Source organism: Onychomys torridus, chromosome 2 (assembly GCF_903995425.1).
Source record: "Onychomys torridus chromosome 2, mOncTor1.1, whole genome shotgun sequence".
NCBI lineage: Eukaryota > Metazoa > Chordata > Mammalia > Rodentia > Cricetidae > Onychomys > Onychomys torridus.
Genome location: NC_050444.1, coordinates 100,137,382 through 100,259,432, shown reverse-complemented (window position 1 = coordinate 100,259,432; position 122,051 = coordinate 100,137,382). Strand labels below are relative to the sequence as shown.

The following is a 122,051-nucleotide window of genomic DNA, read 5'->3' as shown; positions in this document are numbered from 1 at the left end:
CAGCTTATGTCACTTGGGATACTGTGGAGAAATTTGTAAACAACTGGGAGAGTTTACTGATCTCTGGCCAGTTGTGAAATTTGGCACTCAGTGTTTGCTTCTTACTGTGAAAGGATTAACTCCAGAATTCTGAGTCTCCACATGTGGACAGGGAAGATGTATTCCCCTAGCACGGCTGTGACCAACAGCTTCAATCCACATGTGGATACAGAGAAGGCAAAGAAGGCTGCTGAGCTAAATCCTTTGCTAACCATTGTGGAAGACCTCTCTCTCTCTCTCTCTCTCTCTCTCTCTCTCTCTCTCTCTCTCTCTCTCTCTCTCTCCCCTGGGCTTTTGCATAACATGTCCTTTTGGTTTGCTTTGCTTTCTAGGCTTCTGGAGTACACACAGGAGGCTGGGTCTCTTCTACCCCAGTTCAGTGCAGATGTGCAGCAAATGTTAGCAGGCTCTGTTTGTTGTTGTTGTTTTTCTTCTAATGACAATGATGAGGAATTCAGACAAAGGGCAATACTGCCTCTCATAAGTCTCAGACAACAGCTAAGCCACCAGCTAATTAACCCCTGGGTCTCAGGCTTTCCCTGGGGGGCTTCAAAAATACAGAGCCAAAGCGAAGGCGGGAAGACACCATTAGCACCACATAATGTAAGCAAACACTGGATGTGTTTGCTTTGCCCGCCTGCTGACCACCTGGCTCCCCATTCTCCCAGGCAGGTAGCATATATTGGAAGTCCTGGCTGTAGTCCTGCAGAGGGAGCCTCTCCTTTAGGCCAGGCCATCTGCGAATCGAATCTCCGTCTCTGGAACCTGGTAGCATGTATCTCCTCTTACTTCATCTGCTTGTGCTCTTGCCTCCGGGGAAGGCAGGCCGATGTGTGGACAGCTGCCAGAGTCAGAGCTCTTTCTCCTTTGTGCTCCTAGAAAGGGGTCGCAGAGATCTCCACATGGCCAACCATGAGGAAGCAGAAGACAAGCCAGATCTGTTTGTGGCGGTGCCACACCTCATAGGCGCCAGCCAGGCTGGGGAAGGCCAGAGGCAGAGGGAGAAGATGCTGTCCAGGCTTGGAAGACTCTGGAAGAAACCCGAGACAGAACTTCAGCCCATAAAGGATGTGGAAAATGATCATGTCCCACTGGGGATCCAGGCCCTCACTCAGCCAGCAGATGAGAGGAAAGTGGAGAGATCTCCTCTTCAGGAGGAAGCCAAGAAATTCTGGCATCGCTTCATGTTCAGAAAGGGCCCAGCCTCCCAGGGGGTCATCTTGCCCATCAAAAGCCATGAAGTACATTGGGAGACCTGCAGGACAGTGCCCTTCAACCAGGTATGCATTCTAGGGGAAAACAGCCAGAGTCTGCAAGACTTGGGGACAGCTAGGACGAATGGCAGGCTGGGAAGAGGCTGACAGGAGCCTGCTCCTTGCCTGATTCCACATTTGGTCCTTGTGTCGTTTGCTGTGGGATTTGGCCACATGTATCACCTTTCCATTTCTCTCATTTCCTTCTCTTTCCTCCATTGTTCCTTGGCATGCTGGAAATGCTCCATGCTAGCATGGTGGCACGGCCCCTATCGGTAGTCATCATTTGGAAGGCACAGAGCTTTGTTGAGTGTGTATATTTTTAGTGGGTATTATCTACAGAGAAAAGTAAGGCTCAGTTAAGAAACTGGGAATTTAGAGCAATTGCCAGAACTACCTTGCAGCTCATCTCCATCTTCATGAAGATTAGAAAAGCATGTAAATCAAACTGGAGGTGAGGTGGGATACCCTGGCTATCTCTCTGGGTGCCCCTCCATTCTTTCTGATGCTCACACCTTACTACCTCACAGGTTCATGAGAGCTGTTTTAATAGTTGCTAAATTTATTTGATGTTTGAAATGTTCCTGCAGAAACTCTATATTGCGATTCTCACTATCATTTCTTGGCGTTGTGATAGCAAAACATAATTTAGAGTGTAATTTATGTTTCTCACAGGTTTTCAAAAATAACCTTCATGTGAAATCACATCTCCTTCCTTATCCTACTTCCTAGCTTGTGCTGGCTAACTTACAGTGACCATGATCAGTTCTGCACTATTAAGACAAAGGAACATTTTGCTATTCTGCTTCCTCCATTCCTGGCAACACCTGCATTCCAAGTGCTAAATTAAAATACAGAAAATGATGCATTCATCAAAAAGACACTGAACCAGAAGCAGTGCAGGAGAGACTAAAATTTTACAGTCTAGTAACACCACCCAATTAAGTAGGCAGTATTCTAAGGCAATTGACTGTGTAGCAAAGACAAGTCAATCATCAGGTAATAATATCTGCTTTGCTGGTCCGTGTGCAATTAGAAAATTGCTCCTAAGACTTAGGGCAATCAAGTTTCCTTTGAAATTCTTACTTTTTAATTCTATTGATAATTAAATTAAAATGAAGGAGTTTGACTCAGACATTTTGAAAGACACATAAAACTGGGTATATGGGGTTATGAGAAAGTGGCACAGGTGATGTAACATAGGTCCATACATTGTGACTCTGCTGCTTCATAGATTTGACTGCTTTACAGCTCAAATAAAAGAGGATGGAATTAAACTTGTGGTATCTGGCCTATTCCATGATTAATTGAGCAGTATTTACTGAGAAGCTGCTGTACACAATGCCCTGTGGGGGACAGAAAGGTAGGGTACAGTGGTTAAATAAGAAGGCCACCATTACAGATTTTTGTTCCTAATTAGTTATATCCAACTAGATGAAAATTCTTTCAAGTCTGCTGTTTATGGTGGGGATTATTTTCACGTTAACTTAAGGCTTTCTAGAGGCTAACTGATGAATAGCTCCATAAAGAAAGCTTGTCCCTAATGGACATCATCTGTTGGCTATCACAAAGTGTATTCCCAATTCAGATCCTTCTAAAGCATCCTTCTGTGTCATGAGTGGTACAAAATGCCTTGAGATGACCTAATCTGTTTGCCTTTCAGACAATTGCCCACGAAGACTGTGAAAACGTTGTTGTCCCGAACAACCTTTGCTTTGGGAAATGTGGGTCCATTCATTTTCCTGGAGCCGAGACACATCCCTACACCTTCTGCTCCCACTGCTCACCCACCAAGTTCACCACCATGCACTTGAGGCTGAACTGCACTCGCCCAACCCCCGTGGTCAAGGTGGTGACCCAAGTGGAGGAATGTCAGTGCATGACAAAGGCAGAGCACAGAGAGGAGCACTTCCTGGTGGCTGGCTCCCACGAGTCCTTCATCCCTGGGCTTTCAGCTCCCAAAGCCATCCCACGATTACCTCTGAAAACAAAGCCTCAGCAGAACAAGTGAAGGTTGCTCAATCTGGGAATGTTAAGTGGTTGCATAGAGGGGAAATTGCCCCCCCCCTTTTTCTTCACTTGTGTTTAGACAGGGTCTTATATATTCTGGGCTAGCCTCAAATGCTATATGGCTACGGATGACAGTCTTAAGCTCCAGATCCACTTCCTGAGTGTTGGGATTTCAGACATCCACTGTAACACCTCGCTCTCAGAAGGATTTCTAAGAGGATTTTGCATACTTTGAAGCTGCCTTTGAGATTTAGGAAATATTTTGATTCTATTGAGTGGTTCTTGCCACAGATGTAGGAAGCAGCTCACTTGACGGCCCATATTTTCCCTTTCCTTTTTATACTCTCCACATGAAGTTTTTATTGTTGGTTATCTGACTTTGAAGAAGGAATATTGATGCTGCTTTTAGTAGTTCACACATACGAGGGGGCTCAGGCACTAGGAACCAAACCATTTCCTTGAGTATGAGGAAAATGCATGAACAGTATTAGAGTCAAAGGCCACTCATAGAAGTTACTAAGAAACTCAGTTAGTCTCCTGTTAAATACATTGCAAGTCATTTTAAAGGGAAACTGTTTATAGGTGAAATCTACTCACAGGCCTTTGAGCAAGTTGGGTTTCTCTGTTTGGGCTTCCTGCTATTGTGTAAGAGTATGTGTGACACATAGGACTCAGCAGATACTTCAATGTAAAGTTCTGAACATGATCTAAATGTTGTAATATATTAAATTTCAGCATGTAAAGAACTCTTGGAAATACTGTGTCACGTACCGTCTAGTACTGGTTTTTCAGGAGGGTTTCTGAAATGACTTCGTGGCCTTATGACACTGGCCATGGCTTCTGATTTCACAAGCAGCCCCTCTAAGTCACTCAGCCACTGTCTCTTAGCAAGTACCTACTTCCTGCCTGCATTTATTTGTGTCAAATATCATACAGCATTGGCTTTCTCCAGCCAGATTACTTTCTAACAGTAGTTTTTTTCCATTATTTATTTAGAAATTACTTGATTTAAATCTCTTTACTTTTAGTACTCCCCTACACCCCCCCCCCCCCCCCCCCCCTACACCTCCTGGAGTAATAACTAATTATTGTTTATAAAGAAATTAATTTTACATTTTAATTCTATTCCTCTTAAATCACCATCTAACATGGTGCTCTGAAGAAGCAAATGCATTTATAGTTAGTGTATATTATGCAACACATCAATGTAATAGAATATGAGCTACAGAAATACACATGTGGCATTTACAACAGCATATATTATACCCTTTGGTGGTCAAAGACAGCCTAATTGGCCAAGATGTGGTCATAAGGATAAAATTGTTAAGCATTAATGATATCCCAGCTGGTCAATATATTTTGGTGCCAAAAGCTATTGAGCATCTGTCTGGTGCGCAACTGCCTAACCCTGATTATGTAAACCATCTCTGCCAGTTGGAGTCCCCTTTTCCTCCTTACATCCTCCCAAATCCCTTTTATCTATGCTTGCAAATAGGCTCTCAAGCCGGAGCTCCAAAAATTTATCAGTTTTATTCAAACTTCTGGCCTGCCCTTCCCTCTCATGTAAACTCCAGATGGGCTAGCTGATAGAGGGGTCAGAGCTTACATTCATAAAGTGATTTGTGAGAACCTCCTAAAAGTGCCCATTCACCAACATTTTTACTTGCAAGGAAAAGCAGTGTCCAGTGGCTCAATGTATAAAAAAACCACAGGTGTGTAGGACACTGATGAGAGGAAATCACAAATAGTGTGTCATCAGACAGCAGATGCATCTTTTAAATCCATCGACTCCTCTCAAAAAAATTTATGAAGCAGGCAATCACCTATTTTACCAGTAAAGAGAGTCAGCCTTGTAAGACTTGTGTAAACTTGCATGGGCAGTATTTTCCTTTCTTTTAACAGACTTTAGAATCCAGTTTTGCTAATGGCTGTGTTTCAATCTGTGTATAGACTAGTTCACGGTAAAAGATGACAAGACAGTCCTGCTTCTGTCACACTCTGGTCCAGATGTATCTGCTTCCCTTACATAGCTAGGGGATCACATTAAACATGGAAGCTTTCCATTTGCGGAACTGACTGATGTTCTACATAGGGCATCCATGAAAGGCTATAATCAAGGACCTCCTCAGCTTTCCAGTGGCTGACTTGGGTCTTCTAATCCAGCTCCTTGACATTCTCAGTAGAGTGTCTATTATATTTGCTCATTCCTTCTCCATCATTCTAGCTTTATGTCTCACAGGTCTCTTATTACAGATGTCTCACCTAGCTGTTCTATCTGAGTGTGTCCCTGGACCAGGTTCTCTGTCAAACATTGCAATGACTTGATTGGTCCTCACTACAAAAGCCTTCCTAAATCTTGGTTTCATTTTCCTCTCATAAAAAGAGGAAGAAAGAAAGAGAGAGAGAGAGAGAGAGAGAGAGAGAGAGAGAGAGAGAGAGAAGAGGGAGAGGGAGGGAGGGAGGGAGAGAGAGAGAGGGAGGGAGAGGGGGGGGATTGGAGCTGGGAAAATGGCTCAGTCAGTAAAGTGCTTGTTGTACAGCTTAGAGACTTGAGTTCAAGTCCCCAGTACTCATGTGAAAGCTAAGTGGTGGCACTCCTTTGTAAACCCAACCCTTGTGCATGTGTGTGTGTGTGTGTGTGTGTGTGTGTGTGTGTGTGTGTGTGTGTGTGTGTGTGTACAGATTCCTGGAGTTGATGGACTAGACAGCCTAGAGAAATCCATGAGCTCCAGGTTCAGTGAGAGATCCTGTCAGAGAGATATTGAGGAAGACACCTAACATTGATCTCTGACCTCCCCTTTACTACTCATTCATACGAATTTGTACTTTTAAACTTTGGATTTCCTCTAGTGTTTGGGCAGTCTTGTGCACACATTGCTCGGTAGCACATAGTATTGTCGTGTGTGTATACTTTATTCAGCAAAGGCTCCCCAATTATACATGTGCCGTACTAGTTGAGTACAAGTGAAACAGAATGTCGGCTCCTGTAGAGCTTCCATGCCTGTGGTCAAGGAACTCGAAAATCAACCAACTGAAAAGAGAGAATGAGCTGGCTATATGCTGTATGCAGAGCAGCATGCAGGAGACCAATGGCTTTCTATTGAGTGGTCTCTGGAAGCCGGACATTAAAGTGATGACCTTTTAATGGCTGACATATTCTTCTTCAGTGGTCTAGGAGGTTTCTTCTCTGCGCAGTACCCTGTCTCATTTCTTCAATACATTTTAGCTATTATTTTCCCTAAATGTTTCTCTATATTCTAGAAAGCTGACATTCAGTATTCCCCACGGAGCAGAGCTGAGTGAGATTTAAGATTTCATTTTCCCAGTGTGCACTTGTTTTTGGCATCTGATGACAGGGGTCTATTTGTTTCTCACACATAATGCTTTGCCACTGTTTGGCTTTTCCTCTGCTTCACGTTCTTTCGGGGCCTGTGAGTTTGACAGGAGCAGACACTTCTGGAAAAATCATCTTATCTGAGACAAAGGAAGGAAAAGATAGTTCACTTATTTGTGAAGATTGTTCTAGAAGTAACCTAACTGACCCTTATTCCATGGTTGGCCCAAACAAGCCACATGGCAATCCTGACTCCAATGGTGCTTGAGGATATTAATATTATTGATATTATCATTTCAAATAAAGGATTTCGTGTAGCCCAGGCTGGCTGAGAACTCACGATGTACTGAGAATGACTTAGGACTTTGGATTCTCCTATCGCCGCCTCCCAGGTGATTTACCCTCATGTGATTTACCATCACATCAGTTTCTGGTATTTGCAGTTATCATCTCCACCAAGGTCAGGGACAGAATTTTCTATGACCTGTTCACTGAATCCCTAATTAAGAATACCATTCAATCTCTGAATTTTCAGGAGATTTGTTCTATGTAAGACACTATACTATTCAAAGATAAACGGGATACATTTCCTTCCACTTTCAAGCCTTTCTGTGTGCAGCAAAAATGTGTACAACAGATAAGGCAATGCCTTTTTCAGGAATAGTAAGAGCTAATCATTGTGACTTTACTACATGTTTGGATGCTTTAAATTGTTTTAGGAGACATTTTGTGGTTGTGTGAGAGTGTGTTATATGAGTGTCTCTGAGAATGGATCTATGGTCTCATGCATGGCAGGTAAGCTTCTTACCCAACCTTTATATATATAGTTTGGTTTTTTTTTGTTTTTTGTTTTGTTTTGTTTTTTTGGTTTTTTTTTTTTTGCCAGGAATTAAAGACTTCATTCATTCATAAGGGCTAGAGAAGTTGCTCAGAAGCTAAGAGCACTGGGTCGATGCTCTTCCAGAGGACCAGGGTTCTAGTCCCAGCACTTACATGGTGACCTACAACCATTTATAACTCTAGTTCCAGGAGCGCCAATGTCCTCTGGCCTCCAAGGGCCCTGCAGACAAATCATGTATAGATCTACATGAAGACAAAATGCCCATACACATAAAAATAAAAATAAAGGAAAATTTATTTCATTCATCCAGTCTCCTAGTTTTATGTGTGTCTGTGCTGAACACAGTCCAAAGAATATGAATAAATAGAACACATGATTATCTGGACATAACCCCAGACCTTTGAAGTCTACAGTACAGGAGCAAGTAAACACATGCTTTGGCTTCCTAGTCATTCTTTTATAAAGCATACTGCGCTGATCTCTCAAAAAATCTCAGCCCCAAGCTCGGAAATTGCTTTTGGAGGGAAGCCTTCCATAACCCCAGCCAAGCTTGGGTTCACTGCTTACCTGCCTCCGTGATACTGCACTTCTTTATATCATACTTCATCTCAGCTCATAATTATACTTTTGTTTCTATCATTAACTGAATTCTAAGTTCTGTGAGAACAGAGACTGTATAGGGGTATCTTTCCCCATTGTAGTCTGTGCCTAGAGGAGGCTAGTACGGAGTGTATAGAGCTCAAAAAATGGGTTTGTAGATACAAAAGGTGCGATACTAATGTATATCACATGCTGAACATATATAATGTGTCAAGAACAGTGCCAAGTTCTCTCTCTCTCTCTTTCTCTCTCTCTCTCTTTCACACACACACACACAAACACACAAACATGCACACATGCATATATGGAGAGAGATTTTATATATAATTTCATTGAATCTTCATGAAAATGCAGAGTAGAGAATTCAGTGCTGTTTTGTAGGTGACAATGCTCGCCCCCCCCCCCCAATAGTAACCTTGTTTGAGTGTCACTGATAAGGAGTAGTAGAAGGTGAATGATTCCCACACTTGTTTCTCCCTACACTGTTTTTGTTTGTTTGTTTTGGTTTTGGTTTTTTTGAGCTGAGGATCGAACCCAGGGCCTTGTGCTTGCTAGGCAAGCGCTCTACCACTGAGCTAAATCCCCAACCCCTACACTGTTTTGAGATAGAAAAATATGTGTGTGTGTGTGTGTGTGTGTGTGTGTGTGTGTGTGTGTGTGTAGTATGAATCTTAAAGGTACTTATTAATAAAACTCAAACCTGAGGCCAGTTATTGGGGTGAATGCTGGAAGATCAGAGAAGCAGAACAGGCCTCAGTTTCCTCACCTCGCCAGTTCCTCAGGTGGTCATGTTTCCTCAGGCTGGAAGCTTCTGAGTCCTCCTCCACATGAATCTCAGCTGAACTGTGTTGCTCCAAAGCCTGAACGCTTAACCAACCAAATGCTTAACTAACTACATGCTTTACTCCTTTAGTTCCTGGTCCTCACGCCTTATATACCTTTCTCTTTCTGCCTGCACTCCCTGGGATTAAAGGTTAGGTTTCTGGGATTAAAGGCGTAGGTCACCATGCTTAGCTGTTTCTAAAGTGGCCTTGAACTCAGAGATCCAGCTAGCTCTGCCTCCCAAGTGCTGGGATTAAAGGTGTGTACCACCACCGCCCAACTTCTGCTATGGCTCACTCTTCCCATTTTCTAGCCACCATTTTTGGCTTTGTTCTAGTGGCTCTCTGTTCTCTGACCCCAGATATGTTTATTTCGGGGAACACACAATATTTCAGGGAACACAATACCCACCACATGTGTGTGTGTGTGTGTGTGTGTGTGCCAGTAAACAATACATTCTTTGCATATATGCATCTGTGTGCACATAAAGACATGCACACGATAAGCCTGGGGTTCATCTAATGTCCATCCCTTCTTTCGGTTCCAAAGCCTTTCTAAAGTCATAGTAATAGTAAAGTGCTTTCAACTCCGGTGCCAGAAAGCAGCCCAGAAGGCATTAAATATGCTTATTTCACTGAAATGGAACCTGGTCGAGTCAGCATCTCTACACTCTCTTGGGGACATGGGCTCCTTCCTTCTTGCCTGGCACTGCCAATCCCCACAAAGCTCTTCTCAGTGACAATGTGGTTGTGGCTTCATCATCTACATGCCAATGTCTATAGTAGAGAAGATGAAGGATGTCCAGCGATATCTTATCCTTCAAGAGTGTTGAGCCTTGAGCCCCAGGTCTGGAAGCAGTTTTTTCCCCTTGTAAAGAACTTAGTACAATCGGGAATGCCCAAGATAATAGAATAATGAAATGAAGAGTAAGAAAGAGGGTTGTTGGGCAGCCCAAAATAGTGTCATCTAGAGCCATAATGCTTTTTTTCTGGTTGTGATTACTTCCTCTCTAGCTCATAAATCCTTTAACAGAAGTCCTGTGTATTATATACATCTTTGTTGTACTTCTGTCTCTCATACAGTGTTTATATTATTTGTATACACAAATACATAATGCATCATTTTAATGTTTTAAAGGAATGAAATCAGTATAAATGAGTATGTTTCATGGACTACTCTTGGAAGGGTAGCTTACATGTGTGGGGCTTGTGACTATCAGTGCACACATGTAAGGCACACGGAGTTTCTGAGTAGAATACTGTAAAAGGGCCTGAACTGAACCTTGCACAAATGTTGGAGTATTCAGGGCAGAAAGCTTTACGTTTTCCTGAGTGTCCCAAAGCTTTCCCAGGAGCAGAGATTGTTCTGCATGATAACAAATTGGAATAGAGAGGAAGACCGGAGGTCAGAGATGCCTGAAGAAATCTTAGAACACTACTGCACACGCCTGTTCCTGCTGGAAGGCCACAAAGCCAGGTCTCTGTGCTGGGGACAGAAGTCACAGTTTTCAGGACAGCTCATGATCTCTACTTTCTTGTCTAAGCCAGATCTGCACTGTGGAGTTTGTGGTGGTGACAAGGTGAGTGACTCACTGAGTGAAGGACACTTTCCTGAAGCCAGGCCTCCTGTCTCCACCCACACTTCCAGCTCAGATTGTCACGGCACTGCTTCCCTCTTCCTCTTCTCCTTTGTCCTCCTTCTCTGAAAAAAAAAAAAAAAAAAAGAGAGAAAGAAAAAGAACAAACACAAAACAAACAAAAAAGCAGCAGTAACCTACTTGGGCGGGGTTTGGGTTAATACTTTCCAAGGAAATTATTACAACTTCTTTTTGTCTGCCAACTAAAAGGAACACACCTCTTTCACAACCAATGCCAGAAAACAAGAATTTCCAGTAGGCATGTTTTGTGTGGTGCAATCATGTCAATGCAAGGAGCCTGGATTCCTGTTCAACAAAGGAAGTGAACACTTACCTCAGTCAAAGGATGCCCTCTTCTAGATGCTCCTACCTAGCTTAATGGTATCTTAGAACACTGATGAACTTGGTTGGGATCATGAGCTGTAGTGTAGGTCATTCATTACAGGGGTTCCCCCAAAAACAAAAGTAGACCCCACGCCCCATTTCCCTGCTTGTCCTTATGGGTGATGAGATCATGGCAAAATCGCATGAAAATTATAAAGCAGGTAGACTTCTCTTTGATGTCACAATAATCTACTGTTTCCCTCTGATCTCACTTCGGTGTCTTGCCCCTTGCTCACCTCATTTCCAAATATTCAGTTATCTACAGTTCCATAAGGCTCCTAATTAAAGTCTACTTTAATTAGCTCACTGTATCTAGCCCACAGATGTATCCATCCAAAATAGATACATTGTGAATCCAGGAAGCCTCAGGAATTGGGTTGGCTCATTGGGGTTCCTTTACTGGCCAAGAAGGGTGCTTTTCCTGCTGCCTGGCTCAAGAAGACAGAATGTGCCTTTTTGAGGAGTCTGGGTTTTATTCCATAGACAACTGCTTTTTAACCCTGACTCTATACTATAATTTTAGTATACTTGAGATTTTGAAATACTATTTGTTCTAAGGTCTGGAGGTGGGAGCCAGGGCCAGCACATTGGTCTGCATGTTTTAAGCTGCACAGGTGATTTTTGCCAGTCAGAGTGACTGAACATCTCTGATCACACCCAGCAAAGTTCTTGGCTCACACCCAGCACTGGAAAACAAACAAACAACAACCGAAATAACAAAACAAAACAAAAAACAGGAACTAAAAATCTTCGTACGGCAGGAATTCTGAACAAGTCTTCAGACTGTGTGAGAGTCTAGCTGTGCTGTTTCCTCGCCCTCTCAGGCAGGCACTGTACTTTTCTACCTGGACTCTGCCGAGTTCTTCAGGTCGGGGTGTGGAAAGCTAAGGAGCCACACTTCCCCCTTCTGATTTCCTCAGTTGGTTTTGTTGGCTCACACAGGTGAAGCAGGAGTTTTACTCAATGCATTTTGGTTTTGTTTTGTCTTGTCTAAAGAAATTTGGGTCTTTAAGTTGATTTACTTCTATCACTTAAAAAACAAAACAAAATACTTTTTAAATTGCATTTACTCTTTTCTTAGAGTTCAACTTTATGGTTCCATAACCTTCAACTATTATGGCCAATTCTACTTGCTTCAGATACTCAATAGCAATGTTTATTTCTGGGAGTCTGATTCAATGGATTTGGGGGATTCTCTGGAATCTGAATTTTCCATAAAATATTTCAATATACAAGATAGTTGAAAAGGTGAAACATGACAGGAAGAGTTCCAAGCTCTCCACCTCAGCTCAACAGCTTCGACATTCTGCCTTATCTTCCTTGTCTCTCAACTTGTATGGAGGTGTGTATTTACATTTGATGTGTATTTGTGTCTTGTTGGACAATGTGAAAAGTAAATGCCAGGGTCTGGAGAGATGGCTCATCAGGGTAGATCACTTATGTTTGCAGATCCTAACCACACATAACTCCAGCCCCAGGGGATTTAATGTCCTCTTCTGGCCTTGGTGGGCACACACAACACAAACATACACACACACACACACACACACACACCCCCGATACATATTCAAGAATAAAAATAATTTTAAAAAAATATAAATTTCAAGTATTCTGACATTGCACTTTTATTGTAGTGTACTTACTTTCTAAGAATTATGGATATTATCATATGCGATTAAGATAACGTCACCATTCCTAAGAAAATCAACATTTTTCAAGATATCATCCAGTTGTTTGCATTATGAGAGACACCTGCATCTAGTGCTTTCTTTCTGGCATGATACCAAGGTGGAGTGGTATAGACCTTTGTGGGATAAACAAGACTTCCAGGATCTGTCCAGTCTCATCTGTTCTGGGTCGACTTCAGGAGCAGATCAGACAAATGTCTCAACTTGCCAGAATGTGCATTCCATGGCACACACAACCTATGCCAAGCCCGGCTGCTCATCCGGCTCTCAGATGTACCTCCACTCACCTGTCTGAACAGTCAGAAAGGAGAAAGGCTCCCCCTTGTCGCAAGAAACACCAAAGAAGATCCACCTGCCCTCATTTTTATATGCGAGTATACAGCAAGGAGTCTGCATCATTAACTACACATCCTGGTTTAAGGGAAGAGGCTTGCTTAAGCTTAGGAATCACCCGTCAAATGACTCCTGATGTGATTAAAGAGTTAAAATTGCAGTCTGTGCGGTGCTTTGGGGCAGCTGTAAGAAGGAGGGGTCATGGGAGTCATAGTGTGGTATGTTTTCATGCTGAAACTGTCTCCACAGAACAGCCTCAGCTGCTACTGCATATGCTGTAATTTTAATACACTCTTAATAGTTACTGAGCACCCATATGAGGCTTCATAATGACAGCCTGCTAGTTCCTGCAGTAATTGATAAATGACAGCACATCCAGGAAAGAGTCTGAGAGTTCAGACTTTCACAAGTCAGGCCTGAGAAGGTTCCTGAATGCAGGACTTCCTAAATCCAAGGTCACATTCTACTATTGACTATGTGTCTCCACATAGTCCCATCCCCAGGCTCTTCCGAAGCAGCAAAAGTCAGAGAGAGGAAGGAGTGAACAGGATATTGCTTGCTAGGAAAACACCAAGGAGGAGTGACTTTTTGTAACACTGTTATAATGAAAGTTCCCATGTGCCTGAGAGGGCCAAGAACAAGGCTGTCACAAGTGCGGTGTGTGCTGTATATTGTGTGCATCTGGGAGCTTCCTGGGAGTCACTATCCAGAGCAGCATAGGCAACTAATAAACCCAAGATGTGTGTTCAGGGCGGGTGGCCGGTCTTTCATTGTTGATTCTACTGAATTCCTAGCCGCCTGTTTGCTGCAGGCTTTTCTCCCTCATAACTTTATCCTGTGTTTCCTAGCAAATTTTCTCGGGCACATTTGCTGCTCCACTCATGTCAATCAGTTTGCACATGCATATGCATGCGTACGTGCATGCATGCATGTGTGCCTGCGTGCATGTGTGTGTGTGTGTGTGTGTGTGTGTGTGTGTGTGTGTGTTCACTCATGAGCTTACATGTGTTTAACCAGCTAAGTCTGCACCTTTCTTCTGTGGCACTTGTGAAGTGACCTAAATTTTCCAGGTAGTAGATGTGGATGTCATGAACTCCAAGAAGGTCTGTTGAATTCATACATTTGGAAAATCTGTTAAAAGTTATTTCTCCAGTGTTTGCGGCTGTAAGACACAACAGAAGTGACTGGTTTTATTTCTCTGATTTTCCTCAAAGGACTCTGTGATCTCTCCTGAGGTTGACAGTCTTGCACTGAGAAGTGCTGAGTCCTTCTTTCCGCTCCCCTGGAGAGCACAGTGGAGAACACAGGGCTTCTGTTCTGCTGCCCTAATGGAAAGGTGAGAAGCCATTCAGACCTAAGCACTCAGCTCTGCTCCTCTCCACTTCAGTATCTCCCACCCACCAGCCCCTGCCTCGTCTTTGTCTTTTGATTTTGCGGACTGAACAGCGACTGATCCTTTTCCTGGTGACGCTAACCATCCTGCTGGGTCTACTCATTCCACTGGTATCCCTGTTCTCACTGTGTGGAATCTCTCCACTCTACTTTGTCTTTCTCTCCCCTCCCCCCCCCCCCCCCCAGGATTTTGTCCTAAAGATAAATCCAGGGGCCGGCGGTGGTGGCGCACACCTTTAGTCCCAGCACTCAGGAGGTAGAAGCAGGTGGATCTTCGTGAGTTTGAGGCCAGCAAGGCGCAAAGCTACACAGAGAAATCCTATCTCAAAAAAAAAAAAAAAAAAAAAAAAAAAAAAAAAAAATCCAGGCATCTCTATCCTAAAACACAAATAAGAAACAACTTCTTTGGTTATCAGCTTCTTGTGGCAATAATCAATGCCTCCATTTCCAAATGATCAACCTTCTCTTGAATTATCTAGTCATTCAAATTGATTCTTAGTCCTCCAGAAAAATTCTAATCACCAAATCCAATGGTCTTTCCTCAGCACCATGATCAGCCTTTTTTATGCTTTCCTGTTTCTGACTGTCCCCTGTCCTGACCCCACACCTTCTTTCACCTCCTGAATGTCTAAAACCCTTCAGTGTTCACAGTAGGGAAAGACCAGACTCAGACCCATCCCCAACTGTCTGGTCACCATTCTGACTCTTAATTTGAATGCCTTCTCCCCCCATTTTCCCACAAGGCAAGGAAGGGTTCATAGACACTGATGTAATGGGCCAGAGAGAGCCTGAACCCACTGTTGAAATTATAATCTTATTGGTACCCAGCCTCCCTGCTGACAATCATTCACAGATTGTCTACGGCTGCTTTATAGTACAATGTTAGAGCTGATAGGTGCAACAAAAACTATTAGGCTCAAGATTCAGAATTATTTCTGTCTCTTTATGGAATGTTTTACAGACCCCACCCTGAGGGTTCTGGTCACTTCAATTGACATTTTCCCTTTTGTATGTGTGGTGGTGGGCAAGGACAGACATACAGCCTTTGGTCTTTCAGCCAAACCTCTGCAAACAACACATCGGCCACTTACATTCTCCTCCTCTCCTGCTCCTCTTTTTCTAAGTCATTTACTGTTCATGCTTCCTGCTACAGAAGTGGGCGAAAGTTAAAATGTTCACAACCACTCTTGCCTTACTTCTCAGAAGCAGGATGTGACAGGTTTCTTGACCTAAGCTGTCAATGGAGATGCACATACCTAAAAAGGAAAAGAGGTTTTAAACAAACAGAACATTCCTAAGTCAAGAGGTTATTGAGTTGTTTTTGTTTTGTGCATTCACTTAGGTTGTTATCATTTCACATGGCTTTGCATCTTGGTGAGTGTAAAGCCCAAACTAGAATTACCAAGAGATGAAACCTGGTGAGTTCATACATAATCACATATTCAGGCACTTTCCTGAGCATGCTCAGTTTAAAGTTCAAGAAAGAAAGAAGGAAGACATATTTCTGGGTGTGCTCACCTCAAGGCCATCAAGCACATGTTAAGATGGTGGGCAAAAATGTGTGTAGACATGCTTAGTTTTCATTATAAAGATGGTAGATGTACAGGGGTGCTTCTGGGCATGCTCCGTTGAAAGTTTTAGAAGAAAACTTTCTTAAAGAAATAGACACTTGATGCCAGTTGCAAGAACCATTACATTTTAGTCCTTTCTTTTACTCACTAAAACTTTATGTATGATGAGAAATCAAAATCCTTTTCTCTCCCTCACTGCTTAAGACACAAATCTTCTTCTCTGCCCTACCTTGTAAAACCTTTATGCAAATGTTTTAATCGCTCCTTTCCAGTGACACTTTTACTCACACAAAGATCCTGCTGCATTCTGGAAACTTAAGTGACTAACGTGGCTTACCCCTTTCTGCTTCTTTCATTTCCTTTGTGATTCTTTTAAATTAGCCAATTAGGAAGACTGAAGTCCAATCCCAGTCAACAGGGCAAAGACAGCGACCACCTGGCTTATAACTAAAGCCAAGAGCACTTCCTGCCCGGGGTGCTGGCTCTACTGCTTTTTCGAGAACACCATTTTCATCAAGAGGAAAAGTTAGTCTTGTGGAGACACTTCCATTGGAGCAGCGGTCATTCTCCCTTTGGGGACTGGGAACTTATTTCTCCCATTGCTTCACTCAACCACTAATGGGTTAACAAGAAGTCTTCAGAGAGTATGAGGTAGTGAGGCTTGGCCTGCCTTGGGAAGAACAAGAGTACTTTCCCTCGACTTTCATAGCTGGTCCCAAAGACTGCATACTTGAGTGCACATAATCAACAAGGGTGTGTATGGGGTGGGGGAGTCTTCCTTGTTAATGTATGGATCTGAAGCTCAATAGAAAACTGGGCTGGATATTGACTTGTAAATAATTGTACCATAGGGAATTATGGAATCATTTCTTCCTCTCTTGGATCTTTAATATATACGTTAGCTGGTTCTCAAGATTCAGCCTTCTTCTCTCAGCTTTTACTGCATTCTCTTTCTTGGAGCCCTAATCCACCCATCATCTCTATGATCCCTTCTGAGAGAACTCTACAGAATGCAAAGAAGAGCCTTTCCCCAGACCGACCCTAGAAGATCACTTATTACTACGACACTTCTCCATTTCCTTAGTGTGAGATCTCATTCAGTCTCTAGCTCTGATGGTTGTCACCATCAAAATCATCTTGTAAATTATTATTTATGTATTTGAGGACGACCCCCATTACCTGGTATATGCACGGGTCGCTTTGGGATTGATTGGCATTTGGAGGTGGGGTTAGGAGGAGGGAATTAACCAGGTATTGAGGTAAAGATAGCCCCGCAACTGCGTATCAGAAGTAATGTGTGAAAAGAGGCTGCAGCTCGAGGCTTCCACGGCGAGAAGTCAGTTACCATCAGAGGATATCATTATGGTGTAGTTTAACTGCCTGTGACTTCAGCAGCAATGGTGCTGCAGTGGACTCTTTGCACCTTGTTCTGTTTTTCCAGCATGCTGAGTATCAGGAGGTCTTTTCTCTTTTTTAGTTGATTTTCATTCTTTCCATTTTAAACAGATTTTAATTTGTTTAGTGTCCTGGGATCTAAATTCATATGACCACCTATCAGAATATATTTCCCTTTGACTTTCATCAAAATGTAACAATCTCAAGTTAATATTTATTTAATGTAGTTAAAACATCCGAGTAAGCCAACAAATACCAGGTTCAGTTTAGAATATTGAAATCCTTCCAAACATACTGCTGCTCTGCTTTTGACGATGATGCCTGCAATAGCAGTCTTTCCCAGATCAGAGCAGGTAATGACCCTTGACTACCGTCTCTTCTTTAGACATAGTTTGCTTTTGTGGCTCATCATGACTTGACTATTTTATTCCATTCTCTTTTCTGTCTTTCTACCTATTCTACACTCGATCCATACCACAGGGCCCCTTATGTTTTCATGTCTTCATGTGTTCATCAGTCACATTTTCCTCCTGTGGAAATCTGAACCCTACTTCAAACGCTAAACCTCATGTCCTGCTCTCTTTTGCTTCTCCATGAGGCTGCCCCTGACCATGAGGCCCCTGACCCACCCTATTGAGACTACTGAGTTCTTTGTAACAGCAGCACTTAGTTTGTGTCTGTTCAGCATCACTTTCGCATTGTCCTCTCAGAACTTGGTGCTCTTCAGAGTTTCCCTAGCTATTTGAAATATAAAAGCTCACTTTATCTACTTTTAACATCCTAGGGCAACCTTTTAACCTGGTGTTCATAACTTCCTTGTGATCCTCTTAAAATATGGGAAGTAGGGGTTGGGGATTTAGTTCAGTGGTAGAGTGTTTGCCTAGCAAGCACAAGGCCCTGGGTTCAGTACTCAACTCCCCCCCCCCCCAAAAAAAAAAGAGAAAAACAAATATGGGAAGTAGGGCAGTGTGTAGAACTTTATACATAAATATATGAAATAATTGTGCACACTCGTGTGTGTGTGTGTGTGTGTGTGTGTGTGTGTGTGTGTGTGTATACCCGTCCATGCACTTTTCTGAGGAAGGATCTACAACTTACATCACATGTTCAAAGAGATGTGCTACCCCAAACAAGGTTAAGACCAACTTTTAGATGATTAGTCTATTCTGGAATGGGCACTCTGCCACTCACACAGATGGAAGTGATGGCTAGAGCAACCAAGAAATCATGAATGTGCATCAAATGTGGGTGCTTAGGGCATGGTACCCAGCTGGGCAGGTGGAGATCGCCATCCACCCAAATCTGCCAAAGGCTATTAGCCAGTGCTGATTAAACTCTGGACTGCACTGACTTTGGGAAATTGCAGTCAGACCCAGTCCTCCCTGGCATGGGCACAGAAGCACAGCAGTTGGCGGAGTTTATCTCCACAAGCGCTCTCGGCCTGTGCCATTGTCAGACACAACGCTGGCAGTGGCAGCCCTGTTATGTGTCCCTATCTATTTTTTTTTTATCCTCAGATACAATCCGTTTGATTAGTAATCATGCTTCAGCATCACAGATCCATGAAGTAGAACAGAATTAAGGAGGGAAATATGGTTTGTGACATATTTCCATTCTTAAATTAAGTAGGAAGGCTCTTGGGCTGGGGATGTTGTTCATTGGTCAAGTTCTTACCTAGCGTTTCTGAGTCCCCAGGTTTGATCCTCACTATGACAGAAACAAAACATTAAGAACACCAACAGCAGTAAACCAAAAACCTCTTCAGGCAAGTATCTATCTGCTACTGATACCATATTTCTTCTGTGTACTCATCGTGACATGTGCCTATCAATACAATCAATGCTTAGCATGAATCATGGGATGAGATGATGCAGACTCATGAGGGAGGTGGGCCTTTGTCTGTATTCTTGAACTTCCCATGCTAAAGCAGTTCACAGTTGGGGGGATTTTTCTGGCCACTGACCTCCTTCCATGCTTTCCCTTGAAAACTTTCTGTGGAATCGGATTGACTGATAAGAGAAGGTTTAATTTATGAAAACAGCATAAAAAGCATGTATACTTTCAGTTTTCGTGTGCACTCATATGTCTCAGCTAATTATTTTGGGTAGTGGTTGAGATCATTTGACACGGATTATTCCCCTCCAAAGAGATGACTAAAGAGATATCAAAACAATATGTAATTCAGGTCACTGGGCTTGGGGAATTCATTCTAAGTATTTTCCTTCAGTTACTCCTCAGCTTTTTTTTTTTATTTTTGCCTATTCAAAGAAACCAAGTAAAAAAAAAAATCACCATCTCAGATGCATAATGATAACCAAAGTTACTTATTCCAAAAGCAACTGACAAGCTTTCCAACACCATAGCTATGTGTGAAAGGGGGAACTTGTTAATGTGAAACAGAATAAAACTTGCATATAGTCAAATCAGTGTCTACCATTGGGTTGCTTTAGGGTGTAATGGTCTAGCTGAACAATTCTAAGACATGAATGTGTGTCGGGGTTTAGTGTTGGGGTTCAGTCCAACCTATCAAAGGGTCCCTTGAAGAGACGAATGAGGAATTGAGAAATACTAGATAGAAATATAGATGAAGAAAAAAGGTAGAGACACGGGATAGCTTTGGGAGAACCCTGGGTCAATACTCAGCAGCCTCAAGTTTATTTCTAATGGGCTTTTTATACACTGGCAAGGGGAGAGGCAAAAGACTTCCCCTTTTCAAGATCAAAAGCACAATGTACAACCAAGTGTAGACCCTTCAGAACACCTGGTAACCATGCCCCAAGGCAGAACCTCTTGTGATTAGGCCTTGAAGTATAAGACACCCGACAACCACGCCTTTGCACCCTGTTATGCAGCCTTGGAGAATAAACAAACTCTAACTCTCTGACCTTGAGTCAAACCACAAGTTGCAATCTTTGTAGGCTCCCACAAATGTGTCTTCTGAATCACCTGGCTGGTTGTTAGAACACAGGTTTGTAGACTTCTCCTCCAAAATTTCTAGTACTGTAGATTGGGGTATGGCTGAAAAATGTGATTTTTCACAGCTTCCCAGGTGACACAGTTGCTGCTGCTCTGGGGAATCACACCATGAAAAAAATTAACCTGTGGCTTTTAAGGTCATGAAGTGTTTACAGTCAGCAAGAATACATTTGCAATTCCCAAGCTGCTCATGATAATATGAAGGTGTAAGTACTATACAAGTTTAGTAGTGACCCAGAACTCTGTGTTGGCAGGGTTCCAGATGACCCCCCTTACACACACACACACACACACACACACACACACACACACACACAATTTGGGTAGTATTAAGAGAATCATGTCCAAAAGACGGACATAGAGCCACACTCTTGTACTCCCTCCACTCAGGAGCCTGAGGTAGGAGGCTGGTCTTTAGTTGGAGATACAATACAGCATTGTCATTGGAGGACCTCCACAAAAGTAAAGCCTAAACTACATTCAGAAAAGAATTCAAAGACTATCTAAGGCAACGTGAATTTATTAAGAATCAATAAGGGACAACATACACTTCAGATTTAAGTGCACATAGGGGTAGAATTATGGGAGTGAGGAAAAAGAGAAACAGAAGCACAAAATGGGGGAGAGTGTGCTTGAGGAAAGAACAATACTACACACCTGAGACATGACTCTGTGTGTGTGTGTGGGGGGGGGCAGTTATGCTAGGGTGTCTGTACGATATATACATATAAGTTTACATATGTATGTATGTGTGTGTATACACACACATATAATTCTGCAGCTTTCTAAGTTAACTTGTTCAAAGTACATAATTTACAAGGTTAAAAGATTAAACAACGTTTAAAAGTTAAGTACAGCTTAAAAATAAGAAAGGGCATGATTTACTTATTTCTTTTATCTTAAAGAATGCCTTTGAGGCAGAGGCAGGTGGATCTCTGAGTTCAAGAACAGCCAGGGCTACACAGAGAAATACTGTCTTGAAAAAACAAAACAAAACAAAACAAAACAACAAGAATGCCCTTTTTTGTAAATAAGATTGTGAGGTGGTTTTATGAGGTTCATTGTCTGTAGAGTTGAAAGAGTGGTGCTAACAGTTAAACTCAAGGCCACAGCCATTCTGGTTCTAAGTGACCACAGTGACTTTTAATATTGTTGTTTGAAATGTATCAGGGGAGGGAGGAATGAGCATTATCTCTGAGGGCTGCCTTGGCTTTACATTGTGTTATAGTTTCTTGACACTCAGCTAAGAGGAAACCAAGGGTAATCTTAGGGTGAGATTCTATTTTCCTTCCCCATGTCCCCTTGTTTTCTCTTTCTTCCTATCCTGCCTCAATCTAAGAGGGGAGAGGACATTTTAGGGAAATGAAATTAAGGGGATTCTATGGGAAATGACGCAAGCTAGTTGAACGGAAGTTTAAAGTTAGTACAGCTGTCATGCCAGGACCCGAGTAATTGGTACCACCAGGAACAGTTCCACCTGCAAGGCTTTCAATACCATTTAAAAAGAAGTACATACTTCCCACAGCAGGCGGTCTCTCTCCCATTCACACTTTATCTCCTTCTGGGTCAAGTAGGCATAACCACCTAGCTCCACACACCCATGAACAGTAGTGGTAAGCTTTCCACAGTGCTGTTTTAGGAGCTGGGATGAGTTGCAAAAACTTTTACTCACTGTATCTCAGGCGTTTGCGAAGATAACAACTTAGATTGGGAGATGGGTTATTTGAACTGTTGAGTCCAATAATTTTTCCTAGGTTTCACTGATTGGAAAGATGGCAACTTATAGAGATCTCCTGAAATACATATAAAGATTATTTGAATGTGGATTTAGGTTGCCAACAAGAATTGGAAAAAGCTTGGATGGCTGGAACATCCCAACAGAGGGTCTAAAGGCCATAAGACTGAACATCGATGGTTTTCAATCTCTGGGGTGCACTGATAGGAGTCACCTGCAGGTATAGAATGAGCAAATCTGAGACTATGCATTCCCTACAAGAGCCAATGTCGGAGATGTCAATGTTGCAGACATTTTGAAACAAAGTACACATGGAAAATCCTTAACTTGTCACTGGGGAGAGAGGTCTGTCCCCTAACAGAAGGAAGACCAGAACACTGTTTAAAGCTAAGGGTGGTCCTATGCAGGAAGAGTGTGGGGACAATGGCGGGCCCCCTGGGCAGGGCAGGGCCGGGCAGCAGGGCGGGGAGGCACAGGTAGGCTGAGGTGAAAACCAGCGGGGCGCAGCTCTGGGCTGCGGAGCGCTTTCAGGTCTTTCGGCCCTCGGCGGCTCCCATCGCAGCTCCGGGGCGCGAAGCGGAGACGGCGACGGCGGCCGTGCCTCCGCGCGGGCGCGCGGGCATGCGGACACCCACTCGGCCGGTCCCGGCGTCCCGGCTCCCGGAAGCGGAAGGGGAGCGCGGCCCGGCCTGGGCGGCGGAGGCGCGGGGCCGAGTGGAGAGCTGCGGAGCGGGCGGCGGTGAGTGTGGGCGGTCGGGCGGGCGGTCCACTCCTGCGGCGGAGCCTCGCTGCCGGGGGCCGCGCGGCCCCTCCCGGGCCGGGGGAATTGACTGGGCTGGTGAGAGAAATCCGCCGAGTTGTCCCCGGGACTCCGGCTTCCCTGCACCTCCGGGGCCCGGGCTGTCGGTGTGACCGGGCGTTTCATTCATTTCGAGGTTGCCGGTGCGGAGCTGCAGAGATTCCCCTGGAGAAACCGGGCACCTCCATTGACCTTCTCTCTCCTCTCCCTGGGCCGCACCGGTGGTTTTGAGAAAATGGCTTTCTGCATGGCAGCGCTTTGCACTTGTTACCGTGCTCTGTAATCGCTACCTGGACTTACACTGCAGTGATCGTTTAAAATTTATGGTCTTTCTCGAGCTGTATTTGGGTCACATTTTAAGATCCCTTATGAGTCAGTGGAAGATGTTTGTATCTTCAGGGCTAAGAGGACTTGGTCGATTATTACTTGAAAATACTGCAGTCTAGCAGTTCATAAAAGTACAGGAGGGGAAAAAAAAATCAAGGTCATTGTGGGTGGGTCATAAATCATAGTGTAAAATTGCAGCTCAAAATAAGGGCAAATAAGGGTAATTAAGTGTAAGTTAAAAAGACTTGTCAAGTGGGTCCTCCACCCACTGCTAATATGTGCACTCCCCCCCCCCCCCCAAATTCACTACCTACTTTGTGGTAAAAGATAATAATAGTACTTGCCATTTGATGACTGCTTAGTATGTGCCGTTCCTAGATGAAAGGGTTTGGTGCAGTATCTCATTAAGTTCTCCCAGCGCTTGAGATTCACAGACAAAGTTCAGAGGGGTCCTCTGTTTTTCCTTAGTTGTGCCCTCTCTCAATAGTAAGGCTTTTTGAAGAGGTGTGAAATCAGTTGGAAATAAAACAAAGACGATTTGGAGTTGAGGAAAGAAAAACCAGATTCTCTTTTGGTTTCTGTACTATCCAGCTGTGGGGTCATGGGTAGGTCAGGGATCCAGTTTATTTTCTCATCCATATATTTAGGTAGGTAGCCAGGCTAAACTTTTCCAAAAACCGTTTTGTTGTTGTTGTTGTTTTTTAAAAGCCTTTCCATGTTTATTTGGCAAATGCCATGTTTTTAATTTAACACCTTTTGACATGGTGAGGGGACATTTAAAGCATTACCTCATGGGAAAAAAAAATGTAAATATGTTTGTAGTACCAGAACTCTAGAATTCAATTTGGATGTAAGAGTAGAATTACACTAGACATCTTCAGAATGTGGAGATCTCTGTTAATACTTTAGGAGCTGTAGCTGGAAGAAACCAAATAGTACATGTTCAAGAGAAACTGCTATCTAAATATGCTTTGTTTTTTTTTAAGAAAATTTAAACACTTAAGTATCCACACATCAATATAGCAATTAGGATCCAGACAAAAGGAAATTGGTCGATCATAACGTTTATTCATATTTGCCCACTGCCTGATTCTCTAGTTCATAGTTGGTGATTCGGAATCATAACAGAAAAGCACATACATTAGTAAAGAAACTAAGAACTCTGGGAATGTCCACGTGGAGCCAATGGAAGTGTTTTCAGCATAGGGTTTTACATTGCACACTATCGCTTTATTAGACATAATGGGAAAGCAAAGGGATGTAGACTTCCTTACTTAACAAGTGCTAGGACTTAGACTCAACTTCAAATGTTCTAGAAATGAAAGAGCATTCGCTTATCATCTAGTGGAACAGTCAGTGTATAAATGGCTCTTAATGAAATTGAAAATGTTTGATCTCTGCCGTGTGTGTGTGTGTGTGTGTGTGTGTGTGTGTGTGTGTGTACATGTGTCTATTTCAGATTTCAGTCACTGGTAGAGTTCTTGCCTGGGATGAGCAAGGCCCTGGGTTTGATCACTGGGGGGGAGGGGGGCGGAGAATGGAAAACTAAAGTAGAAAGAAACACACCTCCTGTCTTGTCAGGATTATGATTGGTTGGTTAAGAGTCTCCAGTAAGCTGTATCTTTTGTTTGTTTTTGTTTTGTATTTGGAAACAGGGTTTCTATGGCCGTCCTGGAACTTGGCTGGCCTTGAACTCACAGAGATCCACCTGCCTCTGCCACTGCTGGGATTAAAGGTGTGCGCCAACACTGCCTGGCTAAACTGTGTCTCTTTAATAGGCATATTTTTTCATGCGTTAGGCAGCTAGCCAACCCAAAACACCTTGTTATGATGGTAGTCTATTTACTTGTTTCCTGGTTTACATCTCCCTGGGGTAAATTGTGAATTTTCTGGGTATGTCTTTTGCATTATAAGCCTCCTTTTCTTCTGTAGTCATCTTAGGGTAGATTAAGCATCTTCCAGGACTGAAAAGGCTGGATGTAGATATCTGTGTATTGCACATGTGTGTGGACATGTGCATGAGTACACACACACACAGACACACACACACAGTCACACACACACAGACACACACCCCACAGATTGATCAGATTAGGTACTAAATAGTAGTGCTTGATGGTGACCTCCAGTTTCTGGTCTTAGGCCTTTTTTCTGTGGTCATAGAGTTCCTAAGTTGTTCAAAACTTGTGGGTTTTCATCGTTAGGAGCATTTACTATTAGTGTGCTTAACTCATACTTGTTTTGGTAAATTCTGCTACTGTGGACAATCTAATCTAACTTCCTTTTCTTCTCCCAGGATGTCTTGGTCCAGGGCTTCTTGAAGGACACTAGCTTGCTCATTTTTCTACTTGGAAGAGCATGGGGGTCAACACCCAGGAAGAACCTTACTTAGCTTCTTCATTTCTGGCTTTTACTTTATATGAACATGTTTTTTTCCTGGTACTGTTTTTGGAGGAAGGTTATTATTGAACCCGTCCCTACCCTACATTAATGTTGCCTGTCGTGTTCTTGAACTCCCCATGTTCCTCAGTGAAAATTCCCACCGAACTTCTGTATGGGCTGAAACAGTGTTTGATAGTCTGTCTTTAGTTGATACCATTCTACATCGTCCAAGTTTCTTTTTTCTTTTTTTTGGTCAGGAGAGTCTACTGAAGTATGTAACTCTAGCTCAGTGTTGAAGTACGTTCTTTGTGGTTATTTCACTTATGAGACCAGCATACAGAATAGCAAATACATGTGAAGAGCAGCAGCCGTTGTTCAAATTCAGTGGCTGAAAGCCTTCCAGAGGCCATTCTTGAAGCGCTGGAGGTGCAAGGGTGGTACACTCGGACACTGCTGCACTCACACTGCTCTCGGACTCTTCTGGGAGAGCTGTCTCAGAATGCCTTGCCTGGACTTGTTCTGAAGTCAAGTGCTGATTTCCATCCATGTTTCACTCCCTAGTTCGACATCTTGCTTTGTACTTGAGACTTGGAGTAGGGGCTTTGTTTCAGATCAAACCCATAGTTTTCTTTTTCTGCTTGAAAATGTACTAGGCAGCATGTGGCACACCTCTTTCCTGCATACTTATAATGCAACACAATGCCAGTGGCAAGACTGCAGTAACTGACGGGGTTTTCCTGACTGTTGAGTTGTTTTGTGTGAATGTGTGTATGTGTGTGTGTGGGCGCATGCTTGCCATGGCGTATTTGTATAGCTCGAGGACAGTGTGAAGGAGTTGGTCCTCTCCTTCCACCATATGGGTTCGAGGGATTGAATCCAGGTCATCAGATTTGATGGCAGGTGCCTTTAACCCACTGAGGCATCTCACTGGCCCTAAAGGGTTTATTATGACAAATAATTCCCTGGCTTTGGTAATAAACAAAGTAGAAGGTAGATGGATGGCTAAAACTCCGTGCCACTTTTATTGATGGGATACAGGGATACTTTTTTCTAGTAATTGCTAAAGGTAGAAGCAATACTTATCCTTGATTCACTTCCCTTCAAGCTGCCTTTGGGCATTGCTGCTTCCTTGCTAAGCAGCTTCTCCCTGAAGTGTGACAGCAGTCTTCTAAGTTGGCATTATTACCCCTGTTTTGCCACGTTACAATGAAGCTTGGAAAGGGAAACAAGGCTGTGCCACCATAACTCCTTATTGTTAATGCCCATACAAGACTTAGGTCTACTTTGTTGACAATATGCTATCTGTGACATTTTAAAATTTATATTAGCTTGTTGGCTGATTCCTAGAATCAGTCAGAGACTGGTATCTTAGAGTTAACTGCTGTGATTAACTAATTTTTAGAGTAGAATAAAACAAAATGGCTTTATGGGTGTCTTTAAAGATATCCACCTGCAACTTTGGTTTTTATTGTGGTGTGTTTGAAAAATTATTTAATGAGTTATTTATATTCTTTTAGATGTAGAGTGTTAATAGGTGTACAATGTTAATGTTTTATGACATTTTATAGTTCTGAAGCACTGGGATTTTTCTGTCCCCTTAACTTGGATTTAGGGGCTAAATAAAGCTAGATATTACTTATATTCCACAGAGAGTGATGCCTTTCTTGATTTCAAGTCAATAAGTGCCTGGCATTTGACTCATGGATGATTATCCTGTGCTCTTTCCTAATAATGTGACTAACAGAAAGTACCGTGAGGCAGCCACTGTTGAGCTTGAGCCTTACAGCAGTATTGACTTTGGTCATATTTCAAAATGTACTATGTGTAATTCTCAAGATTTTTTCTTCCTGGAAAAAAAAAAATTATTTACCATTGAGGGGTAGCAGCTCCTCAAGTTTGTCATAAATACTTGGCCACTAAGACCAAGGCAAAGAGAAGGAGACCACTTTGAACTTGGTTAAAGTTAGTGGGAGCTGTGAGAAGGCTCAGTGCCAAAGAGTATGTGCTGTTTTTCCAGAGGACCCAAGTTTCCTTGAATAATATCAGTACTCCAGAAGATAGTATATAATTAATAACCTGGTTGAATAAAGGAGTGAATTGGTATATCCTAAATCTTTATAATATTATCTTTTAAATTTTGAACTGTAGGAATTCACTTTTGTGGTTGACTCTCCATGGTTTTGTTATAGGAAGAAAATTCTTTTGTTAAAAAAATTTGAATGAAACATACATTTTACATTGCTCACTATTTATCAGTCATGCTTAGATCCGTCTAGCTTCACATTTTGGTCACCATTGTCCTGACTCACCAGGTGAGCTCAGAATGCACTGTAACTCTGCTTTGTGGCCAGGGAGTTCATTAGAGCCCAAATGCAGGACACGGGGTTATGTGTTTTCATGGGAACTGAGTGATTTCAGAAAGGAGAGCTTCCAGGAGTAATGGCCATGGGTGCTCCTGGGGGTGGGTGGAATATGAATGCACAGGTCAGGTGGGGTGGGATTGTCTTATTTCTGATTTTAGCACTTTTAGTTGTTATTGGCATTTTCTTAGAATGTCTACCTGCTTACTATTTTTAATCTCTGATTAATTATTGTTAAAGTATTCATAGGTACTCACAGGGAACTGTTAATGACGGGAGGCCCATATGATGGAATAAGTAAATAAAGAAATAAATAAAAGAATGACTCAAGAAGATACTACTTCTCAATGCAAGTGCCAGACAAAGTACACCTCATCTCAGTGAATTTGCAAGTGGTAAGTGGGCATTTGATTTTTTATGGGAATGTGTTTGCTTTCTGGGACATGGTATGTCCTTGGAATCTAGTGTTTAGCAGGTTATGGTTGTGTTCTTGGAATCTAGTGTTAGGCAGGTTGTTCATTTGCTAATGAAAAATTAAAGACAATTTAGACTTGTTTGACTTTTTTATTTTAAATTTTGATAGAATATATTTTCTTAAATAAGACTTTTTCCATTAGAAACCTCAGAAACATCTTTTAAAATTATACGTTTTACATTGTTTTATGCAGATCTTTCTGTACCGCTTTAAGAAAACTAATTCAACATTTTGTTTGTAAGGTCATTGGTGTCTGCTTTAGGCTATTTCTATTTTTCAGTTGGTTGAAAAGAGTTTAGAGTTACATGTCCTCGCCAATAAACTCCAAAGAAAGTTAAGTATGTACAGAAAACATAAAAGTCGTCTTCCTCCTTACTCTGTCTCCATGTGTTCCTTGTGGTCTAAAGAGTGTTGTGACGGCCATGTGTTCAGTCCTGGATGAGTGAGTATAGTGAGCAGCAGGAAGGAGAAATACCAAGTAGTGAGTAGCGAGAACCAGCACTTGGCAGCAGACTGTCCCCACCTCACGATTTACACTGCCTGAGCGACGCTGGTGTGGCTTGACTGAGGTGGCAAACACAGGTGACGTCAGGCTTGCCGGCCAGCAGAAATCCATGGGGAGTTGAGGCAGTCAGCTGTACTTCCCATTCGGTTCAGTCAGCATGGGAGCTCTCTCTCCATGGACGTCCGCCCACGGCTGAACTTCCATTCTGAGATGGAGACGGTTCACTTTCTACCCTTCTCCAGACACAGTTTTTACTTTCAGGCTGTTGTACCGTTTTCTTTGCTCCTTGTCATAGACTCAGGCAGGCCAACCCCTCCTCGGTTTTGGAGGACGTATGAAATAAGCATGCTTGGGTCTGAAATGGGGTGTAACCCAGGTTCCAGAGCCCTCAATCAGCACGGGAGAGTTGAACCCATCTGTATCATGGATGAGCACAGTTAGCAGTTTGGTTACTGTTCCCTTCAGGCTTTCCCTGTCTACTCTGTAGAAATCTCTTCTATTTTGTCTAATAAAAACTATTGTACAAGCTGCTCTATAATTTAGGCCCCCAAATTTTCGCCTTGAAAAAATCCAAACGAACATGGAAATAAATTTGGAGGTGAACACTGGATGCCATGACTTAGGTTCTATAACTGATGATCTGAACTTCATCATATACTCACTTGTCTCTCTGTCCATCCATCAGTCAACTTCATTGTTATTATTCTATTTCAGAGTAACTAGCAGATATCAGGAACTCCACCGTCATACTTCAGTATTGGTTATTATTAACTAGAGTGCAGGATTGGCTTATAGTATGGCTTTGTAAAGTGACATGCACATAGCATAGAATGCCTTAATCTTAAATGTGCTTTTCCCAAGTTTGGTAAATCTATGATAGGCTTTAGACAGTACTGTACTTTCATGATTACTAAAAGTGTTGTATCTCTGTATATCCTTGTTCTGTCTACTTTGTACACTTGGGAGTGTGCTTTCATAGGTAGTATAAGTAAAACTGCTGGGCTAAAGGCTTTCACGTTTTGATGGGTGTGCCAAATTGCCCTCTCAAGAGGACTGTATCATTTACATGCAGGTCAGCATTGTATGGGAGTGCTCTTTTCCCTGTGCCTTCTCAACATATGAATAAGTACCTAGTCACTCCACACTTCCTCATTAGTAGTGACTACCCATTAGATTTTCTCCTGTTTGTGAGTTGATGCTTCATATATTTACTTTGTCTTTGCTTTTCAGCCATACATTATAATATTCTTTCCAGGAATACCTTATCTTTAATTTTTGTTTTTTGTATATTTTGAGTTCAGAAATGTAAATTTATGTGGTCAGTCAGTGTTTGTGGGTCTTGGTTGTGAAGCAGTTAAAGTCACTTGCTCTTGTTTTCCAGAGTTGGACTTTATTGACCTTTTCAAAGAAACAGGGATCATTGTGAACTAAAGTGCCAGGAAAGTTTGTATTAGCTTTGGATCATGAGTTAAATTTAAACAGTAAGCAGAGTGCTGGGGATACTTCAGACACGAACAGCAAATGATGAATATTTTTCATGCTTATGGAATAGTAATAAAACCAGTTTTAGCTAAATAGAAAACTTAAGTTTATAAATATATGTTTGACTTCATTTCTTGTTAGTTATTTTGGCTAATCCTTGTTTTTCTCTAAAATACTCACTCAGATATTGCAATGTTCTGTCATTTAGTCATTTTTGTTGTGGTTGTTATTTTTTCCCCTCAGTGACTCAAATCTTTTTTCTGAGGTGGCGCACTGAAGGTTCAAGACAGGAAATAGCGTATACCTTCAGAATGAACTGAACATTGTAAATATTTCCTCAGGGCAGTTTATTATAGTTGAATTATAATTTCTTTAAACGTAGTTTGTGCTGTAGTAATTTACATCCATATGAAGCTAGTCACTATACTATAGTCACCAGATAGCAATTTCAGTGTTGACGAACCAGTTCATCAACTAGTCACTTCAAAGTTTGATTATGAGCTCACATTTAATATACAAATTAGCATGTGGGGATCGCCAGCTAATGAAAGTATTTGGCAAATGCCGCCCGTAAGCCTGAACAGCGCTGTTCAGTTTGATGGTTGCTCAGAGTGTGTAATAGTTTCTGTCCAGCCATCAGCCACACCTGTTAGCCATCCACACTGGCGTGATCCTGCCACTCTACCAGTCACAGGCTCTTGGCCGTAAGCAGCTGTGGGCTCTCAGAAGACCACGGTTCTCCCCGGCCTACTGTAAGGACCATGTGCCGCTGATTTTTACTGATCAGGTATTTGTTTTCAGTATTCAACAGTGCGTTACCTGTTTAATTTCTCTGGGCTCGGTCTTCTTGAGGATGCTGTTTTAGAGTTTCCCATCTACATATATTTTCATTCAGGGAAACAGACCCATCTTAAGTGATTTTGTCACTGTCTAGTAGTTTCTGTTGTAAGGCATTGATCTTTAATAATAAGAAAACATTGCTACTTCAAAACTGAAGGAATTAAAAAACAGTTCAAAAGGTGAATAGATGATGATTTTCCTACTTGCTTAGCAGATTTGTATGTGTTTCTGTTTCTCGTGTTAACAAGATTAGGAATGAGCCACGAAAGACCTCTAGCATGTGAAATGAGTTTTTAGTCTTGGGTAGAACCAAAGCATTGAAAGCCAAAGAGGCAGGTGAAGTTCATACTGCTGAGTATGTTGGGAGTCAGAGCCTCTGTCTTGTCTTGTAGCTCTTGATTGTTAGCAAGGGTGCAAAACTATTAACAGTAAACTTCAGGCCAGCCTGGGCTACATAGCAAAGCCCCTGTTCAGCTTCCCATCCTCCCAAATTATTCTTTGGAATGTGTCTCCCTAACTATGTATGTATTCGTATTTGTGCTCCTTTAGTTTTTAGTGTGATGGTTCCTAGGAAATACACAATATGCTTTATTCTCTCTGATTTTCTTTAGTGACACTGAACTGTCCTGTAAGTTTCTGACTAAATGGTCTTTTTAAAAGACCTAGGCTTTATTCTCATTTTAGCATTCTTATAAAAATACTGATTTGGACTTTATCTGATTTAAATTGTCGAGAGTATTGTGTTTGAATTCTTGCCATTTTTTTCCCCCAAGGGGAAACTAGTACCTTTTAAATTAAATATATATTTTTAAGTTAGTTTATTTTCATGGTTGTTCTGGGGATTGATGCTAGGCAAGAAGTCTGAATGGAACTAGAAAATATCCTGAGTGAGGTAACCCAAACCCAGAAGGACAAACATGGTATGTACTCACTTATAAGTAGATAGTAGATATAAAGCAAAGAACAATCAGACTGTAACCCACAGAACCAGGGAGGCTACATAGCAGGGGGGACCCTAGGATGACTGTGGCTTATAATAAGTTTTGGTTTTACTCAATTACTAGGCAAGTGAAACATTTCACTATTAGGATAAGAATTTGTGCTGTATCAAGCTGATAATAGAAAAATAAATAAATGAATAAAAATGAAAAAAAAGTAAAAAAAAGAAGTCTACTGTTGCTTAGTTTAGTTCTTTTTCTTCTGTTGCTTCAGGAGTTGGGAGTTTCTAAGGATGAGAGAAGAGGTACTCTTTTTAACTTAAGTGGCCTTTGATCTTTGTTTTGGTAGCCTATGGCCCCGCTGAGCACCCCAAAGGCCCTTTGGTGGGAGAATCACATAGTTGGGGGTATCATATCAGCTACAGATCTGAGAGTCATCCTTGTCTATTCTTTAACTCCTAAGTAGTGAATCAATTAGTAAGGCTCACTGATTTGATTTTACTTCATTTGGTCTCTTCTCTAAAATTAATTTTGGCTTTTGTATTCTTTTATTCTAACTGATCTGTCTAACTTTAGTCTCCACATGAGTGTCAATAACAAAAGTGTAAATTTTACTTAACTCCCATTTTAATAGCTTTCCTGTGGATAAGAATAAAGTTTGAGCATTCTAAATGACATCTCTGTTTCCCTCATGGTAGAGCTCCTCTGTGTTCTCCCAGTCACAGTCCCTGGGAGGTGTTCCCTGACTTTTGGTGGCAGATTGTGACCCTCCTGTGATGCTCAGGTCACAGTTGCCCTGCTCTTGCCTCTCTTTGCAGTCCCTTGCCATTTTGTTTATTTTTTATTTTTTGCCAAGATGAGTTCTACATCTTTTAAGATTGAGCTCAGTTTGTATCTGTTCCAGGAAGTCCTGCTTGAATCCCGATGTAACTAGGCCCCATCTTCTGTGCATTTACTGACAACTTGTTCATAGATCTAGAACTTACCGTAGAAAATTTAATTCCTTTTAAAATGACTTTTTCAACTGGACTTGTAAGAAAGTGGTTCTCAACCTTCCTAACACTCCGACCCTTTAATATATATAGTTCATGTTGTGGTGGTCTCCAACCATAAAATTATTTTCATTATTGCTTAATAACTGTAATTGTCTACTGTTATGAATTGTAATGTAAATATTTTTGGAGATAAAGGTTTGCCAAAGGGGTCATGACCCATAGTTGAGAACCACTGATTTAAGCAAAGGTCATGCCTTATTAATAATCGTATCTACAGCTGGGTGTTGCACGCCTTTAATCCCAGCACTCGGAGGCAGAGCCAGGCAGATCTCTGTGAGGTCAAGGCCAGCCTGGGCTACAGAGTGAGATCCAGGACAACACAGAGAAACCCTGTCTCAGAAAACAAAAGAACAAACAGAAAAAGACAATTGTATCTACAATGTCTAGGCAACAGCTGGTACAAGTACTGAGCCAGCAGCGACAGTCATTTGGTGATGCACATGGGTTTTGAGCCTTGTGAGGAATTAGTCACTGGCCCTAGAATGGGGTCTGGGAATCAATCTCTCTCTCTCTCTCTCCCCCTCTCCCTCTCCCTCTCCTTCTTCCCTTCCTCCCTCCCTTTTTTAAAAGCTCCCTAATTGATTCTGGTTTGCTGCAAGTTTGAGGATGACTGGCCTAATTTATTATTTATACCACTATAATTTATGTCAGAGATATCCCTAGACTATGTACAGTAAGCTGCTGTTTAATCTTTGTAAATTATACCTACTACAGAATGGATATGTTGTAAGTCACTTGATGGACATCACTTGTGATTGAAATTTCAGCTCACTTGGAGATTTGCATCATAAGGGGATCTGTTGCTGTTCTTAACTCTCAGCTGAATGAAAGTCCCATTAAACAGGAGTCATCTTGAGTTGATAGTAATGAAATTAGTTGGGCTTCCTCCCACAAATTTTAATCATTTTAACTATTTGTAATTTTCACTTAGTTTTAGCATTTTTAAAATGGTTTATAAAATTCTTCATTGCAGTTTTAAGTACATATACAGTCTTTATGTTTATATTTGCATATATCCACAAAGTACTACCCAGATAAAGGTGCTGATATGTTTTTGGCCCTCTAGAGGTTCAGATTCCTTTCCAGCTAGAACACACCTCTTCTACTATAAGATAGCCAGATTCGAGTCTGTGATGTTAGCCTCCTGGTTAAAGTGCTAAGACTTTTGTACATGTCTTTTGGTGGAATAGTCACTATTTCTTTTGTATCTACACATGGCATTTGTAGTTAAGGATAAAAAAGTATTTTCATTTGAGCAGATCATGCCAATTTTCACTTTTCCTAGTGATGATTTAGAATGAACAATTAAAATTAAATGATTTGAAGATTTTAGTGAACTTTCTATTTGTTCCCCTAAATTCTTAGTGGATAAAACCTAAATATACAAAGAAAATTCCGTCAGTGTTGTCATGTAGTTTCCAGGGATGCAGTGTTCCGTTGAGTAGTTTTTCCGTGTTGTTAACTCTCCTTTTCTCTCTCTCAGGATTGTCGTGGGTTGGCAGGCAGTTCTAGGGCTGCAGAATGGGTCTTCGGATTCACTTTGTTGTTGACCCACATGGTTGGTGCTGCATGGGTTTGATTGTCTTTGTCTGGCTATACAATATTGTTTTAATTCCCAAAATTGTCCTCTTTCCTCACTATGAAGAAGGACATATTCCAGGCATTTTAATAATAAGTAAGTTTCTAAGTCTTATTACCTTATGTAAAGATTTTTTAATCTCGTTGTGAATGTTTTGAAGTACACTGTCTCCATGACTTCCTTTGAATATGCGATTTCAATAGTACTGCTAACCTTTTACTTACTTAAGTTACAGTTGTGTGAAACAGTAGCTTTTTTGGACTTGCAGAGTTAAGATTCTACCTCCATATTCATTTCACTCTGAAAAGTCCTTGAAGACCATTTTGTTAAGAGAAGCCTGACAGCAGTTTTATTTCTGTTTTGGATTTAACTGCAGATATGGGAGGTGATTGATTCGTTGATTGATATTTTGAGACAGGGCTTCCCTCTGTCACCTAGGATGGCTTCAGACTTGCCATTCTTCTGCTGCCTTCTTCATGCTGAGGCCCCAGGCAGATATCACTGTGCCTGGCTTGAAAATGGAGGCATTATTGAGAAGGGGATGGGATATATTACTGGTAGATAAGAATTTCATGACCCCCAAATGACTCATGAGGTCATCCATAGTGTTTACAGCTTTCATGTTCTTCCCCTCATCTTGATCTCCTAAGAGCTATAGGAAATTATAAACCCTATTATACATTTGACAGGACTGATCCATATTGCTAGGTATGATCATGTATGCAGTAGTCCTAGCACTCAGAAGACTGAAGCAGGAAAATGGTGACGTCTAGGCCAGCCTGAGCTCCATAGTAAGATGTACATCAGACAGACAAGCAAACAAACACACTTCCATTGCAGTCAGACACACATTCAGTGAACACTGTTTGCCTTTCATGTGTTCAGTGTGTTGGCTTTTTAGTCCCCTACAAAAGGCCCATGTTTTAACTTCAAATGTGTAATTATAGTGACTGAATCTCAATTGCTCCTTAATATTATTACTATGGTTACTTTAACATTCAAAAGTTTCTAATTCTTCATTTCTTAATTCTCAAGAGTGTATCTCTTAAGATTCATCAAAGGAAGCAATTGAATTTCACTAATAATCAGAATAATTTTGAAGATAGAGTTGATGAAAGGTTAAATGTAGAATACTTTTTAAAGGCTGTTTTGATCCTTTTAAATAAGTCCATCCATTTATTTATCATTATCAGAGGTCACTGTATGAAAGAATCTCATTTATTTTAAGTTTATCAGTTATTTTAGAAAATCACATTTGAATTGGTACGTTTATGTAGTTAACATCTTGGCAGGACTATTTAATGAGTAAAATAAATCTTCATTTTAATATCTAGCCTGTTGATAAAGTTATCCTGATAGGGTTGATTGAAATGCATTTTTTAAACTTTATGCTTGTTGATAAAACATTTTAAAGGGTGAATGACTAATTTCTCTATTTAATTTCATATTACAGTATTCTATGGCATTTCCATATTCTGTCTGGTTGCCTTAGTGAGGGCCTCCTTAACTGATCCTGGAAGACTCCCTGAAAACCCGAAGATCCCACATGCAGGTAGGGTTCTCTTTAGGTTTATCCATTTTCTGATGCTAGAATTATTAATATTTATTAACACAACTTATCACCTCTAACGTATGGGTTTTGTAAGTCATTTGAAACTGATTTTGAAGTCTTTGCTAATGTGTCGTTTTCAGTTGCAAGACCCCTCCCCACTCCCTCCTTTTGTGACTGTTCTCTTCTCCTCACCCCTTAGATCCATATGTATTCTGAACATGTGGGTTCTTTTCCCTTCTGTGTGTATGTGTGTTGTTGTGAATTGTGTCTTTAGTCTCCAGAAGAGTCTGCCACTTAGAACAAATAAGTATCTGTTAAATGAAACAAATTACCTGAGAAATTCTGGTTTATTTAAGAACACGATTTTCACCTTGTGATATTGATAAGTTGCTTAGAGCAAATATTTTCAGTGTTATGGACACTATTTCCTGTCTTCTGCAGAGTCTAACAACTTGATGAAGAATTGAAAACTTTTGATCTTGATATCAATTAAAGATAAGTTTTATTATTCTGTTGCCAGATAGCCATTTAATCACACACAAAAAATGGAAATGAGTTGTTTATTTTGTTATATTCCAGATCTAATAGAAGCTCACTTTTATCTTTCTTGAGCTCATTTTATTATTTCTATGTTAACTTTTAGAGTTCTGTACTTTTCATCCATGTTGGAACCAGAGCATTTTCTATAGTAATTCAGTGGTTTCCCAATTTGCACTTTAAATTACCCAGGGATCTTTAAAAAAAATCTCAGTGTCCAGGTCACAGCCTGTATTAGTTAAATCAGAATACTTGGGCACTGACACTGGTGTGTGTTTGTTGAAAGATTCCCCCAGGTTTCAGCCTGGGAACCAAAATGGTAATTCCACATGAAATGAGATCGACAAGTCACCACACAGAGCTCTCTAGAAATCCTGGTTCTTAGTTTTTGAGACTTGCCATTCAGAGCCTTACTTGGTGCACAGATGTATAAATTAGTTAGGAGTTTCACACTGATGTTAGTATCGCTGAGGCACTGTATCGAATATGTAACTTTTATTCACTTAGAGCAGTAGCAGCACGGCCTCTCAGCAGTTAATGTGCATTTGTTTGGGGGTGAGAACAGAGAGGTGGTACTCTGTAATCCTCTTCCTCCCAGGCAGTATATCGGAAAGATGTCTATATCATATTTACATGCTGCTCCTTCAGCACTGAAGTCCAACAGCCCCAGAACAAAGAACCCGGCCTTTTATGACTCCAGACCCACTTCTGAGGAACACTTCTGTTTGCAGTGGCCACACACTCAAATATCTATGGGTTCCTAACATAGCTAGTCCATAAAAGACAGTGTAAAGGGAGCAGCCATGATTCAGCTGTTTTGGAATTTTCACCCAATTAAATTGCTAGATCTTAAAACTTTAGAAGAGAAAAATGGGCACATTGCTAAGTTTTTGTCATTACAATGAAATGCCCAAGGCAGGCAGGTTTTATGAAGAAAAGATATTCAGTACACACTGACGTGAGGAAGCTTCCATCAAACATTAACTCCTTCCTGAGCCTCCTCCAGAATTGCCCATAAGGCCTTGCTTACAGTATTCTAGGCTTTTCTACTCATTCTAAAACCAGTTGCACATTCTCGGTAAAGAGTTATTGTAACAACCCTACCCTTAGAATCCAGTTCCTTGTGTAGTTTTGTGTTATTGTAATGAAATACTGATGGAGAAAAGAGATTTATTTAGCTCATAGCCTAGAGGTACAGGGGATGGTGTCTATACTGGATCAGCTTAATTGAGCGCCCTTTGTGTCACATCTTCATGGATACCAGTGGCAGAGATGCTTGCAGGAACAAGCAATCACATTTCAGAGCCTGTCAGCGTTCACATTTCCTGTTCGCAGCCAAACCCTTAATACATAGACCTTTGTGTTTAAACCTCACCCAAACATGAGAATCAGGGAATCTCAATTTTTATAAGAGACTTTATTATTAAAAAATCAGTTTAATTGAGGAAGATATTGAATTTGAGCCCAGCTGAAGTACATGGTGACATGGACACTCACACTCACTGTCTTTCAAAGAACCATCTAAACAAATAAACACATCCACTACCAATAAAGCTCGAAATCCAAACTCTTAACACTGGGGGGAAAAGAAACCCAACAAACTAATATAAATAAATAAATGAGCAAATAAATAAGTCAGCAAGTGATGAAATTATAAAAGCATTGAACACTAAACAAATAATATAGTTTTGTGGATTCTTTGTGTGTGTAGGTATGTATGTGTGTGTATGTGTGTGCACCATGTGCATGCAGGTGTCCCCAGAGGCCAGAAGAAGGCATTAGATTCTCTTGGTCCCTGGGTGCTGCGAACTGAATCCTGGTCCTCTGCAAGAGTAGAAAGTACTCATGATCACTCAACCATCTCTCTAACCCCACAAAGAATATCATAGTGTTTGTGCTCACTTGATTCCATATAAAACCAACGCTTGTCCTGGTATCTTTATAGATGTAGTGATTGAGAACACTAGGGAATCTTGCTGACTTAGGGGGATTCACATTTTGTCTTGTCTTATTTGATGGTGGCAGTTTTCTTCTTAAGAGACCAAAGAACTTCTCTATTACCCAATTGAAACAAACAAATGAACAAACGCTCTTCATTACATTTTAATTTTTTTCCAAGTCTACAAGTCTCATATCACGTGATTCTTAGGACAGTTGAGTCAGATGACCTGGGTAGGAGTGTGACTGTCCTAGATCACCTCGTTGGAGAGTGCATTGCTGTCAACAGATCTAGGACTGTCACTGCCTTCTTTTCAACCGTGTGTCACTTTCCTTTTCTCATTCACCTTTGGTATAATTGATTTGGGGGATTGGAGTTGTTGTCATGGACTTTTTGGCACTGGTTATCTGATACATTTGTAAGTATGTTTTTTTAACTTAGTAAATTTAACGTAGGAAAATAATATAGCATGACAGATGTTGAAAATATAGAATCATTTTTTTTTTAGTGAAATCTTGAAGGTTAAGCAGTTTCATATAATTAGATTCTTCAGAAAAAGAAACTTAAAGCCATAATCCTCACATTATTAACCATATTTATTGAATCACACAGAACTACTTTATATACAGTTTCTTCTTTCCTTTTCATATTTCTCTCTCTCTCTCTCTGTGTGTATGTGTGTGTGTGTGTGTGTGTGTGTGTGTGTGTGTGAGAGAGAGAGAGAGAGAGAGAGAGAGAGAGAGAGCGAGAGCGAGCGAGCCGAATGAGTGTGTATTCATAGGCATATATATACTGCAGTGTATATGTAGAGGTCAGAGGACAACTTTTGGGAGTCATTTCTTATTGACTAAGATATAGAATGTAGTAACCTTAGGGAAGCATTGGAACAGGGTGTTCTGTCTTTGCAGCTACATGGGATACTCCTGGCTGGGTAGCCTGCAAGCTTTTAGCTGATTCTGCTACCTCTGCCTCTCAGCGACATGTTGGTCTTTTTTTTTTTTTTTTTTTTTAAAGAATACCTTTAGCATACATGTGATCCAATAATATGAGGCAAAGTTAAACACAAGGGAGTGTCCTTTTTTCTCTTGAGAAGGTCCTTGGAATTTGATTTTAAAACCTTTGAGCATGTAGATGTAGTAGTCAAATGACATTGTTATACATATATATTATTAAAATTATTCACATGTGTATTTGAAATAACAAGTATAAAACAGTAATCTAACTTAGAAATATCACTATCATTTTCAAGTTGTATGGAATAATCTTATTTGAGCTCTTAAAAAATTGCTTTGTTGAGGGGAATCACCTGTCATTTAATTCATTCATTGAAAGTATCCAGTTTACTGTGTGACCATCCCCATAGTCTGCTTTGGGACACTTTCACAGCACCACTGACAAAGCATGCTGTTGTTTTGTTTGTTTGTTTTTTTTTTAAATCAAAGATTTTGTTTTGTAATACTGTGTCACAAGTGTTCTTGGGTTTTTTAGAAAAGAAGTGGACTTGAGTGCTCTGCATACTCGAGTTTGTTAGTCTGCTAGCCTGGGCCCCAGCTTCTTAAACTGTGGGTCCTGTAACTGAATGTGGGGGGTCAGGAAAACTTGAGCTACAGGAAAAGATTTCTGAGTTGTGAGCTTAATTCTAAATCAAATGAATGATGAATCTGAGGCACCTTTGGTAGCATTTGCCTCCACAGAGCTGGGTTGTGTCACTGAGTTCTAAATGCACAGCCTTTCGCTTGTGAATGCCGCCTGAAACACTTAGGATCAGAATCGTGACTATTATTTATGCACGAATTGTTTGTAGGGTTTTTAGCTGTACATACGAAGTTTTCTTCTCTTATGGAAACAATAGTCTAAAGAAAACAAAGACTTAGTATTTCCCTGCCATCATTCCTCTGCATGCATTATCAAATGAGCATATCCTGGGTTTATCGTACTGGAATGTTGGATCTTAACTATTGCTGTTTGAAGAGCTAGGTGAGGTGGAACATGCCTGTAATCTTACTCAGGAGGCAAAAGCAGAGAAATTACCCAAAATTCAAGGCTACCCTGGTCTACATAGTGAGTTTCAGGCAAGCCAGGGTTAAATAGCAAGATGTATCTCAAGAAAGAAATTTGTACTTTTTGCTTAAATTTTTGACTTGAGTTTCATTTTTAAAAAAATCAGTAAATGATTTTTGGCTTGATATTATGACAGAATTTTCAATAATTTCTGAAATGGCTTTAGATGTTCGTATGCCATTTTTGTGCTGTGTATTTACGCACAGTGTTCTTAGTACTGAAGATTATAAAATCAAAATATCAATCAGCTGCGGAACATTTAAAAGCTTTCTATCTTGCAGTATCAAATATTCATCAAAACTTTCTTTTGTGAAACAAGCACAAGTATTATTGGTATGAAATTCTTTAAATGTCAAAATCTTGTGTAAACCAAATAATTACTTTCAAATAATCTGTGATTCATCAATAATGTTTGATTTGTAAACTTATTTACCTATATAACTGGGGTCCTATAAAAATGCCTCTTGTGAGAAGGGTTACAATTGGGGTAAGTTAAGAGCCCTGGTCTGGGTAGCGAAGTTATTGTCCTTCTGTATAGCCAGATGTTCTCTTCCCTCAGGAGGAGGATGTTAGACATGGAATAAAGCACTGATTTCATAGACTGCTCCATACTAATTCATCAGAAAATGACAGAATGAAAACATATTTGTGTTTTAAGGATTGATTTGTAGAAACTGGCCCACTGTGGAGAATCTCCTTCTGTCTGCTTGTTTGTGAGAATTGTCAGTGCCAGTGTAGGATGTTTGGTGTTGAGTCTAGCAGGGATATGTGCTGGGCCCCGTGCGGGTGTCTCCCTCCTGTGTGCTGCAGCAAGGCCAGCCCCAGGTGTTCACACTGCTACAGTAGTGTCTCTCATGACACTTTCCATTAAAAAGGAACTGTAAGAGATCCTTTCAGACAGTTCATTTGATACAGATGTACTTTTACTTACCTTTTCTTCAAAACATCTACAGCAGTGTTTTCTCACACTTTTCTGTTAAAGATTGGAGTATGCTGATCTATTCCCCGCCATTAAACCAAATTAATAGAACTTAAAAAGGGAATCCTTTCAGAAAATTGAACACTATTGCCATCTTTATTTAAAAACATTTAGAATCTTTTTAAAAAAAATTAACTTTCTTGTTTGAGTAGGCATTTAATGATTCCCACTGTATGCAAGGGCCACACTCTACATGATAATACTCTACATTCCACACTCTACATATAATACTCTACATTCCATACTCTACATGATAATATTCTACATTCCACACTCTACATGATAATACTCTACATTCCACACTCTACATGATAATAGTCTACATTCCACACTCTACATGATAATACTCTACATTCCACGCTCTACTTGGTAATACTCTACATTCCACACTCTACATGATAATATTCTACATTCCACACTCTACATGATAATAGTCTACATTCCACACTCTACATGATAATACTCTACATTCCAAACTCTACATGATAATAGTCTACATTCCACACTCTACATGATAATACTCTACATTCCACACTCTACATGATAATACTCTACATTCCACACTCTACATGATAATATATGAGTACTGCTATGTCTGTCCATTTACTGTAAGATTATGAAGGTAGTAGAAGCATAAGTGCTGAAATTATAAGAATTTTATAATGGTAAAATTTCATTTTAGTAACTGCAGAAAATATGCATCTCATATAAGGAAGCAATTATTTTATCTTGGAAGATGAAGAAATAGTTTTTATGGATGTGATGAGAACAATTTATCGTGAAAACAAAGTACCTTTTCTTTTTACTTCTGTTAACCTATATTTGTAGACTGTTTTCCAGGACCCCAAAGGAAATTACTAACTGGGTAATAGGCAATAGTTGATTCCAGTACTAGGAGGCTGTGGCAGTAGCTTTGGCAGTTCAAAGCCTGCCTGGGTTGCATTGTAGCAAGACCCTGTCTCATAAAAACAAAACTCATTTTTTTATTTGCATTATATACTAATGATATTTCTAACCTTCACTTTTTTTAAAATTGGGTGCCTTCTAAACCCAATCCGACCACCAGCCTGTTTCTAATACACATGTTCAAATTAATTCATTAATAATTATAAAATAAAATGCTTCAGAGAAATATTTATAAGATTGATTTCAATTTGTCTACTGAAACTAAGACAGTATTATTTCTTCTTTAGTGCTCTTAGATAAAATATTTTGTATAAATTAATTGACTTATATAAAATTCTAATGTTTTGATTGAGTTTAGAATTTTATAAGATTTTACTTACATTCTCATGATTTTTTTTCAGAACCATGCTTTCTGTCATTTACTTTGAAATAATGATTTCTTATTTTTGTAAGGTTAAAATAGAAATGTATAAAACTTGTAGCAGCATTGATGGCAAAGATACTTGATTACTTTGGAGACTCAGAAAAAAGAGAATGTCTTGGAGAAACAAGCTGAAGAGTCTGTGGAATTTAGAGTGGTTGCTGAGTCTCAGCATCACTCACCGTCACTCTCCTGCTGTCTTCCTAAATGGGTCTGCTCTCCTCCTCAGAACGGGAGCTCTGGGAGCTATGCAACAAGTGTAATCTGATGAGGCCAAAGCGTTCCCATCACTGCAGCCGCTGTGGCCACTGTGTGAGGAGGATGGACCACCACTGTCCTTGGTGAGTAGATGATCGTCAGTGCTCACAGACAGCAACAGGAGTCCTGGTGAAATTATCCTGAGTGTGTTAGTGCACATCTGTAATCCTAGCACTCAGGAGCTGAGGCAGGAGTGTAGTTGGAGAGCTTCTCTTCAGGTGCCACCAAGCCCCCGTGGTCCCTCAATCCACGTATAAAACAATCACACAGACACTTAAATTATTTAAACTGCTTGGTCATTAGCTCAGGCCTACCCTTGTCTAGCTCTTACTCTTATATTTAGCCCATTTCTCTTAATCTATACTTTGCCATGTGGCTCATGGCTTACCAGTACCTTACATCTTTCTTGTCGTGGTGGTGGCTGGCAGTATCTCTCCACCCAGCCTTCTACTTCCCACAATTCTCCTCCTCCTTGTCCCGCCTACCCTATCCTTCCTGCCTGGCTACTGGCCAATTAGCACTTTATTTATTTTAACCAATCAGAGCAACACATTTGACATACAGAACATCCCATAGCACAGGAGGATTGATGAGTGAAAATAAAAACAATCTGAGAACCTTCCAGCTTTAAGCAAAAATAACACTTAGGTCATTCCATTAAATATTGTTTTAATAAAAAAATGGTTCTTGCAACTTCCAGAGTAAATTATCTATAGAGATTTACCTTTGCTAACAAGAAAGACATTTGAGCAGAAAACTTCAGAATTAACACACACCCAAATATACTGGAGGACTAAGGTGCTCACATCAAATGAGGCAATTTGTGCAGAGCATTTGGTACATGGACACATGTGTGCAAGCATTTACTTAACAGCTGTTTCTCTTCCTGGGGCTCTGAACCACAATGGCCACTGCTTAGATTCCTTTCTTACTCGTTGAAGAACAACACTTTTCAGATTTGCTAAGAACTCCCTTCTACTCCTTCCACTGTTTATAGTATTTTCTGTTGGAGATATATATATGTAAGTGCTAATTAGCTGTTTCTGTGGAACTGCCAATATTTTTGGTCAATAGGGGGCTCTGTTGTAATATTTAAAGACATTCTGTTAAAAAGTAGATTAAAAAAAAACAAAACAAAAGACCCACAAATGCTCTGAATCTATTGTATTTCATTTCAAAGCTGTCACAAAAATCTTTTAGCAAGATACTATATTTAATTCTGCTTCTCTCATATTGGATCTTGTTTAAATATTTAAATTGGTATAGCACTAATAAACTGATATAGCACTTTATAAATATATGTGCATATATATATTTGTACATATATACATGCACATATATATGAAGTTAACTATATAATAGCCCCCTTTAACTTAAAAAAAATTACCTGCATTTGGCTGAAGAAGACACTTCACCTTTGTCCAATGATGCTAATCAATTTCACTTCTGTTATTTATAATAACTTTATTATGATAACTTTCTCTTATAGCTATGATATTTTGATAGCCTTGCTAATTAGCAAGCTTTTAGTTTAACTTGTATTTTTAACTATAACTGTTTATTTTAATAGATTTCCAGAGACTAGAAAAACAGAAGAGCATTTTAAATAAAAGTACTTGAGTTTTTTAATTGTCTAAGTCTACTATAAGATACTGTATTCGATGTCATGCAGTGTTCAAAAAATGTGCCTCACATTTTAAATAGATCAGTTCTCAATTAATTATTTTAAACCTCAGTGATCATTACAACCACAATAATAGTACATGAAAAATACTATGTGAAATCTGCATTCAGATAAGTGGTAATTACATTGAAAAGTCATAGCACTTTTTTTGTGTTAGTTTTACTGATGAACTAAAATGATACTAAATATTCATGGTAGAGTTGGGTGTTAATCTTCCTTACAAAAGAATGCCATAATTTAAAGTTTAAAAACATTGTCTGGGCAATGTGCCTGTTAATTCTAGTGATATCTTTTTAAGAGGTAAAGACTAGCATGTTGGTGAGGAAATGAAGCACCGTTTAACTTGAAGTGTGATGCTGAGATATTTCTGTCCCCAGGCTTCTTGCTTCTAGTGTCTGTTTGAGGGTGTTGGTGGGAGGAGAGGGAGTAGACAGAAATTGGAGATTATCAAGGAAGGTTGACAGACCTAGGATTGGGGGTTTCTATCATTGAATTTCGTACAGAGCACTGCTGCGGTTCAAGTGAGGGTCTCCACATTATTAGTTGGAAGCAGGCTTCTTAATGTTCTCAAGACTTCAGCACTTAACTGTCACAGCTTCAGAGTCAATCACAAGCTCTTAGACACGTTAACGTCTTTGGTTTTTGTCTCTGAGCATTGTTTTTAAATAGTTGAAGCTCTCAGGTGGACGTACGTACGTGAGTGCTCTGTGCCTGTCAGGGCTCCTTAGATGCTGTCTCAGAGCCTGTTCTGAAGCCTGGTGGAGGAGAGGAGGGGTGGGGCAGCAACAGCTGAGAGCCTTTTCAGGCCTGAATGAGCTCACTTCTCTTAAAGCCTCTCTTGAAGATAACAAAGCTTTAATTGTCCTGTTTACCAAGTATGTGCTCTGTAGCCTCAGATAAACTCCCACAAGCATTTCAGCTCAGTTCTATGTTTGATTTTTAAAAATAATGCAAACTACACATTTAAGGTACAAATTGAACTTGACATATCTTCATATAAATATATGTACATACATATGTATACATACATACATACACACACACATATATATTCACACTCCCTTGGTGATAGTATAGTCCTAATTTGAAAGGAAAACATTCATATAATTTTGAGAAAAATAGTTTCACATCGGAATTTAAATTAGATTTTTCTATGGAATCTTAAAATATACTAATTTTGTAACAATTTACTAATTTTAAATCAACCTTGACAATTTATGATTATAGCATCATTTGCTATTGTTTTGACAGAGAGTACATGTAAGTGGTTTTGAATGCATTTTTATTTTCAGCAGCCAAGGATCAATTTTTTTTATAAAGTGAAAATATAAAAATAAAATTTGTGCCTTGCAGTTCTATCCAAGTAGCAAGTTTGAGCTGTTTTCCTCCAAAGTGTTCAAATTACTGTCTTCTGCTAGAGTGCTCTGTAGAAGGGCAGGAATGCCAGAGAGAGGTTCTCCTTCTTGCCCTCTTGACCTCACTCTCCTCTAACTGGATATCCTTTGGCCAGTGACCGAAATGCTGTCCTCCTCTTCCCATGTCATTGACATGAGGAGACTGCCAGTGTCTGCTCTCCTGCCTCACTGGGCTGCTGGAGCTGTAGGGTTTAGTCTCTAGCTGGCCTCCTTCGGAAGGAGAAGGCACTTTATAGATGTGGATCTTTAAGTAGTTGGCTTTTAGGTTTGGGAGAGGCTTCCCTTCCTGATCCTGATGTGAGCATCTGACTAAAGTGTGCATGTTTCTTTCTCTTTTTTTCCAGGATAAACAACTGTGTGGGCGAGGACAATCACTGGCTCTTTCTGCAGCTCTGCTTCTACACCGAGCTTCTCACTTGCTACGCACTGATGTTTTCTTTCTGCCACTACTATTACTTTCTCCCACTGAAAAAGCGCAATTTGGTAAGACACGTTTATGTCCACTGGTGTTGGAGCAGCTGTGGTGTACACCTGTGAGCACGGCGGTTCCTCGCATGCAGGAGTGCAGGCAGACTAACAAAAGAGTCAGTAGACCAGAGGACTCTGCACTGGGGCCGACAAGCTGGCTGCTCTTTCTACACAAGTCTCCTTAGGCTATGTGTGCTGAGTGGATTTCTTCAGAAAACAGAATACTGGCTCTTTTAGTATAGAAGTCTTAGTTTAAAATAGCCTAAAATAATGACTACAAAGGAAAAGTATCAAATTCTTGTTTTTTAAAAAATAAAAACAGATATAGATTAGTTTTTTATTATACTTTTTTACTATTGTAAATTTTCTTCTCTACTTCTCCCAGATCCTTTCCACCTTCATACCTATGCAAATTCATGTTCTTATTCTCTCTCATGTTTCTCTCTGTGTGTTTCTTCAAAAACAGAAGCAAAAAACCCAGACAACAAAAAACACCAGACCATAACCAAAACAAGAGGACATAAAACATGGAGTCTGTTTTGTGTTGGTCAGCTTCTCCTGAGCATTAGGTCTTCCCTGGAGTGTGGATAATTAATTTAATTTTTAAATGTTCTCAAAAGTAGTTACCTTTTTGAGAAGGGGACTCCTTTCTCTCTTTTTTGTTTTTGGTTTTTAAGATTAGATCATGGCATGTAGCCCAAGGTGGCCATGAACTCTCGGCCTTCTTGCTCAGTCTCCTAAAGTGCTGGGATTGCAGGCACTTACTACTCTGCCTGTTCTTCTGCCTCCAGCTCTCCTCAGTAGTGAGATGAATTTCTAGCATGTTCTAGAGCAGTGGTTCTCAACCTTCCTAACGCTGCAACCCTTTAATACAGTTCCTCATGGTGTGCTGACCCCCAACCATAAAATTATTTCTGTTGCTGCTTCATAACTATAATTTTGCTACTATTACGAACCGTAATGTTAATATCTGATATGCAGGATAGTCTCAGGCAACCCTTGAGAAAAGGGCCTTCAACCCCCAAACAGGTCACAACCCACAAGTTGAGAAGCACTGTTCTAGAGTTTTCTTTAGGTACACGTCATTTCAGCAGTGCCCAGACTTGCCTACATGGTGGTGATGCTGTTAGCAGCTCCAGAGCCTTTGGTTGTTGACTGTGTCAGCACTGTACTGCAGACTTCTCACTAGTGTTTCTAATGTTCACAAGAGAAAATTGAGGCTAACTGGAATGAAAAAGGTACTGGACACAAAAAGGGAGGGGAGATTACCCCACTGGTTTTAGTTACAGAGCTGGGATTAAACACAGTCGTATGAAATTATTTTTCATTTTATTTGGACTTTGCTTATATTTTAAAAAATACTCTGTGTGTGTGTGTGTGTGTGTGTGTGTGTGTGTGTGTGTGTGAGAGAGAGAGAGAGAGAGAGAGAAGGAGACAGAGACACAGAGAGATAGGTGGGGGAAAGCAGGAAAAGAGAGTGCATGTGAGTGCATGTACAGAGATATAGGACAGAAAGGACAGGTGGAGGGGTTCTCTCTCTCTCTCTCTCTTTCTCTCTCTCTCTCTCTCTCTACTATTTGCACTGTTTATGTCTTTGTATATGAAATGCCATGTGCAGGTATGCCATTGAGCTGTGAAATTCGAGTGATGGGAGCCTCAGTTCTGTGTGTGGTTGCTTTGGTGCACAGGCTTGTTCTGAGACTTGGCTGTTATGTGTGGCTGCCGACCTTAGTGGTGCTCTGTTTTCAATGTGATTGGATTGTGGTTATTAAATATGATTATTAAATATTAAATATTCGGTTATTAAAACTGAATAAAATTCAGAAGACAGTCTTGCCTCTTGTTGGTACTGGTCGTTAACCCTCGAGCTCTATGCAAGCTAGACAAGTGCTTGGCTGCTGAGCTGTAGCCCCAGGCTGCTTGTTTGGAGGCAGGCCTCACTAACTGGCCAGGTTCATCTTGAGCTTACTCTTCCTCTCTGGTGCCCAGCCAAGCTTGGAGTCTATAGTCTTCCTGCCCCAGCCTTCAGAAAAGAGGCTTGTAAATGGTGTCTTTAGCATTTCCACATGGCAAATACAGTGCCTGTTTCTATTAGAGTTTTAGAAATGATTCATCTTGCTTAAGATTAATTTGTAGCACAATTGATGTTAGTTAGAACATGTGAGTTCTCCAAGGAAACTGTTTGTGTTATAATTGAGCCTCAGAAGAAGTGTTTTAAATTTTTCAGGAGGCGTAAGATCATAGTTTTTCAAAAAGAGAGGGAAAAGATGTAAGAGGAGTCGGTGGAGAGGAAAGACTATGAAGAGAGGCCACCTTGCAGGGCAGGGCGGAGGTCAGCAGCCTCTGCCTCTGCAGGTTAAGTGGATCTCCATATTTAGTTGACTTTGTTAGTAGGTTTTACTGGGGGACAAAACAGCTATTCTCATTTTTCCATGCACAGTCTATGATTGCTTTTGTGCTACATGAAGTTGAACGGCGGTGGCAAACTGCATGGCTAGCAGAACTCAGAATATTAAAGGCTTGGCTCTCAATATTAAGCTTGCTGACTATGGTAGTAGAAAACTTTGAAAACAGGTACTCTAGGTTCAGACACTTAGCTTCTCTTCTTATGTGTATAACCTTTAACCCCTCTGATCTGTAATTTTGTTTTCTGAATAGTGTGAATAATAATGAAACTAAATAAGTTAATAAACATGTACAGCCAGGCATGGTGAAGTTTGTCTATAATCCTAGAATTTTGGAGGCTGATTGCAGGAGCATCAGCAGTTGAGAGTCAGCCTCAGCCACATAGCAACTTAGAGGCTATACAAGACCTTACCTCAAAAAACTAAAGCAACTAAGAAAAAAAAGATATATATATATATATATATATAAAATACCTGGTAAATAGTGGATGTTTAACTTATGTTACATTGGCTTTTCTAAAACTCTCAGAAGCAGAGAATATTTTCTTTAGCCTCTTCATTTTTATGAAAAATTTAAAATCATTGAACAATATTGTTGGGGGGTTTGGTGACAGACAAAAGAAATTCCAGTAAGAAAAAAGAATGACACAATAATACTTATGTGGAAGCTTTAGAAATTTGAAATTGCACAAATTCTTTTTTCTTGAATATTAGGGAGATGGGGACATGGCTTAGTGAGCAGAGTCCTCGTGGCCCAGTGTGGTTGCACATACTGTAATCCCAGTGCTGGGGTTGGAGACTGGAGGAGCCCTGGAGCTTATGACCAATGCCTCAAAGTGAGTGTATAGCCTTCCCAATGATACCTAAAGTTGTACATGAACATGGACACACACATAATTATGTGTGCACACACACGTAATTTGAAAGATAGGAACTTTGGGTAAATTAATGTCAATTAGAGGGAGAATTATGTTTTAAAGTAGAGAAACTGTAGGTGGCATTTGAATGTATTTTCATATATGTACTGTGTTGTACATATATACTGAATGTTAGAAGAAGGGTTAACAGTATAAAATATCTAAAGAGATTAAAAATACTAGGGAAAAATATACAAAGCTATGTTTTTGAAACTCAGATAGGAGTAATGCAGGTTTTTTAAATTGTGTAATACCTTAGTATTAATAAATGACAATCAAGTTATCAAAAATGTTGACTATATTAAAGCTATTTTGGTAAGAGTAACTCTAGGAATATTACCATTGTTTATGTTTAGTAATGTTGAACAGCATTGTTCTCTTAGCCTAAGCTTTTTCAAGCATTAGCATTAAGTGGATTGCTTAATAGTTTATCTTTTCTTTCTTGTGCTCTTCTTCCTGTTAGAAATGATGGAATGGCAACTTAGAAATATCTTTTCCAAGATCATGTCACATGCCATGGAGGAATCTCTTGCATGTTCTTATTTAGACATTTTCTGAGCTAGGGCTGACAATTCATTTGTATGATCTCAGACTTGAGAGTCTGAGTCAGGATTGTCATGAATTTGACATAGTGAATCTCAGTATGAACTACTTTACTTCAGCTCTTCTAGGACAAATTATCCCAGTTATAATCCTGAAAGTATCTTCATTTCTTCCATATTGAAGGGTTTATTGGTTAGCACAGGTTAGCACAGATGAACAATTGCTTTTAGTTAAAAAATATTTCCATTGTCTGTAGTTGAAAGTTTCTCTGGTCCCACCCATCACCGCGGTCCCACAGCTTATAAAATAATCATTCAGAGGCTTAATATTATTTACAAACTGTGTGGCCTATGGCAGGCTTCTTGCTAGCTAGCTCTTATAACCTAACCCATTTCTGTTGATCTATAATTTGCCACATAGCCATGGCGTTACCAGTCTACTGGCATCTTGCTTCTCCTTGGACGGTAGCTGGTATCTCCTCTGCCTCTGCTTTTCTACTTCCTATCTCTCTCTTGGATTTTCTGCCTGGCTATAACCTGACTTGCCATAGGCCAGAGCAGCTTCTTTATTAACCAATCATAGCAACACATACTCATAGTGTACAGAAAGACAGCCCACAGCACTTCCCCTTTTCTGTCTAATCAAAAGAAAGTTTTAACTTTAACATAGTAAAATTATAATTTCTATATAATAGAAAAGCAATTAAATAGGAATTACAGTTATATGGTTTATTTGTATTTGGCAAAATTAAAGAAAATATTCTATCCTATATTTGTAAGTCTAAGGTTTCATATCTAATTTATCTTTTATCATAACTGAGGAAAATTATAACTATCTAGTCTTCAACTACATCAAAGACCCGAGAAGGATATAATATTACCTAAATAAAGATATTACCTAAGAGATAGCTGACTGCCTGGACAGTCACCCAAAGTTCCTCTGCAATTTGGGGCGTCCATCTTCAGCCTAATTGTGTAACATCAAGATGCCCTAATCTATATAAATAGAGTTCTGTAGAGTTTTAGATGCATGTGGCTCTAAGGTTTGAGTACTGTTGGGCTCTGGACAGACTTTATAGTGAGATATAGAGATTAGCAAAACAGAAAGAAGAAAAACAGTGTGAGACAAGAAAACTACAAGAGGCTTAGTGGAATGGTCAATTTGGGGTTAAATCTGCTCTAAAATACTAACTATAGCAAATATTGTTGGGCTAAGTAATAGTACACTGTTCTTTTTATAGAAGTCCTTTTGAAGATGACATTGTAAAGCGTTACCACTAATTTCAGTAGGGAAGTCACCATTATCATGTTGACTGTAACAGTAATTCTATTCCATATGTACTTTTTTGTAGGACCTTCTTGATACCCTTTTCATTTTTCCTATGACCAATAAAAACCTGTGTCCTGCTGTTGAGTATGTGTGGACAGCTGGCCAGATAGTGTCAGCCCTCTTTCATCCACCTTCTGCCCCCTGATTACTTGAGATGTGAGGGAAGAGGTCCAGGCTCGTTTGGAGTTAATGAGTGCTAGGCATCTTTGTACAGCAGGTGTGTGCTTGACTTTGAGCCTTTGCTTTTGTCCTGAGAGAAGTGGGAAGTTTCTACCTGCTTTTCCGGATCGATCCCTTTTCAGGTAGATAGATGGCAGCAGAGTGTCTTTTCTCCTAGATCCAAGCTGAGTGCTGGTCTAAGCTGGGAATCAAAGTATTACCAACTCTCAGGTGCCTGTTAGTTTTGAAGATGAAGATGTTTATTCACCTAAAAGAATAGAATTGCCTGTGAATGGCACTTGACCAGTGTTGTTGAGAAGCTGGTAGATTATGAATAACTCTTGAAAAAGAAAATTGAGAGAAAGCAGGCTGTTTGCAAATTCTGGGTAACGAACCATTGGGGAATCTGATTTTCCATTTCTTATTTTCTGTTTCTAGGAGACCTCTTTCTGAAATGGATTATTTTAGTTTCTTGCAGTTATCCCTGTTTTTGTTTTGTTTTGTTTTGTTTTCTTACAGTAACTTGATGCTTTAAGAAAAAGAATCTTATTTCCCCCTGTAGTATTGGGGAATGAGCCTAAGTTCTGTGCATGACTGACAAACACTTCATCACTGGAAGTGCTTTCTGGCAGAGCAACCACCAGCCTGCAAACACTGCTTCTGTTTCCTCTTGAAGGACTTTGTTTCTAGGGGTTGGGAGGGAACAGTGTCTCATGTAGCCTAAGCTGCCCTCAAACTTGCTAAGTAGCCCAAGGTGACATTAAACTTCCGATTTCCCTGCCTCCATCCCCAAGTACAAACATTGTAGGTAAATGCCACCATGCCTGGTGCATCAGAAAAGTTTCTAGGCAATTTTATACTAACATTTTAAAAAATGTAAGTATAGATTTGATATATACTATCACACTACAAAATTTGCTATTAAAAGAATGACAAGTCAATAGATTCATACATTGATGATTTCTTTTTTTTTAGGCAGCCTGCATTTAATATTTTTATCTAACATAAAGACTGCATATTCTATCTTATAAAAATATCATATAGTTTAAATTAAAAAAAATGTATACCCACGGCCTACTAGATATTGTAGACAGTAATTACTATCTATGAGAGGGAAAAATCCACATTTTTAAGTAAATAATTTGTAGTATTAAAGCAGGAGTTGCACAGCTAATCATTTGTGGAATGCCACTTCAGTTCTAAAATTATGCTTTTAAAATTATTTTTATGTGAAGTAGATTCAAATTAACTCCTGATTGATTCTTTTATAGTTATTTTTATGTGAAGGTCAAAATTATACAAACTACATTCAGTGATATGAGAGCAGGGGTGACAGAAGGGGACGAGGAGGGAGAATTTAAACAGAGAACTTGCTGCCAGTATTCCTAAGAGGGAATAAATAATGTGCAGTGGCTGTCCAGACTCTTGTGCTAGCAAGATACATCACTGCTACCCACCTGGTGGGTGTCTAATAGTGTCGCTATTTGGATTTTGTGTCATAGAATTGTGCCACACAATTCTTTGCCTAGGCTTTTGGCAAAAACAAAAACAATAAACAATAACAACAACAAAAAACCCCAAAACAAAGAACAAAAACAAAACCAAGAAGATTTGATTGCAAGTATCTTTGGATATTTCTAAATCTCATAATTAATTTTTTTTTTTGTGTGTGTGTGTGTGTGTAATCATCCTTAAAGGTAATCGACGCCTTCAGCTGTTTATTGCCATTACAATACTTTAGGCCCTAATGATCTTCATTTTCTTATCATGTACAAGGTCACTTATTTGTTATGCTTCCTGAAGAATGGAGAATATTGATGAAATACATATTTAGTTTATGAACTTTTGATGAGTATAACAAAGAAGAATGTGGGGTTAGGATCAATATGAAAATAAACTATTAACGCTAGTGTGAAGGCAGTCTAGCTCCTTTGTTCATGTATACTGACTTACTGCTGAGGATGTTGTCTGTGTAACATTACAGATATTGGCAGACAAAAACGATCTAATCTAACAGTTGTCATGTCTTTGTGTCAGTGGATTCCTTTTCTGTCTTGACAGATGGAACATAGAAACCTTGTACAAACCCTGACCATGTGCTGTAATAACAGGATGGCTGTGCACGTCTCCATGAGACTGTTTCTGTGGCATCGAGCTCTAAATAGGGTAGCATTTCACATGGGAGACACAGTAGCTCTCGCATCTGAGATGTCAATCTCCTTGAGTTTAAATGGTTAAAACCTGGGAGCACTGTTGCCACTGTCTTATTTCTACCAAACACTGCAGTGCTGCATTCATTTGTGAATTTAACAAGAAAATGTTACCCAGTTTCTTACGAATTGCTCCATCCTTTTTAGAAATTCTACTGATAAAATATGGAAAGACAAGACAATTTTTCTTAAGTATTCACTGTCTGCTTGGAAATCAGGTGCTGGTCACATTTGTTCTATAATAGCAAAATTGCATGTACATATATACAAAATGTAATGTTTGATTCTGGGCATTCAGTGATAGTCACTAGAGAGGTATAAATTGTGAGTTTCCCTTTAGATATTAATTTCCATTAGGATGTAATGAGATTGAAAGAATTTATGTTTCTTCAAAGAACGTAGGAGGAGAGGAATTACATAATAAATTTCTAAACACTCCAATTATATTTTAGAATTAATAAACAAAAGACCCAAATATGCAGAAAAATAATACAGCTATAAAGATTTTAAGACTAGAATAAAATGTATTTTGTTATAAAATGAATTTTCATATCAGCATTAATCTCTGCATATAAAGGTGGTTATTTCATCATTTTTTTAAAAGATTTATTTATTATGTATACAGAAGAGGGCGCCAGATCTCATTACAGATGGTTGTGAGCCACCATGTGCTTGCTGGGAATTGAACTCAGGACCTCTGGAAGAGCAGTCAGTGCTCTTAACCTCTGAGCCATCTCTCCAGCCCTATTTAGTCATTTTTAAAACTCAAATCTCTGCTAGATATGTCAGATAGGATCAAATTTACATCTTTTCTTAGAAAATAAACAACCCAAATCCCCAGTGATAGGCTGGTTCTCATTCGGATGGGACAGTCATTTTAAGGAAAAGACCATAAGCACACAGTGGTTATATTGGGGCATCCATCCCTCCACCTGTTGCATCTAAGAACTGGTTGTTTTACTTCCAAGTTTAACAGCAACAGGCTCCTGGAGAATCCTAATTCTTTGACTCTCTCTGGTATGTTCAGTAACCATGATGCCAAATTAAGTGTTTTTTGTTTTCTTTGTCCTTAGAACCCAGTTCACTTTAAGAATCCTCGGTTCCTTTCCTTGAAAATGACCAAATGACCTTTGCCTTATCACCGTTCCCATTCCCCACCATGTTCCTTTCCATCTCTGCAGTACTCTGTGCCTGCCTGCGTCTCCTGTAGTGCAGTGTGGTACATTTGGGGGTTTTACCAGTGTAGTTCTGAGTGTGTGCGGCACATCATTATTGTTTATCATTGTGTGTCACAGGGTTGACCAAATGGAAGAATGAATGGAGTGTGCTTGAAGAGGCTGTCCCTGTGTACTATTATGCAGGTTTTACCCTCATTGCGTTTAAATTTGATAATTATTAAGGATTTGGGTCACTTGAATTTTAATATTATAAATCATGTCTGTACATTCCAAAATTTTGGCAGTGTAATAACAAACTTTCCTCTGTAGACCAAACATCCCATACCTTTTCTGATTTTTGTTTTCTGCCACAGTGTTTAAAAAAAAGTAGCTTATAACCCTGGTATTGAGAGAAATTGTTATTTAAAGATACAATACAGTAATGAACTCCTGTAGTGTTCAACTTTCTTGTAAGTTCTAAAGTTATTTTTGAAAATTTCTAATATTTGTGTGTTGATGACATGGAACAAGAGGAGGAGGGGGTTTCTTTAAAGCAGGAAGGTGTGGTGGTATTGTGTTTCCCGAAATATTGTGCACCCTAATAAACTTATCTGGGGTCAGAGACAGAACAGCCACAATAATTTAACATAGAGGATAGGCAGTGGTAGCACGTGCCTTTAATCCCAGCATTCCAGAGGCAGAAATCCATCCGTTGAAGGATACAGCCAAGCATGGTGACTCACGCCTTTAATCCCAGGGAGTGACGGCAGAAAGTAGAAAGATATATAAGGCGTGAATCAGAAACTAGAAGCATTTGGCTGGTTCAGCTTTTAGGCTTTGGGGCAGCACAGTTCAGCTGAGATTCATTCTGGATGAGGACACAGAAGCTTCCAGTCTGAGGAAACAGGATCAGCTGAGGAACTGGTGAGGTGAGGTAGCTGTGGCTTGTTTTGCTTCTCTGATCTTCCAGCATTTACCCCAGTAACTAGCCTCAGGTTTGGTTTTATTAATAAAACCATTTAAGATTCCTGCTACAGGAAGGGGAATACTTAAGCATGACATATTGGTATGACTTCAGCAGCAGGCAGTTCTGTGAGTCATTTTTAAGACTTTCTTTCTCTTTGTAGGACCTCTTTGTTGTTCGGCATGAGCTGGCTATCATGAGACTAGCTGCCTTTATGGGCATTACTATGTTAGTTGGAATAACAGGACTCTTTTATACACAACTGATTGGCATCATCACAGTAAGTATATTTTTATGTAAACTGACAAGTATGAACAGATGATGTAATTGTGGTTATAACTAAATGATGATGTAATAACTAAAAAGTTATGTGAAGTTTACAAGTTAGAAGAGAATATTACCTGTAACTGTTAATTATGTATAAAGTATACATAAAATTTTGCATCCCTCTTAAAAATTAGCAGAGTATTTTTATATGACAGCAGACCTTGTGTTTATAGTCTTAATAATGACATATACTTTTTCTATTATTAGCATCTAGTGTGAAGTAATTTTTTCTAATCTTCCTTTTATACCACACTGATCATTTTGTTTTCCTATGTTACAAATAACACTATTTCAACATTATGTTTTCCTTTAAATTATTTCCAATTGTGAAGACAAACATTTTACTAGTAATTAAACTGTTCCTTGGATGTCCTAATTGATTTATTGATGTGCAAACTAACTTAATAAGTCATTATCACTGTTTAGTATGTCTAAAAGACTGATAGCCCCTCCTTTTATATTTGGTATGGAGAAAAGTCTTGAAGGAATGTCAAGTCTACTTTGACATTCCTCTGCATTGGATGCAGTCATTTTTCAAACCACGTAATTGGAACATTCCATCAACCACCTGGCAGTGTCAGGTACTAGCCTTTTCATGGGTGCATTTATTACATGTGTTTCTTAGGTCAGTTTGAGAGCATAGGTGGGGAAGCAATGTGAGAGAGAAGACTGCTGGACTTGCTGTAGTATCAGTCATATTTTTTAGAATAACCATATTCAAATCCTGTTATCATGACAAAAGAGACTTGAAAATTGGAGAAAAGTTGTAAGGATTGAAAAAAGAATACTCTATTGGAGAGAAGTAGGTCAAGTGGGCTTTTTAAATATTATTGGAAGGAGTATAATTTGATTTAACCTTCTTGGAAGGTGGATTGTCAATGCCTATCAAAATTTAAGATGTACATTCCTTTTGATCAACCTTGTCAAAATAACCTTGTAGAAGCTATGCATTTGAATGTCTGTAAACATGCTCAGAGGGGCTGCAGCATTGTATTATATTTAACATCTATGTTGCATATGATCATTTAAGTGCTTACCAGCATATAATGAGTAAAGTAAAAAAAGAAAACCTCAAAGCCTACCATTAAGCAACAGTTTTCAAGAATTGTGGTACTGATCTGAGGATGTACATATATGTACATGAACTAGAATTGAGTACTACACAGTCCCTTGCTATCTGTAGAGAATTGGTTTCAGAATGCCCTGTGGATACCAAAATCTGTAGTAGCTGCTAAAATCCCATGTTGGAATAGCATAGTATTTGCACATATATCTCCCTCTGTACTTTAAATCATTTCTAGATCCTTTCTAATACCTAGTACAATACCAATGCTATGTAAATTGCTGCTATCCTGTGCAAGTTGTTTAGGGTAGGATGGCTATACAAGTCTCTGCGTGTTCAGTGTATGTACAAGTTTCTTCCTAGTATTCTTAGCCCATGGTCAGTTAAATCCACAAATACAGAACCCATGAAAATGGAGGGCCAGCATAGTATATATGTATGGTCAATAGATTTTTGATTAAAAAAAATGCCAAGACTGTTCAGTGCAGAAAAGATTCGTCTTCAACAAATGATTCTGGGACCGTTAGATATTTACATGGAAAAGAATAAGATTGTCTCTATGCTTCATGTTATAAGAAAAAAGTTACCTCAGAATGGATTGTAGTGCTGAAGTGTAGAAGTTAGAGTATAACTCTCAGAAGAAAACATAACCAAAGTGAAAACTACCAGAGAAAAATAGTTGGACTTCAACAAAATGGCAAACTTTTGTGCTCCTCTTCAAGGCAGTGAGTGGACTTAAAACTCAGTTGGTCCTCACACACTGATGTGGTATGACATTGTGCAGTGTTGCAAAGAACAGCTCCATAGTTCTTTAAACAGAGAACCACAGAGTTCTTCTTTAGAGTCATCAGTTCCTTTTCCATATCCAGAATAAAAGATGGGTATATGTATACACAGCAGCTGTATTCTGAGGAGCCCCAGACAGGAGGAAGTACAACACTGTTGATTATATAGATGCCAGAATTGTGATTTGTCCATGAGAATATGAAAAGAATGAAGTGCTGGTCCATGATACCACACCTATAACCTTGAAGACATGTGGACTTCAATCAAGGTCACATACTTCAGCAAGTCTACTTGTATGGAATGTGAGGACTAGATACATAGAGGAAGAAAATGACATACTGATTGCATAGGGTTTGGAGACTGAGAATGACAGTTTGGGGGGGTGTAGATTTCTTTCTGCAATAATAAACTTGTTCTAGAAGTGAAATACTGGGTCACATGAAGCCTATCTCCGCCTCCACCCCTACTGTTGGACCTTCTATCAAGTGAAGCGCAGTCCTCCAACAATGGATGAGAATTTCTGTTGCTCCATATCATTGCCATCTCTTGATGGCAGTCTTAGTAACTGTAGCTATTTTGGTGGTTTGAAATAGTGGTTTTTTCCATTTGCATTTCCCTGATGATGGGTGTTGAACATTATATGCTTATTGGGGTTCCATAGAGCTTTGTGACATGTCTGTTTTAATCTTTTATTTTTTTATTTTTTTACCATTGAGTGTAAATATCCCCAGATAATAATAAGTGACATGGCTATGAGTAACAGTGCTGAGGATAAGGTTATTTCCCCTAAAGTTCTGTTCTCTACTGTTCATAAGTACTTAATAATGATGAGCTTCTAATTCAGAAGACATGTCAAAATCAACAAGTTATGTACATTGCTTAACTTCCAACTTTGAATTTACCAGAATTTGTAGTAGATATTTAAATCCCTCAAACAGAAATTTTCTGATTCATCTGTTCTTACTGTTAATATTTAGGAGTGGACATGTGGAAACATTCAGCTAAAAGTGCCCATCGCTCCTGAGGGCTGGCAGGGGCTTGTGGCTGAGTAGCAACTTCCTTCCCCCTGTGCATCCCCATTAATTTCCAAGACTATACTTTGATGGCAACTATTTCAAGCTTTGTAAAGGGCCTCCACTATAAAGTTTGAGCATTCTGAGTTGAACATAATAAGTGAGCTATTTGTTACTTGCTTGGCTCTAGCCTGATACTATCACAATATGACATGTTAATAATTATTTTCAGATTGTATGTATTTCTTAAATATTGAATAGCAGTTCATTGTGTTAAGCAGGGAAATTGAGTTCCAATAAGTCATTTCTAAACTTAGTAGAAACCACACAAAAAACAACTATGAGACATTCAGAAGCAGATGCAAGTGCTAAGAGGGAGGGAGTAGATTTTTGTCAGTCTGATATTTAACCACTGTACTTGCTATCAAATACAAATACTTATAATGGAAATTGTACTAAGTTGAGTTGAGGAGATAGCTCATTCAGTAGCCCAAGTGTGAGGATCTGAGTTTGGGTTCTCAGAACCCTAAATAAAAGCCAGGTGTGGCAGCACATATCTCTAGCCCTTGTGTTGGAAAAAGGAAGCAGGTGGAGCCCTGGAATTCATTGGCCATCCAGTCTACCTGAATCAGTGAGCTCTAGGTTCACAGAGAGCCCCTGCCTCAAAACCAGAGTGGAGAGTGACTGGGGGAGGTACCTGGTATCCATCTCTGACCTGTACATGAGTATGCCCATGTGCACACACCCACACAAACACTACACAGAGAAGAAAGAAATTAAGTCCACTTCCCTGGGTTGTCATGGTGAACGTCAAGCCCTGCTCTTTACTGGATTAAAGGAGTAATGGTTTCAGAAGGTACTCCTCTCCTTGCTGATTCAGAGAGGCTTGCTTGTTTATACTTGTCATGTCTTCTTCGGAGTGTGACTTTTACATCTAAGGATTATTAGCACCCGTACAAAATAACATTTAAAACATTAAAAGGTAAAAATAGAGACTATGCTTCCCTTCTTCATAAATACTTGTTCTCTTCTATTTTTTATTGAACTAAGCTTGCCTATAGGCTTCATCCCTTTTCCTCATATCCGAATGCACAGATCTCTACCCCATGAGCTAGTGGTGATTTGAAGATCGCATTAGAACAGCGGAGAAGTAAGTCCCATTCATTCCACAGAAGGCATTTTCCTCTCCCTACCCCTGTGCTCCCATGTGCAAGAGACTCTTTGGGAAGAAAGAATATCTTTTCCCACAAATGCTGGCTCCTATACTTTCACCTAAGGTTTTAGAGAAGCAGGGTTCCAGTTTTTACTAATTATCTCCCTACTGTTTCCTTTAACCTGGAATGAATACACCCCCTCCCCATAATTTCATTTCCAAATTAGAGGATCACAACACAATCAGGTATTTCTAGTAAATTGACTAATCTGAAGCAGAATTTTAAGGGTTTACTTTATTTTCAGATTTGATTTAAATTAGACTTCAAATGTATGTGTTGTGTGCTCTAAGTGAATTGGAAGTCATGTTTACAAAAGCAGTTGGCTTTGATGCTGTTTCCTTTATTCAGGAAACAGGTTCTCTTATCGGCCCTCACTGAGACTTAGCTCTTTAGCTCTTGTATCTGAATGAAGTAGACAGTGATATTGTTATTAATGTAATTGACATCAGAGGACTCAATTTGTCTCAATTCTGTGTACAAGCATTTCTGTCTCCTGGGTACAGGAGTTTGTGTGCTAGTGTGAGCCTCTGTCGTCATCTTTGGAATGCAGTGCATTGGTTGCTCAGTGATTGGTTGCTCAGTGTGGTGAGGTTAGGGTAGGGTGAGGAAGATGTGTTGAGCTGCAGCTTTGTAAGAGCTGAGTGACTGTTGCCTTGGTCTCATAGATGCTATTGAATTCTAGTTGGATACAAAAGATAACTTTAAAAATCATTACAGAGAAAATATTTCTCCTTATACTTACTGACCCATGTTTGATTTGTAGTCAACATTTGCTTAAATATAGAAAGAATCATTAGTACATGGGTGACTGTGGTGGTTTGAAGTAGAATGGCCCCTATAGCTTCATATATTTGAATAATCAGTCACCAGAGAGTGGAACTCTTTGACAGGATTAGAAGGATTAGGGGTGTGGCCTTGTTAGAGGAAGTGCATCACTGAGGGTGGACTTTGAGCTTTCAAAAGCCTGTCAGGCCCAGGCCCAGTCAGTCTTTTTTTTTTTTTTTTTTTTTTTTTGTCTCTGTCTCTCTTTGTCTCTGTCTCTCTCTGGATCAGGATATAGAACTCTCAGCTACTTCTCCAGTGTAGGGAGCCGCCATTCTAAGATGGCGCTGACTTCCTGACAGCTTTGCTGTAAACAACTCCATATTTGGCTGTGCTTGCTGGGCTGCGCGCCTCCATGCTTGCGCATGCGTGTATATGGTAATTTGGCCTTATGTCCTCAGCCTATCCCGTGGCTCCCCGTGCTTGCATTCTGGTGGGATCCAATCACAGATTGACCCGTTCGCTTGGTTCCCTATATAAGCAGCTGCCTTTTGGTTCTTGGGGCCCCTCACCTCCTACTCTCCTTCAATCAAGAGGCGCTCCAATAAAGTGTGATCTGAGAAGAATCCTCGAATGGTGGTCGTTCTTCCTCGCTGGTCGAGGAGCTCGCCGCACTCCAGCACCATGAATGCTTGTGTGCTGCCATGCTCCCCAGCATGTTCCTCTGCAGATGTAAGCAAGCTCCAATTCAGTGCTTCCTTTTTTTAAGAGTTGCCTTGGTCATGGTGTCTCTTCACAGAATAGGCCTGTAACTAAGATGGTGACTTAATTTAACTGGGGTTAATCTTATTCAATGAAAAGTATCTCATGTTCAAAATGCTAAATCAGATTAAAGGAGATTAGCTATTAAGTAGCATTTTATTAATCAATTAATGGATTTTCTTGCTTTTAAATATGTATCCAGAAATGTAGGCTTAGAATTGTCGATCTTTAGAATTGAGTTTTGCCAAATGTCAGTGAGTCGGTGAATTGAGTTAGTGAGTCTGTGTGCACATCATGCTCAGCATGTTTAGCTTGCAGCAGCAGCACATGTGTGGGTTGTTGTAGCTCACATCTTTCTTTAAAGGGAGATCACTGGCGTTTTTGCTTTCCTTTCTAAATTATATCTAGTTTAGAAAAATGTATTTCTAATACAGCATTTCCAATTGTAAAATTATATGGCATATCTATCTCCTTGGTATCGTCTTAAAACCCTAAAAATATTGCCAAAATTTATTATGTTTATTAGATGCTTTTCATGCTCTATGTTAACACTGGGCATATTTCTTTGTATGTGGATATAATAATGAATTTTATAGAGACTAGTTTCTCTTTTTTGTAGTAATCAACATTATGTGTGGAGTTGAATGACTTGTGTGAATGTGTTTCTGAGCAGAAGTGTTTCTATACCTCACTTCTCTTTGCTCAGTGTGAGAGACTGCTTGAAACATTCAAATACATTTTGATCATGCTTGTAGGATAGTTAGTGCATAGAATTCTTGACCCCTAAATGTAGAGACACTTTATGTTGCTGTATTGCTAAACATTTTGTGTTAACTTGTTATAATGCATTTTCCCCAGAAGTTGATTTTATCAGCTCATGATCTGAATTCATGTGTACCATGAGGTTAGAAGAAATATGTGGGGCTGGAGAAATAGCTCAGCAGTTAAGAGCACTGGCTGCTCTTCCAGAGGTCCTGAGTTCAATTCCCAGCAAGCACATGGTGGCTCACAACCATCTGTAATGAGATCTGGCGCCCTCTTCTGGCAGACAGAGCACTAATAATACATAATAGAAGAAGCATGAATCTTCTATGTATTGACTATCTTTGCCAAAGGGAGCCAAGTGTCTCTTACATTCTGTTGGTTTGTTAGTGACCTCCCAAGCCCTAATCCCAAGGCTCTTTCAGTTCCCCAACTACTGTCTGTTATTGATAACCAGAAACCTCTTCAGAAGTGTAATTTTCATGTTAAAATGTGAAAGCAGTTAAGTTTAGGTTTTCACTTGAAAGCATAGGTTTTCAGTTCTTTCAGCTTTCTGGCAACTGTGAAGTTACTGATAAAACACCTTTTTCAGTGACCCTCTATGGCTGCATATGTGTGCCTGTGTGTTTACAGTCACCCTCTGGCCTACATGTATGCCTGTGTGTGTACAGTGACCCTCTATGGCTGCACATGTGTGCCTGTTTGTTCAGTGACCCTCTGTGGCTGCACATGTGTGCCTGTGTGTTTACAGTGACCTTCTATGGCTGCACATGTATGCCTGTGTGTTAACAGTGACCCTCTGTGGCTGCACGTGTGCCTTTGTGGCTTCTTGGTATGTGTGTGGACACCTTTGCTGACCATCAGCTTCTTTATTAAAAATCTTGCCACGTACTTATGGTTACTCTATATAAATAGATGAATAAATGAACAATGGTTTATATACTTTGGAGTTTTACTTTATGAATGGACTGTAACCCCTTTTAGTTGTAGGATTACATACATAGTCTTGGTCATTTTGTCTTTCATTATAAGCTCTTATAAACATAATTTGAGTAACTGATATCATTGAGATACTGGTTTTTTTTAAGCATGAAGAAGTGCTTAAAAACAGTAAAAATTAGGACTTTTCAGTCATTTATCAGGATTTATTAGGAATTTTAATACATATCGATCTATTTAAACCTCACAAAAACTTAGAAGGTAAGCATTCCTACTTGGAAATTGAGATACGGAGTTTGAATGTCTCACATATTTTGTATAGTCAGATGATGGTTTGATGAAGAAGAGCAAAGAAATTCCTTTGGAAAGAGATTTTCAGTGGCTACAAATGTTAAACCTTCTGCCTCTGCACTATTGTCCTGTTATTGATGAAATGTTTATGTGAACCTCACATTTCAAATAAAGGATGCAGCTGGTCCTCTGTTAGCAATGGATACTGAAGAGCTGTCTGTTTCCAGTGAGTAAACTGACAGCCCTGGAGGGCAGAGAGATTGAAGGGTGGCAGGGCTTCCTTGCTTTCACATTGAGAAACAATTAAAGAGAAAGAATTATGTTATTTCTAGTGTGTCCAGTTAGTTCAGTCCTGCAGACGTATACCAAAGGTGTCCATTTTGTACAGCCCTATCCTGCTAGGTGCTTTTGACTTGAAAGTTAAGTGGGTGGGGATTAGAAAGATGGCTCAGAAGGTGTACTGCTCTTACAGAGATCTCAGATTTGGTACAAGCACTTGCATTGGATGGCTTGTAACTGCCTGTAACTCCACCCTCTTCTAGCCTCCACGAGCACCTTCATTCGTGTGCATACCTCCCCTTCCCCACCATACACACACAACACATAAATAAAAATAAAATCATAAAATGAAGTGTACTGCTATTCATATACTAGTAAGCAATCAAATGAAGCTCTTAAAATTAGTAGAACGCAGAGACATGATCTTGAACTACAAAAAACCTTCCTGAAAAGTGTTTCCAAGTCTACATTCAGTCAGCATTAGAGTCATAAGTTAGGTAACATGTGCAGCATAGAGGCTTAATGGCTGAGGAGACCTACAGTGAGGACTGAGTTCAGGCGATTGTGGATGTGATATGGAGCTGTCTTCAGCAGGCCCTCTCTGACGGCCATCTTTACTTTCATCCGGTCTTAGTGTTTGGTATGCTAAGAAACTCCTTTTGGAAACTGTTTCTGGAGTTAAATAGGCCCAAAGACAAGGACTCTTCTATCTCTGAAGATAGTTATTGGAACCAGATGGACTGTTTATCCTTTATCTGTTGTTCAGTGTATATAAGGCCTCTCTCCCACACATCCTTTTCCCCACAGAACAACTTATGTGTCCAAGTGGTGGTCCTTGGTAAGAATGACCTCAAAGAAGAGCGGCTGTCAGCCTTCTGTGCTCAGGGGCTGGATTCTTGGCCCTGTTAACCTGTTAACTAAGACACCGATGGTGATAAATTCTTGCTTTTTTTTTTTTTTTTTTTTAACCATACCCTATTCTAATTTTCCAATAAATCTATTTCTCCCTTCTGTTAAACTTTTTTTCTCTCCATTCCAGGCATGATCCAGTCTTACCTTCAAACATATTTTGCACTTAATCTGAAAGATCCCTTTTTATGCCAAGATTAGCCATTAAGAAAAGACAACGTATTGAAAGAGAGAATAGGGAAGATAATACCTGTCTCTGAAAATCTTGTTGGGTTTAAATGCAAAACTCCAGTTTTTGAAATAGTGAGGCATTCTTTTGTATTGCTTAGTTATACAGGCCGATTGAAGTATTGGACATTTTGATCATTAGATCATTTCAGGCATAGACATTTCTCAGAACTACTTGTAGCAACACGCAGTAACTGTGTGACTTCCACATTCCTGAAGGAATGGCTGTCTGCTAGCTCGCTGAAGCTGTATGTTGTATTATAGTCCTCTGTAGCATTGGTCTTGTTGGCCCTCCCTAGTGCCGTAAGAGGGGTTGAGTATTTTCAGTATGCTTTAAACAGATCCCACATTGTAAAACTAAACAGAGTAGGCTAGGTTTAGCAGTTGTGGCTAGCATGGTTTGCATTTTCCTTTAGTGACAGCGTCTGTCTTGAGCACTCGGCCGGCCTGAAGTGGTAAGGTCTAACTGATTCCTGCTTGCTGCTCCCAGAGTGAGAGCTCACTGCTCAGTGAGCAGCTACAGACTTCTGCTGTTTGTGTTACAGGATTCTGGATGCAGAGGTAGAGAGTGGTGAGCACTTGTTCTAGAGAACACAGTGGCTTAATTTGGGCCTCCCAGCTCCTCTTTATAACAGAGTAAACATCTCATCCTTTAAGAGAGCAGCTATCTACTCTTGGTGGTTTAAAGAGGAGTATTGTCTATTTCCTGAAGTAGGTTCTAGAAAGTTGTCTGACTCTTTCAAATGGTTTCTATGTATGAAAGCTGGATTTGGGGTCTTTAAAGTTGATTCCCTTAAGGACCACAAGTAAATTACTCAGTATAGATTCTGTACAGTAAAAGTTGTCCCCAGGATTAATGGTGACCGTCGACGGACCCTGCCTTCCTGTCCTCACACAGTTTTAGGCATAAAGGTGTTGTCAGTGGCTGTATTTCAGGCATTCATATGCCTTTAGAGCAGCAGTTCTCAACATGTGGGTCATGAACCCTTCCCCAGAAGTCACATATCCAATATCCTGTATATCAGATATTTATATTATGATTTATAACAGTAGCAAAATTACAGTTAGGAAGTAGCAACAAAAATAATTTCGTGGTTGGGGGTCAGCACAACGTGAGGAACTGTATTAAAGGGCCACAGTATTAGGGAGGTTGATAACCACTGCTCTAGAGACAGCATGTGGTGAGTGCTCTCCCCCTCTGCACTTAGGTGTGGGTTCCTCTGCAGTCTCATGTTACATCTACACCCTCAGCCATTATAAACATGACTTTACCCACGTCCTTTGTAGATGCGAACCTGAAGCCCAGCTTTCCTCTAAATTCTTAAGAAATGTTCTTAGATGTTTGTAGGCTCTGTTTGTGTTTAGAATAAATAATTGTTTTGAGAGCAAGTTATATAACACAATAAAAAGAAGCTTATTTTCAACAATTTTCAAATACCATCAATTTCAAGGCATAATAAAAAAGGCTGATATATATAGAACATGTAGTAAATCTGCCCTATTTTTATAAATCTTGAGGAAACTCTATAAATGAACTATTTGTTCCTAGTCTCCTAAACCCAGAGTGACTTCTCCCTTCTAGAGGCAAGCTTGCTCAGCCACCATGTCTGACAGTTGGTCATCACGAGTGCTCATCTAGCATGCCTAAATGTAAGGACTATGGGTTAGCACCACCAAAGGGAGTTCTGTGTTTCCATGAGTAGTTCTGATTCATATCGTTATTCTCCACTGTCTGCTGTGTGAGCAAGTTAGGAAGGTCAAGTCAAGGGCGAAGGCAAAAATTTAACGTTTTTGCACATTTGAAGAAGAATTTTTCTTTCTTATTGCTTTAAAGTGTGCTTACACTCTTAATTTTTACCTAAATATAAGGTTGTACAATTTATTTGTTGGGTATTTGGGTATCGTAACAGTTGGTCAGTATAGTTGATAGGGCCTCTGTTATTATAGTCTGCACCAGCATTTTCAGAAACTTTTCTGCTGCAATGCTTTCTTTCTGTGCCTGCATTACAGCCTTGTTCAGACACCCACAAGAGCTTGTATTGCTGTAAAGATTTGGTTTGTTTGTTGAAAAAAAAAGTTTTTATTTTAATTAAGGAATATCAATCAACTAACTTTAATTTTCATACTAAAAGATGTAACGTGATCAATTGATAGATTGCCCTATTGAATTTTGTTATTTATTTATAGAAGTCTGTAAAACCCAGAGTCACTAGCGCTCTTTGCATCTTGGTAGTTCTGTATTCATTGATGGTTTTTATGTATCATTTGATATTCATTTATTTTTCATGTTTATTTGCAGACAGTTGAGTGTTAATAACTAGGCTTTTAAAAGAATTACCAAGAGATCAGGTGTCCTCAGAGGTTACAGTTGAATGAAATGGTTCTTGTAGAGATGTTTGACACTTTTGTAGGCCAGTAGTTTTTTGACATGATGTAATGTTGATTTTATTTCTTCAAGGGGACTCCAGGATATATGTAGACATAGAAACTTGTTAAATCTTTAGAATATTTTCTGAATAGGCTTAAATATTCCATAAAACAGAAGTATTGATAAATTTGTTACATCTGAATATAATTTTTCTATTTTTAATAGGATACAACATCTATTGAAAAGATGTCAAACTGTTGTGAAGAAATGTAAGTATAAAGTCTATAGCAATCTTAAAAATAAAAACAACTTAGAACCTTTGAGAATTGTGTGCATATGTTAATAGTAGGAAACTAATATAATAATGACTTTTTCTTGGTTTCCCTGTCTGAGGCCCAAGCTCGACAGGCGTATCCCAGTTTTACAGTAGGGGTCTTTCAGCCATCAGAGTTTTTAAACACAATAAGTACTGATCACTTTTCTTTCCTGCCTCGCAGAAGTAAGTTAAATTATTTGTCCCGAAGGTACATCAAAAGAGATTTGCTACTGTGTTGTTGACACACATTCTGTTATGCTGAGCTCCTCCTCTGCTTCCAGAGTTACCCTGGGTTGATTGACGACGCAGATACAATATCTGCTATCCAGAGCTAAGGTTCAGCTGCATGCCACATTGAAAGGAAGGCTGTATTTGTGATGCTGGGACACAATGCATCCGAGTCCGGTGACGGACCCCAGCCAGCCTGTATTGTTTCAGCTGACTGAAGTGCGCGGTGGGAGTGCTGTCTCTCACTAATAATGCTGTCTTCTGTAGATCGCGGCCCCGGAAGCCATGGCAGCAGACCTTCTCAGAAGTGTTTGGCACTCGTTGGAAGATCCTGTGGTTCATTCCTTTCAGGCAGAGGCAGCCACTGCGCGTTCCCTACCACTTTGCCAATCACGTCTAAACAGATGGATGGTGGGCACAGATGGGTCCTCCAGGCTGGAAATGCGTTACAGGTTTTAGGAGAATAGAACTATGACAGTCTTCAAGTCAATTAAAATCCACCCACCAATCTTAGGCATCATTATGTGCCCCAGGCTTTATTTTAATAGTGATCTTGATCCTGTTGTGGGACTAATACAAGATCTACATTTAAGTTTTAAAAGCATGTTTACTTTCAAATTAGCCCTCCTCTAGGATTTCTTTCAATGCTTTTGTTACTAAACTCAAAAGGCAGTGATTTGGATGAAAAAATTGTACATACATTTCCTTCAGCACTCACAGTATTTTAAATTTTAATTTATAGGAAATTTGAGGTGTTTAATGTTTACCGTTAAGCAGTACTAACCAAATTTGGATTTAATTCTTCAGGTTTACAAAACTTAATACACTTTCTTATGTGTAAATTTTCTTTTTTGAATATGTTAAAATGCTTTTCACTACTTCCTTTTATATGTGCTGCAGGGTTCTAACATGCAGTGTAGGGTGAACAACAAAGGGCAGTGCTGGCCTAGGAGCAGCTCTTTGAGCCTTCCTTCTTTCCTGCTCATCAGAAGCGAAGTACGGTACACAAGTGGTGCACCAACCACTTCCTTATTATAAAGGAGAACTTAGCTTTCCCTTCCACTGTGATTAGGGATTGTTACTAGAATGTTTGCTCCCAGGAAAAAATTAGTGACCAGTTAGGCATATATTCCTATTTTGCCCTAAGATTCTAACGACTGAAAAGAATAGGAAGTTTGCAATAATTCCAGTTACTTCTTCAAGTGCAGTTATATCAGAATGCAGATGTTTTAAAATGCTAGTATAACTGGATGGTGTGTAATACACAGTATACAAAGGAATACTGTGTTTTAAAGTATCTATATTTTTACTTACCTGCCAGTAGTCCTCACTGTACACATTGATGGTTTATATATTATATAATAGATACTGGTCAACTCAGATCAAAGTTTAAAAGTAGGTCATTAACTTTATATATCAGTAATCACCCAGGTTGAAATTGAATTTCCATTGCCCAGTTATGATTTACTTCACTCTAGAGACCTTTTATTAATAGCTGATGCCAGGAAATTATCTTAAAGAAGAATGGTCCAGGGTAGTGATGGTCCTTGACATGGAGCCTTTTTGTGTGTGAAAACATTTTGTATAATTTAATTTTTTCATTTAAAACACTGCAAATCCATATGTTTGAAAAGTGTGTGTGCTAGTGGTCTTTCCCTTGAAAATAATAGTGAAGAAACCTACTACTCCTGAACCATATACATACTTTTCTTAAGGTCATTGTAAAGTACAGAATCATAGCTGGGAAATGCTGAGACAGAAATCATTATTGTTAGCCAGTCAGCTGTACTATGGCTAGTTCTTTCAGATACTGTAAATGTCTTATAAAATATTCTGAAGTAATAGAATAAGCTCTTTTCAGAAATATTAATGCCATATTTTCATGTTCTAATTATGTTTATTATTTAAGGTCTTAGAAGTGGCAGATGAAAATATTTATTGGTGCTAAGACATTTAGTAAGTTTAATATAAGAAACATTTATAAAGGTTAGGAAACATAAAATTAGTATGTTTATTTTAAGCAAAGGGGTTGGATTTTGTGCAAGCTGATTGACTAAATTGGCTGATGACAGATTCTCAAAGGAAGTGGTGTATAGATCATGTAGGGAGATGCAAGTGGATGCCTTCAGCTGTATATACTCTGTTCACATAAGACCTTGGGCATCCTTAGCAGAGCCAAATCAAGGCTGCTATGGAGCTTTGTAGCTATGACGCAGGTAATGGGAACGGTCTCTTCCCATGCTGAGGATTTGTGGGTATGGCTTTCTTAGGTTTTCCACTTCTAGGGCACATCCTCTTCCCTTTGTCTTTACTCTCCCGGGTCCTGATCCTCTCTGCAGTTTCCTTGAGTCATTGGACTACAAACTAATGCACTAGTTTGAGCTACAGAAATGCTACTATCAATGTATTTACATAATCTATATTGCAGTATATCTATATATACTTATGCAGTATTGTCAAATGTATGTCTGACCCCACAAGGGGTTTGTAATCATTGTTAGATTCCTGAAGAAACGCCTATTGGCCATGTCCTAGGGATTAAGCTCCTATGTTCTTCCTGCGCCCTCTTTTGGCTAATTGATGTAATTATACTGGCTCTAGGCTTTCACTGTCCTGTTAGTGGGTTGTATCTCCAATCTGTGAACATGTCAGAGGTACACACTTACGGGAATATATGGAGAAAAGTGTAAAATTTTATGAAAATTGAAAACGAATGTGTTACTGTTGGTGATGCTCCTTGGAGGTAAATTACTTGGCTTCATGTATGTGTATTCTTGTATACTTTACTGTTAATCACAAATTTAGATTAGGATAAGCTATTTCATATTTTACTTTAAACCTTATTTTGGTAATTTAATTTGTTATCATTATGAAAACTTACTTTAAAATTACTATTTTATTACAGAACAAAACACTTATTACAATTACTGTGGCAACTATGTTATCCAGTGTGTGAATATCTAAAAAATACATTTAATTTTTCAATTCAGTTTTTGAATGGTCTCATAATACACAGACTCAATTGCCTTAAAATAATTAATAATTGATTAATAACACTATTTTTTTCTTTGCTTTTTAAGAAACCTTCTCAGAGTTAAACCTGTAGATTCCATAGTCGCCTCCCTTGTCACTCTGAATAGCCCTGGGTATGACTGCGTGTGTGGTGTGCTGGAAAACAACTAGCTGTGAGATTGCCTTTCAGTCTATATATTACGTTGAAGTATTTATTTATAAGTTTCTCATTTAAGTTTAGCAAAATGTGTGTTAAACGATATTTTTACATTAGCAGAATCATTTTTTGGGCTTCTGGAGTTAAAATATTAATTCCTGGGCTGCAGTTACACTTGGTAAACAATTAGGGTTGGGCCTGCAAGGTGGCTCAGCACAGAAAGGCATTTGCTGTGGTGACCAGATTGTTTCCAGAACCCATTTAGAGGTGAAGGTGAAGAAAAAAAACAAAACAAAAACCAAACCTGACTCCACAGAGTTATTTTTTGACCTCTATAAATATGGCACACAGGCTCCCTCCCCAGCATCATGGGTGTGTGTTTCTTTCTCTTTCTCTCTGTCTCTCTCTGTCTCTTTCTCTGTCTCTCTGTCTCTCTGTCTCTCTGTCTCTCTGTCTCTCTCTCTCACACACACACACACACACACACACACACACACACACACACACACACACACAATTTTTAAAACTTTAATTGGATAGGTTTAATGTAGGCAACAATGGACTTAGTCCAGAGTCTTCTAAACATTAAGTGATCTATTAAAGAGTCTTGGTACTTTGTAACCAGATTTGTTTCAAATTACTAAGCTAGCTGATGTTACACAAAATAAAAACACTATTTTGTTTAAAAATTGTTTTAAAATATTTTAGTTAACATAAAGAGCCATTTACAATTGTAGCTAACATAGTAACTCTGTTTCAGAAGACAGTTTACTTAATAGTAATAAAGTAGGGGCTGGGGTGTACCTCAGTGGCACAAGAGGCCCTGGGTTCAAGACCAGGAGGAGAAAGGGAGAGATGTGGAGGAAGTGAGGCAGCCATCTCAGCTGACACTAGTACATCTCTCCAGTGTGGAGAGACGGCTCCAGTAAGGATGGCAGCTCGTTCTAACCAGTCTTAATCGACTTCAAGTTACTTCCAAACAAGTAACTGTTCTGTATAAAAGATGTGTTCATTCTAAACACAAAGATCCAAATTGTGAGCACACTTCTAAACAGGAAGTACCAATGAATTAAGATGAAAGCCACATAGTTTTCTATGTTAGATCATAGGTAGTTTGAATGTTCTTACATGTATTGCTAAAAATCACAACCTGTCTTGCGGTGGCTTAATATGGCACTAATATTCATTCACATTTGCTGATTTTTGTCTAGACTATCTGTTCTCTGGCTAGTTAGTTCTCTTGTATGTCATGTGTTCGATAACCTAGCTACAGTTCACTAAACTATAGTAGTTCATTATGTAGATTTTGACATGAACTCTACTACATAGATATATTGGGAATTTATTCCAAACATTATGTAATTTACTAATAGTTAAAACATTAGACTTTTATCCACCTCTATTAATGCTTTGAAAATTATAAGTATTGGCAGATGTAGTTAGTTAGTCCTATAAACTTAGTGTGTTCTACTTGCTGGTATTATTGACCATATAGTTAACTAATGAGTGAGTATATGATTCAGTACCCACATCTGTTGCCTTCTGTTGTAGGTACCATGCTCAGAATTTATCTACAAAAAAATTTTAGGATAGTTATGTTTAGCTGTTCTTAGATTCTATAATACTCTATAGCAGAATAATGTGGGGGAAAGATTAGAAGCTGTTTATTGAAAGTATTTTATACCAGTATTGTCATTGACTATAGGAACCAATATTTAGCATTTATGCTGCCTTTGTGATGGTTTAACTTCAAGAAGTGACTTTTCTCACTTCCATTATCTTTCTGCTTTTTTTTTTTTAAAAAAAAACCAAAATTTATTTTTAAAAGCCATTTTGTTAAAACCAAATAACATTTTTATCAGTTCTTTAGATGTGACAATATTACCTGCTAGTGATAATTTGGAACAAATTATTATTATTATTTGAAGACAGTATTTCATTGGCTTTGAACTCAGAATCCTTCTACCTTCGCCCCCTAGTTCTGGGGTTACAGTCATGTGCTGCTGTGTTCGGCTTAATGCTTAACATTCTTGAGTCATTGGTATTACTGATGTCATTATCATATCTTACTATACTGTTGGTTTTCCTCCTTGCGTACCCTAGAGTTCAGGTACCAGTGAGCAGCAAATAGTCAAAAATTGGATAAAGAAAGTAGGGACATTAGTAAGATGGAGAGAAGGCTGAATGGACGTGAATAATCGGCATCTCTACAAAAGAGTTGACTAGACCTGGGACTGTGAAACCAGAGACTCCCCTTGCCATCTCCTCATCCCCGGCTAGCGCCATTTACTGTAAGAGTCGTTTGTTCTGGAAAGCATTTGCTGTGAGTTATTTCATCTCCACTTATATTGCTTTTTCTCTTCAGCTGGCCATATGCTCTTGAGAGATTATTTGTAATTTTACATAATTGTGTAGGATATGTTAACCTGCATCATTTTTAACATGCACATGTTAAAAATAACATGGAAGTGCAGCTGTGTAATACAGAGGAGAAATCATAGGTTGCCCAAAGTTTGAGAAAACTGGAACCTATTTTAGCAGTCTCTTAGGGCAAACACTGAGTCACCAGAGAAAATCAACAGTTTAGGTATGAAGGATGGTTTACACTGCAAAGATTGGGGTCTTCTGCTGTTCTTAAGAGCCTGGAGGTCTTTGTTTCTGTTGGCACTTTTAATTCATTACCTCATGTGTGTGCTGGTAGTGCTTCCACACTTGCTCCGCTGTATAATTAACTAATTACACACATATAACATATTTTTCATCTCAGAAGCTTTATACGTAAAGATGTAGCCCGAAATGCCATAACCAGGCAATCTCTTTTGTAGCTTTGCTTGCCCATTTCACTCAGCATGATGTCTGATCGTTTGTAGGCTGTCAGTTAAGAGGGAAGATTGTGTGTGTACTGTAAGCTTTGTGTCTGAGCCAGTGTGGATAGATGGTGTTTTAACCTACTGGTGCCTGAAACTTGTGTTTTACAACCTGAGCAACTAAAACATCCTGGTGCTATACACTATAGCTTTGAATTATAGTCCTAATTCTTGAACCAAAGAGTTAATTTTCTTTTTGGTTGACTGGAATTTAGCTTCTCACATCTATGTCTGAAGAAGTGAACAGTTCATGGAGCTTACTTTCTGTGTATGCTGGCAGAGTCAGTTGAAATGATTGTTATTTAGACTTAGTTTTTATTCTGTTATGCAGAGTGGTGTGGGTTTTAATTTTGTATTTTAATATAGTGTGGCTTCTTTATAAGGTATTTTAATAGCTGAAGCTACTAAAATTATTGAATCACTTTTCCCCTTGGTTTCACTTTGGCAGAGAAGAAAAACATTATTTCTGTAAGCAACAAATCCTAAAAGAAAGGGCAGATAATGGCTCCTTTTTTAATTACAAGTCAGGAATTTAGCATTTCTCTCTGTGTGGGTATAAGCCTTAATGGCTTAAAGAATGATATAGGTATTTGCCTATTTTTGAGAATAAGATGAAATTAAAGGACACTTTAAAAAATACAAACCATATACACACTTTCCCAATAGGAAATGCAAAAGTACCTTGACTTGAGCAAACATCCTAACAGAAGTTGGACTTTGCAACATCAGCGGTCTGGATGCTGCTGCTTACATGGAAGTTAGAGTAAGATTGTTTCACAAACAAATTTTTAGTGATTCATTTCACATGACTGGCAGAACGCAGTCCTATGCATGGACTTGTCTGGGTGTAATACTGCTGCATGTGATTGGTGTCCCTGTTCTTCCTCAGAAGCTTTACAGACACTGGTCCGTGTCTCCTTAAAACTGAAGCGGAGTGACTGATGATGACTCAGGCCAGGAAGTGACAGAGCATGCGCCTGGGCAAGTCGACAGTCACGACGCTCTGTTGTTTCCATCAGCCTTTCTGTGTCTCTTCTGTGTCTCCTCAACATACAATATGTGGTTTGGCAGTGAATTCTGAATGGAAAAAAGAAACAAGTCTAAAATTTGAGAGGTGACGAGCTCATGTGCATGAAGTGTGTGCAGATGAGCAGATAAGAGAGGAAGCAGGGACTGGGTGGGGAGGGCTGCCGGGGAGGGCAGCATGGCGGGGGAGGGCAGCACTGTGTCCCTTGTGAGTTGTGTCATCACTGGGTTGACTGTTAATAATCCCACTGCTTGTCCATTGTTCAAAATGGTAGTAATTTTTCCCAAGTTGTAGATAGGAACAGATTTACCACTGCTTTCTGTGTCTTGGTGTGATTATTAAAAAGCAAAGAAAAAATAATATACATAGAAAAAAATCAACTGAAGATAAAAAAGGAAGAAATTCCACCCCAATCAGAGGTATTCAGATCAATGGGTTTTGAGCCCTAGGACAGAAGAGGCTCTTGGGCAAACAGTTCGTGGACCACGATAGATGAACACACTCTGTGCCTGGGGTTACTCTGGCACGTGCAGTCATCACCCAACACCTGTGTCATTTTGAGACTCCTGAAATTTGATGCCAGCCCCAATTCTCACATATTCCTAATGAAAGACCCTTCCTGAGTTTTAGTAATGGTATTTCTGTAGGTTTCTAGGAAGACCCTGTCTGAAAGCTTGCTGTGTGCTTTTCATTCAGCTGTAGTGTGTGTGAGTCTGATGGCAATTGCCTGCCTCGTCTACTGTTCTGCTTTGTCTTACCCTAAGAACATCTTCACTAACATTTCGAGTGTAAAGAGGAGGAGAGTGCACAAGAGAAGCAGGAGTGCTTCCAGGAGAGGAAGGATGCTGAGAGGTGGGAACTATGAGATGCCCTCCTTTGTTTAGATGAGAAGTCTACACTGGCGCTTGGAGGGAAAACGAACTGTGTATCTACCTTAAGAACAACATTGCTTTTAATTTATTTTAGTGATTTGTTTTATTCATGTAATGTTTTATTTTCTTTGCAAATTGCTTTTAATTTAAATTGTGGAATTTTTACTTCTCTTGAGATGTACTATGTACTGTATTTTTAGAAATCTTATTTTTAAATAAATATTTTTGAAAAACATAGGAGTGTTTTTATCCCCTTACCTCCTTATTTATTAAAATCTACCCAAATTCTGGATTTTAGAACTACCATGTTTTAAGAATCCTCCCTTCCCAAGTGTTGTGCCATTTGGATGAATATTTAAAATTAGTGGCCTTAGGCTGTTTTATCACAGTCACAGAATTCATTTCATAGTCAGGAAGAACTAGTGGACTTCACATGTCAGGATTCCTGGTAGGCAGATTAATTAGTCTAGAGATCACACTGCTCCATTCAGCTGAGCAGTGTCGCTGCGTTGTGTAGATGCTGTTTGATGGAATACTTGTCTTGTACACAGTGAACTGAAGTTTAGTCCTATGCTGCTTTACATCTGAGGTTTGGAGTTACAGAATGTGCTTAGGACATTACTTTATACAGACTTTAAGGGCTTTTATGAACAAGCCTCCAAGTCTCAAAACACTGCTTGCTGTGAACACAGTCGATTAGTGAGAAGGAGCTGAGCACAAATGTGTCAGGGCCACACAGGTGACCTGTCAGGTCGCCCTGGCGATAAAAGAATGAATAACTTTTATCCTTTGATATCCTTACATTTTTTAACAGAAAAGCAGTTTTGACAACTCCTTTGTACTAACATCCTTGTAGATGAGACTGTAAATTTAGTTGTTTGGGGAACCAAGCGTTGGCTGCCTTCTGACAGGTTCAGGTACTATAAAACTTCTACCTGGTTCCTTTCAAATTTTTTTTTCTTAATTCTAAGTGGCATTTGCTCAGTGGGGATACATTACAACAATTTTCATGTTTTACCCTCAGGCCTCCTCAATATTCATAAAAATTATTGAAGATATTGGCATTTTTACATGTTATATTTATTGATATTTACTGTACCCTAACTTTAAGGGGGGGTGCTAGGAAGATGGGTCCACAGTCAAGAGTGTTTGTTGTTCTTGAATAGGACCTGAATTTGGTTCCCAGCATCCACATCAGGCAACTAATAACCAGGACTCCATCTCCTGGGGATCTGACACCCTCCTCTGCCATCTGCAGATGCCTCTACACAATTGTGCATGTATACACACAAAACAGACATGCATACAAAAAAATGACAGGGAAAATGAGATGTGTATGTATTTAAACATAAGCTCACCATGAATTAACAATTTTAATTAGTGTTTCTCTGAAACATAGCTGCCTTCATAGAAGAAAGTTGGTTTCACATTGCTTTGTGATTTAATCAGCTACCTTTGTTACTCTAAAATCTGAAGAGATTTGGTCTTGTACCGAGAACATAGTTGGAGAAGGAAGGGCTATTTTTACCAGCCTCTTCAAGTAACTGATTATTCTTTTGTATGACACAAAAACACAAGTGTGTTCCAGGGATGATGGCAGTCACCAAGAATACAAATGACAGCTAATGCTGGTGTGGGTGTGGGAACAGAAGAACCTTAGATACTGTGGCTGAGAGTGTAAACTGTGGCAGCAACTTCGGAAATCAGTCTGGAACTTTCTCAAAAAAAACAAGAAATAAAGCTACCTTATGACCCAGCTACAGTATGTACTCTAAAATCGGCCACACTCCAGAAATGTCTGCATATCAGTGATGCTTATTGCTGTAGTCCAGATACGTAGGCAAAGGAAACAATGTAGCTGTCTCCCAACTTAGGAATAACAAAAGTGTACATATGCACAATGTAGTTTCATTCACCTGTAAAGAAAAGTGAAATGGAAGAAACTAGAAGGAAAAAAAGCACACTTGTTGAGGCAAACCAGGCCAAGAAGGACAAATGCAAACTCTCGCATGGATTAGTTCTAACTCTAGTACATGTGGAATCCCAGAAACTAGGGAACAGAATGTGGGGCGGGGGTTCTGGATAGGAGGGGAGACGTGAGATGCAGCAGGGAAAGTAGAGGAGGGATGTTAAGGTTGAAAGGTGTAAGCAGGGAAGAAGGTGGGAGGAGTAGGGAGCTAGAGAGGCAGTGAGGAGGATCAACCAAAATTAAACAGTAAATGGAAAGCCATGGGGAAACCTATTGTGTTATAATTCAAGTCAAAAAGAGAAGTTGAAGCAAGTTACCCTACATAACTGATAAACCTGCTTCTAAAAGTAGTGGGTTACTAAACAACCAGACACCTTCACAGGAGCTGGTCAGAGGTCCCAGAGGATCCCAAAATAATGAAGCTCTTGTCTGTCAGGATTGCTCACTAGAACTAGAGGCTAAGACTTGCTAAAGGCACCATGCACCTCAGTTACAGAGAAAGCAAGCTGGAACTAAGCTGAAAGCTTCTTTCTACTGGATAGTTTCCATAGTGTTTGGTGACATGTAGGCTACTGGGGGTAGGGTAGGGAGGCATCAGTGGTCTCACCCAGTTGTGAACCACTAAACCAGTGTACTAGGCAAGATATGCCTACCTGTACAGTGATGGCACAACTATTGTGAGCATAACCAACTGTCTTCTGTGTGTGTTTAAGGCCCACTCCACAGAGATTAACAATCTATGCCTGGGGAACTCATAAGTCTAAGGAAGAAACTGACTACTATTAACTAACCTAATTGACATAACATCAAACTGCTGTCCAAGTATCTGTTTATAGATACTGACAAAAGTGAACAACAGTGAATGCAGAGACTCAAGGCTGCCCAAGATCCTGAGCAAAAGTGGCAGGTTAGGGCTAAAATCACCCCAGCTCATTACAGAAGAGAGAGAAGAAAATATGTAAGAGCCAAAGTTAGTGTGCAATGCCATCCTCCAGATTCATACAACCGTTGTAATCATGAACTCAAAATTGTGGTTACCTGCACTGCACCACACAAAACTGGCCTTGTCAATGATCTAAAATGGAAGGGAGAGGAGCTGTGGGGCCCTACTCTTCAGTGCTGAACTATTTGTTGACTGCTTATAGATTCTGGGAGAGGGGGAGTCATGGACTTAAGATATGTGCCCCATGCTGAGTCTACCCGGCTCCAAACCCCCATCACACAGATGGCTCCTGGTTAAATTGAATGTGAAGAAGAGTTTGTAGGGAAGGATAAGGATCAACAGGAAGTGGGGGGATGGAGAGGGTGGGGGTTGGGAGTGGTCAGCATGCATTATGTATGTGCTGTGGGATGTTCTGTATGTCAGATGTGTTGCTCTGATTGGTTAAAATAAATAAAGTGCTGATTGGCCAGTAGCCAGGCAGGAAGCATAGGGTAGGCGGGACAAGGAAGAGGAGAAGGTGGGGAAATGAAGGCTGAGGGGAGACGCTGCCAGCTACCACCATGAGAGAAAAGACATAAGGTGCTGATAAGCCACGAGCCACGTGGCAAAGTATAGATTAATAGAAATGGGCTAAATATAAGAGTAAGAGCTAGACAATGGTAGGCCTGAGCTAATGGCCAAGCAGTTTAAATAATATGAATATCTGTGTGTTTATTTTATAAGTGGGTTGTTGGACTAATAGGGCTTGGCAGGGGCTGGAGAGAAGCTCTCCAACTACAAATGGCACCCAACGTGTTGGCAAGAGTTTCCACCTAAAACCTGACAAAAAAGATTCTAAAACGGAGCTAAAAACAGCTTCCTAATTGTCTCTCTCAAGTTACCGGCAGCCTGCTGGTTTGAGCTACTATGGCGGGTTCCTGGTGTGTGTGTATGACCTGCCGTGGGGCGGGAATGAGGAGTCTACAAGCAGCACTTTACTCTGCTGCATGGTGGATTTAGCCTTTGCTAGTTAAATAAAAAAAAAGTTTCTGGGCTATGTGCTGCTTTGATAGAACTGCTTCTGATAGTTGATGGTGCACATGGCTCCAGACCCAGAGCTGGCAGTAAACTGTACCACCGCCATGTTGGGAAGCTGAGGTGGGCGGAGCCAGCAGCCACAGGGGCGTCTCAGTCTTAACAAAGATGGATATTACACAGAGAATCTGGTTTGTCTTGTCTTTGGGATTTTTAACTGCAGAAAAAGATTTGATCGTAAAAGCTACTGAGTTAAACAAATATGTAAAATTTTAAAGGTACCTTGACTTCAAAATTTGGATATAAGGATATGTTGCTTTGGAAAAGAGGCTCTGCTTTTGTTTCCACAGAAAGCCAGAGGCTGTGGATTTGTTCCAGATTAAGATACATCAGGTTTGATCAGCCAAGACCACCTGAAAGGTCTCCGATGACACCATGGCCCAGATAATCCAACATCCAGAATGGTTTCAAAGCAACTGGTTCAGAGGTTTACCCTCACAGACTACTCCATAATCCTAAAATTTTCTTTGTGTCCCCATAAGATACAGCGCCCCCCCCCCCCTCTAGCAGGAAGTAGTAAGAAAAACTACGCCCAAATTCCCAGCTGGCTTTGGAGATGGAATTGGCCCACTCCTTCTCTAAACCCAGACATATTGTTAAAATAAAAGGTTAAGATATTCTTGTGTCCCAAATCACAAGAGCCCTCTGGTATGGGCAGAGAAAAACCAATATTTTTATTTAAAACAGGTTGATTATAAATGTGTTCTCTTTCTAAAGAAGAAAAGGGGATATGATATAGATATAATAATGTAAAAGGGTAGATTAAGGAACTTACTTCTAAAGAACAACAACTTATTTAAAATGATTAAGGAACTTACTTCTAAAGAACAACTTATTTAAAATGTTTTACATCGGTATAGATTTTAGTCTATTGATACAAACTTAATTTTGTTATACTGTGTATATTTCTACTCTTGTTTAAGGTGTTATGTTTGTATAGCTCAGTTAAAATTGTAATGGATAATTAAAAATAGATTAATAATTAGTCATCTATAATAATCATACTCGTAGCCATGTTAGTTAAGTCTTCTAGGTATACACAGAGATATTTCAGATAGATAGGTAATCTTCAAATACTTCAAAGACCTACAGAATATGGCATTTAAAATATTTTTAAAATTTAGACTTTCTGGACAGTGAGACATGTCTGCTCCTGGCAGCACCGATTTACTTCAGAGAGGAGGATGGGCATTGAAGACACTTCATATGGAATTTATATTCACCTTGACAAAAATAGCCATTTGGACAAGAAACTGTTCTTGCCTAGACTGCTCGATCAACTGGACATACAGGACCCATAGAAAGGTGACCACTGAACTTTGCTTGACAAAATGGTCCTTCATGTTCCTGCTTCGCAGAGGAAACTGCCAGACATTCTACAGGACACTAAGAAAAGTGACCAAGAGACTCTAACCCTGTGGGCTGAAGACAAATGCCCCAACTTTACAAAGGAACATTAGGTGACTGTCCAGGCTGCCAGCTGTCTCTGTCTACCCTACAAGACTCCCGAAAGTTGCTTGCATCCTTCTCCCGGTTCTCAGGTAATAATTATATCCTTCTGAGGTCTTTGATGTGGTTGAAGACTAGATAGTTATAATTTCCTCAGTTATGATAAAAGGTAAGTTAGATATAAAACCTTAGACTCACAAATATAAGATAGATAGGATATCTTCTTTAATATTGTAACTGTAATTCTTGCTTGATAATTGTTCTGTTATATGTAATTGTACTATGTAAAAGTTAAAACCTTGCTTTAAAAAAAAAAGAAAAGGGGAAGTGCTGTGGGATCTTCTGTATGTCAAATGTGATGCTCTGATTGGTTAAAATAAATAAAGTGCTGATTGGCCAGTAGCCAGGCAGGAAGCATAGGGTAGGCGGGACAAGGAAGAGGAGAAGGTGGGGAAGTGAAGGCTGAGGGGAGACGCTGCCAGCTACCACCATGAGAGAAAAGACATAAGGTACTGATAAGCCACGAGCCACGTGGCAAAGTATGGATTAATAGAAATGGGCTAAATATAAGAGTAAGAGCTAGACAATGGTAGGCCTGAGCTAATGGCCAAGCAGTTTAAATAATATGAATGTCTGTGTGTTTATTTTATAAGTGGGTTGTTGGACTAATAGGGCTTGGCGGGGGCTGGAGAGCAGCTCTCCAACTACATGTATGTGTGTCAAAGAACTGTCAAAGAATGAGTTTAATAAACCCATACATAATCTATACATAATAGTTTCTTATAATACTCATTAAAATCCATTGGTCTTAGTCTCTCTGATTGTTCATCATATAAGATAAAATTGACTGGTGTCACCATGGTTCTTGAGGAAATTGAGGGACGCTGGAAGCTGCTGAGCTCTCTGGTGGATGTAGAAACCTTGAGTATTATCCTTGGTAGCCTTCCGGGACCATTTAACCTTCACTTGTGTTTGAGAAAATGCCCACTACCCAGGTACAAAAGAAGCCGAGTTCTCCAGTCAGTCAAGTGTTCAGGGTGTTTAGCCAGGTCAGCCTGCCTAACACTAGCACTTTCCTCAAGAGTGAGCAGCCATGTTCCCAAATTCACCTGAAGGGAGTGCTTTCTATATATCACCCATCTCGTTGGGGCTGAGAATGTACTCTCCGTGGAGACCTGATACTACGGTGAAGGGGTTTTTGTGTTTTCATCATCAAAGGCATTATTAAATGAACTGGCTTACTACTACTTTTCCCAGCCAGACTTTGTTCAAATCTCATCCTTTTGACTGTTTGGAGAGTGGTGGCAGACAGTAGAAGAGAAAATATGTATTTGAGTCTTGATTTCATTTGCTCTGTATTTCAATGTGACAAGAAACATTGGCTGCTGAAAGATATTCTAGCTTTTGAGCACTTAAAAGTACACTCTCCCTTACAAACCCACACTAGTTAGCCTTGTTATAAAGACAAGAGCTGAAGATTCATGATAGTTCTCTAAGACAGCAGAGTCATCCGGGAAGCTGCCAGACAGTGCAGATGAACAAGTGCATTCGAATGCTGCTCTAGGCTGACCAATTACCCATAGAGCAGCAATTATATTAGCGTGCAAGGGCAATTGGAGGGAAAATTGGACCCTGTGGACATCCAGCTGAGCAAACAGCACCGAGGAAGGATAGAGGATACGTGCTTGAAAAAAACCGACATCCCAGCTTACTTATAAAAACATTTGTCTCAGTCACAGCACATTCTTTGTGTGGCTGTCATGTATAGTCCTTTTCCAATTAGTCCTTGTCCACAAATGAACAGTGCCTTCTCTTCAAGATCAAATACCAAGTAGTAACTATTTTTTTTTTTTTTTTGGTAAAAATGCCAAAAACATCCAGAACAAGGAAGTTGGAGTATCCACATCCAGACGTTCAGACGGCACTCTGGTCATGCATATGACTCCCTAGTCAGTCTAACTGCGGCACAGCATACAGAGCTATCCTCAGCACTGAAATTCATAACGCTTTAAAGCTAGATGGGTTCCCGGGATCTAATGTGATGATTCTTGGCAAAACCTGGATATCTGAGGGTAATATGATGTGGATGCTTTCTAAGTCCATGTGGAAACTCTGGGTGTGTAATTCTTTGGTAAGCAGTGATCACCAGGTTAATGGCATGTTCTCTAAATGGGTAAGCTGTGGAGTTGTAGGGCAAATACTTCATTCAGTCGAACAGTTTCATATTTTGTTGCAATCTGGAAGCTACCAACACAGATTTTTTTTTTTGAGGGATTGTCTGCTTGTTATAACTTGGTGCCTGACCTTGTTGATGAGTGTCTAAAGCTTTTCAGATATTCTGAACATGGAAAAAGCCCCTTGATGTGGAAAAATGACAATCCACTTCAGATAGTATTATGAAATGTGCTAGTTTTTGTCATTTATTTTCCTTGTACATTTTCCAAATGAGGAAGTTTCTGGAAATGTGATGAACACTCTAAGAGAGTGCTCATGAGCCTACTTTGCCTTCAGACTCATAGAAAGTCTTTTCCTTTCTTATAAGTAGATTCTGTCCTAAGTTTTGAATGTAGCATTTCCACACATGGATATATACTTCTTTGTAAAGAAGGAAAATATTGTTTGATTACTTTTAAATTTGCACAAACCTTTCAAAGAAGTCTCCATCTCTCTTTTAATTATTTTCTCAATAACACTACCCTATAGAACAAAATATGGAAAAATGGCCGAGATCCCCACTCTATCCCTGAGGCTTTGGATGAACTGTTTTTCTGGAATAGTTTTCTCCTAGGAAGTTGGTCTTCACAGTGGTCAGACTAATTCTCACTTCAGCTAGCATGTTCCACCCCACCCCTTCACCAGCTCCTGACCTTATGCAAATATTTTTCCAACTCGTTTCTTATCTTTAGTTTCATCTCTTCCCAAATCATTTGCCAATCTGGTAATTTGCTAGGAATCTGATATCATTTTCTGTAAAAAGCTGCCATATACATACACACACACATACATACAGAGAGAGAGAGACAGAGACAGAGAGACAGAGAGAGACAGAGAGAGAAGAATAATGAAAGAGATGAAGGAAAGAGAGGAGAGAGAGAGAGAGAGAGAGAGAGAGAGAGAGAGAGAGAGAGAGAGAGAGAGAGTGAGTTAGTGGAATAATTCATGGTGGAGACCTTTTTTAAAGGACAAAAGTCAAGGAACAAAGGGGCTGAAGTCAACATGTCGAGAATAGTCTGAACGAAGCAGTGTAGCCTGTGGATGTGCTGAAGCTTGGGGTCACCTGGGCTCTGCTGTTCTTAATAGCTGCAGTTCTTTCTGCCATCTCTGTGTTGGGTTGAAGTTTGTGAAATCCTCAGGAACTGATCAGTGTTGCTGGTGGGTCTTGGCTGGCCTGTTTTGTTTCTCTGGGAAATCAAGATCAGCTTGATAAGATATATACTTCACTTGAGGGTAAATTAATGAGCTCTGGGTTTTCCTTTATGAAAGGAATTGGATCCAAATGGTTTGTGTTCAAATTGCTCACTACCAAGGATTCACAGAAATTAAAACAAAACAAAACAGTGGAGAAAATATGCCATCAAATAGTGTTGTGGGGCCTGGAAAGATGGCTCAGTGGATAAGAGCACTTCATATGAAACCAACCAGACTTGATTGAGTTCATATCCTGGACATGGCTCTATGTGCCTGTATGCCCACCTTTGGTGGGGGAGAGGCAGGCAGATCCTGGGAGCTTTCTAGCCAGACAGCCTAGCTGAGAGGGTAAACATCAGGTTAGGTGAGAAACCTGTCAGAGCATACAACATACATACACAGTTTTATTCATTTTCCATATCTGACCTGTGTTACCTGTGTCTTTGACATTAAAATAGCATACATTTAATTTTTCTAGTAAGTATTGTGAAGGTATTTCTGGAGCATTTCATCTACATTTTTATAAAATTGTGATCCTTATATAAAGGTCATATCATTTGTTCTCTACCATCTGTAAAAGTGTTTCATATTATAACCCATTTTTAACTTGTATGAATATAGTTTGGGGTTTAAATTATGATTTTATATATTCCATCTCAAAACCTATTAAGATATAATTTATATACAACAGAAGATCCACTTTAAGTACACATTTCAGTGTACTTTAGAAATACATACATCCATAGGGTTACAGTCAGTTGCCTTAAGCCCCTTGATTGCACCAGAAACACTAACCTGCTCTGTGTCACTTTGAGTAAATTAACTTGTTCCAGATTTTTACAAAAAATCTTTATTTTATTTCTTTAGTAGCTTCTGGTCAGAACACTGTTCTTGAAGTTTACCCGTTGTCAGCTTGCTCTTTTTTGTTGCTGCATTTTTCTACATAGAGTAACTCAATTTCTTGTCCACTTGAAATAAACATTTGTTTTGCTGTTCTGGTATTAGAAAAATCGCCATGAGCGTGGACGTCTTTGTGAAGGCAGGTTTTCATTCATGGGGATGAATGCTATAGAGTAGGAATGCACGTTAACAGTGTGCGTTTAACCTTGTAAGAAACTACCACGATTGCCCAGCATGCCTGTACCATTCTGCAGTCTATCAGCCATTGTGGGATGCTGTCTGACATCCTCCCCAAACTTAGTGTCTCTGTCTTTTTGAGTCTTTGACAACTTAGTGAATTGTGGCTTTAAGGTTTAGAAATTTCATTAAATTTGTATGTGCATACACGCATTTGTGTGTCCATGTGTGTTCACATGTGTGTATGCATGTGCGCTTGTGTGTGTGTGGTCCTGTTAGTGTCTGTGTGTGTTTCAGAGGACAATATTCAAAGATTCATTCTCTCCTTCTACCATGTATACACTGGGGATTGAACTTGGGCCATCAGGTTTAGCAGCAAGCACCTATGCACCTATACCTACTGGGCCATTTTAATGGACCTGATTTCAATGTGAATTTACTAATAGCAAGTGGCATTTATCTTCTACATGCATATTGACTAATCTTTTTTTTTTGAGATGTCTTCATATTTTTTTTTTTTTTTTGGCTATTTTTTAATGGGGTTGTCTCCTTACTGAGTTGAAGGTATCGGTAGTAGATCCTAGATAAAATTACTTTAACACTTTATACTTTCTCATAGTTTGTGTTAATTTTTTAATTTAATTTTTTTTGTTGTTGTTCCAGAGGCTGAAAAGATGGCTCAGCAGTTAAGGGCACTTGCTACTCTTGCAGAGGATCTGGGTTTGGTTTCCAACCCTTGCATGGTGCTCACAACCATCTGTAATTCCAGGGGACCCAACTCCCTCTCCTGGCCCCATGGGCACCGTGTGGACTCCCCATGGTGGTACACTTACATGCAGGCAAAACACTCATACACATTAAAAAATAAAAGTAAATTAATTGTAAATGTGTAGTTGTTCAAGCATCACCAGGGTCCAGTTTCAGAACAGTCGGCCTGGAAAGCTTCCTCACTCTTGGTACAGACACTGGCCAGATGGCTTCTATATTGCTTTTCTAGGCAGATACTGTACATGGAGTTGTATGTTCTCTTGGTTCTTCTGTCTGGCTTCTTTTACTTAATTAAATGCATCATGTGTGGGTCAGATGCCCCTAGTTGACTAGAACACGTCCCATTGATAGGCCAAGCCATTCCATCCATTCATCCAGCCAGACAGCCAGACAGCGGCTCACAGGTCTGATTTGGTAATTTCATCTGGGGTGGTTGTGACTGATACTGTCCTCACCAATTCCACCATATGTGCAGTGTGTCTTATTCCTCTGCAGTAGCTGCATAGCAGGAGAACTCTTACATCTTTAAGGAACTGCCCAAGTAGTTTGGCTCCAAAAGTGGTTGTAACATTTTACCAACCTACCAGGGATGTTAAAGAACTTTTGTACCCACACTAATGCCGGTATTGTCTTTTTATTACTGCTATTCTAATGACCTTAGAGGTTTTCTAACTTTGAGTTCCTATGTGGAGAATTATCCCGAACTTTCTTTTCAGGGCTGGTACTCAACCCTTGACATGCTCTCGGCAAGCACCTCACCTACACCCCAGCCCTGTTGATCAGATTGTTGACAACTTGCATATCTTCTCTCTAAAAGCTTTTTCCTACAGTTACTTATTGATTTCCTTGTTTATTCATTTATCTGTGCGTATGTGTGAGGGTGCATGTGCGCCACAGCATGCAGGCAGGGTGCACAGGATGGTTCTGCAGGAGTTGGCTCTCTCAGTCCTCTGTGTGAGTCCAAGGAGTGGAACTCGATTGTCAGGCTGGGAGATAAGCACTTTACCTGCTGTGTCTCACCAACTCCATTTGCATACCATCTTTGAAAACTGTTTATTCGTGCTTGGCAGCGGTGGCACACGCCTTTAATCCCAGCACTCTGGAGGTAGAGCCAGGAGGCTCTCTGTGAGTTCAAGGCCAGCCTGGTCTACCAAGTGAGTTCCAGGAAAGGCACCAAAATTACACAGAGAAACCTTGTCTCAAAAAAAAAAATTATTTATTTACATCTTTGGTATATTTATTAAATTGGGCTTTTGTCTGTTATTCATGTAAGCATCCTTTATAAATCCCAGTATGAGATATATATCAGATATATGAATCACAACTGTCTTCTTAATGTATGGCATCTTTTCATTTTCTTAATGTTGTTTTTTAAAAACACCAAATTTTAAATTTCAGTTAATTCCTTTTTTTTTTTTTTTTTTTATGGTTTTGGTGGTCTGCCTATCTAAGGATATGACTGGTTTTCATCCAAGAATGTTACAGTTTCAGGTTTCACATTCAGGTGTATGATCCATTTGAGTTGGGTTGTTTTGGTTTTTCCCCCATTGGTGGAGAGTGAACCCAGGGCCTTAGGCCTGGGTTCCTGTGAGGCAGGCACTATACCACTGAGCCATATCCCCTGCCATGAGCTAAGTTTTATGTGTGGGATTGAGAGCCTAAGTCTGTTTTCTTTTGTTCAGTGCAGACCTGCTCACACCAAGCAAACACTTTACCACTGAGCTTCCCACCTCCGCAGCCATCTACACTGCCTTTAAGAGTTAAGATTCAGACTCTAAGACAGATAAGTAGGATATACAGTAATTAAAATAGTGTTCAGGCAGTGATCAATAGCTGGAGTAGTGTCTTCATAAAAATGGATTTTATACTAGAGAAAATAGAAACAGAGACAGGAAACACTATAGGAGGTATACTGGGGGACAGTGATGTCTATAACACTTATGCTTTATAAAGGGTTCTATTGAGTGTGGGCTACTTCCTGCTACTTCTGTTTTCCTTCTCTCTCTCTCTCTTTCTCTCTCTCTCTCTCTCTTTCTTTTTAGTTTTTTGAGACGGTTTCTCTGTGTAATTTTGATGCCTGTCCTGGAACTTGCTCTGTAGACCAGGCTGGCCTTGAACTCACAGAGATCCACCTGGCTCTGCCTGCTGAATGCTGGGATTGATGCTACTTCAGTTTCATGAAGATGAGCAGGAAGACCGTGACCCACAGTCCATACTGATGTCATCTGCTGATTTGAGTCTGGGGCTGTGGACAGTGGGTTTGGAGCAACTGACTTGGGACATTCACATTTAATATAATGGTTATTATGGCTGTGTTTGACTCTGTTACCTTTCTCATCGTTTGCCATTTGTCATGTATCATACACAATTGTGGTTGCTATAACAAAATAGTTTAGACTGGACAACTTACAAAGAATAAAATCTGGGGGTGAAAGGTGGGGGTGTTTTGGTGCCTGATGAGAGCTTTCTAGCTGTGCCATGGCATCCAGATGCAAGAACTAGGTTCTCACATAACTGAAGACAAGAGAGCGGGGAGCCTGGATTCCCTCTTCCAAACCCTTTTATAAATGTTCCTGGCCTGATCACTTCCTGAAGGCCCTGCCTCTTTGTAATGTTGTGTTAAAAGGTTAAGTTTGAATATGGGTTTGGTGTCACATTTGACATTTGACATTGAACGATGGCACCCTATCTATTGTTCAGTCCCTTCCCTGCCTTTGGTGGAGTTGGTGCATTTGTTGACCCCATTTCATCCCTGCTCTTGATTTATGGGCCGATTTCTAGTGTTTTATGGTTTTTCTTAGGACTGCAGTCCGCCCTCCCGGGCGCTGAGCTCCCCTGTGTGGGGAGGGATACAGCTGTCTGGCTTCCCTGTCTTCTACTCTTTTTGTGCTGGTGCTCCTGGTAGAAACCTCCAGAAACATGCTTATGTGCTTTCACTAGCCAGCTATCTTTTAAATAGGAAAAGCATCTTCCAGGTTTTCCCATACTTGCCATTTCTGGTGATCTTCTTTCTTTTCTGGACCCATTTCCATGTGGTGTCTTTTTCCTCCTGTCAGAACTTCCTTTTACAATTTTGTGAGTCTCATGGCTGCTGCTGATAATTCCCGTAGCATCTGTTTGTATGAAAGGTTTTTTTTCCACCTTTGTTTCTGAGGAATCCTCTGCTGTACCCAGAATTGCAGGCTGCTGCATTGTTTCCTCCCTCTACCCAGCCCTTTCTTCCTGTTGTTTTCTAGTATCTGTATTTTCTGGTACAAAGTCTCCTCCTCCTCCTCCTCCTCCTCGTCCTCCTCCTTTTCTTTTGCTCTCTGTGTTTCTTTTCACTGTTTTTTGAAATGACACTTTTCTCCCAGGTTTTAGCAGTTTCATTATGGGGGGCTTCCTGTGGGTTTCTCTGGATTTACTCTGCTTAAGGCTAAGTCTGTGGGGTTGTTCCCTTTAGCTTTGGAGACCTTTGGTCATTATGTCTCCAAATATTTTATCTACAACCTCACTTCAAAAGATGTCATGTCGCTTTAAGCTTGTGAGTGTGGAATGTCAGAAATATAGAAAGTCTTGTTGGTGTTTGTCTTTCCATAATGTCAAAATTTATTGAATAAAAAATTCACCAGGTAAGGTAGTTTGCAATTTGCCACATAGTTCCACTGTCCTTGGAAACCCTGGTAAGGGCCAACACAAGTTCTTTGATTCCAGTCTTAATTGCTAATTCTTTTATTAGACAGCACAATCATACAAAAATGTCTTTATGTCTATGTAGGCTGTGCACTGACTACAAAGGGTTAAAGAGGCAAGGAATTTCGAGAAGTCTCAGAAGCCAGCAGCTAGAAATGGGGATAGGGTCTGTGTTGACACAATGACAAATTAAAACCAAAGCTGAAGTCAGGAGCTGCAGGAGCAGAGCTGAGTCCAGCTGCAGAGGCGAAAGGAGAAGATGGACCAGATGAAGAAGCAGGTGGGCAGATGGACCGTGGTTCCAGGTCCACATGGGTGAAGAGGATGACAGGTGGGTAGCAGTTGACCACACTGCATCAACAGTACAGAACAAGCTGGGTGAAGCCCCTGGGATAGTCAGGAGTTTGTTGCCTGTCAGTCTTTGACACACACTGGGTGGTCAGAGACATGTCTGTGGGGCCATCACAGAGTGGGTGTCTACTTTGTTATGGGTCTGGGTGAGGGAGTTAAACCCTTTTCTCCATCTGGCCTTTTCCCTGTATGGTGTGTCCAGTACGTTCTTGATATGATTTTAATGTGACCATGTGCCCCTACAGTCCCAGTCCCCCCCCTAATAAGTGATAGCATGGCACCCTTCCAGCTGCCGACAATGCCGTTCAGGTCTGTGTTGCATGGGTAGTGAAAGGATAGAGACTGTAACTTACAAATGAAGGGATAGGTTGCAGGGTCTGGGAAAGGTGTAGCGCAGTCCGGCAGTGTTCTCTGGAGAACTCTGCTCGGTCTACCTCCAGCGTCCAGGGCCTAGGAACCAAGAGAGCTTACCCCATCCAGATCATGGGTCTTCAGGGTCCTCTCTCAGCTTCGCCTTATAGGCATGACAGTTACTGAAGCCTCAAAGGGGGTGGTACTTCCAGGTCAAAGCTGGAACGGCTACCCACTACAGTGTGGAGTAATTTCGAGCAAGATATAGCCTGGTGTTACAGTCCCAACTTACTGAGTCTCTCTGTTCATCTTTCTCAGGGCTTTTTTTCCTCTCTGTCTGAATTGGTTCTGTGTTCAAGTGTGGATCAGTTCTGTAGGCAGTCCACACAGTGAACTTTGGATTTCATCTCTAGAACTTGTATTCCCTTCTCCTTTCTCTGTTTATTCTTTGTTTACATGCTTTCCTCTAAATACCTAAACATCCCCTAAAGCAGTGCTTCTGACCTTCCCAGTGCTCCAACCCTTTAATGCAGTTTCTCATGTTGTAGTGGCCCCCCAAACATAAAATTATTTCTGTTGCCACTTAATAACTGTAAATTTGCTACTGTTATGAATCATAATGTAAATATCTGATATTCAGATGGTCTGAGGGGACCCCTTTGAAAGGGTCATTCTACCCCCAAAGGGGTCATGACCCACAGTCTGAGAACCATTGCCCTAAAGGCCTCTGTGTTAAAGACTTGGTCTCCAAGAGGGTGCTGTTGGGAAATGGGCTTTAATGGAAGCCTTTGGGTTACAGGAGGATGAATTTTGAAGGGGTCCGGAGCTGCAGGCCCTTCTTCCTCTTCTGCTTCCTGACTCTATCGAGTAGGGGGCAGTTTGCCCTATCCCCAGCTTCTACCTTGAGGTGCTGCCTCCCCAAAAGCAACAGGGCCAGACAGTCATGGAACAGAACCTTGAAAACTGAGCCAAAATGGACCTTCTTTTTGTAAGTTCATTGACAAAAACCTGAGCATTTGCTACAATGAAAGGAAGCTGCTACAACCTCCAGTCTCCACCAAACCATGGAAAATTCTTCTGCCCTCTCCTGGAAACAACAGAAATATAAGTGGCTTGTCAACCCCCTCACCCTCAAACCCAGCACCTCTGGCCATCGACTTCTAAGCCCAAGAAGCGCACTAGCTATTATTCATCTAGCCTTGTGCTCTCCAGCTTTGGGAGGAAATGCCCATTCATTTCTTGACTAATTAGTGGGGTTATGCTGGAAAGTCCAAACATAGCTGGAATTCCCCTTAGGACTTCCTTTCTTAGCTCCAGAAGAAAAAAGCCAGGAATCCTCCCAGGGCAAGGAAGGTGTTTCATGAGCCTCACATGTGGAATGTTCACCTGGAAGAAGAAGTAACACTTCCTTGCCAGCTCTTTGGTTGGATGGCAAGAGCCAGAGGCCAGAACAGTGGTCTAGCACCTTTAGTCAGCCTGCATCCTGTGTCATCAGTATCTTTATCTGCCACACGAAGCAGACTGTGAGCAAAAAGTTCAGTTTTCACAGTAGAACCATAAAACCATGCTGCTTGGAGTGAGCAGGAACCCAGTACTTAGGGGCCCAGCATTATTATTGAAGACATTAGCTCTTCTGCTCCTGAGAACAAGTTTAATCAGACCTGCTATCACAGTTTGGGCGGAATGAAGATCACTCAGGGCTTAAATACTGGATCCAGAGTTTAGAGCAGTCCACACTTTTAACCATCAGTAGCATGTTTTTCCAGATCACATGTTGGGGAAATTGGTGCAATTGAGAGTTTCTAACTTCAGGGAGAGAAGCCTTCACAGCCAGAGATCTCGCTGTCCGCTTGGAGTCTATCACTTGGGGATTGGGCCATTCGGCCAAGAAGCACAGTGAATGCGGTTTAGTAGAGGTTAATGAAACCCGCAGGAATTACTGTTACTGCCAGATTTACTCTGGGTCCTCATTGGTTTGTGCTCTTAGGAACTAGCTGCTGCTTTGGGAATTAAATTCTCCGTGTGGATTTGAATTAATTCCCTCAGGCCACAGAGCAGTAATCAGGAGAGTTCATTCATCGGTGGCACCCAGCTCTTCTCACTCTGTTCTGCCAAAGACACTGTGAGGCTTTGTTTGAACACAGGCAACAGTTCTGGGTGGCAGATGTTTGCAAATACCATTTGTTTAATTGCTCGGGCACTTTATAATGTATACTTGTCCTAAGCGATGGAAAACACATCCTTCATTGGCTTTAAAATGGAGTGTAACTTTGGAGGGCCATTCAGGTCCTCTGTTTTCCTTGTGCATCGGGCAAGCAGATGGAGTGAACAAAGAGAAGGGGATGGAGAAGACATTGGCAGTTAGCTTTAACATGGCCTCTTTTTAGCCACTGTATCAATGACACTATAGAAATGGGCATTCCAATGTTTCTCCCCACCCCCTAGCAGAAAGAAAAACCCAAGTGACAGACAAACCCTCAGAGCCATCAAGCTGTGCAGACAGTCTGGGGCAGTCATGAGCTGGCAACCCTCCCCAGAGGCTCGCCTCAGCATCTGTAGTCAGTCAAATGTGGGGCTACTACAGAGATCTGGCATAGCCTTCCTGCCCAGCACAAGTGCTACTGTGAGGCGTACACAGTCACCAGAAGATGCCCAGCATGGCCTTTTACCATGCACGTACCATCTCCTATATGAAGGACTGTGGACCCCATGTGCTGGGTTGACCCAGTTTCATAGTCATGGAGGTTGTAGAAGTGAGACTCTCTAGATGCCTCCAACCCATTCAGGTCTCACTTGCCACCCTCTGTATTCAGTAGGTTATGATGGTGCTTGGGTATTGGCACCCATTAATCAACCCATCAGTGATTCAGATGTACAGGCTGGGTGGATGCTTACTGCTCACTCACATATGACATGAAATTTATCCTTTGTATGACAGTGGTAGGAATGGTCTAGAACCAAGATTCTAGTCTGACTGGCTACTTACTGTCTGACCTTGGACAGAGCCTTGTTTTCATAATGACGGGCAGTGAATGGTAACAATCCCACTTTATGGGGTGGTTTGGGGATTAGATAAGTTCTCACATGGAAGATTCTTAGAATGCAGCCATTGTCAGTAAGTGGCTATAATTTCTAAGTGCACAATTATGTGTAAGAAAGGATGACTGCATGTTTTCCTTGAAGTTTGTTTTCTTGGAATTATACATCTCTTCAGTCATCACACAACAAGAGCCTTGGAGCAAGCCTGAGGCAGTGGATGCCTCCAATGCCTGGCTCCATGTATAGTATCTCACTTTCAGAAGTCAGCTTCCCTGTAGACCCTGGGTTTTCAAAGATTTTGTTTGTTTGTTTTTGTTTTTATCTCTGATTACTCTGGATTCTGCAGGAATCAGTCTGACAGCCCTATGAGCCACTGACCCACCTGCAACAAATTCTAGACATAAACTTTTAGCATTGCTGAAGTTCAGAGAGCTATACCAAAACTGTGCTAGGTGTATATCACATGGGAGGCACTTTGGAGAATGCAAGAATTGAGCTGCTACTTCATGACAAATACAGCACTAGAGGATTTACAGCCATGCTCTATGACACCTGCTAGGGTTAGCCAGCAGTACCCTGCAAAGAATCTGACACTCCTGGAATTCACATCCAGCTCTGTCTGAAACCTAAGGCTTTCTTTCCTCTTTGTACTATGTCCTACTGCCTCAGAAGATTCAGAGATAAAGGTGGAAACATCTGGCCCAGTGGGGATTTACAATCACATGTGTGTCCTCACTGTATTGGAATTGGGGCTGAGTCCAGGGCTCTGGCTCTCTACTATGTTCTGTGTTACGTTCACATGGCTGATCATAATGTGCTTGTAGAGCTTTGATGCTGGGGAATGATCTGTCTTTGCACACACTTGTCAAAACAATCTTACGAAGGAACAAATAAGAAACTAGAGATGAACATTACTGAATATGAACTTATTGTGTACCAGGTCATGCTGAGACATTTCCACTATGTATTATTAAAGTAGCTGGTTGGTCCTATTCGCATCCACATTTTACAGAAAAAACACTGACCAGCTGGGTGTGGTGGCACACGCCTTTAATCCCAGCTCTCACAGGGCAGATGCAGGCAGATCTCTGTGAGTCTCTGTGAGTTCCAGGATAGCCAAGGCTACACAGAAACCCCCTTGAAGAAAAAACAAAAACAAAAATCTTAAAAACCAAACCAAACCAAAACAAAACCACTGACGTCAACCTCAAGCTAGTGCTGAAGCTCCCATTTGGGTCTGTTTCTAGATTCCAAAGGCTTCATCACATTTGTCTGCCCCTTGTGAGGACACCAGGCTGAAAAGAGGTATGGCCTTGCCCTAGGTGCCACAGCTCGACCAAGAGTCACCCCACCTTCTGATGGTACCTACCTAGTGAGCTGGTAGAGAGGTTAGGTAGCCTGCAAGCAGCACTGGAAGGCAGAAGAGGAAAGGGAATGGGATAAACGTCTGCTGGGATCAGGAGAGGGATGTGTAGGAAATAAGATGGGACCATAAGATGAGTGAGAGCCGTGGAAGCAGAAGTAACCAGGAAGGATGCTTAGGTGAATGGAAGAGGAGGACAATCAGACTCCATGAGTTTAACAACCAAACACGCAGAGTGTGTGGAGGACCAGGCTAGAAAGCCAAGCTCCTACATGGCTGCACAATGGGAGCATCTGAAGGCTTTTGAATGAGGACCATGTCTCACTCAAAGCTAACCTTTATGGAAGATCTTTGTGGTGGGTAATATGGCAGGTAAGGCTAAGACTAGAAGGAGACCAGGGCCATGCTCCTGAAGACCAGCTGTCAAAGAGGAAGAGGGGAATTCAGAACTTACTGTGGTGTAGAGGTTCAAGATCCTTACACTGCCTTGAAGTTGGAGGCCAAAGAGAACAAATACAGTTCTATGTGTATGCCTAGGTCCTTAAAGAATTATGTTGGCCTGTTTAAAAATAGGGAGTTTGGGGTTTGCTCGGTGGTAAAGCCCTGGGTATGGAAGCATTAAAAATTGAGCTTGAATTCCCAGAACTCACATAAAGCCAGGTGTGAAACCATGTGTCTGGAATTCTAATGTGGTAAGAGATGGGAGGGGGAGATAGGATGACTGCCCAGAACTTGTGGGCCAGCTAGCCTGGTGTATACAGGAACACACACACACACACACACACACACACACACACACACACACTATACAAACACACAAAGATTAAAAAGTAAGACTTTTTAGATTAGAAAGTAAAATTAAGGACAGACAATGATGTCATTTGAAGCGGCTCACTAAGCTGAAGTATGTGAGCTTGAGTGGAACCAGTGATCAACCAAAGATATGGTCTGGATGAGGCAGGCTCTGGTACCCCAGGTCACAGGAGGCAGGCATGAAGGGCAGAGGAAGGAAGCAGCGTTTCTGTAGTTAGTGAGCAGGCAAGTGATGAAGAGCCCAGGTGGGAGGCAGCATGCAGAGAGGAGGGGGAACCAAACAAGAAAAGACATTGTCAAGAAACTTTAAAAAGAAAGTTTCTAGAAAAAGAAAGAAAGATGAACAGTAGAAAATGTGCAGACAAGAGAGATGAACTCAGATAAGAGATGTAGACAAGTCAGAGTAGTGAGTCCAGAAAGCAAGGGGTTAAAAAGAAATGAGTGAACTGGACTCCATAGAGCAAAGGGCCACTGAGTAAAAAAAAAAAAAAAAATCTGTTAGTAAAAAGTCTCTAAGACACATGATCAATTCAATCCTACTTTACAGTGTCAAATAGCACACTACATTCCAGTCCAAGGGAGTAAATTCTTTTAATACACCAGTCTGTATTTGTAGGAGATTTAGAGAAAACAGAGGTTGAAAAAAAGGCATAGGAATCCCCATAAGGCAGCTTTCAAAGGGGATGGGTGAAAAATGCAGTGCCACGGATGGAAATGAACTTGCAGCCTAAGCAAAGGCTGCACCCTGGCTCGGAGAGCGCATTCCATTAGTAATTAAGGAGAAAAACTACACCCTCTGGGGAGGAGCTCTCAGTCACTGCCAAGCTAGACACCAAGTTTCTGGAAGTAACTAGTTGTGCACCTGGCCGCACATGGGCCTCATCCTGTAGATAAATAGCAGTCCCCTCGCAGTGACAGGGCACCCAGAGTTCCCCTGTTAGATGCTCCATTTCAAAGCAGCCACCTCTTCAGATCCTCACAAAAGGAAGAATTGCTTCCTCTGGTGCTCCAATCACTCCTTTATTCTTTTCTTTCCTCTTTTGCAATCTGCTCTTGGGAAACACATTACAGGGGTATTGAGAATAAAATAGTGAAATTAAATCGAACTTAATGGAAAGATACTGACTAAAGGAAGGAAGGTCCGCCTTTTGAGTTGGTTGTGCATAATTTCCACTCCCCTTCAGTTCACTCCCACATGGTGGAAGTGGGCACCAGCACCAAATTAATATTTCAGGGCTGAACTCAGCTTTGTAGGAAAGACAGAAATGCAAACAAATGGCAGACAAGCTGAGGGTGAAGGCTGTGGAGTGAATGTGTGAGCTGAAGAGCATTTCAGCAAACTTCTGTGAACACAGTCCTCTGCAAACACACCCAGAAGAGCTGTGGCCTTGCCTGGGAGTCAGGAGCCTTAGAGTGAAGAGCAGATGTTTAAGTGGGCTTCGCTAACTAGAAAGTCCCTCTCACAAAATGATGCTTGAACATGGGGTAGCATGTCTAACAGTTTTATGAGTTTGAATAAAGCCCTGCCTGTTCCTCAGAGGCAGGATCTCCAGCTCTGTTCAGAATTAGTTCTACTAGCCTCGTGTGTTTTCATAACATGCTCCAGTGCTATCTCAGACATTTTCTGATCTCTGGCGCTGTGTGCTGGCTTATTTCCCTGGAAGCTGTGGATTTTGCTGCATTATTCTGCCACCTCCATCACCCACCTCCTGCTTCTCTTGTTGGATGCTGGTTTTGTTGTCACAGTAGAAGCAAGGTTACTTGGTTCTTGGCTGGCCAGTCCTTATAAGGTAGTCTGAAAGATCTGTGTAGAAGGGCCAGGCATTTTGGGTGGAGGCTTCTCCACCAGGGGTTCAGTCAGATGTCCCGGGATCTTACTGACAAGTTTAAAGAGCCATTATGTTTTTAAGACTTAATTTTATTATTTTTATCATGTATACTTATACATGTAAGTGTCTGTGTGTAGGTATGTGCACATGATTGCAGATGTCTGCATAGTTCAGAAGAATGTGTCGGATTCCCTGGAACTAGAGTGACAAGTTGTGAGCCACCAGAAGTGGGTGTTAGGACCCAAACTCAGGTCTTCTGTGAGAGCAGTAAGCACTCCTAACTGCTGAGTCACGTCTCCAGCATCCCAAAGGCAAGTATTTTTAAGTCTTCTCCCTTGAGCTGGTCCGTTTCCCCGAAGAGGACTCCCACAGCCTGAGCTGTGCAGAGGTCTCAGCTTTTGCAGAGCCCAGATCATCACACATGTGAGAGCTCAACTGCTCATGGGAAGACTCGCCCTCAGTCCTGACCTCTTCAGCGTGTTCTCCAGCCCCCAGCACAGACCGCACCTGCTCCAAGTTCAGAGTCCAAGGAGCTATCCAGGCTCGGGACATTAAACAATCTTCACAAGTTCATGACAGCATGAGAGGATCCAGGACTCAGCTGCCTCCTGTGCATTCAGTAAATCCTCCTCCATCAGCAAGCACCCCATTATGTCTCCCATGGTGCTCAGGACCCCTCGTTCCTGGGCCCTCTAGTCCTGTGAGGAGATGCATGTGTGGCTTCGCTACCCCCACTAGCAGGTGTTAGTTTTTCTGATCTGGGTTGGGTACCATACATCTGCTTTCCACATCCCACAGCTCTTAAAGGACTTCATTGCCTCTTCTTGGTTCTTGTGTATTTATACATTTTTAATAAAAACTCCTTTTTATATCGTTTTCCTAATTTTTTCACAGAAGAATATACCTTCATTTGGCCCCTCCTATTTTGGAGTCATAAATTACATTTTAAAAGATTCTCAAAGGGCAAAGACATGAGGAGTGAAATGGCATTTCATTAATGGTATTCAATGATTTACTCATTCATCCATTCATTCATTGTGGCTTCCTGAGACAGGATCTGGCTTTGTAGTGGCCTCAAGCAACCTCTGCCTATCCACTGCTGAGATTACAGGTTTGTGTCACATCCCTCAGCAACAAGGAGTTTTGATTCAAAGAAATAGTGGGTCCCAATAGGTATTTTAAAAAGACTTGGCTCTGTACTTTGGAAATAGGGATTGCAGTTTGGCTAAAGTATGAAATAAAATGATGGGAATCTAAGTGAGGTAGAAAAGCTCCTGTTTGTTTTATTTTATTTTTTTTTTAATGCTTCCAATTATTTCCCTCCCTCCCTGAAGATTCTTTGTGATGTCACTTTGCAACTTTGCTGGGAGGTGTCTTTCTGTATGCTGTAAATGTATGTTGTTCCCATTGGTTAATAAATAAGCTGCTTTGGCCTATGGCAAGGCAGCTTAGAGGCAGGCAGGAAATCTAAGGAGAGAGACAGGAGAGAGAAAGGCAGAGTGAGGGAGACACCAGACTGCCATCCTAAGAGCAACATGTAATGGGATGCAGGTAAAGCCACAGAACATGTGGCGATACATAGATTAATAGTTATAGGTTTAGTTAAACTATAACAACTGGCTAGCAAGAGGCCTGCCATAGGCCATACAGTTGATAATTAATATTAAGTCTCTGAGTGATTGTTTTATAAGCCACTGAGGGACCTCGGGGCTGGGTGGGACTGGAGAAACGCAGGACTGTGGAGCCTGGCGAGATCTGAGAAAACTTACAGCTACGCAACTTCTTCCTCAAAAGGAAGCATGCCTTGCTAGCCTCTGGAGTCTGTCTTGCAATGTTTTAGGATGATAAAACATGGCTGAGGGATGATGGGTAGGCCTGGCTAGAACAAGAGATCTTGCATCTTCCACTTGGTACTTTGGACCCTGCCCAGCTGTCACTAGCTGAGCTGCTGCTGAGGCATGAGGGGCAGGTGGTCCAGTTGTGCCCTTTTGCCCCAGGGAAACCACTCAGTCCTCAGAGGCAGTCACTTCGCTGACTTAAAAAGTTGGCTGTGCAACATAGAGTTGAGCAGTTGAGACAACAAAATCAAATGTCTCAATTGAGTACTGAGCTGGTGACATACAGAATGATGGGCAAAATATATGATGGCTGACTGAATTGTATTTTAATTCATTCACCGCCCAGCCAGAGCTCATTAGTGTAGTCCCCAAATAGAAAGCTGAAGAGGAACCTGGGGACCAACAACAACTCCTTAGCGGTATGAGATCAAATCTTACCTCTTTCCTCACTGCTAGTCATATGTCTTAGTGACAGCCAGTCACTTGATCTTGGCTTCATTATTTGTGAATTAAAAGGCAGAATAGATGAGTGGCTTTTCAAGCCTATTTGTATGTATTAAAAATAGATGTTCTACCAGATGTAATGACACGTCACTTTGATTTCAGCATTTGGGTGGCAGAGGCAGAAGGAGTCTCACAAGTTTGGACTGTCCTGGCCTACACATCCCAACCTTGTCTCAGAACTACTCAAATAGAAACCAAGCCCTGGTTCTGTCCCCAATCCTGTAAAATGGAAACACCTCTAGTTTTCTTTAGTTCCCTAGTGAATCTGATGCAGTTGAGCCAACAGGATTTTCAGGCACGATGGCTGGGCGCCATGGTACCATGAGATTTTCAAGGTCTCTTCAGGGTTAAAATTTCTATGAACTAAAGTCATAGATATTTATTCCTAACTCTGCCACATGCTGTGCATCTACCTGAACATGATCTTCCCTGCTGGTCCCCACTCCTGGGCTCTGTCACTCGTCACCTCTCCTCACTTCTTGATCCACCACAGCCTAGGCAGCTGTTGAAAGCGCAGTCTGAGCCCAGCTGTGACTTTGTCATTAGCTCTGGGGCTCACCAACAGCCTGTTTTTAATACGCATGGCCAAGTCTACCTCTCAGTTCCCCAAGAACTCCTTAGGTTGTTAAAGGCAGGGTCGTTAGCTCGGAGTGTCTTTATCCCTCCATCTTGAAGGGGAAGTGGCCTGCTTCCCTTTCCCTTTTAATCTCTGTGTGATGTTTGCAGATTGATAAGAAGTGACAGGTGTCAGGTGTTCTTTGGTGACCCCATGCAATGTTACCCCCATCCAATCTGCTGAGTTCTTAGGCTCTCTGAGCCAACCTTTCTAGAAGGCACAGTCCTCTTCCTTCTGGAATGTTCTTCCTTTAGGTCCTGGTTGCCCAGACTAGACTTTCTGGTAGGTGGCAGGTGACAGCTTCAATATGAATATTAGCATCCTCACCTCTCACATCATGTAGCAAGTGTTCATCAAAGCCTTACTCTCATTTGTTCTCAAATCATGTTGGTGAGTGTATGATGGGGGAGACAAGAAGATGGAGACTTTCCATCAACTGCATCCATGCTACATTTCTTTCCTCACCTTAAGGTAGGAGGGACCATCTCAGGACAGCAGACAAAAGCTGTAGGCAGATGGTCAAACCTAAGTAACTCCCAGCCTGGAGACAGTGGGTAGGAATTGAAGGAGGCAGGTCTCTTATATAACACAAAAAAGCCCAGAGCCAGATATTGGGGTGAAAGCTGAAAGATCAGAGGAACAGAACAAACCAGCCACAACCTCTTACCATTAGGACATCCTCAGCCCAAGAGAGCTACTTCCTGTATACTCACACCTTATATACCTTTCTGTGCCCTGGCATCTTACTTCCTCTCTCCGCCCAGCTACATTACTTCCTCTTTCCGCCCAGCTCTATCACTTCCTGTCTGTCTGTACAAACCTTCAGACATCTATGGTTAACTAGTACTGGGATTGAAGGCATGTGCCACAATGCCTGGCTCTGTTCCCAGTGTGGCCTTGAATTTACAGAGATCCAGATGAATCTGTCTCCCAAATGCTAGGATGAAAGGCATGTACTACTACTGCCCTGACCTCTATGTTTAATATAGTAGCTGACTTTGTCCTCTGATCCCCAGGCAAGCTTTATTTGTTAAAACACAAATAAAATATCACCACACTCTTAGGACCTGGTGCAGTTCAGGAGATACAAGATACCTTTTATTGCTGGGTGATTGAAAAATCTGGTCCCGTGTAGCTCTAAATAAGCCCATCACTGGATTTCACTCTGCACCATCTGACTCCTCCCATTAACACCAATGAAAGAAATCTGGATAATTTGCAGATAGATGTCAAGTCCTTTGAATATGTAAAATGCACCAGGGGTCAATAAAGCTATTTTAACCTTTTTCATTGGGAAGCAAGGGCAATCGATTATATGATACCCATCTTCTACATGGCCAGCCAGCACTGAGAAAGCAAATACTACACTTTCCTCCCGGTAAACATAATGCCATCCCCAAAAAAGTATACCTTCCGTACTTACAGCGGAACTAAACACAGACTCGGTTTCTTCAGTATTTGACCCTGGGTTAAAGTTACTTCTCCACAGCTGGGCAAATACTTGCTGGCAGTTTGCGGAGGAGCTGGCTTGGAGGTAGAGCAAATTGTTTTCCTTCTCAGAGACTCCTTCCTGTCCATCCTGGAATGCCCTTTGGAGTCTGTCTTCTTTGCATGACCACAAACTCCACAGAGGCAAAGTCTCCTGTGATCTAAGCAGATGTGTGTCTCCATGGGGCACATGTGACTCTGTGTTAGGACAACTGAGCTCACCTAGCCAAGATGTAACTCGGTCCCCAAGTCTGCCTACTTGTGAAGGTAAGACAGATGATCCCCACCGTGCTTTGGGCTTCAGTGTGGGTGGTATGGACATTCTTTTTCTCCCCCTTCAGTCCGAGGAGTCCTAGTGTATGAGCTCTGAGCACTCACCCACAGAGGGCTTGGCTGACAAAGCTGGAGGGGTCCTCCTGCTCTTAGTCAGAGGGAACCATGAGAACTTTTTTTGTTTCTGTTTGAGATGAGGTCTGACTATGTAGCCTAGGCTAGCCAAACTCACAGTCCTCTTGCTTCAGCCTCCCAAGCACTGGGATTAGACAAACACTATCATGTTTGTTATACACACTACCTTTTCTTTTTAATTTAAAAGGCTTTCTGCCATGCCTTTAATTCCAGCACTGGGGAGGCAGAGGCATGTGGATCTTTGAGTTTGATGCCAGCCTGGTCTACAGAGTGAGTTCCAGGACAGACAGGGCTACATAGAAACCCTGCCTAGAAAAACAAAATACGAAACAAAACAAAAGCCTTTCAACACTAATCTGTTGGTATTCCAGATGTATATTAGAATATGCTTCCTTATCTGGTCTTCACCTTTGAAATGGGACCAGAGCATTGCACTGGATGGAACAGACAGTGGGACTCACCGCCCTTAAGCTGTACACCCAGACCCATTTGCCTAGTGTTGGTGAAACTGCGGTAGAACTCAAGGACTCTGGACCCCAAACCAGAGCTATCTACACCGTACACCGTCATTGCATAGAGGCCAGTCCTGAGAGGGCTGGGACCTTGTTCCATCTTCCACACACATGGGTGGTGGTTACAGGCAGTTGTGAGGGCTTCTTCATTTTTACATGCTCTCCATGAATTACTCCCTACTCAGGAAAACGAAAAGTTAAAGGGATATCCCTGAAAGATGGGTAGTCAGTTCCTTCCTGCTCTATCGTCTTTGGGCAGGTGCAGGGCCCCTCTGTGCCAGGAATACTGTGGGTCAGACTCTAGGGGCTTGGAGACTTGGGAGGGAGTATCGGGGACCTGGTAGGCTGATGTGAGGCAGTGAGGCAGGAGCTACAGACACGAGGAGCAGTCACCCATGAGGCTGTGAGATTTTCAAGCATAGGCTCTCTTTCACTTAGGATCAAGAGGACAGTTAGTCAATATAGTGATATTTTATTTGTATTGAAATGTGATTTTATTTGTATGTTAATAAAGTTGCCTTGAGGTCAGAGCAAGCCAGAGCAGAAGCTGGGTGGTAGTGGTGCACGCCTTTAATACCAGCACTTGGGAGGCAGAACTAGGTAGATCTCTGTGTGTTCAAGGACACAGCCAGCATGGCGACACATGCCTTTAATCTCAATACCAACCATAGAAGACCTGGAGGTCTGTACAAACAGGCAGTGACGAGGAGGTCATGTGGCTGGGTTTACAACCAATGAGAAAACAGAACACAAAGTCTATAAGAAAGATAGGACACACAGAAGTAGGTCTCTTGCGGAGAGGAAGAACAGCAGAAGCAGTGAAGGGTAAGGTTTTTCCGCTCTTGCTCTGACCTCAAAGTTTTTAACTGCAATTGGTTCTGTGTTTCTTATTTAACAAGATGGTTACATCTACAAGTCAACAGTGCCAGAGCACAGACCAAAGACAGAATAATGTGAACTTGGACATAGTTTAAAGTTTCTAGCAGTTATAGATAAAAAGTTAAAAAGCAGGGATTTAAAGTAATGGTCTGGTTTTTAATTCAAGATACAAAACAGTTAACATTTTAGCATGTAAACAATACAAAAAATAGGATTTGTGTTATCATCACTATCATTCATTGGATGCTGGGGATTGAACCCAGGTCCCCATGCGTGCCAAGTATCTTTAACATCCCAAACACCTCGCTGCAGACCAGCCACATTTCATGCTCTCTTTTGGTTCTTTTGCCTAGTGCTGTCATACGGGCTAGCTTCCTGTAACCTGTACCTCCTGGCAGGGTGCTATGGCCCCTCTAGTTCTGGAGAGAGGACCACTGCTCTGGTTTTTGTCTGCAGGGAGAGGCTGTGGGTGAGTGGTCAGCAGCACACTTGGCCTCCACAGTCTCCTTTGCTGACGGTGAAATATGATCACTGGCAGAGGCAGGCCTGTGGGCACACCTAGGGACAGGCCCCTGCCTGCAGCCCATGAATTGCCCTTTCTTTGGGCAGCACACAGAAAACATTGCCCTGACCCCTTTCACTGCCCTCACAGCAGGACAGAGGCCTGGAGGGAAGGCACACAAGGCTGTCTTTGTTACTCAGCTTGGAGCTGAACAGTGCACCTGCTTTAGATGAAAGTCTTGTCCTGCAAAGCCACGTCTTTGTGCCCTTTCTTCCTTTTCCATTTCCACAGAGCCAACAATACAACGTTCACTTTCAACATTTAACCTTATCAACTGTGAGTTAGGTTTCCCCATGGAAAGTGGATTTTAAAGTTCCCCAGCTCCACACCTGAAGTTTAGCTTTCCAAGAGGAAGATGCAGAACCAGACCCAGGTTCAGAAGGCTCCAGAAATCCCCTTGATTGCCCTGCTAAGGTGGGGCCCTTATATCCTCTGTTCTTTACTAAAACCATATCCCGACTTTGAGGGCAGGTGGCTCTTTGTAAAGAATTGGATGTGGGGAAACATTCTAAACAGTTAGTTTGTCCTTAGAAAGAGCCAGGCATGCATCGGTGGACAACATTGCTCTCTCTAAGGACAAGAGCAGCCAGTGTTCAGACCAGAGAGAACCCAGACCCTCCCTGACCTCACCCACAGGCCTCACTTAACTAGCTGTGGAGAGAATGTGCCCCTGGGTCATGCACAGTTCTGTTCCCTTATTTTAAACCCCAGGATGCTTATACTTTGAGCATGTGGTTTCGAACTGAGGTTTCCTGTGTTGGTCACCCCCTTTCCTCCTTCACATGCTTTTGATTATCCCTGCTCCTTCTGCAGGGTCCACATGAGCATTCAGCACACAGACTGGCCACCACAGGATGGTGACACACTCATGCTGAAATTGGGCTTCTCCTTTGTAATATGAAGTATCACTCTGTAGAGCAGGAGTTGGACAGTTACAGCTTGAGAGACTTGGCCAAGTGGCTTTGTTTAGGGGGAGGGTTAAAATATGAACTATAGAACTCATCATTGTGACCACTTTTGGGAGGCAGGGGCAAGGCTGTGTAGCCCTGGCTGTCCTGGAACTTGCTCTGTAGACCAGGCTGGCCTTAAACTTAGAGTCCTCCTGCCTCTGCCTCCTGAGCACTGGGATTAAAGGTGTACACCACCATTGCCTGGCTTCATTGCCATCATTTTTAAGAATATAATTATTAGTGTGGCATATATTCACAAGGTTGTGTTCTCAAATCTCCAAAATTCTTTTCACTTTGCAAAAATGAAACTACCTCCATTAAACAATTGCCTGTCTCCACTGCCCACAGCTCAGCAGCTGCCATTCTGCTTCCTGTCTGTATGCCTTTTCTCTATCTAGGTACCTTGTAGGAGTAGAATCATGTGTCACTTGTCTTTTTGTGTCTACATTGTTTCCCTGAATGGAGTGTTCTCAAAGATTCTTCCATGTTACCACGCTTCCTTCCCCTTTAAGGTAGAATAACATTCCCTCACATGTGAAGTCTTCATTTCCTCCATCCACTCATTTGTTGATGGACAATTGACTTCCTCCATTTTGGTCTATTGTGAATAATTCTGCTCTGGACATGGATGTACAAGTGTCTTTTCATGACTTCCCTTTTAATTTGTTACCGTATACTCACAGGGGTGATTCTGAGTCAAATGGTAATTCCCTTTAAGTTTTCTCAGCAACAGTGTCCTCTGTTCCAGAGGTTTCACCACTTCCTGCATCCCCCTTCCTCCAAGCACACCGGACTCCAATTCTCCACATCCTTGTTGATATGCCTTCATTTCTGTGCTTTGTTATTTGTTATTAGTGATTCCGGTGAGTGTGAGGCAGCAGCTCACTGATTTTCAGCGGTGTTTCCCCAGTTATTGATAATGCTGAGCTTTTGGGCCATTAGTGTCTGCCTTTCTGTCTGTCTGTCTATCTATCTATCTATCTATCTATCTATCTACTTATTTAGAGAAATGTCTGTCTAAACCATTGACATATTTTCACCTGGGCAGTGATAATGACTTGCTTTATGAATTTTTCTTGGAACACCTCTTCACCTGTTTATTTGCATATGTATTGTATGTGGTTGCATTTGATGGCAGAGACCAGAGGTCCAGGAGCCTACAGTATTTCCTACATAGTCCTTTCCAGAAAAAGTGGCCAACTCTGGTTCAGGTAATAATAAAAATCAGCTAGATAAATGTCCTTCATGCTCTTTAAATATTTGTCTTGAGTAGTTTCATCCAACATATTTTTGACTTTATTCATTCTTGCTTCCCCAAATCTTCCCAGATTCACACCCCTCCAACCAACTTTGTGTCCTTTAAAAACAAAAACATAAAGGCAAATTTGTGCTGCTCAAATATTCTTAGATGTGTGGTCTTATACTAAGTATGGTTGAATTACCAGGGACTACCTTCTTAAAGAAAAAAACTGTCTCTCCCTCTCTCAGCAGCTAACAATTGCCAATATGTCCATGGCTAGAGGTGAAATTTTGTACCCGACTCCCATCTTCATGCTGGGGTTTGGTCTTGTAGAGGTTTTGTGCATGCTTTTACAACCATTGTGAGTTCATATCTGAAGCTTTCCTGCTGTGTGTTGTGGAACATTAGTTTAAGATATGTTTGTATTAGTTTATGGTGTGGAATATTTGTTTAATGATGCAAAGATGTGTTACATTCTTTTGTGTTGCATTTGTTTAGCTCTGTGAAGCTGCGTTGCTTTGCCTGCCTAAAACACCTGATTGGTCTAATAAAGAACTGAACAGCCAATAGCAAGGCAGGAGAGAGAGAAGGTGGGGCTGCCTGGCAGAGAGAATAAATGGAAGAAAAAACAAGAGAGAGAAGGAGGAGGGAGAAAACGAGAAGGAGAGGAGGGCACCAGGGGCCAGCCACATAGCCACACAGCCAGCAATGGAGTAAGAAGTAAATAACGGTATATAGGATAGAGAAAGGTAAAAGCTCAGAGGCAACAGGTAGATGGGATAATTTAAGTTAAGAAAAACTGGCTAGAAATAAGTGAAGTTAAGGCCAGGCTTTCATAAGTAAGAATAAGTCCCTGTGTATTTATTTGGGAGCTGGGTGGTGGATCCCCAAAAGAGCTAAGAGCAAAAAAAAAAAAAAAGACAACAACTGTGTCTATAAGAGACACTGTTTCCTTGTAGTCATCTACAATGTCTGGCTCTTACACTTTTTCTGGCCCCTCTTCTACAGTGGTTTTTGAACCTTGGAAGGAGGGAGCTGCAGTACACATTTCCATGTGGGTCCAAAAATTCTATAGCTTCTTATTCTCTGCACTTTGGCCATTGGGGGTCTCTGTGTTAATTAATATCTGCTGAAAATAAAAGCTGCTCAGGTGAGGGCTGAGAGGTGCGTTAGTATATGTGTATAATGATAAGTCATCAGGAGTCAGTTTAATATTATGTACATTTAGCAAAACAATAGGAGTAAGTTCTCCCTTAGGGCTATGAACTGTCTAGCCATAGGTTCTTAGTGTGATAATGGCCCCAGATGTAGGATTCAACTTGTGGAATGATAGATCCAGTCAGAGGCTGATTGGTTACTCTCATCCTGTTCATGTCACCATTGCACCAGTGGGCACGTCTTTCCAGGAACCTCACAGGGTTCACTCTTAGGTAAGATTGATGCTTATTTTTATCCCGTGGTAGAGGGTATACCATCTTTCAGCGTAATGAAAGATAGCTAGTAGGGATGAAGCTTCCAGGTCATTACTAGTTTGGTTCCTCCACACTGAACTATGTGTTATCTTGAACAATAAACTCTTTTGGCCAAGTTCTGTAGGCTAACCATGAGTATTGGCAAAAGCCTGTACTGATTGAAGGTTTCTGGGACTTCACTGGTTAACAACTTCAAAAGAAGTAGCCCATCCCTGGCACTGGGAATTTTTTATTTCTTAGCCTGTGGTGTCTGGTACAGACATTGTCAACCTGCTATGTGGTAACTTAGATTTCGTTATATTACAGAGCTATAGTAATAAAAATAGCATGGTGTTGACATAAAAACAGACTCATTGAGTAATGAAATAGAATTGAGGTCCTGTAGTTTTGTTTTGTTTTTAATCTTTTGGGAGCCCGCCATCCAGCTCCCAAATTAATCAAGTGGAGTCTTACATTTTCTTATGACTGCCTGGCCTTCCTTAGCTTGGCTTTTTTCTACCCAGCTTTCCCTAACTTAAATTACCCCATATACCTTCTGCCCCTGGGTGTTATCTTTATTGTATATACCTTTCTTTACTCTTACTCTGTGACTGGCTGTGCAGCTGGGTGGCTAGCCCCTGGTCCTCCTTCTCCTTTTTTTGCTCCTAGATCTTCTCTTCCCAGATTTCTCCTCCTATTTATTCTCTCTATCTGTCAGCCCCGCCTATCATTTCTCCTGCCTCACTATTGGCTGTTCAGCTCTTTATTAGACCAATCAGGTGTTTCAGACAGACAAAGTAACATAGCTTCACAGAGTTAAACAAATGCAGCATAAAAGAATGCAACACATCTTTGCATCCTTAAACAAATATTTCACAGCATAGAAAAAGGTAACACATCTTAAAATAATATTCTACAACAAGGTCCCATACATAAACCCACACTCCTACAGTATTAGAGTATACATGTTAAGAACTGTAATGTCTTCTTGGTTAAGTTTTCCCCTGATCAGAATGAATTGTCAGAAAAAAACTACCCATGACATATCATAATTAAAACACTAAATATACAGAACAAAGAATGAGCATTGAAAGTGTCAAAGGAAAAAGAACAAGTAACATATAAAGACAAACCAGTAAAAATAACAGCTTGGTTTTCACTGAAAACTTGAAAGGCCAGAAGAGATTGGATCAATGTACTCCAAGTTCCAAAAGTGCTGGGTTCTGGGCATGTGGATTCATTTCATGGGTTGTGTGTTTGATATGAGATTCTAGCCTGCCTCTGTGGAGTAAAGGGTTTGTTCTGTTTTTGATGTTGTCTGAGCTTAATTGGTTTCAGGCCAGGTAGGAAGAGTGAGCAAATCAGTCCTTCAGATACTCAGGGTTGAATGTTGACCAGAGAGAATGGGTGGTCCTAATCACTGGTAACCTGGGTGACATGGGAATCTTAGAGTGGTGTGACATTACCTGATGAAGTCCAAGAAAGTCCCCTAGTGTAGCTACCAGCTGTGCCTGGGTGTAAAAGGGCGGCACAGGGCAAGAGACTAGACCAGCTCTCTGACAAAGCTGGAGGTCAGCACAGATTTGGGGACATGAGTCAGAGTCAGCAAGAGAGCATATAGATACCATATTGGGCCTGGGCCAAGAGAGCTCACAGATGTGGTTCCCACCTGGGCCTGGAAGGGTGATGTGTGAATGGGCAGCATTAGGTAAAAGTCTAGGTCAGATCCAGAAAGGGTGAAAACAGCTGTTTCTCCTAGCTAGGCCTGGGCATGGGCATGTGGGCAGTGTGGGACTCCTGAGACAGACTCACTAAGAGGCCTCCCAGATGCACGCTCACCTGGCACTGGAGAAGCCTCATGGATGGGCAATGTGAGGTGAGTGTTCCGGGTCCAACTGGGCAAGAGAGCTCATAGATGTGGCTGCCACGTGGGCCTGGAGGGTCAGTGTGGATTAGATTTGGAATTTTAACACTTTTCTAACCCTCTGGTTTAATTACTCCCTTGCCACATCCTGCTACTATTGTTGTAGCATAAGTTTTGAAGGATGTGTGTTCAGAGTGGATTATATGCACAGATGAATGGTTCTCATCATGGAGCATATTATGTACTATTACTACATTTCCTTTCTTTAACATGTTAATTATTGCCGTGACTTTAAATTGTTTATTCTTCTGTATATGGTCAGTGATTCAAACCTCCTTATCTAAGTGTATCCACACTTGCTGTGTAAGCCATTGTTTTGTTTTCTTGGACTCTATCTTTTTGAATCTTTGTCTTTTCATTTGAATTTTCAATTTGTGAGGAGTGAAGATGAGGTCAGGAAAAGGCACCAGAAGCAGACGAAGCATCACTCTGGTATTTTGAGGGAAAACACTTTCTCCATATGTTGTCCCCACTTACATTATTAAGAATCCCACCATGTGGGTTTATTTTCTGTGTTAAGGTATTTTATGTCTTCCCAAACCCTGTGGTCTAGGGTTTTCTTTCTAACTAGCTTTTATTCCCACTTACTTACAACTGTAAGAATACAACCTCTTCCATCAATATACCATGGGATGAGGACAATGCTGGTGATGATGGTACCATTAAGGTGAGGACCATGCTGCTGCTGCTGGCATCATCGAGATGAGGACCATGCTGGTGATGATGGTATCATCAAGAGAGATGATGCAGACATAGTTTTGTCTTGCAGAGGACACAGAAAGCATAATGAATCTGGCAGCACTGGCTCATTTTTTTAATGAAACTCTGGAATCACGTCCTTTTCCATGGGAATGATGGAACAGCTCATCTGCCTGTGTGAACAACTTTTACTTCTTTAGCACTTACCATCCTTTGAGACCCTATGTGGAGCACCATATTGTTTTGCTTAGTACCATAGCCTCCCCATTTTACAGAGGAGTAAACATTGAAGTCGTATCCAAAGCCACATGGCTGATACTGATGGGATTTAGAAATTGAGCTCAGGAAGGCTCTCTCCAGCCCTGTGACTCCCTTTGTGACTTCTGATACTGAGGTATGGAAAGTGGTATCAACTGAAAGAAATGTGAGAAACTGTTTAAGGAGATACCAAAGGCATGCTGAAGGATGGATGCCATTGAACTGTTGGGATATTTTCATGCTCTTTTCAGTCTCTAAAATGACAGTTTATTTGCTTCTTTTATTGGAGCATAGCCCATTACACACACACACACACACACACACACACACACACACACACACACACACACACCAGCACATGTTCTGTCAATGAAGGATACACAGATTCAGTGGTGCTCAACAGTTCTGAAGTTCAGGTCAGCCCTTGTCTCCGTATCTCCTCAGATCACCTCCAGCTCTGTTCTAAGACAGCCAGCGTGCCTGTCACTCTCTCGTGTAGGCTTTTCTTTTGCTGTTCCATGGCTTAGAAAGCCCTCCCTCCCCTTCTGGCAACATCTAATCTAGGACAGTAGACATCACCTGATGAGGGAGGAGTGCCTTGGTTTGCAGAGGATTGCCTTATCTGTGTTCCTTGGGAAGGTCTTTCTTGCCTCTGCTGCAGCGAATCTCAGTGCTTGCTACAGAGGCACAGCTCTGCACTTCACCTCTGGGCAGATTTAATAAAAGTTTACCTAAGTGAAGGACAGCTCAATGGGTGGTGGCTGTGTGGAGGACTGTTCTTGTGCCCATTTCCCCTAAGGACCAGGAGCCTTCCATGTCTCCAGAATGACATCCTTCAGTAAGGAAAATTCCCCTCAGTGTGTCTTCCATGACTTACCATTTTCTATCTTTTGCCGTTGTTGTTTATTTTAAAATATCACATAATAGGATTGGTTGAACCTTAATTTCTGCTGTAATTTTTTATTATACCCAACTGCATATACATTTTCAAGTCCATTGCTCTGTTATTCCTTCCAGAACTCAGCACACATACCACTCATAAAAAGGCGACGTACTGCCATGTTTCCAGCATAACACACAAGAGCTCCGTAAAAACCCAGTAAAGAAAATGAACTACAGCTTGGACAGAAAGATCTCTCTCCACCTCGGCGTCCTGCAGTCAGCTCCTATCATGTAATTCTACTTAGCACTTCTGGACCATTTCCTTCAAAGTACTTTCCAAGCATTACCTAAGTGATGCTTAGGTAGGGCGGATGGGATGCCAGGAACTCCAGCCATACATGTAGAACTGTTAAATGTAGTCCTGAGGAAATTAGATTTTAGAGTTGGAAATGAAATGAAGTCCTGACACTAACAGCCTGTCTCACTTTCAATAGCCATGTGGTCACCTCTCTTCCAAAATCTCCTTGAGGACAAGGGGGCATTGTACTAAGAGCAAAGTTGAGGGAGAGCTAGTTTACCAAAGATTCTGAAAAGCTATATCCCTTAGCAGCAGCCAGTGAGAGGACAGTTTTTCCCCGCGCAGTTTGATAGGAAAATAACTATCCTCACTTCCTGGTCAGGATGCAGTATGATATAATATGAAGGGCCAGTCACAGTTCAAGAGATGCTGAGCGCCCACTGTGGGCCAGGCATTTCACGTGCAGTAGCTGTCATCATAACACCTAGCATAAGGCCGTGAAATGTTACTTGTGATGTGAAATGTCATAGATGAGACATTTTGTCAGCCCAGTCCCTGGGGTCCCCAACAGCTGCAATGCAGGAGCCACCTACACAAGAACACATTTTAGGAGCCAACACATGCTAACAAACAAGGTCAGAGGCTGAGTGAGAAGTGCTCATGGAACATGCTTCCCAGAATGCTGGAAGATCGAGTCAGCAGTATGGGCGCTGGAGAGTGGACTGAGGGCGAGACTTTGGAACCATGGGGTTTCCAAAAGCAATAGGATGCATTTGTTTTAGGAGTTTTAAAATAATGAAACGATAAAAAGGATTCTTTATAAATATTTTCACATACTGCTCTGATCCTCCTTCCTAGTCTACTATGCCTAGAGGGCTGGGAAACTAGTCTGTCCTTCCTGGGGCAGGGTGCTCAGCCAAGGTCATGGCTGTGTCTGCCCCTCAGGCCACTGCTTGGTGCCAGGAAGTACTCTGCTCTCTCCACTCCTTCTCTTCCGGGTCTTTCAACGTTCTCTCTTCCTCTCTTTCTCCCCTGCTCCTTCCTCCCTTCCTTTCCTCCTCCTCTTCCTTCTCTTCTCTCTCTCTCCCTTCATCCCTCTGTCTCATTTTTTCTTCTCTTCTTTCTTATTTCTTTCTGGTGATGCTGTGTAACTCAGCCTAGCCTCAAACATGCAATCCTCCTGCCTCAGACTCTGAGTACCTGATGTTAGAGGTATATGCTCCTAGTTCCCATTTCCCCATTATTTCTTGAATGGATTTTTTTATCTGAAAAATTATGAATTTTCTGTTTAATCTCAATGGTGACATAAAAGTCTAATATAGTTATCTTGGGACTGACCTGGATGTGTTTGCATGGGTGTTGTACTTGAGACAGATGGTAAAAAGGAAATGAGGTGACTTATATGAATGATGTGAGTGCTAAGAACACAGACACTGACCAGACATGGAATGCTGTCATATATGTGCCCACTGTAGCCTTCCAAGTAGAGTCATGCAGAGTCCAAAGTGCCTGCACCATGGATGTCAGGGCCACTGAGGGAAACCAGTTAATTCATTTCAGCCCAGCCCTGACATCTTCATGCAGTTAACTTGGCTTTTTTGAGAGTTTCAGACACACACACACACACACACACACACACACACACACACACACACCACTGTACATTATTTATTTTAAGTATGATTTTCTATTTTTGAGATTGCAACATGAATACATCATTTACCCCTTCCCTTTCCTCCCCAACCCCTCTCACGCACTTCTGCCTTGCTCTCTTTCAAATTTACAGCTTCTTTTACTTTAATTGTTGTTATTATGCGTGTATGCACAACATGTACAACCTGCTCAGTCCTTCTTGTTGAGTGGGCCTTAAATTCAATTAGAGAGCTGTTGGTTACCATCCAGGTAGGCGTCCCACAGCTGCCTCCTTAGGATTATCATGCATGCTGCTGCCATTGTGGTTCAGAGACATTGTAGCTTAGAAGAACTATTGGTGGCTTCCCTTCTTGGGAAGTTTGCATGACACCTTCTGGTACTGTGAAAGTGAGTCCTCGGGGATGAGGCTTCATGTCAGATCCAGGTCAAGTCCTCTGGGTCATATGTCTATCGTGCACAGTGTTTTCAGAAATAAGGATTTACCTTTCCCCTTTGAGGGGCAACCATAGGCAGCAGCAATGTCTTATAATGTTTTGGAAGCCTCTTGAACAACTCTGACCAACAACTCAAAAGAGGGCTCCCCATGCCCAGTATTGTGGTTTTTGTAAGATACTCTATGACTCTTGGGGGAGCATTGTTAAATTTCATTTAAACTACATATGAATACACAGGTTTACATGTATTATAGGTATTTTAGGTAGATAATAGTAGTATGTGATTCTTTATGAATTTTCAGACATTCTTACTGTTATTTACCTCCCCCTCGTCTATATTTATTTCTCTCCCACTGTCTATCTAAAGTTGCCTTTTCTCCCTATTTCTCCCTTCAGATAACTGCTAGTCCCCTCTCTATTGCTCCCTTTCCGTGCACCCCACCAATGGTCTCTTTTCAGTTTCCTCCTTTCTGTAGTCATTTCAGGATATGTCCTCACATCTGAAGGTTTGGAGCTAGGGTCCTCCTCCAGTGAGAGAGAACATGCAACATCTGTCTTTCTGGGTTAGTTACTTAAGATCATCTTTTCTAGTTCCTTCATTTACCTGCCATTTTATGATTTCCTTTTTCTTTACAGCTAAGTATTTCAATGTATATGCACCACATTTTCATTATCTGTTCATCAGTTGAAAGATATGTTTCCATTTTCTTGCTATTGTGACTAGAGCAGCTACATAGTTCAGCAAGTATTTGTGGAGTTCTTGAGTTCTTTGAGCATATGCCCAGGAATGGTATAGCTGGACAATGTGGTAGATCTGTTTTGAAAACTTTGAGGGTACTTCACCCTGATTTCCAAAGTGGCTGCACTACTTTACAGTACTACCAACATTGAGTGAGGGTTCCTTTTCCTTACATCACCTCCAATATTTGTTTTTGGTTGTTTTCTTGATCTTTACCATTCAGCTGGAGTGAGATGAAATTTCAAAGCTGGTTTGATTTGCATTTCTCTGTGGTGAACATTTTTGTGTGGTGATATTGTGTTCCCCAATATATTGTGCACCCTAATAAACTTATCTGGGGTCAGAGAACAGAACATACACTAGGTAGACATAGACAAAGGTAGCACTCATACACACCTTTAATCCTATCACTTGGGAGGCAGAGATCCACCTGGATCTCTGTGAGTTCAAGGCCACACTGGAAACAGCCAGGCATTATGACACACCTTTAATCCTAGGAAGTGATGGCTGGAAGCAGAAAGGTATGTAAGGCATGAGGACCAGGAACTAGAGGCTTTTTAGCAGCAGTTCAGCTGAGATCCATTCCAGTGAAGACTTTCAGTCTGAGGAAACAAGATCAGCTTAGGAGTTGGTAACTGAGGTTGGCTGTGGCTTGTTTTGTCTCTCTGATCTTTGAGAATTTATCCCAATATCTGGCTCCAGGTTTTTTTTTTGTTTTGTTTTGTTTTGTTTTTTTTTATAAGACTCTTTAGCAATTTGTCTACATTTTTGAGATTTTTTTTTCAGTCATTTTTATTTCTTCTTTTGAGAACTCTCTGTTCAGATCCAAAGCCCAGTTTTTGAATGAGTCATTGGCTTTTTCTTTGTTCTTTGTTTTGTGAGGTCTTTATATATTCTGAATGTTGATCCTCTGTCTGATGTATAGCTGGTAAGAGTTCTCTCCCATGCTGTTGGCTTCTTCTTTACTTGATTGTTTCTTTAGCTGTGCTGAAGCTTTTTAGTTTTATGGAGTCCCACTTGTCAATTGTTGGCCTTCATTCTACAACCTGTATCCTCTAAGGCGCTGCCTACATTTTTTTCTAGCAGTTTCAGTGTTTTCAGGTTTCATGTTTAGGTCTTTGATCCATTTGGAGTTAGTTTTTTTGTGCAAGGTGATAGATGCTAGTCTAATTTCCTTCTTCTATGTGTGGCCAACTAGTTTTTCCAGTACTATTTTTGAACATGCTCCCCCCCAACCCCTGCATGTATTTTTGGCATCTAAGGTTGTGTAATCATATTTAAGTAAATGATTAAATAAAATAATTTGAGTTGAACACTGACAATCAGTCCAAACTTTTTCTAAGGCCTGTTATGGGAATATTTTTGTAGCTGGAGTTTTCTCCAGTCCTGCTCAGACCCAAGTAAACACACAGAGATTCATATTACTTATAAACTGTTTGGCCATGGCAGGCTTCTTGCTAGCTAGATCTTACATCTTAAATTAACCCATTTCTATTAATTTATAAGTTGCCACATGGCTTGTGGCTTACTGGTACTTTACATCTTACTCCTCATGGTGGCGGCGGCTGGCAGCATCTCCTGACTCAGGCTTCCACTTCCCAGAATTCTTCTCTCTTCTTATCTGCCTATACTATACTTTCTGCCTGGCTACTGGCCAATCAGCATTTTATTTATCAATCCATCAGAGCAACACATTCAACACATATAGAAAGACATCCCCAGCAGATTTTTATCTAACAATTCTATTTAAAATTGTTACCAAAGATATTGCAACAGACAACAAAGACACAGGGATACCATTAATGAACTATTACTGCAAATTGTGGGCAAAGCAATCCCACTTCCTCAACACAGAGCTGGTGGTAAACTGTACCACCGCAACTTTGGGAAGCTGAGGTGGGCGAAGCCAGCAGCCACAGCAGTGTTTCAGTTTTAAAAATGCTGCAGTTTAAAGCACTTGATTCACAATAAGACAAATTCAGATGGAACAAGACTTTAAATGCTTTACAATGTGTGTAAAAATGTACGTAGGCTTGTAAGAGAAAATATATATATATACAGTTATATAAAGAAATATATAGTTTTTAAAAATAAAGTCTTTAAAGGGACAGTAAAGGTAGTATGAAAAATAAGCCATATAAAGATGGATATTACACAGAGAATCTGGATTGTGTTGTCTTTGGAATTTTTAACTGAAGAGAGATATTTGATTGTAAAGGCAGCAGAGTTAAGCCAATATGTATATTTTAAAAACACCTTAACTTCAAAATTTGGATGTAATGATATGTTGCTTTGGAAAGGAGGCTCTGCTTTTGTTTCCACAGAAAGCAAGAGTCTATGGATTTGTTCCAGATTAAGATACATCAGGTTTGACCAGCCAAGACCCCCTGAATGGTCTCCAATGACACCATGGCCCAGATGATTCAACATCCAAAACAGTTTCAAGGCAACTGGCTCAAATGATACACCCTCATGGACTACTCTATAATCCTAAAATTTTCTTTATGTTCCCATAAGATACAGCGCCTCCTTCAGCAGGAAGTAGTAAGAGAAACTACACCCAAATTCCCAAATATATTAACGCTAGCTCTGGAGATGGAATTGAATCACTCCATCTCTAAACCCAGGCATATTGAAAAAAAAAAAAAAAAGTTGAGAGATTCTTTTGTCCCATATCAGAAGAGCCCTCTGGTGTGGGACAGAGAAATATCAATATTTTTATTTAAACAGGTTGATTATAAATGCAATCTCTTTCTAAAGATAAAAAGGGGATATGATATAGATAAGATAGGATGAAAGAGTAGATTAATGAACCTACTTTTAAAGAGCAACAACTTGTTTGAAATATTTTACATTGGTATAGATTTTAGTTTATTGATATAAACTTAAAGTTAATTTTGTTATACTGTGTGTATATTTCTACTCTATTTAAGGTATTATGTTTGTACATCTCACTTAAAATTATAATGGATAGTTTAAAAAAAGAAAAGGGGAAATGCTGTGGGATGTTCAAATATGTCAAATGTGTTGCTCTAATTGGTTAAAATAAAACACTGATTGGCCAGTAGCCAGGCAGGAAGTATAGGTGGGACAAGAGAGAGGAGAATTGGGGGAAGTGGAAGGCAGAGGCAGAGAGAACAAGCAGATGTAAGGTACCGGTAAGCCACGAGCCATGTGGCAAGATATAGATGAATAGAAATGGGTTAATTTAAGATAGAAGAAGTAGATACCAAGAAGCCTGCCATGGCCATACAGTTTATAAGTAATATAAGCACCTGAGTGATGATTTTATACATGGGTTGTGGGACTGCGGGGGCTTGGTGGCACCTGGAGAGAAGCTCTCCAGCTACAGCAAATTCTGGAAACATTTGGTAAATCAAATAGGAATGATGAAAATATGAATCATAGGACTGTTATCAAAACTGTGTGTCCTACCCACAACATGGGATCACAGGATTTACCTACTACTTATCAAAATCAAGATACTCAGTCTTCCACCCCCTCACACATCCTAGTACCTGTAGTAGTAAAGACTAGTGATTCCTTACAGTGGCAAAGAGCTAGACCCCGTCAAGGTGCCTGCACTTTCAGCCTGGTGTCTCTCTGTCTGGTTCTCTTGGGAAGAACCTTTTGACTTGGTGCTGCTCACTCAAACTTTTGTCTTTATGTTGATGCCTTTAACTGGGAAGGGGAAACAAGATGCAGGTTCTGCCTCTCTGAGGCCCCAGGCTCCACTAGACTGAGTTTCCACTGTGCTCTTCACTCACTGGTGGGCCAGAGCCGCCACAAGCCAGCCCCTACCTCTCTCCCTGCCTGGTTTCATTCTTCTCGGGGATCTGTGATTGGCCTGTGTTGGAGCTTGGATGGGATGTATCTCCCATAGGCTCAGGTGTTTGAATGCTTAGATCCCAGCTGATGCACTGTTTAGGAGTTGTGGGACTTTTTAGGAGGTGGGACCACCATGGAGGCAGTGGGTCACTGGGGAAGTCCTAGAAGTTTTATAGCCCAGATGGACATCCTTTTCCACTCTCCCCTTCTTGATCATCAAGACAGGGGAAGGGGAGGTGTCCATGCTGCATACCCCTGCCCCCATGAACTGCCTGTCATCATGCTTTGCCCTTCATGATGTATATGAGCAGGACAAACCCCTCCTCCTTTGAGGTGCTGCAGAGATTTGGTCAGAGCAGTGAGGAAATTAGTACAGCCTGGATTGACACACACAATTAATTTGAATTCTGTGCACGGTTTCTACAATTCAATTCAATAGGCCTGCCTTTGGGTTGCACAGAACCTGTATGCTGCCTTGCTTATGTAGAAAAGTGAACATATTTTCAATACCAGGCCAAAGGAGTAGGAACTAAAACAGCATATAAATTCACATTACAGTTATATTAACTCTACAATGAAGTCTGAAACTGTTTGATGAAAATTATGTGTCGCATATATTTATTTAAGCAGTACAATGTTTCTTATATTTTTTATTGAACTTGAAATAAATGATTTTTAATGAAGTGGAGAATCTCAGTGAACAGGGCATTTTGCAGTGAGCATAGGATGACCGTAGGTTTCCTCAACTCTTTATGGTACTCAGAAGGAGTGGTTTTGGCTGACTCCGAGCTTCTTGCATGATCTTCCTTCCCATCACCTATTTTACTCTGTAAATTTAGAAATAAAAGGTCTAGAACACTCCAATGTCATGGTTTCTCTAAAGAGACAAAATATTCTGCCAGCAATTTTGACTTCTTATTTTCTGTTCCCCCCTGTGTTCTTGGAATGCTGTTCTTTAGGGCCAATTATCCTGTTGGAGTCTGGTTTTTCTTTCTTTCTGACTGTCCCAACTTTCTGTGGATCAGTAGTTGTATCTTAAAGTGAAGGAAGATTAGAGGAGGCCCTTGAAATATAAGCCATCACAATAAGAACAACTACATATTACATGCAGGTGTGAAAAGGTGTATCCATAGTAAAGGAAATATACAGAATTACACCTGGGATGACAAACGCATACATTTAAACGGGATAACATTATACAGAAGTTACTATTTTGGGTGATATTATGGGTCTCCTTTTCCTCAGGGCTTGTTAGCCACTGGCCCACAAGGGCCAAGGGAGGCGGCAAGCAGGGTTCAGACAGCCATGAATATGATGGAAAGAACTTCTGGGAGTCAGCTTCAGAAAGGCAGCTCATTTTGTTGTTCCAGGGGTAGGATATATAAGGGTTCTTAGGGTTAATGGGTGGGAAGAGCTGATTGGTAATAACACAGCACCTAATTATCATATGGGCCAGAGGAAAACTAGACTCATATGTTGAATCATGCAACATTTGCAGGGAGTTCCTCCAAATAAGGTTTGCAAGGTCATCCTCCAAATAAGGTCAGGCATCTGAGCTTAGAGACACTCTCCAATTAAGGGTAGGCAAGGAAGAGGAAAACCCCCCTGAGAAAGGGAGTCCTCCATTTTGTGCCAAGTTCAGAGAGCTATTCCAACATGGTAGACTATGACTTTAATAGCAGGGTTCTTCAACAGGCTATGAAATCAAAACATTGACTTTATAAGACAACAAACATGATATTTTAAATTGAGACATAGTGTGCTAATACTAATCTTTTTATTTTATTGTTCATTGGTAGCATGTATGTGCACATGCATGTATCTGTGTGCCACAACACACATGTGAAGGTAAGAAGACAACTTTGTATAGTCTCTTTTAGCCTTCTAGCTTTACTTGGGTTACAGGCATCAAACTCAGGACTCCAGGCTTGTGTACACATTTTTA

At 40.8% G+C, this 122,051-nt stretch overlaps 2 protein-coding genes across 4 annotated transcripts; both read left to right on the top strand.

Moving 5' to 3' along the window:
- The first annotated feature begins 812 nt into the window (after positions 1-812).
- On the top strand, positions 813-3,303 carry Cer1 (cerberus 1, DAN family BMP antagonist). The gene is made up of 2 exons (XM_036178560.1): positions 813-1,319; positions 2,956-3,303. The coding sequence occupies exons 1-2, from the start codon at positions 813-815 to the stop codon at positions 3,301-3,303; spliced, it is 855 nt and encodes a 284-aa protein (XP_036034453.1).
- A 19,276-nt stretch (positions 3,304-22,579) lies between these two features.
- On the top strand, positions 22,580-72,494 carry Zdhhc21 (zinc finger DHHC-type palmitoyltransferase 21). 3 transcript variants are annotated; one of them, XM_036178760.1, is made up of 10 exons: positions 22,580-22,748; positions 28,118-28,272; positions 32,392-32,422; positions 34,656-34,847; positions 36,205-36,303; positions 43,376-43,487; positions 46,848-46,986; positions 56,819-56,935; positions 68,584-68,627; positions 69,170-72,494. In XM_036178760.1, exons 4-10 carry the CDS (start codon positions 34,694-34,696, stop codon positions 69,300-69,302), a joined length of 798 nt encoding a protein of 265 aa, XP_036034653.1. In that variant the 5' UTR covers positions 22,580-22,748; positions 28,118-28,272; positions 32,392-32,422; positions 34,656-34,693; the 3' UTR covers positions 69,303-72,494. The 3 variants fall into 3 exon arrangements, with proteins under 3 accessions (XP_036034653.1, XP_036034652.1, XP_036034654.1); XM_036178759.1 differs by lacking the exon at positions 32,392-32,422; XM_036178761.1 differs by lacking the exons at positions 22,580-22,748; positions 32,392-32,422 and having other exon boundaries at positions 28,205-28,272; positions 34,818-34,847.
- The last annotated feature ends 49,557 nt before the right edge of the window (positions 72,495-122,051 follow it).

Bases quoted from the DNA above. Each gene is read 5' to 3' on its own strand.
- Cer1 (XM_036178560.1), top strand. From the start codon at position 813: ATGTATCTCCTCTTACTTCATCTGCTTGTGCTCTTGCCTCCGGGGAAG. The intron at 1,320-2,955 runs GTATGCATTCTA...TTTGCCTTTCAG, and splicing joins GGACAGTGCCCTTCAACCAG to ACAATTGCCCACGAAGACTG.
- Zdhhc21 (XM_036178759.1), top strand. From the start codon at position 34,694: ATGGGTCTTCGGATTCACTTTGTTGTTGACCCACATGGTTGGTGCTGC. The intron at 36,304-43,375 runs GTAGGGTTCTCT...TCTCCTCCTCAG, and splicing joins CCCGAAGATCCCACATGCAG to AACGGGAGCTCTGGGAGCTA. The intron at 46,987-56,818 runs GTAAGACACGTT...TTCTCTTTGTAG, and splicing joins CACTGAAAAAGCGCAATTTG to GACCTCTTTGTTGTTCGGCA.